The sequence below is a fragment of the Scardinius erythrophthalmus genome, assembly GCF_964197995.2.
Source record: "Scardinius erythrophthalmus genome assembly, chromosome: 1".
Lineage (NCBI taxonomy): Eukaryota > Metazoa > Chordata > Actinopteri > Cypriniformes > Leuciscidae > Scardinius > Scardinius erythrophthalmus.
Window position 1 is genome coordinate 66006673 of NC_138221.1, and position 144179 is coordinate 66150851.

General features: G+C 38.6%; 7 protein-coding genes across 11 annotated transcripts in view; 4 read left to right on the forward strand and 3 right to left on the reverse strand.

Moving 5' to 3' along the window:
- Positions 1-29914: 29914 nt before the first annotated feature.
- On the reverse strand, positions 29915-38543 carry cenpx (centromere protein X). The gene is made up of 5 exons (XM_081359019.1): positions 38384-38543; positions 38187-38238; positions 33749-33802; positions 33576-33664; positions 29915-30079 (listed from the first exon to the last, which is right to left on the reverse strand). Exons 1-5 carry the CDS (start codon positions 38417-38419, stop codon positions 30065-30067), a joined length of 246 nt encoding a protein of 81 aa, XP_081215145.1. The 5' UTR covers positions 38420-38543; the 3' UTR covers positions 29915-30064.
- Positions 38544-39950: 1407 nt separating this feature from the next.
- LOC308691343 (sex-lethal homolog) lies at positions 39951-45715 on the reverse strand. The gene is made up of 4 exons (XM_081366420.1): positions 43919-45715; positions 42898-42993; positions 41214-41360; positions 39951-40221 (listed from the first exon to the last, which is right to left on the reverse strand). Exons 1-4 carry the CDS (start codon positions 43988-43990, stop codon positions 40168-40170), a joined length of 369 nt encoding a protein of 122 aa, XP_081222546.1. The 5' UTR covers positions 43991-45715; the 3' UTR covers positions 39951-40167.
- tmc6a (transmembrane channel-like 6a) lies at positions 44708-71785 on the reverse strand. 2 transcript variants are annotated; one of them, XM_081366401.1, is made up of 20 exons: positions 71672-71785; positions 62453-62567; positions 62227-62364; positions 59027-59173; positions 57974-58082; positions 57757-57844; positions 56491-56772; positions 56148-56308; positions 55920-56064; positions 53970-54140; positions 53152-53300; positions 52228-52312; positions 51929-52026; positions 51759-51854; positions 51598-51673; positions 48021-48154; positions 46296-46472; positions 46129-46207; positions 45755-45826; positions 44708-45639 (listed from the first exon to the last, which is right to left on the reverse strand). In XM_081366401.1, the coding sequence occupies exons 2-20, from the start codon at positions 62550-62552 to the stop codon at positions 45628-45630; spliced, it is 2319 nt and encodes a 772-aa protein (XP_081222527.1). In that variant the 5' UTR covers positions 62553-62567; positions 71672-71785; the 3' UTR covers positions 44708-45627. The 2 variants fall into 2 exon arrangements, with proteins under 2 accessions (XP_081222527.1, XP_081222528.1); XM_081366402.1 differs by lacking the exon at positions 71672-71785 and adding an exon at positions 70437-70478.
- Positions 71786-74229: 2444 nt separating this feature from the next.
- On the forward strand, positions 74230-84422 carry syngr2a (synaptogyrin 2a). Its single transcript, XM_081366431.1, has 4 exons — positions 74230-74675; positions 76614-76851; positions 78662-78795; positions 82539-84422. Exons 1-4 carry the CDS (start codon positions 74577-74579, stop codon positions 82731-82733), a joined length of 666 nt encoding a protein of 221 aa, XP_081222557.1. The 5' UTR covers positions 74230-74576; the 3' UTR covers positions 82734-84422.
- Positions 84423-84638: 216 nt separating this feature from the next.
- cant1a (calcium activated nucleotidase 1a) lies at positions 84639-94789 on the forward strand. 4 transcript variants are annotated; one of them, XM_081384923.1, is made up of 5 exons: positions 84700-84809; positions 86385-86517; positions 87841-88502; positions 91159-91362; positions 93053-94789. In XM_081384923.1, exons 3-5 carry the CDS (start codon positions 87863-87865, stop codon positions 93421-93423), a joined length of 1215 nt encoding a protein of 404 aa, XP_081241049.1. In that variant the 5' UTR covers positions 84700-84809; positions 86385-86517; positions 87841-87862; the 3' UTR covers positions 93424-94789. The 4 variants fall into 4 exon arrangements, with proteins under 4 accessions (XP_081241048.1, XP_081241049.1, XP_081241047.1 ...); XM_081384922.1 differs by lacking the exon at positions 86385-86517 and having other exon boundaries at positions 84639-84809; XM_081384921.1 differs by lacking the exons at positions 84700-84809; positions 86385-86517 and adding an exon at positions 86576-86956.
- A 3062-nt stretch (positions 94790-97851) lies between these two features.
- LOC308701767 (galectin-3-binding protein A-like) lies at positions 97852-100958 on the forward strand. The gene is made up of 5 exons (XM_081384193.1): positions 97852-97969; positions 98288-98494; positions 98585-98716; positions 98812-99073; positions 99220-100958. Exons 1-5 carry the CDS (start codon positions 97897-97899, stop codon positions 100253-100255), a joined length of 1710 nt encoding a protein of 569 aa, XP_081240319.1. The 5' UTR covers positions 97852-97896; the 3' UTR covers positions 100256-100958.
- A 42796-nt stretch (positions 100959-143754) lies between these two features.
- The window catches only part of LOC308703847 (galectin-3-binding protein A-like), a 3406-nt gene continuing 2981 nt past the window's right edge, over positions 143755-144179 (forward strand). Inside the window, exon 1 of the mRNA XM_081387815.1 lies at positions 143755-143871. Within this exon, the coding sequence (XP_081243941.1) occupies positions 143799-143871 (73 nt within the window). The 5' untranslated portion in view covers positions 143755-143798. The remainder of the gene's footprint in view (positions 143872-144179) is intronic.

The window sequence follows — 144179 nt, forward strand, 5'->3', positions numbered from 1 at the left end:
GCTCTGTTTATTACCTGAATGTGATGATCGTGCTTAAAACCTTTGCACACTGTCCAAAACTGCATTTTTATTTGTAATATGTGGCCATCCAATGCTTTAATTGCTGCCCTTTTATAGTTCTGAATTTATTTGATCTTAGAAGAGCAGACATCTACGTAAAACATAAAAAAAGAAAAAGAAAAACTATATCCCGTTTGTAAAAGCACAAACATCACATTTTAGTGAAAGAGCAAGCGATAAATCAGTGAATTATTACTTTCTAAAATCCATCAGTCACATGAGACTTGCACTTACATGAGACTTACACTTACATGAGACTTGCACTTACCATAAACACAAATTACACACTAATATTGCCTCACGCTTAGAAACTGGAACTGAAGTTTTCCGACATCGTCTTAAAAGTCACGTTCTTTTCCCTGATCGAGGAGTGAGCATAATGAAGAATGAGTCTGATGGATGAAGAGCATAATGAGGAACAGAGTGTAAACAGTACAGCATGATGTTAAAATGAGGGGGAAAACGGAAAGAGATCAAACAGCCTGTGTAATTCTACTTTGATGTCTTTGTCCCTTGCTCAGTGTTGTAGTGGTTGGGGTTTATTGCAATATTCCGCAATGAGGTCTAGGCTCCACAGTCTGCCAAAGTCCCAGCATGTCTTATTTATGCATCCTGGACATCCAAAATTAGATTTGATTTACTAGATCAGTACTTTTCAAATGCTCAAATGCTTTTAGTGTTAATAACAGTCATTCAACATTTCATCACATTCTCACATAAACTCTATAGCTTGGAAAAACTAGACTGAAGGGCAGATTGGAGAACGATGGAATGCTACAGTTTTAAAATTATCTGGTGAAAGCATATCTAGATATGTCCAAGACAATGAGTAGCTACAGAATATCCAGGTATAAATTTATTTGTCTATGTCACTGTGTGATGTATAGCATTGGTGTGTCTTAAAGAGGTGGCAATTTGCACAGTCTGAACTGAGCTGGGCTGTGATGTTTGATGATAGTCTAAATTAAATTAAAGTGAGACCGAAACTATGCCTTGTATTCATGAATTGGCAGGTGGGGAAGAGAAATGAATGGCAGGTCAAGTAAAAAGATTGTGGATGGAGACTTATTAGTAGTATTTTAACCACAAGGTGATCGGGGCCTGGAGGAGAATCTAAAAAAAGAGCATTGGGCATCCTTATGGTAAGCCCTGACAGTTCTTGTAATCTTATTCACAAAGGAGAGCCTTAGGTCATCTAGAGTTACACACCTCAAGACTTTAAGATTGAGATTTTATAAGTAAGTCTCTTGAGGACTCTGAAATCCGTGCTTGCAAAGTCCCTGCTTGAAATCCGTTCAGCACAATCCTCTTTTTCGTTAACATTGTCAGGGTCTGAATCGGGCTCGAAATGGTTTGAAATTGATGCCATCGTTAATATTTACATCTGAGTAGAGCTCGCTGTTATGAAGGGGCGTGACATCCACGAGACAGAAGAGGAAGGTGAAAACTAAATTTAGAGTTGAGGGTCATGGACTGAGGAGAGAAGTCTTAATGCGGGGGTGTCCAAACCTGCTCCTGGAAGGCCAACCTCCTGCGCCAACACACCGTCCTGAAAGTTTCTGGTGGATCTAGAGATCTTGATTGGTTCAGGTGTGTTTAACCGGGGTCAGAACTACACTCTGCAGGATGGCGGCCCTCCTAGAACAGAATTAGACACCCCTGTAGTAATGACCAACTTTAAAGCATGAATGACATGCAGTGAAGCCTTAGCTTGATAGGCTAAATTTGATTGGTTTGATTCATTGTGAAGCCAGGTGGATTCACAGAGGTAGAATGTGTTAGTCCCATGGATGCTGGAGGTAGTGGGGGGGAGGTAGAGAAGAGATGGTTGACTGGAAGAATGGTGTCATTGCTGACTGGATGCCTTAGAATTTGATTCTTGAGAGGTTTGAGTAATGATCAAAACTTATTTCAGAGTAAATGGACAATTATATATTCATTCAATTATTTTCTTAAGGTTATGTTTTGGAAACATCTACTCTTTTACCTAGAGTGTGTGTAAACATGCAAACTCAATGCACATACTCTGAGCAATGTGTATGTAACATTGGTACTCAGCGGACACATGGTGCATGAGTCCACGAGACAGACAGTTTAGTCTCCATGATGATCAAAGCCAGGAAAAGGGTGGAAACATGAGGGTGCAGAAGGAGACACACTCTTTGACTAAATGTAAACCACAAGTGAGTCAATGGCATTCTTTATAACACACAAGATGAAGGAAAGAAAAAGAAACAAAACAGGATGAAGGACACAAAACATCAAACTTACTGTACAGTTATTTGAAAAAAGGGCTGGGTTGCTCACTCTTCTGTAATTAGGCCTTTCACATTGGTTTTGGTTGAATTAAAAACAACTATTGCAACTTTGGCACAAAACTTTTTTATACGTCTCTTCAGCTTGTGGTGAGGGATGAAAGGAGAATCTCCAGACCATGCTCTCCTGAAAAGTCCATCCGACATAAAGCAAAGGGGATGCAGTCAGGGGAGCCTTTTAGGCCTTTGTCTTTTGTGTCTCCTGACTCTTGAATCAATCAGCTACATTCTCTAGTCTTTTTCCCATTATCTATTCTTCATGTCATGTCTCTTTGTTGTCTTTCTTCATCAACAGTTACTTCTCCAAAGAGAACCCAATTGACTCACCCTAACTCCACATTCTTTAAGGCAATGTTGGGCAAATATATTCTTTTGCTTCAAGGCAAAAGAATTGTTTGTTCATATGTTAAAGTAAATTCAGATTCTCCCTTACCTCAGAGGATCCAGCCTGGACAACTGGGACCAACCTGGAACCCGCAAGCAAACCATGATGGTGGAAAAGCGCTATCTGTGTCTTTGCCTGTTGTCAAGCAAACAGTTGAGCTCACATTTGTCGCTTTAATCTCATCACATTGTCATTAGTGCCGAAGCTTCTGCTGAGAGAGAATTTGGCATGACAAACATCTTCAAGTATTTCACGGAGTGAAAATCTGTTGACAGTAGTTCAGACCAGGGGACTGCAAGGCATTAGCTGTGGTTCCGTGGTTTCTCCCTCAAAGTAAAGCTCCAGGGCAGCTTTCTGAGTTCAATCACAACTTGTGTGCCACTTCCAAGGGTATGTTTGAAATGACAATGATACACTGACATCAAGACCTGATGTTTTTTTTTTTTTTGAAAAATGAAGTAGAAAAATAATAATGATACAATAGGACAGAACCCACTGATTTTCTAGGAAGACTAGTTGTTCTCTTGGCTAATGGGTCCTCTTTTTTCTGGTCTTTCTTCATCGTCCAGACATCCTGTCTTCCTAATGAGGAATGATCTTCATATGTCTTCAAAGGGATCTTATGATGTATAATTAATAACAAAAATCTGTAATTTGACAGTATATAAAACACCCAATAGATTAGGAAACTGTTATTGCCCCCCAGGATAATTTTGGGCATTTTAATTACATTGCAAAAATGTACTCACAACCTGCAAAAAAATAATAATAAATAAATAAAAAACCCTCTCAATTCTCTAAAGCATTATCTAAAAAATCTACTCAAATTGGAATTATACAGAATAATTAAGAAAGGCGTTTCTATGGCGATGATGTTGCGTTGGTAGGTATACACCAAAAACAACAACAACATCAGCAACATGGAGGTGTTTGCAATACAGATGTTGTCTTACTTACAACAGGACTATGTGTAGCCTCCGCGCTGGACTACTGCATCTTATGAGGCAGCGGCAGGAGGCTGGTATGCGTGGTTTTATTCCGGGCTGTCATCCCTACCTGTCTCAAATGTATTGTAATTTTCTCCTCAAGAAACTTTGCAACAACACAATCTCGTTTCTGCAGCAATGTTCAGCATGTTTCCTAGAACAGCGTCTGACGTTTACGCTGTACTTGGCCTGAGAAAGTGACAAACCATGCAAAATCAGAATTACAAACCTTTAACTTTATTTAACTTTAACTTTATTTTCTGCCATAACATGTCTTTTTAAACTTTGCCAGGTCTGTTAACTTCTTGGAACTTAGGATAGGAAACAGGGATGGAAAAAGTTTTAAGGCTATTTTTAGCCCAACATTCCACTGTTTGTGCTCTTGTCATTATAAGGATCATTAGACACCAGAATCGCCTCTTTACAGACACGTGCAAGTCTTGTCCACATGAATAATACGAATAATGGCCTCCTCTGCATATGGACATGTGCATGAATGCCAGTGCATGGATGTAAACATTTGCATTGGACAATACAAAGCATGTAGACATCAAAGCCATGGACAAAATTCCTCATTCCCAAGAGTGTCTCTGTATAGGCCATAGAAGGCTGTCAGTGTCATGTTGCTGCTCTCTATGTGGGTGGTCTTCGTGAGAGCCTGTTTCATCCCTCTGTGAACATTCGTTGTATCCGTTGCATGAAATGAGACACTCCTTGTCATTTATCTGCAGGATTTGAATTTGAATGGTGAGCCATGCGGATACAACTTTGCAAGGCCACTTTCACATTGTCCAATATGGGTTTGCATTTAGTGTGAGGGTGCTTTTTTGAAGTAAGTATCTTTTCCAGATGGCTTTTTTAAAATAGTGGATTGTTTTTTTCATGCTCAAAATGTTAAGGTTATGTTAACTATGAAATGAGTAGATAGTAATAAAGGATTACATGAACATGCTTCGAATTGAAAAGGAGTGTTAGTCAGTCCATATGACGGGGATGACAAATGTACAGCAGGTGCACAGCGGCATCCTGAGAACTGCAATCTCTCCTGAGATGAAACCTCCTCTAGAAAAGTTAATTGGCCTTCTTAGTTTGAGCTGCTCAAAGGGAATGTGGATCATTCATGCTCATTTCCGATGCCTGTGACCTCATCAGCGTTTGATATTGGAGAGTTGGATAATCGAGAGAGCTTTGATCTACTTGGCTAAAAATAGAACTAACTTATCTGGTTTGTCCAATGAGGTCCTACTTCTTGCTTTAGGCAGTGTTGATGTGTAAGATAACTAAAGGACAAAGGTGAAAAAGGTGAATGAAAGACATTCACAGATGTGGCAAAAAGAGCCATGGGTTTTGTCTCTTATCTTCCACCATTCAGCTGGACTACCAGAATAATTACTTTCATCAAAGTGGATCCCTGACCGTGACACTGTCCCCAGATGCTAACCATGATTTTACACACTAGAACACAGTAAACATCCTTGTTGATCCTGGAACAGCACTACTCATTTCATTCTACAACATAAAATACATCAGTAATACCCAGTGTGCGATTAGCCAGTCTGGTCTTTATATCCCTGACTCTACTATATTATTTGTTATTTACTGCATGCGTTTTCATGAATGTCAGCAAGCACCATTGGTTTATTTCTGAGTGAAAACTGCACATGACAGTTCTTGACTTATACCATGTTTTTGCTCAAAACTCACTTTACTTTGAGTGTTTGTAATAACTTCCTACTGCGACCTAATGTGGATTATATAGCTTTGTAGCTTTTTGTAATAAGATAAATGCTGCACCAGTTTGGTATTCTGCATGCACCAGTTTGGTATTCCTTGTTATAAAAGTAAGTCAAGTCTCCTTTGTGTTACATGACCCGCCTGATAGGAGTCACCAAGATTAATGGCTTACAAAAAAGTATATTACACACACAAGGAGACTTTACTCGCACAAATTACCCAAGCAGAAGATGAGCATTTAAACCATATATAGGCAAGATCAAATCTAACAAACAAACACACAAAATGAACTAAAATGACTTCATTATACAAAACCAATCTCGTTAATTACACAGTTAATCAAATATAAATGATATGCAAAAATAGCTCAACTCTGCTCAAACCCTAAGCATGGAGCGTCCTCGTAATGCAGTAATAAACAGTGGGGGAACAAACAATATATAAACCAAAAAAATAAAAGAAACAGGTCCGGCCCAAAGGCCTTTCCCATATATATATATATATATATATATATATATATACGGCTGCTCTAACTGAGTGTTTATAAAACACATTTGTTATGGCAAAGAAGGCAAAGTGATCATCATGTAGTGACATGATTAACTGAGATCATTCAGAGCCCAATCTCTGAATATGTGGGTGATTTATTTATTTTACAAATTGATTACAGCTGCCCTGTGATGTTACAGCATGAGATTCCACACAGAAAATGTTTGAACTACTTAAGTTTTTAAAAACTCTCACACACTCACACACTCTCTCTCACACACACACACACACACACACACACACACACACACACACACACACACACACAAGAATCAGCATCTCAATAATGGTGACAAACAGCATATTCAGATAAACATATCAACTCTGCACATCACAAAAAGCTACTAAAAAGTCATAAAAAACAGCAAAAAAATAAAAAAATAGTAAGAATAAAAGAAATTACTAAAACAATTCAGCTCATAATTTATTCATGCTGCAATGCATGCTGGGAGCAATGGGTGAGTTTTGATTGCACTGATTCCAGAATGCACTGCATCATGCTTTTTGGTTGTCACTATTGTTGAGATTCATACACTGATTCTTGATGTCTAACTAGTAGTAGTTAATTTCTTTTTTATCAGAACAACTTTTAAAAATCCCTTGGATTATATAGAAAATGCTGGAACTTATTCTGTAGAATCACAGGGCTGCTGTAATCAAGAAAGTAAATTTTACTCAGAGATTAGGCTCTAAATGAATTCAGTGAATTAGGTTTCATTATGCCAATACATAACCAACATCTCTTTACATTTTCCCTTGGCTTATCTGGCTTTTATAACTCGCTTACAGCAGCCAAAACAAAATATAATGTTATAAAGTCAAGAGCCCACCTAAAGCAAACACTGATCTCCATAATGGTGACCTACATTGGTGACTCTTTCCTGCATTGATTGTGCTTGTTAATATCAGGTGTCTTCAATAATGCTCAATCATCACGCAAGTAATCACTTATCTCATTAACTTTAACACCACTTTAGTGTTACTTTTAACACTCTTGAGGGTGGACTCAAATAAACTGATGATGAGAGTTAATTTAACACTGGAGTTTTTGTTGTGTACTAGGGGTGTGACAAGACACTTATCTCACGAGACGAGACACGAGATTGGCTTCACAAGAACGAGACGAGACAAGATTTTTGCACAATATTTTATAGAAATCCTCAATGACAAAGTTCATGACTGGAAAAAATAGTCTGCAGGTGCATTTTGAAATGTTTTAACTAATAATCTTCTAATGAATATCATTTCAGTTCTACTTTATGAATATGAATTATCATATGCATTGAAAGACAACACTATACAAGCACTGTAAAATGTTTTGCCACAAACTCAACTGACTGGCTTTTTCCCTGTATGATTTCACATGATTCTCTTCAGACCTTACTGAACATGAATTATGTGCTTCCAGAACTTCTGATTGAGACTGTGTGTGACCTCCTGACTGAACTCCTTTCCACAAATTGAACATAGAAACAAAAACAGTATAAATAACAAAAATATATAACAGTTTTCTCTTAGTCTTAAGTCCAAACAATAAGTGCAAGTGCGACCATAATCAAAGTAGGCCTACTGTAGTGCAGAGACTCTTTATAATTGTTGTGAAATTGCTGTTTTATTTTGCACTGGCAGTTATAGGGTTAAGGCGGTGAGTTCGGGAAAAAGGCCGGATAGATAGAAACGAGCGAGTGAGTTCTTGCAGTTCCGATTAAAAGTTCAGAAACTGAGCCTCCCTTGTCTGTCGTTCTTCAGACGTTACAGTACTCTCTCAATATTCAAAGTAAAAAAAAAACAGAGATCAGAGCCACAACTACACAGTCTAGAGAAAGGTTTGATATTTTGAGACCGGCTATTGTATGTATGCAGCCTAATTTGCACGCATCAGGGAGCTCGCGTAGGCTACTCCGTGTATAAGGAGAAGTGGTGCTGAGCGCGCATTCTACAAGATAATACATTTATCAGATGTTTTAGGCTCTGTTGCGCAACAAATCATCCGCCATCGTCACGCGATCAGTGAACTGTGATTCCTGCTTCACTGTGTGCGACTGGATAAAAAACAGCAAAACGACAGTGGAGGCATGTAATATGTAACATGTAGCATATTCTATGCTAATTTCACCCTCACGCTCCATAATGGCGATACCAAAGGCGGTGAGAATCATGAATGCACTGCCTTAGGCATTGCTTTTAAAAATTTAAAAACTTGCTGATTAATTATTTATTACAGAAGGTTTACTTTTTAGGTATTTTACTTTTTTTTTAGTCTATTAAACTATGTTTTAATTATTCTATGTATACTGTATGGTAATTATCTTTTTTACGCTGCTGGTCCTGAGTACGTATTTCGTTCTTATGTGTCAAACATGTATAGAATGACAATAAAAAAACCTTGACCTTGACCACGAGACAGCTTTTCACTCGATGAGAAATCTCGTCACATTTTAGTCTTTGTACCGAAAAAAAACAACAACATACAAACAAAAAACAAACCCAAACTCAGTTGACTAATGAACTGTAGTATTTTATGCATAAACTAACTGGGAGAGGTACCGTGGCCAACGCCTCTATTGGTCAGGAAGGTGCACAACAGATCAAGCAGTGTACGGTTCATACCCACCGTTGCCTTGTGGATGATATGGGGTTGTGTGGCATTTCTGAATATTAAAGACCTTAAAGAGCTGCTGTATCGGACTACTTTGAAAACTCCTGCCCTGATCTGAATTTATCCTACTAGGGGGACCAAATAAATTAAACCAATGCTTTACCAACACATCCAATACTGTACTAGCTTGCTGCTCCTTTGTGGTAAATTTAGAGAAAACGTCTGTTAACTACAACACATTTTCCCTACCATCCGATGCGGGCTCCAAAACGGTAAAATCTATTGCCACTACCTGTGGACAACTGACCTGAATACTCCCCATAAAGGGCCTAACTTTGGGTTGCACAGCCTTAGCAAGAATGCCCATTACACACTCATGACACCACTTCTCTATATCCTTTGCCATACATGGCCAATAACAGTGTGGCCGCACCAATTGTAAAGTGTGTTCCACGCCTTTATGTCCATTGTTATCATGAAGACTCGAAAGCATATTCCGCTACAAACACTGAGGCAGAACCATCTGAAAGAACCATTTCTCCACCTGAAGCATAAATGCACTGATACAACGCTGCATCTTTCTCCTTAAGCCCAATGTCGGACATGCTCCTTAGTACCTACCCCAAATTTAGCTTGCTCCTTTGGACTTGAAAATCTACCTTCCTTCCAATAAACCAACAAAGGTCCAATAACTGGATGCTGCTTCTGCAATGGGGCAAGATCTACCCCCGAGTAACCTGTAAAAGTAACAATCTCAGACTGAACACACAAGGGTTTTCTCTTCACAGTGCTCCCTCCCCAAGGAACTTCAGATAACTGTGATTCCATATACTGATGAGACAACGCGTCTGAATTTCCATTTCAATACCCAGGATGTTACATCAAAGTCAGATTAAATGCAGTCACCTCTGCTCTGCAATGCCAAGTTTGGCTGTATCCAGATATCGTAATGGATTGTTGTCAGTATACACTCTAAAAGATGCACCTAGCAAGTATTCCATAAACTTTTCAGAGACTGCTCAATTAAGTGCAAGGGACTCCTATAGTTTGACTTGTTCTTTTCAGATGGTCTAAACCCCCTACTAGCAAAAGCAACTGGTTGTAATTTGCCATCGTGCTCTTGTGACAGCACCGCTCCAAGATATGAATGGCTGGTATCTATTACTAAAACTATGGTGCTGCCATCGTTGCAAAACCTTCAATAATTGGAAAATCCAAGAAAAGATCACAGTTCTGTCAAATTATTCGGGGTTCTCCAATCTCGTACTGCTGCCACCTAATCTGGATGTCTTGCAACCCCTTCCATCGAAACATGACCAAGATACAGGAAAACACCTACTTCAACCTTTCTAAATGCTGTTGATGAAAACACAATTAAATCATCCAAGTATAACAAAACATATTGATACCAAGAGCCTCCACATATGCTCCATGAGACGCTGAAAAGTGCTAAGAACATTGCACAACCCAAATGGCATCATATTGAATTGAAAGCTGTCTTAGCCCTATCTTTTTTTATCAACCTCATCCTGACTATAACTATTGGCTAAGTCAAGTGTCAAAAACCATTTTGCCCCGGTAACACCGTCCAAGGGCTCTTCAAACTGCGGCAGTGGAAAAGCATCTTTCCTGGTTTCTGTATTTAAAATAATTTAAATGCCCCAAATAGGGCAATATAAGCCATTATATTATATTGCGTGGCTCTGCACACTGGTGGGTTCTAGTTTTCCGGATGAGTTACATTCTCCTTTGCTGGCTGTCCAGGTCTAGGATCTGCACAGCATGCGATCGCAAATTCAGTTCTCTTTCGTGGATTATTGTGCTTAAATGGTCAAAGAAATGTCACAATGCACATCCTCTCAAGTATCCATGCAAACACAGACGATTACGTCTTAAATGAACGTAAAAGTTGAGAAAGCAAACAGATGTGTTCCAATGTATTTGGTATCATGACAACACTACCCACAGGCACAACTCAGGTTCCATTAAATAGGAGTCACCAAGATTTTTTGATGGCTTACACAAAAGTAAATCACACACAAGAGTATGCTTTACTTACACTAATCACCCAAGCAGAAGATGAGCATTTAAACCACATAAAGTCAAGATCAAATCAATCAAAATCAAACAAACAAAAGAAACCCATATAATGAATTCATTATACAAAACAAACCTAGTGAATCACACAGTTAATCAAAATAAATGACATGCAAAAAATAGCTCAACTCTGCTGAAACCCTAAGCATGTCATGGAAAATTTCCAGATTAAAGTGGTCTGTTTTTGTCCTTTCTCATTCTCTATCGCATTAAGTAATACCCCCTATAGATTACATTAGCATTTCCCAAAATGAAAGCCTTCCTCTCCCTACACCACAGCTTTATTCTGAAGAGACTGTTAAGTGGTTGTTTATTTGAGCAACGATGCAATCAGAAGGCTAGTTTCTCCAAACCTCAGTAGTTCCAACTCCTCTCTCAAGTTGTATCTTTTCCATTCTCCCCTACCCTTTCCCTTTCACAGTCTCTTTCCCCACCCACCTCTCTTTCTTTGAGCTTGATCATTATCCAAAGCCTCCGTGTGACCATTCCTGACCTGGGTTCTCTTCTGATGTGGTTGACGTGATCCTGAAGTTTAAAGTTTAATGAGTAGATTTCCATGATTAGCCCTTCCAAAAATAAACTTGTCATCCACTCACCTAAAGACCCATTGGGGGCCCACTATAAGTATGTGTATTGGCACATTTATTTAATATTAAAGTGTGTGTAGTTGTGGAAAAAAACAACATGCTAATAATTTAGGCTGTTAAGTTGTGGTCTGATTCATGAAATTCCACAGTCAAAAACAAAGTAAACAACCTTACACATGTGGCAACAATACTGAGATGTGAATAAGAGACTCAGAACCTGTCCTCACCTTGCCATGCGAATATAGTGATATACACTGTCAAAAAATGCTGTCAGTGGTACCAGAATGCACTTTATATCATTAGGTGTCCGACAGTAAGGCTCCTATTTATCTTTAAGCCACTGCATGCAACACTATACAGTTGGTTGAAGTTTTGTTTTGGGATCTCGTTATGCTGTTTGAAGTTGGTGATGGCTTCATTACACTATTAACTCCTTGAGCAAAGGACCATTTGCATGCCGACACTTTATTCAACAAGTCTCTGTTTTGTATATGTCTCCTGACTCATATCGCTCCAGGAAACTGTTAACATGGGCTTGGTCCTCTCTAAAAACAACACCTCCTCTTTTCTCCACAGTTCCACAAAGAAGAAGCGCCTTGTTTTTCAAGTGGTGGTTTTCTGAAGCCGCAGCATTTGATGTGGGCTTCCCTTAATCGCACAACACGCTCTCTAAACATGAAATGCATTAATTTTCTCCCAGACATTTTCCTGTCGCTGCTTTTGAACATTGTTGTGCAGTCTTAAAATAGAGCGAGGGACAAGACAATAAGGGAGACTCAAATGAAGTTATTATTTTTGATTGTGTGCATCTACCACTTAGTACTACAAAGGGACAGTGAACCTCTAATCCGAGATGGGACGCAAGCACTTTGTAGTCTTAATATCTTTCTTCCTTTCTGTCCACATCACTGGTTTATGGCTGCTGCGTTAGTATTAAACTAGGGCCTTGGAAAGAAGCCTACCATTAAGACAGAAATGTTGTGCTCTTTGAGGTCTGGACTTTTAATTACAAGCTGGGCCCGGATGGAGGAGCGTCTCTGTCGTCGGACTGAATAGAGGGCTTGCACAACATCGGTTGGCAACTGGTGCCAGCGTTAGAGCGGGTGGACAACAGACAAGGATGTCTTTAACGAGGACTAGAGTCTTCCCTGAGAGATCAATGCAAATACAAATCTCAAAGATTACCATCTCTATTATACTTGGTAATTTGGGGGTTGCCATTAAAGGATTAGTGCGCTTAAAATTCATATTCTGTCATCATTTACTCACTCTTTGTTGTTCCAAACCCCTATTACATTCTTTCTTCAGTGGAACACAAAATGAGATGTTTAGCAAAATGTCCAGAGTGATCCTGCATACTCTGAAAGTGGAAAGAAGTTCATACAAGTTGTGCATTATATAAAAAACTCTCAAATTTTTTTCCATTGAGCTTGAAATCGTTCAACCAGCCAATTACAGATCATTCTTTTTTCCACTCCTAACTTGTTTGCTTTCCAGAAACCACTTTGGGAACTCTGTTTTAGATTTTAATTTTAATTTATTTTTATTTTTTTTTGGGGGGGGGGGACTCTTTAGCTGTACCCTGGATCCTTTGATGTTGTTGCCTGGGTGCTACTGGACAAAAGAGTCTCCCATCAGCTGGACTTAAGGGCAGGGGGAGCTGGTTAAGAGACAAGAGAGGACACACTGCGAAATAAAGAATCAAAGCAATACCTTGGGGGGCGGAGAACTCCACGTGAGACTAAACTATGTGTCCCATCTTAAATCTGACAAGAGGCTGGCATGATGCCTTTGTTATTTTATGCTCTTTGTTTGCTGCTTGCTTTTGTATGCAAGTGGGAGTGAGTTGTGTTTATGTATGTAGGCGTAATATACACAAATGCATTCCTACACAAAAGCAGGTGATATGAATGCGCAGCAGCTGGCGATTTGAGAGGCGCTGGTCTCCTTTCATGTCTTAGTGCTGTTCTTTGGTACAATGTTTATGACCTCTCCCACAGTAGCAGGGTGCATGCCCCTTTATTGGATGGCTTTATGTTTGTGCCCTGTGCCCCCTGGAAATAGAGCCCCTTATGCCACAGCACCGCCTCACAGACCCATCATGGGGCTCATGCCTAGTGCTCCTCGCACCCCTCCCGCCTGGGGAGATAGATTTAAGAGCTAGCATGACAGTTAATTGAGTGACAACCTCATTACAACCTCAACCTCACAAACCTGGAGCCATTTCCATAGAGATCAGTTTATAGTTGTAGTTAGTTGGTGTTGAATGGTAATTAAAGTCATCAGCAAAGTGCAGATATGGCCTCTTAGGGAGGACTTCAAAGAAAGATAAAGATAACAGTTAAACACTCTTTTGAATGTTTAATGTACCCAACAACAGATATAATATTGACAACATCCATAGTAAAAAATCTCTGCAAACTACAAAGGTAAGGTTAGAAAAAACTTTAAACTACAGCCAACTCACATTGTTTTCTGAGGTGTGCATTCAGTTGCATTTACATCAAAATGACTAATCATTTGGCACTTTAACAGTATACAAACCTATACCACTTACAGTGCTTTTACAGATTTATGGTGCAATAAAGTTCCTTTAAAAGTGGAAAACTCTGCTAATGCTGTTAGATAAAAAAAGGGTCTGTGGTTTGCCAGGTAATTTTCCACAGTAATTAGCAGATCAAAGTATGATGTTCCTCTACTCTGCAGTCCTCTCAGTGTATGCTAGTATACATTCTCTGTTTCTCCACATACTGAAGAATGCACTATCTTTTTTTTTGTTAACAACTGTTTATTAAGTTTTCTTTTTTAACATCAAGAAAAACAAAAAATACAACGCAAAAATCTAGAACCCATCCCATCCCACAAGAATGCACTATCTTGACCACTAGGGCAAGAGCTGGAAATAGAGGTAGTACACAAGTGCAAAGAATAAACAGTCACGAGATGTTAACAGCTGACCGAATTCCAATCAGGATTTTAACCTGCATGGCCACAATAAAGCCATGCTAAAACAATAGATTTTTACGCGTATGTGAAGATCCACTTACATCCACTTAAATTAAGATCCAGTTAAATTTGCATGACGCAAATTTCGCCACCAGAATAGTACACACGTACTGTCTCTTTGTGCCGCCCAATTTTTGTAACCCCATATTAGCATTGAATTTGTTTTGCAATAATCAGTTGGTGGCTACACTGGATTGGGCCGATGTATTTACAGTTGACAAAGAGGAAACAATTCTGCTTACCTCATCTCATAAAGAATAGTTCATCCAAAATTCTCACATTTTTCATTGTCGTAAATACACTATTTTCTTTTCAACCATAAATACAATAAAGGAGATGTTAGGCAGAAGGTTACACTAAGAAAAGTCTGTAAAAATAGGGCCAACGTGCTGTTAATATGAAGACATGTTCTGTATTGACTTTTCACAGATTGATTTCTACACATTGCATACTCGCTGTTGTGTGTGCGCACTTGGATGGGTGAAATACAGAGCACAAATTCTGAGTATGGGACACCATACTTGGCTACGAGACACGTCACATCTTGATGAACCATAGGTGATTTGAATATGAATGGAAATGAGATTTGCAGAATTATGGGGGGAAGGTTATCAATGAAGAATGATGTAAATTTCTGTGCATTCCTTAAACAAATCAATTGTATGACCTTAGAAGACATGTTGCATTTTGGGTTGAATTCTTCCTTAAATATGAGAGTCACTATAGAACCAAGGCACAACTCTAACTGCAGTATGCTGTCGAGAGATTATATCAAAGTGAGGGGATCGGTGCATACAGAAGCCAATCTTTGTTATATGTTTTTATGATCCTTGAGACTTCAAACACTCTGTTTATCTATCTCTTCTTCTGTTACCACATTTTAGGTTTTCCCGTCTATGATCATGTCTTTCGCAGTATATGATCGACTTAAGTAGTTTATTCAGCTGTAGTTGGACAGGTCTTGTTTCCCTGTTAAATATCACGGATGCATAGAAGGGCAGGACTCCTTAGATTGCTTTGTTTTAACATTGTTTTAAGGGGCCTTGACTTCCTTTTAATATTATAGCAGTATTCCCACAATCAGAAGAGATCAAGGACGATGATATAAATCTACCAAGTCAGCATGTACTCAAATTCTTAGCCTCAGAATTGATGTATATGTTTTTTTTTGTGTGTGTGTGTCTAGCAACACTACTCCATATGTTTATTCATAAAACTAAAGACTGTAAAAACAAAAACATGCCTTATTGACCATTACCACGGATTGCAACATATGCAGCCCAATAGGCGTTTACAAATCTGCTTCCCTGCAGTTTTTTTTTCTCTTCTAAGAAATAGTAATCAAAGATTATGCTGAACAACCTAACAAGGTCTTCTTTTTGAGTGTTTTTTTCTTCACTGTGGCATCAATCACCATTGAATTTGATGTTATGCCCCCTAAAAGTAGAAAAAAAATTACTTTAGAAATTTAAAACAATCTCTTAACATTTCAAGCACAGTAGAGCATGAAATACGGTTTAGATTGTATCTGGGTAATTGTTAGTATTTTAGTGTACTGGACACTCAACAGCACAACCTGGACTGGCATGAAAGTGCCATGGTTTGATGGAGGGGCTCAGCCTCCACAGCTCAGTGCTCTGAGATCCTGAGACAGGGTCATAGCTCACTGGACAACAGCGGCACTGGTGTAGGGGGAAAATTTGTCCCTTTCTTTCCGAGCAGTCGGTCATACATACAGGAAATTGTTCTCCCATTGATATCCACTCAGAAGCTTCTTGCCAAACAAAGGTGAAGAAACACTAATTTCCAGGAGCAGGAGGGTTCACAAGATACATTACACTCATTTCCAAAGGGAACCTTCAAACAACCACCATGACATGGTTGAGTAGGGCAACTACTTTTTTTGCTGTAAGGACTTACATATACTCATCTCCTGTGCATGCTAATGTTCAAGCACTTTGATTTGGTACCTAGATCACAGCCACTGTTCCACCTCATATTGTCTTTTAGTTTCTGGTAAAGGACAGGCTGAAGTGTTGTGGAGTAACTAATTAAAGGAGTAGTTCACTTCAGAATTAAAATTTCCTGATAATTTTCTCATCCCCATGTCAGAGGTTCATGTCTTTCATTCTTCAGTTGAAAATAATCAATGCATTGATTCTCAACACTTCAGCCTGTCCTTTACCAGAATGCAATGCAATTTCAATTTCATTGCAGCTTCAAAGGGATCTCTACACGATCCCGGCTGAGGAGTCTTATCTAGCCAAACCATCTGTCATTTTCTTGCATGTCCATGATTTCACGCATTATGTAATCACGTTGGAAACGTCAGGCGGTAACCTGACATAGGCGGAAAATGTAGGGTAGGGGGCGAAAAACTTAAACTTATAAAAAGCTTATTTTCTCCTCCAACTTCAAAATCACCCGACATCGTTGTTTTACCTTTTATTTCAAATGGCGTTTGACTTAGTCTTTGCACGTTTGCTTTGTAAACACTAGGTCGGTACTTCTGCCTACGTTATGCATGACATTTCCAACGTGATTACCTAATGCATGAAGTCATGGACGTGCAAGATGAGCATTTGTGGTTAAAAAGTATATAAATGTTTTTATTTTCTTTAGAACATGACCGATGGTTTCACTAGATAAGACCCTTATTCATCAGCTGGGAAAGAAAGACATGAACATCTTGGATGTGCATTTTAGTGAATCGGATGGCCCTGACTTAAGCCCATAGTTTGGTTTTCACATGAATGCTAGGGAATGCGTACAGCGTGCTTGACATATATTTCATCATCAGCATAGCATTGCGCATACAGCTTGACTTTTCTAACCGTGCGAACTCTGTACGCCTTAATTAGCTGGTCCACAAGGTGGGAATAAAGGCCTGGACCGTTGTTTCACTGGCACGAAATAAACTTTAGAGACAGAGCAACATCATCACACTAGAGGCAATAGATGCCCGTGTTGACAAGAGTTTGTGTTGGAGTTAGAGATACCCGCAACTAGTTAAAAAGAGTAAGAATACATTTTAGGAGCTCACGCCAAAACTGTAGTATACTTCGGGCTTCAAGCTGATCTGTTTTTTTAAATTACGAGTAGTTAGGAACGCTGCAGTTTCAGTTAGCTTCGGCAGAGATAGCTGTTGGGTACCTCTCAATTTCTCAGCACCATTCATGGATGCATGCCTGACTCACATCTGGCTGTGCGCTTGACAGCTCCCCAGACAACACCACCCTCCCTCCCCCATTATGCCAATTCATGTCCTGCTCTCTGTCCCAGCATGTTGTGAGATGTTTTTCATAGCCAATAGCTAAAGTCTTTTTGTTTTATGTACAAAAAGGTGAACGCACAGGCGGCTCCTTTGAAGGCTTTGCAAATTTATTGCTGTTTTTCCAGCGGGCCGTTTTTTAAATTACAGCTCATTGAGATTGGATCTGCACTGGTGCTGTTTTTGGAGTGGGTTTAATTTTCATGTCTGGGAAGGAGTAGAACAGTCAGATCAAGGAGGACGCTGAGTATGAGGGAGGACGGGGCCTGTATACAGAGGTTATTGCCGCATTTAACTATTTCCTTTCACATAGACTTGCCTCATCGGGTTATATATCCTTATAATTACACTATAGCGTCATTATACCTGTGCTAATATAATTATGGGTGGGGAGTACAATCTACAATCTTTTATCATGGTATGAGTAATCATATTTTACTGTAATTATTATAATATAAGTTATCACTTGAAATTTAAATGAATTAAAAAAACATGTGGTATGACTACTGTTTGATAGTCCAGTTATAAAACACCTAAATGCACTTTATCTCATAAAGATATCTAACTATTTGAAACTTTACTGAGCCAGTCTGGCATCATTGAAAAAACAGATTAGAGTATGGTCACATTATGTAATACGTAGTTGAAAACAGAAGACTCAAAACAGTAAAACTTATATTATTAAGGACATATTTGTGACTCTAAATTTTGATTGGAAAAGGTTTAACAATGAATTTTACTTTAAAATACGGTATATTTTTTGGTTTCTGGAAGAAAACTATGAATTTGCTATATCATTTACATTTATAAGGATATTCCCAGAAGTCCCTGCGTGATATCACATATGATTGTAGCCTACTTTGTTTAAATAGTTTTATTTATTTGATATTTTTGTTAATATGTACAAAGTGATGGTAAGGGTAAATTAATATGTACAAAATAAGGGTGTTTTGTGTTATGCATTATGTTATTTAGTTAATGTTTATTGCATTATTTTAGTGTTGTGTGCTATCCCGATGGTGTTTTGTCTTCAGGTATGTGACCCTGTGCACATACAAACAGGTATTGTCCATTTTTTATGGATAAGATCGTGTCAGAGTGTTTCCACAGAACTGTTGAAACCATTATCTGACTGTTGACTTGAGAGCGAACTGCTATCAGTGTGTACTTGTGGTCATCATTTAATATACTGTATATATAGATTGTATAAAGCACTATATAATTAAAGGTGGCTACTGCTATTAACTTGAGAACTACTGCCATCGGATCACCACTATACTTCTGAATTGTTTTATCTGTTATACTTTATACTTCTCAGCAAAAGACATAAGAAACACATTTTACACCCTTCGGCAGACAGTTCTCAGTGTGTTGAACCTGTTCATACTGTTATCAGTTCAGTGCAGTCTTGGACTATTTGGAGTGCCTTAGTTTGCAAAATCGGCATCATAGGATGGATATTGGCTCATTTCCAAGAACTGGTTCAAAAGAACAATTCGTTTGCAAACCGGACATCTGTTGTTACAAGTTGTGAAATATACAGGCACCAATATGCCATCCAGTATTTTTTTACAGTGAATTTCAGGCAACCAGTTTTTCTTTTGTTTGTTTTTTAGCATAAATTTAATAATATAATACTTTTTACAGTGTACAGTATAATAATTGTGCCCCTTAATAAGTTCATTTCCAGTCTGTAAAGCAGTCCTGCCTGCTGATCTGCAAATTCATCTTTGCGGTTGGCACATTATTTCTGCCGTTGCGTGGTAAATATCTTCATGGATGGTCATGTGTTAAACTACTCTGTGAACCTGTCAGATGTGCCATGTGAGTAACAGTTCCACCCTCCTACTCCTTCAAACCAACCTATTTCCAACAGCTCTGCTTTATTTCAGCTCTGATGTCAAGACAGGTTGGTAAATCACCCCTGCCGCTCACTCTTTGTTTTATTAGATTTCCTGCCACAGAGACGTAAAAGAGGTTTGAATAGCGTCTCCTTGGTCTCTTGCCATGAACAAAAAAAAAGAGGCCTTGCTTTTAAGTACCTACATTTTTCCTTCTTAACTCAACATTTTGATTCTTTTGAGGTTTTATGTCTTTCTATAATAATAAAAATCTTTATATCCATGCAATTTAAATTACACAACAGGTGTACGTACTAACCACAATAAGGCAAAAAAATAAAAATTAGTCACTAATATTAATGTAGAGTATTCACATGCCCAGTATTTCACAGCTTTTTGTGAAATAAGTTTATGGTCACCATTTGATATACAAAGCCATTTGGCGGGAGTGTGCTTTCAGCTAAGCAGGCAGATAAACTTGTAGCAAGGAAAATCTCTGCTTCATATAAAACACCCTTACTTTAGGTCCAGTAAAAACAGCTAAACCCATCCTCAGTTGGTGTCTCGTGTATGATCATGGTAGTCTAAGTGGAGTAAAAAGTTTGCACTGGCCTCCTTTAGGAAGACCAAGGACAGGTCATGTCAATCTAAATGTATAAAGCACCATAAAAAGTATTTGAAAATGCTAGATTCCAAGTCTTTGTGTAATAAACAGATCAAAAAGAAAATGTATTCACTGAAAATCTTCTCCTTCGTTGCAATTCTCAAATCAAATTGTGACGTTTGATGACAAGAACCAATGGCATTTGATCCTATCATTTTTGTAGTCCATTTCAGAGCTTCAGCAGTGAAAGATGCAGAGTAAATCCGATTAACTCTTGTGTTTTTGTTTTACGAGTGAATAAAAAACATTTCTGAATCAGTTGGAGAGTTTATTGAGACTTGGGATCAGTACCAGAATCAACAACTCAAATTGTTGATTCCCATCCCTAGTGAATTAAGGCGTAACATTTTGGTCACAGTGAGGCATCGTGGTTTGAGATGACTTTAGAGTGTAAATGGTGACAACTTTCATATCTGGGTGAACTTTTCCTCCAGAATTCCTCATTTACCATAACTGTGATGCATCACTTGTGAAATAATATGAAATAATACGGTAACCTTTGCTCTAACGGATGAGGTCTAACTATGGTGTGACGCCATACTGTGTTCACCACTAGCTCCCTGCGGGCTCCTAAAGAGATTTCAGTCATTAGTTGCTCCTTTTCAAATATCACCAGGCCGTCGCCCTTTCATGATCTGGAGCACATGACATTATGATGCACTAGGTCTACTAAGCTTTGGACAAGTACATACAGGGCCTCTGCAGTGGTGTTTTCAACCTTTGAAGGGCCTAAAAATAGAGCGCTCTGCTAACCTCCAGTCAAATCACTTCTAATTTGGGTTACCCGTCGCCCCAGTCACTCCTAACCTTCTGACGTCACTCAAGTCAATGCAGCTCTTTATTTTTAGAGGCCTTCGCAAAACTAATTGAAAGACGGGCACTTACAGGCTGGTGTTATGTAAGGGGATTACCTTGTTACTGCATGCGCCTCGGGCGTCTATTGAGACTTCCTCAGTGGTTACTAGCAAAGGAAAGGGCAGAGTGCCTCCAGAAATAGCCCAGTCTACAGCCTAATTGTTCATCTCTTGTGCACTTTTTCCCCTCCTCAGCTGCAAGCCAAGGTCGGTGACCCCATCATCCACCTCGCTTGTTCCGGAAGAGTCTTTTCCGCCCCCCATGGCTCCAAGAGCACCAGCCAATAGGTAGGGCACAGCAGAGGTCCGACCTCAGCCCCAGACAAACAGCCAAGCGCCAAAAGCACTTAGCAGTGATCCCAGCAAAGTGCCCTACTGTCAGAAGCTGCCAGGTATGTTCTTATTAGCACAAACACAGAGCCAGAGGCTCCCCATTGAAGCCGAGCCAGTCTTTGGAGGAAGGCCCCTCAGAGGCCAGGTCATACAGGCTTGCTTGTTGCCCCAGGTCAGGTCACAAAGGCAAACAGTGAGCTTCTCTCCAGGCATCACTGCAGAGCATTTTATGTAGGTCTTTCCAAATTCATGAGATTTTCTCATCTTTGGTCATACTGTGGTCTACACTCTGAATCAGTTCAACTGGCTAATTCTACACCCACTGGAAATTGACTAGTTTCACATTCTCTTTTAAGGGTGTGTTCACACTTTTAGTTCGGTTGTCTTGGTTCTTTTGGTCCGAACCAAAACAGAAAATAAAACATTTAGGCTACACCCAAAATCGCATACTTCCCTACTATATAGTATGCAAAAAACAGTATGTGACAAAAGTAGTATGTCTGAATTCACAATACTCATCAAAGAGTAGGTGATGACCTACTTCTTCTGCCGAGAGTCCACAGGAGGCCACAGGACAGGATTTGTGAAGCGACGCAACTGACGCTAGTAGGTCTTGTGACAACATGGTGGATGTAATATGTCCAGATTACATTCATAATACACACATTCATACTATATAGAACATACTTTTTTTAGCGGCCGTAAAGTAATTACTTATTCAAAATAAGCACCTACTTTTATGATGTATATTTTGTGATGGAACTTGTCGATCATTCAAAACAATGCCCATATTATCATATGCTTACATATGATGGTATATGATGGAGTTGACAACTCTTGTAGAAAATGTAAACTTATCAAATGTGTTAAGGAGTCAAAACAGGGGCAGGAATCCCTCCGTCACACAGGTATTTCAGAAATGCTTGAGATTCTGTCCTTTTTAGGGTCACATCTTGTGATATTATATCCTTTTTTTGGTTCATTTAGATGTTGTTGGTCCGTGTTGTGTTCACATTTTAGATTAACCGCACCAGAGTTTGTTTGGAAGTGGACTGAGACACATATTTTCAGGGGTCTCCATCCACACCAGGGTTCAGATGCCAGTGTTCACACTTATTCAAACGAACCACACTAACAGAGCAATCACACCAGTTTGTTTTAATCCAACCAAACCTGCCAAGTGTGAACACACCCTAAACTATGTTAAACTGAGCACATGAGCTGCCAATAAAGATTGCAGTTGTTGAATTGCATTTTATCTGATTTTCTTTCATGATTTAGACAAGCTGCCTAATAACGTAGAGCTTGGAATAGAAAAGAAACTGGTCTGATGCAAACCCAACTGTTTCAGAATGACATCACCCAGCAACAAAGCACACAGCACAGCTTTTTACAAAGTTAGAGTCCATACTTACACCATATTTAGACATATCATTATGTACAACACATAGTTCTGCATTCCAAAATGCCTTGTACACTGTTTTCTTGTTTCTTTCTTTAGCATATTTTCTTTCAAAACAAGGGGCATAAGACAATAATACGGTCTTATGAGAAGTTCAGTGTTGTAGTCAGCGTTGTAATCGATACCAGCTTATTGAAGTTTAGGCCGAGACCCGAGTAGGTTGAGTCAAGACAGAGACCTGAAGAGGGTCTGAATTATTCAAACAGTGTAAATAAGCTTTCCTTTGGCGTGAATGAAGCCTGGTTTCACATCAGTGTCACATGAACCTCCACAGCGCACACACACACTGCGCACGGGCCCAGAGATACGACAGCACAGAGCGAATCATATGCACAAGTCGCCGCGGACCACAAAACGTATCCACAGTGTTGTAAAACTTGAGACTGAACACTGAGTCCAGGTCAAGACTGAGACCAAATGGACGAGAGTTCATGAAAATATGGTCTTGGACTCTACACAGACTCAAGACTGACTCCCGTCTCCAAAACTACAACACTGCCATTAGTGCTGAGAGGAATGGTCAATGCTCAAATTAAAACAACAGTTCAAAAATTAAAACTGTCATCATTCGAATATTGTCGGCTCCCTCGATTCATTGCCTCTGTTCCTCTTTTGTAAGTCGCTTTGGATAAAAGCATCTGCTAAATGCGTAAATTTAAAAACAGTGTACCTAGAGTCAGTGTATCTAGTGAAACATTTTAAAGCTATTTGTACTTCTGTCATGACAACTCGCGGAGAGTTTGGCATGGTAATGGATATGACAGTGTTGATATGTTTGGTCTTGGAAGAATAGTTGTTTATAATAACATTATTATAATGTTAGTAATGGTACAATTGCATTTGTAGACCAGACAATCACAATCAATTCATGTGAACATGCATATTCTGAATTAATGGATATTCTGAATTTCAGAAGTCCTGATGTCTGATTTGTGAATGGCTCGTCAGAGTTTTTTAATGAATTTATTGTTTTGTTGTAATTGTTTTGTGTACAAAACCATTTTGAATGGTTTGTCCAGTTCTCTTACCTCAAACAGCTTTCCGGAGGGGAAGAACATCAGTGAAAAATGGCTTATATTATTTCAGTCTGTTCCTCAAACAAAACTATGGTATGGCTTCAGAAAACTTGGGAAAATATTTTTTTCAGTGGCTATTTTCATGGCATCAGAGTAGCTTAAAATGATTATACTTCATATTATACTTCAGTAGCAATTCACTGTAACAGCACGGTCTACAGAACTTCTGTAATAATCTAGATTCAACAACTTTAGAACAAGGGCAAGAACAGATTCATGCATTGGTTGTAAACATATAGTAATTTTGTTTGAGAACATTTACTATGCACATATGCAGACAACTTATCGAATGTGCAACATTATATCTAATCTTTCAGCTTCAATGATGTGATCATGTGAAGCGGGTAAGCAAGGTAAGTCATTCAAGTCAGAAAGCTTAATGTTTTACTCAACTACAACTTCATTTAAAGTAATGCAGTTATACGAGAAGTTCTTGCTTTAAGAAATGTGGGCGAGGAGTTTTTTTTAGTAGTCAACAACACCACAAATGCTGTCAAGTACAGCTTAACTTGAACCTGCATCCCTCAAACTATTCCAGTAGATAATGTCTTTGCCAGAAGTGACAACCCGATCAAGATGTACTCTGTGTTATGTTTTAAATGAGATTTATGAATCCAAGGGAAACTTTTGGGTGAAATCCCATGGAGCTACTGTAGAAGATTGATCTCCTGACTAGTCAGAACGCCACGCCGCTGTAACTCCTGCATCCATAACATCATATCTAATTCACTGCTCACAAACCACAGACCTGAATACTGACTTATGTGTAGACCCATCCAAGCTCTACTGCCGAATTGGAGACGGATCAGTCTCTGTCTCGCTCAGCGCTCCAGAGCTTCTCCAAAGAGTCTGGAATGGCTGTTGACACTCCCAGTCTTTAATGTAGGATCAAGAAAAGTCATTACTCTTTTCAACCCACCCCTCCATTCTTGTCTTAACTACTTTCAAATGTTTAATAACGCTGCCTTCAGGGGTAATTTGTTCCACTAAGATGCACAAAGAGTTGCAATGATCATACAGTATATGCCACTAAAATGGACAGGCTGCAACTTCGTTCTCTCAATAGACACATACCATGAAGATGTAGAAAGTGATCAATTTAAATGAATTTGGTGCCTTCATAGCATTAAGCAATCATCATTACCAAGACTACATGAAATGGCCGCAGATGAGTGGTACTGAACAAAAATCTGTAACGGAATCAGAAATTTCTTTTAAAAGTCTTTTAGAATAATCAGTTGTTTGAAATGACTCCCAATGACTCATATAAGTAAGCAAAGCTGTTGTTGAAAGACAGAACCACCCAAAGTAATTAAACTAAGATGTTTTTGCTATTAAATGCGGCTTTTTTTCCACAAATGGTAAATAAGCCATATAAGCATGATCCACTGATGGATCTCTTTAATGATTTCCAGCGTACGTATTTTTCATCCGAGGTAAAAAAGCTGTTTCTTTCTCTGACACGTTTGGACAAACCTTAAAAAAAAAAAAACTAAAAAAAAAAAAACGTAAAAAAAACTTTTTTCTATGTCCACGGGAATAATGAATGCAAGATAGATCAAATAAGGGCAATTATGCTCTTAGTGAGAAATCATTCCAATTCAAAAAATTAATTATGGTAGGCCTACCATTTATCATTTACCTACTACTAAAGATTAATTACCAAGTTTGAAGTGAACTGTAAAGATGATTTTAGAGAGTATAATGTTCATTAATATTTTGTTACAGTCAATGTTCATCAAGCACTATAGTATGTGCTTGGGATTCCCACATTTTGACGCAATATATAAACTATAACATCGGTTAAAACATAAAACGCTTCCCTAGCAACCAGTCTTAGCAATGTAAACATATGTTTGTTGATATTGTTAATTGAAGCTTATAGAGTACTACAGAATTGTGAGAGATCAAGTAAGTGAGTGTACCTGCATTTACAGTAGATATGGCATTTTCCTCCAGGTCAGTCCTATATTTGTCAAAAAAAAAAAAATCCTTTTAAATGTCTGCTGCGATATCTTGTCCTTTTTAGTTAAAAGGTAACTAAACCCCTGGTCAGAGCCTGACTCCACCCACTGACAATATTTGAAAAATGCTGGAAAAGTGGGCAGACCCCAGCGGAGATAGAGGGGACGAACTGAGGGCGGGGCTGAGCGGGGGGGCGTGCACCTGAGACCCGCAGTGACGGATTAATTGACAGCTGCTGTCAGACCCTAAAATGGAGAGTGACTCACAGGGTCGCAAGACGACGTAAAGTACATGCATCTGAAGAGTTGATGTCAATAGTGCGCACTCTCTGTAGGCATATTCATATTTTGCCGCTATGTGAAAAAATCTAGCAAAATGCGCCGGCGCGTTTGTCGACCCCAGAGCATTAAAGGAGAAGTTCACTTTTAAAAAAACTTTTGCTGATAATTTACTCACCCCCATGTCATCCAAGATGTCCAAGTCTTTCTTTCTTCAGTCGAAAAGAAATTAAGGTTTTTGATGAAAACATTCCAGGATTTTTTCACATATTATGGATTCCATTGGGACTCAAACGGTTCAAGGTCCAAATGACAGTTTCAGTGCAGCTGCAAAGGGCTTTAAGCGATACCAGACGGTGAATAAGGGTCTTATCTAGCGAAACGATCGGTCATTTCAAAAATAAATAAAAAAGTTTAAGTTTTATAAGCACAAATGTTCGCCTTGCTCTGTTCTGTGATGCGCGTTCGTGACGTCACGTAATACGCAATCACGTTGAAAAGGTCAAGTTTGATGTGTTTACAAATGTGCGGAAGGAGGACCATATACACATTTTCAAATGTATTTGTGTCAGTTTATCGTTTAAAATGCCCATTTCGTGTGCGTATCCTGGGTGTTTTAATATTAAAAAGCCAAAAATATTTTTTTTTAATTTTTCAAGCGTGACCTTTTCAACGTAATTGCGTATTAGGTGACGTCACGAACGCGCATCAAAGAACAGAGCAAGGCGAACATTTGTGCTTATAAAACTTCAACTTTTTTATTTATTTTTGAAATGACCGATCGTTTCGCTAGATAAGACCCTTATTCGTCGTCTGGTATCGTTTAAAGCCCTTTGAAGCTGCACTTAAACTGTCATTTGGACCTTGAACCGTTTGAGTCCCATTGGAATCCATAATATGTGAAAAAAATCCTGGAATGTTTTCATCAAAAACCTTAATTTCTTTTCGACTGAAGAAAGAAAGACATGGACATCTTGGATGACATGGGGGTGAGTAAATTATCAGCAAAAGTTTTTTTAAAAGTGAACTTCTCCTTTAACTTTAGCCTAACCATAAATTGTGATTATATATATGATCACTCACATCAAGACGCCGCTGCGGTGATGGAGTCCATGCAGGAGGAGCAGCGTTTGGCACTGCGTCGCTTTTCAGCGCGAGCTGTGTGGAGAAGCCCATTTCCACCTCTATTGCGTTGGAGAAGCAATCCCGCGTAAAATTCAGGTTGCACACTTGAGCTCCACTGGCGCCTAATTTCCAAGTCTGCTGGAAAGCTATGCAGTCCAGCAGTGCTGTTGCAACCAGCAAAACTACACCTACGTACCCTCCTGACCACTGTACTAAATACAGATAAATCTACGCTAACTTGAAGCTATCCTAAATGATGCAATACTATGCGTGGTAGCTCTAGCTCATACCAAGGGCGTTGTGAGCTGGAACCTGCCTACGTCACATAGTACCGCTTACGTCACGCAGCACCGCAAACATCCAATAGGAAAATTCAACTGCAGTAGCCACCGTTCAGCCTGAAGAGGGCAGCACTCAGACGTTTTTACTCCATACATTGTAGAATTAAAACACTTTATACCCAAATGTCAAAAAAGTTACTCGAATCAATGAGCAGCACTAATAAAGCCCCATTCTTACAGATCATTAACTACAAAAAGTTGGTTTAGGGTTTAGTTACCCTTTAAGGGGTTTTCCCGTGTCCTGACATTTGTCAGTTGCGTCTGTCAGTTGCGTCAGAGAATGTCTAATAAGGGGAGAACTTCCACTCTCAATAAACTTCCGGCTTCTGAACTGGTTGCAGTTCCACTCTGGCTCCATATGAGGGCGTTCACAGGACAAATGCAGAATGAATGGAGGTCTATGGCGCTATACACACCAAAATCCACTTTTCTCAGGATATAATTTTTTGTCTAGTAATTTGAATGTTGTTTTCGAAAGGAGATGCAAAGAAATTACACATTGCTGGGTGTTAGATTTTTTAGAGTCACTTATTTGCTTTAAAAAGTCTTTTAAAGTGTCAATGACGTCACACACATCGTACGACCAGAGATACTGCTTCACGGCAATCCTTCAGTCACTTTGGTGCTTTCACGCTCTGCACTTTCTTTTCTCTCGAGACATCGACAACACAGCTGACACAGGCAAACACACAACACAGCTGACACAGGTTAATACACAACACAGCTGACACAGGTAAATACACAACACAGCTGACACAGGTAAACACACGTGCTAGAAGAGTTTTTGTTTTGTTTGTTTCTGGTCCCGCTTCGGATGCCACGATGCCATCAAGCGGTATCTCTGGTCGTTATCAGTCCTTCACTGACCAATCAGCGTTCATTAGCAGAATGCTAGCGTGTTATGGGCAACAACAACTCAACCTGTAAGAAATCAAAAGGACATGAGTACTCTTTCATTCAACTTTCGACCTATAACCCATGTTGAACTTGCAAAACCTACAATCAAATCTGAGATTTCTCAACAGCAATCGGGTGAAAGAGACAAATTTAACCGTCTAGCCCCATAGACTCCCATTCATTTTGCACTCATGGGCGATCGCCCCCAGTGGAACTCTGGTGGAACTACAACCACAATTCAGTACAATAGGACTTAATAGGGAGTGGCCAGGCTCTCCGTAGACGGGCTCTGATTGCGTCTTGCTTGTTTCGATCCTTTCAATATAAAAGTCTTCTCTGCTGACTGACTCATGAAGACAGTATTTGCTGCCATCTAATGGAGAAATAATGTAACTTCTGTTACCGTTCATGGTCAGGGATTTTTTTATTTATTTATTTTTTTCAGCAGAAGGAAGGCTTTTAATAATTTTATTTCATGGAAGTTAAATTGATACATTTTTTTTTTGGCTTTAATATTTATATTGTGTGGTAACCGTTTAATAAAAGTAATAAGGTAGTCGAGCCTAGTGCTGTATTCATGATAACAGTGTTACTTGTATAGCTGAACATAACTAGAAAAAAGTATATTCACTAAAGAAATTAATTTTCCACACCAGTAAACCACAATTCTAATATATCCCAGTATTTTCAGGCTTTCCATTAATGTACAAACCCCAATTTAAGCAAATAGACTTGTATCCAACATAAAAGCAGTATTTTCCTTGCTGTTGCCCTTAACTACAGGATCTAACCAAATCCAACATGTTGATCTTTCCTTGTGCTCTGCTTACCCAACAACAAACCCATGCAAAGCAAACCCCTTAACCAACATCATTCACTACTGGAAACTCTCTGGCGGCAGGTTAGCGCAATTATCAGAGCAAAATGATGAAAGACCGGGAGCCCCCTTGAGCAACCCGACGTCTTGTTTATTTACCCTCAAAATTACACCCCTCTCTCTTCCTGTGTCATGTTCCTCGGTCCCAATTTGTTTTGTTATGCTTCCACTAAAACTGAACAACTATGCGTGTGGTCGCCATAATTTTAACAGGCTGACACTCTCTCTCCACACACACACACACACACACACACACACACATTCCGCCCTGTTGCCCTCTCACCCCCGTGACACCTTTAACCGCAGCACTTTGCAGGACAGCGAGGGGAAGAAGGGGAACTTCAAAGTGGCCGGAGGGGGTGCTTCTTTTTCCTGCCACTTGTCATCATCTAAGGGTCTTTGCTGCCTCCCTTATTACTTTAATCAATTCCAACTGCTTGGAGAGGCTTTGATGGGGGCCGGAGCAGAGCATGCTGGGAGCACCTGCCGCTGAGCAGAGCACAGGTGGCCCACAGAGACTCCAGACCATAATAAAAGCGCTGTTACCCAGTGATTTATGCACATAAATAAACCACTAAACAATACCAACGTTTAACAGATTGAGCACAGGATCACCAGTAAAATAGTAATTTTATTAGTCATACATTTAATACATGCACACAGTCAAAATAAAGTTTTCTACATTTTGTAAATATGCAAAAGTGAAGTCCAGGATGTTGGCGCTTCAGCAGAACTAGGTTGTGTCGCCCTCTGCTGGCATCTCTAGAAGTCAAGAAGCTGCGAAGGGAAAGGAGACATTGTGAGAAATTATACATAGTATAGTTTTGCTAGTATGCAACACACAAAACGACGCAGTCTGACAGATCGAGAGTATTTTAAGGTTTAGTAAAAGCACAGAAACACGGCTAATTGTACAGAACTGTAACGGTTTTCAAAATTCAATATTAAGAAAGTCATCTTTTAGAAAAACAACTATTTTGTGATCATTTTAATGAGTCCATTGTTTGGTCAATAATTCAATGTTAATGATAATAAACAGCACCGGTTTTGGAAAAATATGTTTTTGAAAGAAGTCTCTTTTGCTCACCAAAGCTGCAATTTTTTGTAAATCAAAACTCCAGTAAAAAAGTAAGTGAAATATTAAAATGTAAAAAAATAATAATAATTAAGTGAATATATAGTAAAAATGTAATTTATTCCTGTGATCAAAGCTGAATTTTCAGCATCATTACTCCAGTCTTCAGTGTCACGTGATCCTTCAGAAATCATTGTTATACTATGATCAAGAAACATTTATCATTATTATCAGCTGACATACGTTTTTTATAGCTTAATTATATGGAAACAATAATACCATTCAAACATTTGAGGCAAGATTTAAAAAAAGAGAGAATTTAATACTTTTATTCTTCAAAGATGCATGACATTGATCAAAAGTGTGAAGACATTTATAAAGTTACAAAATATTTATATTTAATAAATGCTTTAATAAATGTAATAAAAAAAAAAAATAATAATAATAATAATAATATTTTATATATATATATATATATATATACACATATACATATACATATATATATATATATATATATATATATATATATATATCTATATATATATTGAAATCCTGATAAAAGTATCACAATTTCCACAAAAACATAAAGCAGCACAACTGTTTTCAACATTGATAATAATGAATGTTTACTGACCATCAAATCATCATATTAGAGTGATTTCTGAAGGATCATGTGACACTGAAGACTGGAGTAATGATGCTGAAAATTCAGCTCTAAATCACAGGAATAAATTACATTTTACAATATATTCCAATAGAAAATAGTTGTTTTAAATTGTAATAATATTTCGCAATATTACCATTTTAAAGGAGAACTCGGCAACTCTAGCGAACTCTAGTCACTTCTTCGCTGATTTTCCCTTTTGTTGTTGCATGTTTTCCCCACGAGCTCCCCCTACAGCTGTGGGGGGGCGTATATTTCACAACACGGTCGTAAAAAACTCACTTGCGGCGGCCTCCTCCCCCTCTCTACCGCTGCTCATGTGCGTTTGTTTTGGTCGGAGCAAGCCAACTGTATCGTGTGGAGCTATGTCTACCGAGGTGGGTAATCTGGTAATACATCATACATGCGTGTGTGTTTATGTCGAATTGCCGTAAAGCGATTCGTGTTTCGCGCTCGTTCTCGTTTCTCACAAGACTTCCGATTTCTATCTTGCCGGGACGGTAGTCCCCAAGTTGCAAGGTTGGTTTTCCGCCTGGGAACGCTGGGGGGAGCGGGGAAAGTCACCAATATCACCAGAACAGGTTGTTTAACCATCCAAAAGATTTCTAGACAGTTTTATTAAGTTAAAAAAGTTACCAAGTTCTCCTTTAAATCTTAATGCATTTCTTTTAATCAAATAAAGGTAGGCTTGGTGAGCAGAAAACATAAAAACATGAAAGCAAGAAGCTTTCAAAAACAAAGTTTCAAATGTTTCAAAAAATTGACAGGTACTGTATATACAGTTGTGGTCAGAATTAATGGCACCCCTGCAAATATGATATAAAAATAATATAAAATAAAATAAAATTCGCTGTAAAAAATAAATCTGCATTGTTTATCCTTTTGATCTTTCATTAAAAAAAAAAAAAAATGCAAAAATCTAACCTTTCATTAAAGTAAAATAATTGAAAGTGGTGGGGAAATCACATTATGAAATAAATGTTTTTCTCCAAAACACGTTGGCCACAAATATTGGCTCCCCTTTTATTTTTTACAGCCATTTTTTATCATATTTACCAGGGGTGCCATTAATTCTGACCACAACTGTCTAGTGTAAACACTGCTTATATAAATATATTTAAAAAATCATTTAGATAGTCAAGTTGAGCTAATGCTGAAATATGTACTGATGAACCACATTAAATCTTAACAACAGACGGCCATAATTTATTGTTATAACTACAGACAAACTTGCAACAAAAATATTAAAGGGGTCATATGATGCTATTTTAAAAGTTCATTATTTTCTTTACTTGGTGTAATAGAATAGGTTAACATGTTTTAATGTTAAAAAACTGATTATTTTCACTTTCTTGCAGCACCTCTATTCCCAGTCTGTCTGAAACGTGCTGATTTCTACAAAGCCCTCCTTCCTTCAGAAAAAGCTCAGAGTGCTCTGATTGGCCAGCTGACCCAGAGCGCTGTGATTGGCCAAACACCTCAAGCGTGTGTTGCAAATGTAACTTGCAGAAGCAAAGCTTCAGCTTCCAAGGTTTCTAAAGCATTTGTAAAGATAATAATCACAGATAATAATAATGTTTAACCATATCAGTTTGAACTTGAGTCAGATCCTGAAAATACAAATGATCAAGCAGATCGATCGGATTAAGCAGAACATTTCACATTCGCAAGTAGTCTTTGTGTATAACTGGTGTTGTACTCTCTCAGGTTCAGAAACCTGTCCTCTGTAAAAAGTGCTGCTCAGGAAAGGTTTATAAATAAATCTTAACTATCGATTCCTAATATCCTTTTGCATCCAAACACACAGCGTTTCCGATACATGACAACAACACTTCAATTCACTGAAGCCTCGCCTTCGGTCTTTGTGTATGCCTTTGGACGGCATTGTGTTAATATTTCACATTGGTGGTCTGGATCAGTGTTCTTGGTTAAAATACAGTCAAACCAAAAATTATTCAGACACCAGATATAATTTGATATTTTTTCTACTAGTGGGTGCAGGACACTATAGTTCATTTATGTGAGTGAAGTAAAGTGTGTGACATATCATACTAAAAGATTCTTCATACAGTGACCACAACCAACATTTATAACAATTTGAATTTATTCAGACATTTTGACCTGATCATGTTTTGCTGAAGTGTTTTTTCTTTAATTGCTAATGCTCTCTTTACACACAGACTGAACACAATGAAGCATTTCTTGGTAACTGGTTGAGCTAAACTGGTATTATCTAATTGTGTAGTTAAATTTAACAGCTGACAGATATTCAACATAATTCATTTATGAGACAGTCTAACAGAAGGATGGACAAAACCAGTGAAATATCAAATGATCTGATAACTGAGTTATTGTCATATTTTATTACCATTTTCTAAACTATAACGAATAAACTGATAATGTGAGAAATGTTGAAGGTGTCTGAAAGTTTGGTTTGACTGTAAATCAGGAGGCTATGACTAAAGGAAAACATTAAAAAGCATCATATGACTCCTTTAAAAATAACAATAGACATCTCGAACAAAACTCACCAATTGTGGCAGAATCTTCTCAAAGTGCTCGATGTCGACGGTGTCACAGTCTTCACTGCTGGCCTGTTTAACAGCTCTGCGCGTCGCCTCTGTGGCAGACAGACCATCCTCACATCAATACTGAGAGAAACTGCACTACTGTATCAGACCGTGACAGGTAAAGTCCGTCTTACCTTCAACGAACACTTTCAGCATCTCCGTCACGAGGACGACAGCATCACTGCTGACTGCACAAGAAAAACGTCATGACTGAACGCTGATACGAGTAACTGTAATGTTTCTGTCTCTATCTGCCGACAAAGCTACAATACTGCACCAAAAACTAGTTCAGGTGAAGTAAACTGGAACGGGAACCGGCTGCAAGTGATCATGTTGCGTTTGGTGTTCAAATGTGAGGAGAGATTTCACAAATACATCAGAACGACCGACCAGAGAGGGAAAAAAACCTGATTCCAACACAGAATAAAAAAAATAATACTAATAAAAAAAAGGTAATTGCGAATTTATCTCTCACAATCCACAGGAAAAAAGTCCGAATTTAATTTCAGCAAGTTATAAACTCACAATTCGGTCTTGCAGAGAAGTTATTTTTTTAGTTATCTGATGTGAGAGAATCAATTAGCTACAAATTATGTACTAAATTAAAAAGTTACCTCAAAACAAAATTTGTCACCTCTTCATAACTCGATTAACGCATCTGAGATGATTTGACAGATGCCAGATCTTCTAATCTTGATCACTGATCTATGGACAATGTGCTTCTTCAAACGAATTTGCTTAAAATATCTGTGTTAAGTTGTCTGAGATTACTGCGTGATCTTGTGTTTATTGGAAAGGCCAGATATATTGATACTTGAAACCTTGATCAGCGTTTGGCTGGACTTTTTCATTGTCAATACAAGATCTTCACCAAAAACTCATGCACCTCTTGATGGAAATACATGTTGTGATTTTACATTTAGCAAACGCCTTTATCCAAAGCGACTTACAAATGAGGAATACAGCAAACGAGTCATCATGAAGTACAAAGTTTCAGACATTGCTAAGAGTAGCATACGCCAGACAAGCGAGGGATTTTATTTAAGAGGTGAATCAATTTTTGGTCAAGATCTTGTACTGACAATGCAAGAGTCAAGAATTTCTGGACCTTTATAATGAAACAGCCAAAACAACTCAAAAGTTATAATAGATGAATGAAATGCACTGTTAGTTACATGATTCCCAATTATTTCACGATTTCTAGTATTTCTACAGGCTTTACATTTTTAATTCAATGCTGTATTTAGCAATTCATTTAATAGTACATGTGAAGCAACATTATAGGCTGATATTATTTGCAAATGTATTTTTAAATGATATATTATTGTTCCTGGTTCAATAGTGTACTCTTGTAAGAAAGTAGCAGTGGCTGAGACAGACTAAATTAAGCATCACCACATTTGAATCTTAAATGTTTCCAAACCCTTTGGTCGAAACCTCGTGACTTTGAGTGTGTGAGTGTATAAATAACAAATAGGGGAAATGAAACTAGACAGATGTCTAAAAAAACTTGTGATTAACAATGAAGTTAGCAAGAAAACAGAGTTTGCTTCTACCTAGAAACAGAAGGGTTTGCATATGAAGAACCAATCAAATTGTAGGGAAATTATTAGGGATGCACAATATATCCGCCACCATATCGGTATCGGCTGATATATGTTCATTTTTACTGTTATCGGCCTGATAAGAAAATGTGGCCGATATATTAAAGCTGATAAATAATGTATTAATTCCTTAAGCTGAGACTCTTCAGATGCACAATGTTCAACATGATGGTTTTGAATTGCTTGAAATATGATTGGAAACACCTAAAAAAGGAAAATACAGTTCAGTGCAACAAGTCTGTCATATCGGCTAAATAAAATTATAATGAGAACATCATTATAGTTGTGTGCTCGGGACGTGATTTATATGGTGAGTCTTTTGTTTTTGTAATCAGGCTCTCAAAATAGAAAAAGCCACCGCTCATCTGTCAATAAAGTCTTGTAGTGAGGTGCTGCTAAACTAAATCATCATTGAAAATTGTACAAATACAGCAGCCGCACACTCAAACACTGTGCAAGATAGGGCTGGGCGATTTAAATCGCGATATTGTTATGCGCATCTCCTCAGTAAAGCCGGTTCCTTGATTAGTAGTAAATCGCCATCACCTGCTTTCAGATGAAGCGGCATTTAGGGCTGAGGAGATAATTAAGTGATTAATTTAGTGATGATTGAGCATTATTGAAGACACCTGATGATAACAAGCAGAATCACTGAAGAAGAAAATCACAAATTGTAAGTTACCATTAAGGTGATGGGTGTTTGCTTTAGTTGGGCTCTAGACCATTATATGTTTACTTTAATATTTACTGTTGTTTGTCTGCTGTTATTGATTTATAATAGTTAACTGAACAAAGTAAAATGTTATCTTATAGTGTTGGCTACGTTTTTACATAATCATGCTGTGATCTGAAAAAGGAAACATATTGAGATATTTTGGCTTAACTTGTTAGCAGCAGTTTTGTGAGTCTTCAGCCTATGATTATCAGTACTTTACTTATAATTCATATTTAATAAATATTGTTCTAATCAAAAAGACATTCAGACATATTAATTTAAAACACAGACATCAATAATCAGCCTGTGAATCTCAACAATGGTGACAATAATAAAGCATGTTGCAGTGGCTGCCACCAATCACAACTCATTAATGGCTCCCATCATGCATTGCGGTATGAATAAATTATGATCTGAATTGTCTATGTAATTTACTTTTCCTCATTGAATATTCTGCTCCTCACCATTGTTGAGATGCATAGACTGAATGTTGACATCTGTGTGTGCCTAAAAGAAAGATTTTTTGTTTTTTTTTTTACATCTTTTAAGAAATCCTTTAAATTACATCAAAACTTCTGGCCATTTATTCAGATTCACAGTTATGCTGTAACCAACAACATAAATCGAAGTCAGAAAGAAGGATTTTAATGAGTTCAGTGATCAAGTTCAAATGATGATTGTCATAATATAACCAAGATCAGCAGATCACTATTTATTCTTTGTACAACTGGCAGTTTTAACTCAGATACAACAGTCAAATAAAATCTAAAGTACACATATAATGGTCTAGAGCCCAACTAAAGCAACTACCCATCACAATAATGGTAACTTACAATTTGCGATTTTCTCCTTCAGCGATTCTGCTTGTTAACATCAGGTGTCTTCAATAATGCTCAATCATCACTAAATTAATCACTTAGTTATCTCATTAACTTAAACACTCTTGAGTGTGGACTCATACACTCCCAGGAGTGTTAATTTAACACTGGATGTTTCGCTGTGTACAAAGAGCCGTAGTTAACTGACAAGCTGAGCCATATCGCATTAAATATCGCTGGCGATACGTCCGCGATATTGATGCGATATGGCTCAGCTTGTCAGTTAACTACGGCTCTTTGTAGTAAATGCCGCTCCATCTGAAAGCAGGTGATGGTGATTTACTACTAATCAAGGAACCGGCTTTACTGATGAGATGCGCATAACAATATCGCGATTTAAATCGCCCAGCCCTAGTGCAAGATCAATTTATTAGCAAGCTTTCGGTCTTGCGACCTTCTTCTGCCTGAAGGAGGTCACAAGACCAAAAAATCGGCCAAAATTTTCATATCGGTGCATCCCTAGAAATTATTTAATGTATCATGTCATTTTCGCCATGCTCCTATTCAATAAAAACTGTTGTATTCTTTTTTCTGGTGGGATTCTCTCTGATCCTCCGGCCGTGATTAAAGCATATCTGAAGGCTTGTCTGAAGTATGTTTAGTTATTGCTGCGCAGCAAGTTAGGGTTAGGGGACTCAGCCGACGTCGACGAGGAGACGCGCTAGAATATAAATATTATTGAACGGGACGTCGATGGTAGACGAAACCCAGATAGACTTAAATCAGGTGCGAAAGAAGAAGAAAAATCTACTAAAAAGCACTTTGAGTTTATGGACCTGTTGCTATGACAGCAAATTCAGGATAAGCTTCAAACAATCCTGGATCATGTCAAATCATCAACAGTAAAATCCAGAATCCCAAGCACGAAAAGCACACGTACATCTACAAGATGTCTGTTAAAGATCACTTCATCTGGAAAGCATCAGTGTCTTTAAGATGTCAGTTTGACTGTATTCTAAATCATAAACATCTTAAAAACATTCTCTAAACATCTATTTGACATCTGACAGGAAACATCATAGAGATGTATATTGCAGATGAGGGAAAATAAATACGTCTTCACGATGTAAACGCACAACAAATATAGGCTACGTCTCAGATGTGCGTGTGCTATCAGATGTTTAGCTGGAAATACTAAAGGTTTGGTTTTCAATCATTTTCATATTATGTATAAGTAGCACTCCTGGCCACAAAGAAAAATGAAGAACAAAATTATGGTACGTTTTGACATTATGACTGGTGGCCTAATCAAAGGACGATGAGAAAGAAATCATTTTATTTTTAATTTGCCATGCAGGAAAGTTTTAAAAGCATAACAGTTTCCTGACCAACAGCTTCTCTCACTTTAACCTGCGTGTGTCTGACTGTTTCTCACCTTTGGTTTTGTCCTCCTTAAAAGAGCGTGTCAACAGTTTGGCAACAGTCTCCTAAAACAGGGAGACATGGGAATCAATGCAACGCCGTGGCATCATGAAAAACGCTCATGACCTGAATGTGTTCGACTTGCTATGGCATTATGAGATGCATGTTAAAGACCCGAAGACGTAAATAGTTAAACGTGTTGAAATATACCTTTTTAAACGCGATTTCATTTCCCGCGTTTGCCATTCTTTCCCGCTGGACTAATGTCACTGGTGAATCGGCTTCTTCCTCGTTTGCTGGATGGTGTGTTGGATATGAGATATGAGGCTGTTGCCCTCTAGCGCACGAACACACGACGCAATCACACGTGGCCTTCAAACGTTTATGGGTATGCACATATTTGATGGAGAAAATGATAATTGCCATACATTTTAGAGCTCATTTGTTGAATTATCAGCTTACTTAAAATCAAATGCCATCCAACTTTGCTGCTGCATTTGTAAGCCTAATAAATATTGACATTGTCATCCTGGGAATGGCCATATTTGTTTAAGAAATGAAAAGCTACACACTCCATCAATTAGGGTTAGAAGAACTGTTGTCAGCAAACCGTTTTTCACCCGTTTTTTATTTATTTTACTTGCGTGGTTCAAAATTGACACATGCTATGATGCTTTGCCTGTTTGTGTTTTGACAGGAATGTCATGAGTGTTTAGATGGAACAGATTTTTCTAATTCAATCTGCATGTCTTATTTAACGGAGGTAAAAAAAAAGATTGTTGCATTATAAAATTGTCAGAATTTTACTTCTACTACTTAATATGGAGTATTATAGAGGTCCTGAGAAACCCTATTGTGTTTGAAGCTATCGATTTTTTTCTTCTTCTTTATTTTTCTGCCCTAAAAGTGTATGGGTGTCAGAGACCATAATCATAGAGACCCTAAAATTGGCAGGATGGTTTTGCACCAACTGTACACAGTTACTCAATGCAAACACCCATCCGACACTAGGTGGCGCTATAATATGACAATTTGCATTTGATTCCTAGCTCTGTAACCCTAAGGGCAATAAGCTAAATTTATATTTTTTTCCCCAGAACAAGCAATACAAAATACCCATGTCATTTCTGCCTTTTCTGCCATTCTGAACCTAGAAACGCACTTAGGCCTGTGTCTTTGTTTTCATTTTTGTTTTTAGGCGAAACTTGTAAGTGCAAATACTTTAGCAACCAAATATGAAAACATCGCAAAGATAACTGGGCTAAGCAAGGTGATGGACACTTTAACAAGCTCTCCAAGACTTATTTATGTGGGCATAAAAAAAAAAAAAAAAAAAACATAAAATCTGAAGAGGATACTTTATTAATAGAAACCGAAACAAAATGCTGATTTTTATTTTATTTTATTGAAAGACTGAGCTAAGATTAACATTCCCATTTCAAGTAATTTTAATCTTCACAAATTCAGAGGAAATTGCCATAAAAAAATACTTTTCACAGAAGCACTAGCACTCAATTATATTAATATATAATTAAAACACTGTTCTAAATTAGTATAGTTCCCATTATTATCACATTCAAACTCTACTTAAAATCTCACTCTGTTGTAAAAGCTGAAAATAACCATCAACTATATATAATAGGTATGTGTGTGTGTGTGTGTGTGTGTGTGTGTGTGTGTGTGTGTGTGTGTGTGTGTGTGTGTGTGTGTGTGTGTGTGTGTGTGTGTGTGTGTGTGTGTGTATATATATCTTAACAAAAAGACACCAAGAATTGTTCTGAGGAAAAATTTATTCAACATCTCAGGCATACATAAAAAAGTGATCCTTCACAGTATAGGGCATTTCATGGACATTAAATGTAATAATGAACATATAAAATTAAAACAATTACATTGAATTACAGCAACATTTAGTTCACATTTCTTCCAGTAAAAGGATAGGATGAGGTTTAGTGCAAATCACTCCAAACGGCCGCTGTCTTTATATTCCACTTCTAGTTCACACACAGGTTTGGCTGAAAGGATTGGTGTTGAGTATCAAACCGGTTCTGGACAAACAGATAAATAAGTAACTTGATTCTTGGCTAGTCAATTTCACAAATAATTACACAGCAAGTAACGCATTGAATTAAATGAGAAACTTTAAAGTAAAGACAATAGTTTTTTCTTGATTTATTTACAACTTAAATAAATTTTCTACCCCATACCATAATTTCTTCTGAGGGTTCCCAATGTAATAAACTGTACAGGGGACCCAGTCAACACTGTGATGCCACTGCACTGATTGACTGATCGCACCACAAGAATAAATGCAAACAGTCCCAAACCCCTTACTTTTACAGCTCATATGTGACCCTGAACCACAAAACCAGTCACGAGTCACATGGGTGTATCTGTGGCAATAGCCAGCAAAACATTGTATGGGTCAAAATTATCGATTTTTCTTTTATGCCCAAAATCATGAGGATATTAAGTAAAGATCATGTTCCATGAAGATATTTAGTACATTTCCTATCGTAAATATATGAAACATTTATTTTTGTGAGTGAATGCAGCACAATCGCCAACATAAATATTTTCTCAATGTTTTGATTTTTTTGCACCCTCAGATTCCAGATATTCAAATAGTTACTATACATCACTATACATCAATGGAAAGCTTTTTTATTCAGCTTTCAGATGATCTATACGTCTATCTATACTAATCTATGTGACTGGTTTTGTGGTCCAGGGTCACATATGACTGGCTCAAAAAAAAAAACCTGTGCTCATGAGCAATGATGGCAGCCTGCGGGCAGCTGCCATTGAGATGAATGGATGTTATTGGATTGGGATGCTGGTGTGCCTACATTCTTAGCTAGCTTAATTAGCAGGTTTCCCTTTGTCAACCAGATTTATCAGGAAAACCATTTCTGGCTGGTGACGGATATGGCTATGCTGGTCTACCTCAAACCAACATACAGTAAGCCAGTCTGCACCAGAATGGACGTCTAAGCAAGTAAGTCTAGGCCTCTTTGCCACAAACAGTATTCTGACTCACTTTTGGCGTAACAATTTTGTTGATCCATATCGGAAAACCCCCAAGTGTGTGTGGCTCATCCGCTTTGGCTGCTTCAGCTTCCTTTGAAGACGAATATCTCACAAAGCCCACACCCTTCGGCCATCCTGACGACTTGTCAATCGTGATCTGTTCATTGAGGGAAAAAACACATTTAAACATTACAATAAAGTTCATCAAAGATACAAGATAATGAAGACAAGGGTGGGAAAGTATGCAACACACTCTTGTTGGGTTAAAAACAACCCAATTTTGTGCCATTTTGGCAACCCAGCACTGGGTCAAAAACGGACAAGGTCCGGCACTACTGTAGTGAAGTGCACGATGCAGGAGATTCTGTCAAATATACTGAATTTAATAATATTTAGGAGAACACAACCATAAAACAGAGATGATACCGGACACAGCACTACAGTACACAGTAAAAAAACATTGGGTTATATATTTAACCCAACCATTGGGTTGCACAAATTGGGTCAATATGTTGGGTTATTTTCTAAATATATTGGGTCATTTTTAAAACCGTTGGGTAATTTCTAGAAATAAACTAGGAAACTCAGGGCTTAAAGTCCCCCTTTGGAGAAAATCAAGCTTTTAATGTTGTTTATATGTCTATGTGGTGTTTTTAATGTGCTTTAAGACAAACCATGTGTCAATTCATAAGTCGACAGCATTGCTGAGTATTTTCTCCCTAAAACTGCAGTGAACCAAAGACAGTCTCAAAAACACGGTTTGAAATCGCTGGTGTCACTTGTAACCAATCAGATTGTAACCAACTACCTTGTAACCAATCAGACGTGTGATCGTCAACGAGTGGATCTCTGAGCTGAGTGAGTGAGTGGAGGCGGGGCTCATTTGCATATTCATAGAACCACACTAAATTAAGCATGGGTGTCGGGTTACATACAAGCTATTTTAAGACATGAAGAAATTTGATTAAAGGAAAAAAAAGTTTAAATGTGTCATTTTTTCAGGGGTAAAATGATTGACTAGATACAATGCGAGGGTAATCAAAGTAAACGGAGACAGGTGTGATGGACTAATTAACAATCAAGGAAACTAACTACGAACTCAGGCAGGCAAAACAGGAACAAAACAGTGAAACGAAACCAAAACTGAACATACACGCTACACTTGTTTTGACCCAGCTGGATGGGTTGAATGTTTGACCCAACATTCTGAGCTCAGCCGGGGTTTGTTTAAACTCGACTATAAAACTCAGCTAGTTTGAACTATTTGCTGAAGAAAATGTCAATTAATTTGGCCTGTTTTTTTTTTTTTTTCTAAAGCAACAAGAACCATTATACCGATTATCTGTAACTGTAAACACAGTCTCAGAAACCAGGGAGAGGCAGATCTAAATGCAGGGTGACTTTAATGATATTCACGATGATGGTAACAGTGTTGCCAACTATTTTCATGCTCAACAAGTCTCTAAATGTCGCTAGATGATGTAATACGCCACTTGTCGGACACACAGCTGGGAACAATGAAGACTAATCATCAACACAAAAATCTACGAAGGACAACAAACATGGCAACAGGCACACACTAAAATATAACAGTCCAGGGCACATATAATGGAGATAGAAGTTGTTTTAGAGTCTGTGTATGCATACATTTGGCAGTGTAACATATCTGTAGGCTACTCTGTTCAAGTACTTACATCAGATTCTGTAATTGTCCCAAACTTTTGAAAGTAGGCCTGAAGCTCACTGTTGGTCACGTGTGGATTCAGATCTGTGACAACAATCCCATGGTCCTATGAAGAAAGGTAGACAAGATGACATCAATCAAATTACATCTACTTTCATCCATCCATTTTACAAACCACTTGTGTGTATGTATTAGGCTACAGCATCTCAGACAAAATCTTAAACTTAGGGTGCTTTCACACTTGGTTCGATTGCCTGTTCCGAACCCAAGTTCGATTGCTCCCTCCCCCCTCGGATGTCCGCCGAAGACAATTTTTGTGGAGGCAAGCAGAAATCATCTCTGCTTGCAGTGCGTCAATCCCGCTTTTCGTCAAGGTAAGTGTATAGACCCTTTTAAAGTTGTTAAACACACACGCACGCAGGCACGAACCACATTATATGGCATCAATAGTGGTTCACTTCCGCGATTTGGTTCGATTGCGTTCATATCAGCAGCGAACCGTACCCGAGTTCACATGAACCGTACCCCAGACCACCTTTTTAAGCGGACTCGAGTACGGTTCGCGGGTGCGCACCCGAGTTCGGAAAACAGCGTTCACATCATCCAAACGAACCGAACTCTGACGTCATTCGAACCCGGGTGCGCACCAAAAGCGCTAGTGTGAAAGTCCCCTCAGTCTTTGTGGAGTTGCCATCTGAAACTTTCTTCTAGAATGATCATTTTTATCAAGCTTGTATATTTAAGTTCAGTAATTAATAGGTAATTTGCATTGCCATTTAAGTGAAATTACTGAACTTAAATATACAAGCTTGATAAAAATTATCATTCTAGAAGAAAATTTCAGATGGCACTTCGAGGCTTTTGCATCTGAACTCTCTCTCTCTCTCTCTCTCTCTCTCTCTCTCTCTCTCTCTCTCTCTCTCTCTCTCTTAATGTTTTAATGTGGTAAATGTCCTCGTAAAAGGTAAAAAAAAATAAAATAAATGGCCCTGAAAATAAATCTATAAATTTTTAACATTTGGTCAGCTTACCCACTCTCCAGATTTGAGGAATTCGTTATGTTCTTCAGGAAGACAGATGTATAAACGCACCGTGGATTCCATTACTACACTCTTTATCTATACAGAATGAACACAATACAAACAACTGAGGCAAAATGTTTGAGCTTACAAACAGATGAAACATAAAACATGCTATTCATTAAAAATAAAAAAAACAGCTAAATTAACCAATTAATAACGGATGCAGAAAATGTAAAAGTAGTGGGAAAAGGCTAAACAAGAGGAAAAGAAACTCACGCTGCACATACCCTCCTCAGATGCCTGGACGGCTGTTGTAGTTTACAGTGGTGTAGTGTTGGGAGCCAAAAGGTAAAAACCTTACCTTTTATAAGGTAGATGTCAGAGATGTTTAAGAAACGCCTCCCACAGAACTTCACAAGCTCTGGCCAGCACGTGACAATTCCTCAGAATTTAGTCTTACAGGTTTAGACAAAACTTCCTCTACTGCGAAGCTTTATATTACCGCATACCGTACATTACAATGTCCTCAAGAACAACAACCTTAGCAGTCTTCGTGAAAATGAAATATACCGACAAATAAATAAGCCTTTCATCACATCTTGATGAGCTGTCATCACAGACTCGATTAAAACGAAATGAACCAATAGCACAGCTATGTTTGTAGGAAAGTTAATGCAAACAAGAATACTTCATCATGGAATGCCACATTTGACCAATCAGACTCACGTATTTCATAAAGTTGTGTGATAAACAAGAACAGTAGTTTTTTAAAAAAAAAATCAGTTATTCACAAATTATTGTAATTTACAGATATGTTGCATTTATTGATTGATCTTAAACCTCCAAAAGACAGCCGATAGATAAATAAACTAAATCTAAACATACCACTTAAAATACATAAAATATACTTCAAATCACAAATTTCACTTAAGACTTACTGATATAAAATTATACTTAAACCTTATTTGGAGTATTTCTTTATTGCATAATGCAGACTTCTTAATATTAAGCCTTAAAATGTGTTTTAATATCAGTTATAGTAAGGATAGTATGATCTCTGTATAATATCAGTCTTTAAATGCAAGATATTTTAAGTATACTTGCAAAAGTTTCACCTTAGCACAATCAAAAACACTTGAGTTTATCTTTAGTTGCACCTCAGCACTATTTCCGGATAACTGAAGTAGCCTACGTTAAGTATTAGTTGTTCCAATTTAGCAGACTTTTAGTATACCAAAAGTAAAATTGCAGGGTATTTTAAATAGGCATATAAATATGTAAATGTAACTGTAGTATACTTAGCACAATTTATTTCTATTTCCAAATACATTTTAGTATATTGTTTTTCACTATAGGGTGTTTATAGCCATGAAACAGTTCTCCATCATCTAAAATTATCATCACATTATTGTTATTATTAACACCACACAAAAAAAAATATAGATATAGATCTGACAAAAACATTTCCATAAGCAAAAATGATCCTTGTGCGTTTCAAAATATTTGTATGTGATTACATGACAGTGGCACTACTAGATATCAGTGTCATTTGCTAACTCCAAAATGCAGTGGTAATTGACTTCCATCTTCTACATAAGCAAACCAGTTTTTCAGGATTTATGTTTGTTGTTGAAGGTAAAGTGTATTTATTCTTCCAAATTAGTTTTCTGTAGAATCCAGCCTTCCTGGGTAATGCAAGTAATCAGCAGGTGACGCGGTCATTGAAACACCTGTTCACAAGAAGGAAATCAACCGCAAGAAAAGCTGTGGAATGTGTCTTCATCCGTCAAACATCCTGAATGCATGAGGAAGAGTCTGGATTTAAAGGAAGGACCAAATGCTGACCTCATGGCTGAGCGCTCTTTCCTCATTGAGGACCTGTAGTTTAGCTATGAGGAACTTCTTATCTTCACCCTCCTAAGAAGACAGAGGAGATGTTAGCAAGAAAACCCGAACCCCTGTTTAGATATTTGAGCCCAAAACACTAACCGCAAGTTGCTGTTGTTTTTGTTAAGAATCACCAATCACATATAGCAACATCCTGACAGCTCTTGATTATGAATTTAACTGTCATGTTATTCAATATTACATTTAAATTCATTATATTTTAAATATACTAAGTGCCCAAAAACATTATATTCAGTTTGCACTTAAGGGAACTTATTATGGAAATAATATACTTGAGTAATGTACTTTTCCACAAAGGTCATAACACTCACATGGTCTATCTGTTCTTGTAACCTTTCAATGATCAACTTTTGGCCATCCAGAACTTGCATGTGAATGTATATAATGGTTCTGGAAAGAGATGGAGATGACAGGTTAAAACAATGACCCAAATCTGATACTTCACCCAGGAGACCTATGATGGGCAAGGGAAACTCACAGGAACAGGCCTGCTAAAATGAAGAGGAACAAAGGGTTGTCCACCAAGTGAAGATACGCCAAGCTGAGCCATTTCAGACTGGGATTCGAGCGCTCCAGACCCGTGATCCACTGCTTGCCTAGGAGGAGCATGTTGTGGAGGCTCCTGAAGGGCCCACAGTGTGAGGAGGGCTTGATCCTGGGAAAACAGAAGCAGCAAACAAAACACACTCGCACTGAAGTCTCTTTATTATTGAAATCATTTGCTTTGTGTTCAGGACATATGATATGAATTATGCAAGCGAGAGTGTGTGTGTGTGTGTGTGTGTGTGTGTGTGTGTGTGTGTGTGTGTGTGTGTGTGTGTGTGTGTGTGTGTGTGTGTGTGTGTATGTGACCCTGGATCACAAAAAACAGTCATTGGTTTATTTGTGGCAATAGCCAACAATACATTGTATGGGTCAAAATTATCTATTTTTCTTTTATGCCACAAATCATTAGGATATTAAGTAAAGATCATGTTCCATGAAGATATTTAGTAAATTTCCTACCGTAAATATATCAAAAATGTATTTTTGTGAGTGAATGCAGCACAATCGCCAACAGAAATGGACAACTTTAAAGGAGATTTTCTCAATATTACATTTTTTTTGCACCTTCAGATTCCAGATTTTCAAATAGTCGTATCGCGGCCAAATATCGTCCTATCCTAACAAACATCAATGGAAAGCTTATTTATTCAGCTTTCAGATGATGTATAAATCTCAATTTAAAAAAAATAAATTACCCATAAGAGTCCATGTGGTCCATATGTTAAAGTGGCTATTGACAAAACCTGCTGACAAAATCCATGGAAAAATCTTCAGATTTTTAGTGTTGATTGAAATACCCCTTTAAAATCATAAAATGGACTTATATTTTACCAACATGGGTGTGGATGTGTATTAATGCTTGTTTTTTTCTAGATTTGGTCCTTTCCAGATTTAGGCATGTCCTGGAAACACTGCAAAAAATTATTTTCGTAGAATTTTTATCTGGTTTCCAGTCCAAATATCTAAAAATTATCAAATCAAGATACAAGATGTGTGTGTGCGGTGGGCAAAATGAAATGAGTTTTTGCTTAAAACAAGCAAAAGTATCTGCCAATTTATTGAATATATATATATATATATATATATATATATATATATATATATATATATATATATATATATACACTGTAAAAAAATTGCTGTAATTTTGCAGCTGTTTGCCAGTAACTTACTGTAGATTTAAATTTATGTTATTTACTGGCAACAGTTTGTTCAAAGTTAAATGAACATTATACATTTACAAGTCTTTGTCTTTAAAGAATAAAATTATAAAATAACAATCTAATGCAAAGCATTCTGGGAACCAGAAATCTTCATCAACCTTTTTCTGTTTTTTTTTTCCTTCAGATTTTGGTTCCCAGAATGCTTTGCATGAGGATGTTATTTTAGTTTTATTCTGTAAAGATAAAGACTTGTTAATGTTTAATGTTCATTTAATTTTGAACAAATTATTGCCAGTAAATAACATCAATTTAAATCTACAGTAAGTTACTGGCAAGTAGCTGCCAGTAATACTGTAATTTCTACAGATTTTTCTAACAGTGTATATATATCTGCCAATTTATTGAATATATATATATATATATATATATATTTATTCTATTTTTTATTTTTTTTTTGCAGTGAAGAGTGAATGTGATATTCTGAAGAGACAAACCTCCACATCGTATATATGACACACATAAGGGCCCCAATGAAGGAGGGTAAAAACAGGAGGCTGACGAAGATAGTGCTCATCTGAGTGGCCCTCCAGTGTTTCCTGGGCGCTTGGAAGTTCGTCATCAAACTTGTCTATAAAGGGGGAGACACATACGCCCTTAATTGACAGAGGGTATCCTAATAATATCAATAAATCATATTACACAATTAAAGACACAAGCTCTTTTCTACACTGCAGCAAAGGGAATAGTTTTGTCACCAAAATATGACACTTCTGACATCCTGGCATTGCAACCCTGTATTGTTCCCCGCTGTATTTTCTTTCTTCAATGAAACACAAAATTAAATGTTTATCAGAATGTCAGACCTACCCTTTTCCATATTTCGAAATTGGATGTTGACATGTTCAAGATTTTCTTTTACAAAATGGTATAGCAACTTGTAACTGGGGCAGTTCCCCTTTAAAGGGACAACTTTGTCAACCTCCAAATAATAGTATATTATCAGAGCCCGTCTACGGAGAGCCTGGCCACTCCCTATTAAGTCCTATTGTACCGAATTTTGGTTGTAGTTCCACCAGAGTTCCACTGGGGGCGATCGCCCATGAGTGCAAAATGAATGGGAGTCAATGGGGCTAGACGGTTAAATTTGTCTCTTTCACCCGATTGCCGTTGAGAAATCTCAGATTTTATTGTAGGTTTTGCAAGTTCAACATGGGTTACAGGTTGAAAGTTGAATGAACGAGTACTCATGTCCTTTCGATTTCTTACAGGTTGAGTTGTTGTTGCCCATAACAAGCTAGCATTCTGCTAATGAACGCTGATTGGTCAGTGAAGGACTGATTACGACCAGAGATACCGCTTGATGGCATCGTGGCATCCGAAGCGAGACCAGAAACAAACAAAACAAAAACTCTTCTAGCGCGTGTGTTTGCCTGTGTCAGCTGTGTTGTGTGTTTACCTGTGTCAGCTGTGTTGTCGATGCCTCGAGAGAAAAGAAAGTGCAGAGCGCGAAAGCACCAAAGCTACTGAAGGATTGCCGTAAAGCAGTATCTCTGGTCGTACGATGTGTATGACGTCATTGACACATTAAAAGACTTTTTAAAGCAAATAAGTGACTCTAAAAAATCTAAAACCAAAAATGTGTAATTTCTTTGCATCTCCTTTCGAATACAACATTCAAATTACTAGACAAAAAATAATATCCTGAGAAAAGTGGATTTTGATGTGTATAGCGCCATAGACCTCCGTTCATTCTGCACTCCTTCCTTTGTTTGTCGCCATAGTTACCCTAGTAAGTTCCCATAGTAACTAATCACTTACACCTGTCCCTCATCAGCCCCTTGCTGCCTTGTGTGTGTTTAAACACGTGTGTTTCTCATGTTCCTTGTCTGGTGATGCCCTACTTGGATGCATAATGTGTGTTTGTTTTAGTTCCGGTTGTTCCTGTGTATGGATCATCTTGTTCATTGGCTGGACTCTTGTGTTTTCCGCCTGGATTTACCTCTGTTATTACCTCTTAAATTGCATTTGAATCCAACATGCAATTTTCTAAAACAGCCAGGTTACACGCATCAACCCAGGTGAAAAAGACGTACTATTAAATATATGAAAAATGTACTTGAGTATGTTTTTAGTACAATACAAATATACTTTAATGCATTTTTAATACATTTAACAGTACGTCTTTTTCACCTGGGAAACACATGACCAGCATCGGCCAATAGTGAGCCTTCATTCTGACGTACAACCCAGAAGCACTGCGCTGTTACACTACGTGTACTCACTCAGAGACACACACAGAAGAAAATGAATAGTTGAACAAAGTCTGGGTTTTTTGCGCACAAAAAGTATTCTCGTTGCTTGATAAACTTATGGTTGAGCCACTGTAGTCACTTGGACTATTTTAACGATGTCTTTTCAAACTTTCTGGGGCAGCAAGTTTCAGTTATGGAGGAGTGATCCAGCTCTCAGATTTCATCAAAAATATCTTAATTTGTGTTCTGAAGATGAACGAAAGTCTTATAGGGATGGAACAACACGAGGGTGAGTGATTACTGACAGAATTTACATTTTTGGGTGAACTAACCCTTTAAACCAAGGCACCCCATGAACCGATATCACAATACGTCCCTAGTTGATTGATTGCATTAATAATTGCAAAAAAAGTCAGAATATTGACAGGAATAAAACTGTAAAGTCTGGTGTATGGAAGTGCTAGTGAAGTGGAGATTTGTAGGATAGACACTCGCCAGATATCTCTCCCCTGCTAAGATTACATCTGGCATGGTGGCTATTGTCTATTAAGTTGCGGGTCAGGCTTGTGTGTCCCTACACACAATGGTTGTCCTGAAAAAAGATCTGGCCACTGACAAGAGGATAGATCCCGAAACGGTTAAGGAACTATGGGACTCTGGCAGATAGCCCATGCAATCGCCCGTTCAATGGTCACCACAGTGTGGTCGAATCTTTCGGGCATTCAAGGAGGACAAGAACGTTTTCTTGCTGGATGGCCTGATTTCAGCATCTGGACTTTTCGCCAACATAGTCGTCGATAGGTTCTAGCCCTGGCCTGGACTGAGCTTCCTCAGAAAAATGGAAGAGCAAAAGACCAGGGTGGAGACCGTGTCCTAGTGATGTTACATAAGACACTGCGCGTATCAAAGCGCGTATCGCATTCGCAGCGAAATTTCTCATGATTGTAAAGCACTTTGGGTGCTTTGGGTCTATCTATCTATCTATCTATCTATCTATCTATCTATCTATCTATCTATCTATCTATCTATCTATCTATCTATCTATCTATCTATCTATCTATCTATCTATCTATCTATCTATCTATCTATCTATCTATCTATCTATCTATCTATCTATCTATCATTCATTCATTCATTCGTTCATTCAAGCTTATAGCCTATGTTACATGGTCATATATTCTGCCATATAGACAGCATAGAAACCATAAAATAATTAGACCACCATTTACTTGCATCAAGCAACTCTGTTGGTGTTTTTATAGGTAGTATTAATATAATAGTCACATTTCATTTATTGCCACACTTTAATATGTGAATTATATTATCAGAAAACTGAACATTTAAGCGTAGTCAGGCTTTTATTTGTGCTTACAACGGCGCTACACACCCGAGTTGATGGCTGCTATAAATTTGACCTGACTAGGCTCTTCCCCGGCACGGCTTGTGTCGAGGCATTTGGGGGGGCAACCTATGTTACATGTTACACTGTTTTAGAAAATGGCATGTTGGATTCAAATGCAATTTAAGAGGTAATAACAGAGGGAAATCCAGGAACAGTTTTCTCATTTTTCTACTTTCAATATTAAATCAAAAAACGACTGAACGAATGATACACGGATTCAATTCAGCCTATCATCTCCTTTTGTGTTTCACTGAAGAACAACATGAGGGGTAAGTAAATTGTGACCGAATTGCATTTGGGGTGGGAACTACTGTACATCTTTACAATTAAAGCAATAAAGTCCTTAATCTTAATCTCCTATCCTCAATAAACTGTCATCCAAATGAAGCCTATAAAACAAATTAAGAAGATCTTGACCTTTTTGAAGTAGAACAACAGAAACAGTTTCCCAATTTGTATTGCAGGCAACAGGGGTGAAAACAGCACCCCAAACCTATAACAAGAGGACACAGAAAAGACTGTTGGTGTCATGCCATCAGAACAAACTGTAATGTTTCTTCATGAGAAGGTGACAGTACCACACAAGTGTTTGACCATAGATGAGCTCCAGAACATCTCGTGCAATGTCAAACTCCAGTTTCCTCCTTCTAAATGTGAAGTTCCTAATGCACATCCTGAAGGGGCAGAAAGAGTCAACAAACCCAGCCAAACATCACTGCCATTATTATCTGGGATCACGAGAACTCACCCCCACAGAAACTCTGCTAAGATGATGTGCAGCACTGCAACTATTAGATCCATTAAAACCAAACGATAAAGCTCTTGACCAACAAATGTCTCCCAGCACTGCAAGTACACAAATGAAAACAATCATGCTTTATTTCACATTCAACTAACAAGCACAAAAAGATATATACCCTACAAACAAATCAACAAATGAACTGTGAGGATTGGCTGCTTGATCAATATTGCTTTGAATAATTTTGCCGAAATAACAACATTACTAGATTTTTAAAAGAGGTCTTCAGGTTTCATGATTTCGTTCACCTTTTGGCCTTTCTCGCCGTCATCGATTTTCGTGAGCCAATAGTAACACAACACACTAAAAATGCAACCCTTCAGCAACAGGTTCCTGTGAAAGAAGAAACCGAAAGGTTGTTGCTGAACACTCAAGATATTTGACTCTAATGATAACAAACCGTCTTGAACTCGTGTGAACTGAACAAATATTTGACATCAGTTTGGTTATTAACATATATAAGCAAATAAGCATGTCCAAAATAATGAAAACGAGATTTTATAGAAGTTTCAAATGCAAGATTCTTGTACATGTAATCTCTGTATTCATGCAATGATAAAGTATTACATATTTTAGCAACATTGCAAGGTAACAAGTATGTCTAACACATATTATGACTATCATTAAGTTTGGTGAAAGTTTAAAGAACTTGAGAGAATAAAATGGAATTTAAGTACAGATACAAGCAAGGTAATTAATCACACACAGCTGAACCAAACAAACGGTCACCATGGCAACGAAGTAGGAGCGGGAAAACAAACAAAGGGAAACAGGAACTGAGGAAATACAAACTAAACCAAATTCTGACTTTTGGGGGTTTACCATTTGACATGTGAGAGGTTTTCAAACAAACATTACTGCTTATGTGGAAAATGCTATAAGATTCAATTTTAATTTTCCATCTTAATGGCTTGGTCGAATGACTTTCTCGCTAATTAAACAGGCAAATAATGTGTCTAAAAGGTTTGGAGTACTTTTCAAGATAGTCATGCATTAAAATGTCACACTAGAGTGAGCAGCAAATATAAAAGTGATCTAAAGGCAAGCAAATGAAGCATGCTGAAGTTGCTTCCTGCTGCACTGAATCGAAAATTCTCATAGCCGAATTAGACAGGAAGTGCGTAAATAGTTAGCGAAAGTGTGGTAAGCAAATAAGTAATTGCGTCCCTGACCTCAAAATGGACACGTAAATGTGAACACTTGGGGAGTTGTAATCTTCCCCCTTGGATAACTTGTCGAAGAAACCAGGCAGTAGATGACTGATGCAAGACACGGCCAAAGGCATGGTCAGCAAACGGACTGGGTCATTTTTCTGAACATACTTGATAAAGACATGCACACACAATATATCAGATAAAGTGTTCAAAAACAACATGCCAGATCATATATTTTAGCTTTAAATGTCACAGCATAACAGGGTTCAGCAGAGAAAAGAGAATTCAGAGATGCATATAGCATTTTAGTGGAAAAATCTGTGAGCATTTCAAAGACATTCAGGTTTTCTAAATAACCCATAAGAATGTAACGGGGACAATCCTGCACATTTACATGTACAATTTAAATAGTTTTATTTTATGACTTATTTTTGCATTGCACACTGAACAGAGAACTTCAATTTATCAATTGCCGTATCATAAAAACTGGTATTTTTTTCTTGAGAATGAGCACAGAAGTTCTGCACAAGGCTAAACTAAAACACCCTGAAAACAAGTTACGGATCAGTAAGGCAACAGTCCAATAAAAAAAAAATCTAAAAAAAAAATCCTCAAGACGTTGAGTCCAGATGATATCTGAAGAAAACAGTTACCCTGAGAATACCACTGAAGGACTCATTAAGCTGTCTGCAATGTAATGAAGCAGCACAAATAACTGGTCTGTGACCTGAAGAGGAAGTGTCTGATCTTTTCAACCATTATTTGTGTGATTTTTTAAGCGTTAAGTTTCCTGTTGCCTTCCTGTTGTCTATTTGACACTATGACTAGACCCTTACCATTATAGGTCCGCCCTGCTCAATGTAAGGGTGGAAATAGTAAACAGCCGTCATGCAGGCACCAATGCAAAGTAGGCAAATGGACCATACTAGTAAGTGTACACTCAACCAGCCTAACGTTGAACACAAGTTCCTCTTCTTTTTTCTGCAGCTGAGCTCTGACAGCATTTCCTAAAAACACAAAAATTCAGCAGAGTGACTCAAATCTATGATAAGAGTCAACAAAATAGTATGCATTGTTAAAGCTGATGTGCGTAAATTATGCACTACTAGTGTCTCCAAACAGAATTGTCTCTGTCTGCTATTGTTTGGATAAACATGTTGCCCTGCTTCAGACTTTCCAGCAGTGGTTTTGCTGATGATGCTAAGTCAGTTGTTTTAAAAAAAAAAGTGTTGATTGTGCTACAGTGTTTAAACTTTTCAGGAAGTCTTGTGCAATGGGCTTGGAGGAAGTACTTTACATTAAAAATGACAATAGCACTTTTTACTGGTCCCGTCATTAATGAATAACTACACCGGAACTAATGAGTAACACAATATTAACATTCCAGCAACTACTGATTACTAACCAGAAACCCTGATTAACAAATAAATAAGTAATAGCACTCTACTGAATGCATAGTTCACTATTAGCTAATCAAAAACTAAAAAAAAACTAAAACCACACATCACTAAAACCAGCATGAGGTTGTTGGTGGTTTTTGGAACATTTGAGGTGGTTTCTGGCTGGTTAAAGTGGTTGACCAGACAGTGTGGCTTGAGAAGGGTTTAGCTGCAGGATCTACAACCTTAAAGGGGTCATATAATGGTACATGCACTTTTACAAGTTGATTGTACTGAAATGTGTGTTGGCAGTGCCTGTACACAACCATCATAAAATGATCAAAATCCATCCAGTGTTTTTTTTTTAATCTCCTTATATTTTTTCCCCTCTAATTAAGCTATTTGATTTTGTGACGTCACACGGTCGGATGCCTCTCCCACGATTGTTGGTTGACAGCAGCGTTTCAACACAGACCCGCCCTCGCTCGTGAGCAAGCTGTCAATCATAGTCCGCGCGTCATTGTTGATACGCTGGAGCACTGTCTATGAGCAGAATGGCGTCTAAGCGATTGTGGTGTTCTGTTCTTGGGTGTAATAACGAGTCATTTTGACGTTTCTAAATCCGAACAGCTGAAGACGCAGTGGCTGAGTTTTGTTTTCGAAGGGAATATTCCCCACGATCAACGTCAATGCTTTCATGTTTGCGCGAATCATTTCACACACCAGACTGCTTTACAAACGAGGGTCAGTATAAAGATGGTTTTGCTAAGAAGCTGCTCCTGAAAAAAGGATCGGTACCAACTATTCGTGTTCATGCTGAACCTCCAGAAGAACTGAAGTGAGTGTAACGTTTTATTGACCTTTATATTAATATTTATATTAATCTTTGCAAATCGCTTGCACGCTTCACGATGAATGCAGCTGTTTACACTCAGGGTACATTACGGCATGTTTTCTATGTACGACGTTCTCAATATACTTCATAATCCCACGTTTATAATGAACAACGCGTTATGGTTATTGTGTTATTGTGTTACAAACGGTGTACGCACAGAACAGAGGGGCGGGGTGAGCAAAGCTCATTATCATTTAAAGACACATGCATTGAAACGGCGTGCTGAAAACAGAGCTGTTTTTGACCAGGTAAAATGAGTGTTTTCTTACAATACTAATGAGAATTTTTAATTAAAGTATATTACAAACTTTTAATTTAGACCCTAAATAATCATATTTACGGGTTTGGAACGACGTATTTTTATTTTTGGGTGAACTGACTCTTTAAGGGTACATATTAACTATTCTAAGGAACTAATATGCAACATTTGTGTATGACGTACTTTAATTAAATTATTAGCGCTGTGAAGGATAAAGTAGTTTTAACATGAATGAAGTCATATTTCCACACACCTTCAGCTGAGTGCAGATGTTCACCGCCTGCAGTTTAACAGACCTTTTCCTGCAGACTTTAAAATCCCAAGAGCAGAAAACCTTTAAAGCTATGTTACCAGTATTCTTGAATGTGCAGAAACTCTTTTCGAATGATTTTGACATCCTGGAAGGAAAAAGAAAATCTGATTCAATCAAGCTAATGATGTGAAAATTAATTAAAACAATGAGTACGGAAAATAGACGAACTTGTAAACAAGCATTACGCATGTAACAAACATGCCCGTTCCAATCGTAAAAATATATGCCAGGGGTATGTTGTAATTGTGAGGACACATTTTATCTTGGCAATTTCCACTTGTGGAGTTGGTATAGTGGCCATAAAACATCACAGAGTCTGTGAGAAAACCCTGTTGAGGAACAAAGAACGATAGCATTCGGTAAGTAATATAAAGCAGGGCATTTACTTAATTCACAGGAAATGGGATGTCCTTTCCCCTTGCCCAATGAATCATCTATATACCGTGAAGAATCCACAAAAACAAAATGACCCTAATATAAAGGACTTGCTTTTTAAAATATGCATCCTTACCGTGCCAGTAAGCATCCAGAGGACAGTGGTTGCATCTTCTGAAGGTGAAGGTGAAGGTGAAGGTGAAGGTGAAGGTGGAGGTGGATTTGAGATTTGTGGTAGGAGCAGGAAAAGGCCGTTGATGAGGAAGAAGAGGATGTTGTAGAGTAACAGTCTTCTAAGGAAGATGAAATAGGACAGGATCCCGGTGCCAAAGCGAGCACTGATGTTTTTAAGCACTTTCTGCCAGAGCTGTATGGATTTCTTCTGTGAGACTCCACCCAACCAGCAACCACACAAAACCTATCGAAAAGAAGTGCGGGAGGGTTTCAATATTAACTTCCAGAAATCTAAATTTAAATTTTTTATAAATGTCATTTTCAACAGTGATTTATATACCAATTGGGTGCAAATTGGTGTCCCCCACATTGTTAAAGCAACGAAGACATAAAACCAGTCTTCTTGAGAGACAACTGAAGAGTGACACATACACACACACATATATATATATATATATATATATATATATATATATATATATATATAATACAAATACAAACTAAAAGTCCACAAACTAAAACAAACATAAGCAAAATTTAAAAACAAACATTACTATGTGGAAAATGCTGTAAGATTCAATTTTATATAGTAAATTATGCATCTTAATGGCTTGGTAGAATGATTTTCTCGCCAATTAAACAGACAAATAATGTGTAGAGAAACAACTGAAGAGTGACTTTGCCTTGTTGTTAAAATTTATAGATTTGATATTAAATTAATTAAAATTATATATATATATAAAACTATTATAATTATTATTATTATATATTTACTATTATTTGTCTTTGTCTTTAGTATATCCTTTCAGTTCAGCATGTCCTAGTTAGTTTCCTTAGGGTACTTTTACATGACAACAATTTTTACGTACATACAACAAAGTCATCAAAACGATCCCCGTTCACACTGATCCCTGGAAACGACTAAAACACTGTATTATTCGTGCCAGGCTAGTAGTTGTTGATGTCGCTTCGTAAAGAAACACTATGCGCCTCTAGACTAAACATGTAATATGCATGTGCATGACATCACCGTTTTCACAAATTCATGTTTTTGTAGTAAACACAGAGATAGTAACGGTATTTCCATGCCTCCGTGTACAATCACACGTCATCAGCAAGTTCCAAATCAAGTTCATTTAAACACTATTCATGGAAATTACCAGATGTAATAAATATATAAATAAATATGTATTGATGTTAATCTGAAAGTTACTGTGCAAAAAGTCACCTTCAGGAAGCAAGCTAGAAACCGATGGCAGAACAAGGCTCTATTTTCAGAGAGAGGCTGTGCAAGCTCCCAGGAGAAGCACAACGCTCTAAAAAGACACATTTAGATAAGGTTACACAAAGACTTGTACAAAGAAATGAACAATTTTCACTCAAAGAATATTTTTTTAAGAAGCTTTAATGTTTTGTAAAAGTCAGTACTGTAATGAATTCTGTACCTGATCTCACGCTTCTTAGAGACACTAAGAGGCATCTCACGCAACAGACGTACACTTTCTCCAGCAGGCAAATCTTGTAGTTTATTCAGCAGCTCCTCATCTTGGGCAACTAGGACCAGGACACAGAAACAAAGTCAGTGTCAGTTTACTGAGGTCCACTTTAATGTGAATTAAGTTGAAACATTTGCACATTTTCCTCTCTCTTTCTTGTTGCCATACAAAGTTCTGTCATGAAACTCTAGATGGCGCAGACTGGTCGCTCCCAGCCTGATCTCACGGCAATTCGTACGAATTCTAAGAGGTGGCTAATTCGTACGAATTCATACGACCTCACTCATACGAATTAGTAAGATTTTTGCTAAATCGTACATATTTACGAATTGCCCAAATTCGTATGAATTCATACGAATGACCTACCCCTGACCCCACCCCTAAACCTACCCATTACGTGGGTTTAGACAAATCGAGGTCGTATGTGAGGTCGTACGAATTCATACGAATTAGCCACCTTTTTATCACTCGTACGAATTCGTACGAATTAGTCGTGAGATTGTGTTGTCGCTCCTCAACTCAATCTGCTTGCAATCACATCATTTTCTATAGGGCACAGCTGATTGGTTACTGCTGTATGAGTAGCCAATGAGCTCGCTGAACATCCTTCAAATACTTGATCAGCATTTGCTGTAGTAGTGCAGCATGCTTTCAGAAACCCTCCACCTTCCCCAGCTCCACCTGTCTAGATCCACTACTGGCAATTCATGCGTGTTATATTGTACATTACCATGCCAAACAATGAGAGAGTTGTCATGACAGAACTGCCTTTAAGTCTTTTATATATAAGAGTGACATTAAATTGCAGAAGTTTAGAACGAGTCATCTTTGCAGTTCAGTTTCATTCAACTTTCTCACTTGTGGAGGAACTTCTGAAAGTTACGGTGTTTCGCACCATATCAAATTATTTTATCTTAAAAGATCAAGGAAAAGTGATTCCTCGTGATATGAGCCCTGTTTGATTGAAACGATTGGCATTGTGAGTGTTTTACTGCTGCAAACCATCATCAGCGCAGTTCTCCCGCTCTCTAAACACATCCCGGGTTAGAGCGCTGGAAGTGGTGGAGACAGGGTTAGGCGCTCGTCGTCTTCTTCGCATTTTGGTGGATCGGCTCTGGTTCTGGGAGAGCACAGCCGTCTGATTCCATCCTGAGAAAAGACACTGTACACTTAACTATGGAAGCCTGTTTCCGTCACAGAATAAAACATTTCGAAAGATAATTGCGACTTTTTATCTCACAATTCTGACTATATTTCTCAGAATTGCGCGATATAAAGTCGCAGTTGCGTGTAATAAAGTCAGGGATTGTGGGAAATAAACTTGCAATTCTGATTTTTTTTCTCGCAATTGTGACTTTATATCACGTAGTTCTGATTTTATATCTCCCAATTGCGTACTACAAAGTCATAATTGTGAGAAATAAACGCAATTCTGAGAAAAAAATTCTGAATTTCAAGTTTATTTCTCGCAATCGCGAGTTTGTATCTCACAATTTCGACTTTATAACACACAATTGTGACTTTATATCTGTCATGATTCCTGTCTTGTGTGGACATTTTGTTATTTCCTGTCTTGTGCCATGTTTAGAAGTTGTTTGTGATTATTCTGTAATGCAGGGTGAATCAAAAAACATAGTTTGGATCCAAATGCAAAATAGTTTAAAAATCAAAATCAAACCAAAACCATAACAGAGACCAGGACACCGAGAACAGAATGAGAAACATCAACACACACATCCATGTAGGACAAGACCTGATCAAGAACACAGGGGTTTAAATACACAGGGTTAACAAGTTAACAAGAAACACCTGGGGACGACTAATCAACATGAAAAACTACAAAGAACTACAAAACATGGCACAAGACAGGAAATAACAAAAGGACCACACAAAATCATGACAAAATCACGCAATTCTGACTTTATAACACAATTACGACTTCATATCATGCAATTCTGACTTTATAACACAATTGCGACTTTATATCATGCAATTCTGACTTTATAACACAATTGTGACTTTATATCACGCAATTGTAACTTTATAACACAATTGCGACTTTATGTCACGCAATTCTGACTTTATGGCTCACAATTGCTACTTTATATCACGCAATTCTGACTTTATAACACAATTGCCACTTTATATAACGCAATTCTGACTTTATGGCTCACAATTGCCACTTTATGGCTCACAATTCTGACTTTATAACACATTGCGACTTTATAACATGCAATTCTGACTTTATAACACAAATGCAACTTTATATCACGCAGTTCTGACTTTATAGCTCGCAATTACGACTTTATATCACGCAATTCTGACTTTATAACACAATTGCGACTTTATATCACGCAATTCTGACTTTATAACACAATCGCGACTTTATATCACGCAATTCTGACTTTATAACTCGCAATTGCGACTTTATATCACGCAATTCTGACTTTATAACACAATTGCGACTTTATAACACGCAATTCTGACTTTATAACACAATTGCGACTTTATATGACGCAATTCTGACTTTATAACTCGTAATTGCGAATTTATATCACGCAATTCTGGCTTTATAACACAATTGCGACTTTATATCACGCAATTCTGACTTTATGACTTGCAATTGCGACTTTATATCACGCAATTCTGACTTTATAACACAATTGCCACTTTATATCACACAATTCTGACTTTATGACTTGCAATTGTGACTTTATATCACGCAATTCTGACTTTATAACGCAATTGCGACTTTATATAACGCAATTCTGACTTTATAACTCGCAATTGCGACTTTATATCACGCAATTCTGACTTTATAACACAATTGCAACTTTATAACACGCAATTCTGACTTTATAACACAATTGCAACTTTATATCACGCAATTCTGACTTTATGACTCGCAATTGCCACTTTATATCACGCAATTCTGACTTTATAACACAATTGTGACTTTATATCACGCAATTCTGACTTTATAACTCGCAATTGCCACTTTATATCACGCAATTCTGACTTTATAACACAATTGCGACTTTATAACACGCAATTCTGACTTTATAACACAATTGCCACTTTATATCACACAATTCTGACTTTATGACTTGCAATTGCGACTTTATATCATGCAATTCTGGCTTTATAACACAACTGCGACTTTATATCACGCAATTCTGACTTTATGACTTGCAATTGCGACTTTATATCATGCAATTCTGACTTTATAACACATTGCGACTTTATAACACGCAATTCTGACTTTATAACACAATTGCAACTTTATATCACGCAGTTCTGACTTTATATCACGCAATTCTGACTTTATAACACAATTGCGACTATATCACGCAATCCTGACTTTATAACACAATTGCGACTTTATATCACGCAATTCTGACTTTATAACTCGCAATTGCGACGTTATATCACGGAATCCTTTTTTATTTTTTATTCTGTGGCAGAAACAAGCTTCCATATTTAACAGTGGAAACAAGAGTTAATGAACACAGTGCTATAAAGTGGAGAAAACTATTCTGTTTCGAACCTCAACGTACAGTAGCTCTGTTACAAGTAACTACAAGTAAATTAATGTATAAATGGCATTGCATTAGATAGGAAAATAAAAATGGACATTTATTTTAAAGAAACAGCGCATGCACAAAAGGAATAGCGAATGTGATTCTCTACACCTGTGTTACTCTGCTAGGACACCTGAGTGAACTTCGGAAAAACTGACATGCACACATGCACTAGAAATCACAAGCTGATTAAAAGAAATCGCAAAAGTCCGTTCAGAGGAAATTACATGTGCATTTAATTGTGTTGAATGTGAAGTGTACTTACACAACTTAAATTGTAATTTAATAGGAATTACATAAAAAGTGCATAACAAATAATTGACGACGGGCCTTTGAATTTAATAAGTTTAGCAAAATCTGCCTATTTACAAGGGTTTGTTTGCAAATACTAATAAGTATTATAGTTTGCAAACTATAATACTTATAGTTTATATTATATATTACTATTATATTACTATTATTACTATTACTATTACTATATTACTATTATATTACTATTATAGTTTGTTTGCAAATACTAATAAGTATTAAGTTTAATATGTTTTTAGGTAAAACAGCCATGTCTTTTGGTTTAATATGAATTAATGTTCCTTGGTAAACCGTATCGAAACATTCTCTCACTGATAGAGCGACTGGGCATGGAGGACAGGACCCTCTGCGTTGAAGAGGACCAGCTATTCCTCTGCAGGGTATTTGTGTGTTTGGGCTCATGGTAATGCTGTGCTTCTAGGTCTTCTCGATCCCCGTGAGTCAGATCAACTACAAGACAAAAACAATAAGTTATTACTTCCCTCCGGTCTTTTATTAATGGGATTTACACCAGGCTGTCTGTATGGTGTGTGCCCACATCTCACTGCTCTGTGTGATCTCCCAACAGCTGCCAGTTCAATCAGGTCTTCATCTTCATATCCATCGGGAATCGTCTCCATGATCAGGGATGCAGCCATCCAGGCTGTCTAGAGCTGTGTGCATCAGAGCAGAAACTGTATCAAAATCAGGAATCAACTTCCTTATTAAAGGGATAGTTCACAACTAAAATGAAATCATCCTAGGTGTCTATGACATTCTTCTTTCAGTCTGCCGGAAGCTAATTATTTTAGTCGATAAAGTTTTAAATATGGATATTTCTCTTACACAAACACATCGCTTCACTTCAGAAGACTATCATGGGATAGATGCACTTTTATGATGGATAGATGCACTTTTATGATGGATAGATGCACTTTCATGATGGATAGATGCACTTTTATGATGGATAGATGCACTTTTATGATGGATAGATGCACTTTCATGATGGATAGATGCACTTTTATCATGGATAGATGCACTTTTATGATGGATAGATGCACTTTTATGATGGATAGATGTACTTTTATGATGGATAGATGCACTTTTATGATGATAGATGCACTTTTATGATGGATAGATGCACTTTTATGATGGATAGATGCACTTTTATATTGGATAGATGCACTTTTATGATGAAGAGATGCATTTTTATGATGGATAGATGCACTTTTATGGACTTCAAATCAGAAGAAACAACCATTCACTGCCATAATAAAGCTTGGAAGAGCCAGGACATATTTTACTATAACTCAGATTGTATTCGTCTGAAAGAAGAATGTCACCTAGGATGACTTGAGCGAGAGTAAATCATGGGCAAATTTTCATTTTTGGGTGAACTATCCCTTTAAGGTGTAATATTTACATGGGATTTATTTCCCAATAGCCTTTCTTACTTAAATAAACCACATGGATGAACAAACAAAAACTAAAAGTGTGTAATTTATGTTAAAATCAACATGAAATACGCAAGCTATCATAACTGTTACATGTCTGGTCTATCTCCCATGTCTCATAGTTGTAAGAATTGATAAATTAGGGAATTCCAGACAGTCTGTTTTTGGGGGTGGCCAGGCCCTGAGAGGACAAAAGGACCTCTCTGGAGATTATCATTTGAACTGGCCCTCGTGCACCATCGAGACGAAACCATCGAGACGAAAGTCTCACCTCTGAGTCATCTTAATCTACATCTCCTTCCCTCTCTCCTCACCCCCTCTCTCTCAGGCTCAGACGATCACCTGATTTCACCCATGAAAATGTATAGTTTAATGTGAATGATTATCACAGAGTATTTTCATGTTTGGTATCATTTAAAATGTTACAGTGCGACTGGTACAAATGTCCTATTTCCACAATAAGTGAAACACAAGGTAATAAGATTTTTGAAGGTTTATGGATAACTAGCATACAAGGAGGGGTTGGTCTCTCAAGCAAATGGTCGCGCACCCCCAAGAGATGTTACAGTGTACATCTGAATGCAAATTTCTACTGCAGGTGAAAAGGTTTGTCTATTTAAGGAAGTGCAGCAGGGAGATCGGGGCCTTTTCTGTAGCTCAGATCGGTCCGTTAGGCTGGGAGATATAGATCTCTCAGCCTCACGTATTTCTTAAATGTTGGGTTCGCATCTTCTCTCTATTCCAGAGCATTTGATGTTTTGTATCGATTATCTTTGAATTGATTATGAAATTGGCATGATACATTTACCTGACATAATAAATTGTTACATTTGATTATTCTAACTGACTTTGATATTATTTTCACTGAAGAGTTAAACGGAAGAGTCAAACATTCACTCATGATTAATGATCCACAGATATCATTAAAACCTTTTCATTTATGGAGTCAGATGAAATAAACGAGAGAATACATAACTAAATGTATTGTAAATTTAACCAACCAATATTTTGCATGAGTGAGGACAGAACACGTGAGATCTTCCCCGTGTATTGGCGAACCGGCAGATTGGACCAATTTCACGGGCCTTACAAAATGGTGACCTCGGCGACGTGATCTCGCAACACAGACGAGAAACGTCCTTTCCAGCAAGTATTGGGATTTTAAAAAAATTAACAAGAGGTTTGAACAACTTCTCTTTCTTCCGTGGTTGTAGTAAGTCAATTTCTTTTGCACTTTGCATCAAGTGTTGAAGAAATGTTTGATGCGGCAGCCAGATGAAGAATGATTCGATTTTAAAGATCTCCTTGTTTTGCCTAAGCAACAAGAAACAAAATCTAAAGTGAGAATAACATCTCACAAATAATTAGTAACTCGATAAAGAGCTGAAAATGTAAAGCCTAAAAGTTTTAAAATCAGCCGCATGTTTTCCGCCCATTGTTGTATTGGCTTTGTTTATACACTAGCAACACGTGATGAGAACGAGCAAACAACAGAAAGAGAAATCTAAGTTTGTAAACGATCGGAAAACACGTGATTTTATAAATAAAAAGGCAGATCAATGCATTGTTTATGAAAGGAAAATTTTGGGAAAACAGGAGGATATGATTTACAGGCTAAAAAACTCAAATATCAAGGCTAATGCTAAATGCTATTGTCCATGTTGCTTTCAAAACGCTCAAGGTTATGCTAAATGCTAAAGCCATGCTGCGCTCAAGGCTAATGCTAAATGCTAAAGCCATGCTGCGCTCAAGGCTAATGCTATTGTCCATGTTGCTTTCAAAACGCTCAAGGCTACGCTAAATGCTAAAGCCATGCTGCATTCAAGGCTAATGCTAAATGCTAAAACTTTAACATTGATGGAATTAAATTAAGATATTCAATTTAATTTGGCTTATTTCAGTTCCTCCGAAAAGTAAACCTCTAAACTTTAGAGGTTTACTTTTCGGAGGAACTGAAATAAGCCAAATTAAATTGAATATCTTAATTTAATAAGTATTTGATATGCTATCTAGTCAAAAATTCGCAAAAATTAGAAAATTTTGCTTGGTTATCACTGTTAGGTGGTTGGGGATATGGCGAGACTGTAAAAACGATGGCAGAGTAATCTCTAAAATATATCCAACACAACTGACAGGAGCTGTTAGATGTGGCAAGTCTGTAAAAACGATGGCAGAATAAACTCTAAAACATTGTAACACGCTGGGGTAACACAAGTATAAAAAGGCACCGTTATAACTAGCTATGATCGCGCGCATCCTGATTTTGACCGTCAAGCTGTTCAAATATTTGAATGAATTTGAACTATCAGAAAACATGTAATTGGATAAACAAAAAGACAAGTCGATGCATTTGTTTATGAAAAGCAAGGTTGAGAAAAACAGGATGATGTGATGCATATTCGGATTTTCAAATTTGTAGTTGTGCTTGACACATTGTGCTAGAACACACTTTATAGTTGTTTGTGCTACGAAAATGTGCACATAGGCTAGTTGAGTTTATTCTTTAAAAACACAAGATTGCTTTACTGTAAGTGTTGTATAAAACACTTAGGTAAAAGGTTGTAGATGCCATGCATGCTAGGCCTCGTGTCTTGTGTAAACTGGATTAAATATCAAGTGTGTTTGTTGAATTTGTTTGTCTCCTAACAGGAGCATAGGATTGCCATGTGGCTACAATGTAAATCATAAGACAAACAAATCGGAAAATCAGAAACTAATGCATCTCATTAATCCTGAAACAAAACCCTTTTTATATTTAAGGCGTCAAAGAAATAAATATTGTTATGTTTGAATGTATTCTGAATTACTCTGAGATTTGTTTTTTCCAAAATAGGTTAACGGATTTGTATATTTCCACAAGATTGCGTCAGAGATTAGCGACGGCTAATAACTGATATCAGGGAGTGTGCTGGCGACTTGGGTGGGAGGATGTGTTCCGATGTCTTCTGTTCTAATGTAATGTTACTTTAGATAAATGTACACGCTTGATTAATCCAGAGCCAAAACCTACTAAAGTAAAACGATTGAATTAAGTTCCTGAAGGGCATCCAAGGGGGCTATTAAAAATCTCTTTGATTGTTGCGCGTGTACGGCAGAATCCTAGAGAATTAGCCAACTGCCTCAGCTCCTGATCCTCGGGACTGACCACTTGTGTCGTGCATCCTTGGGAAGGACTGCAAAGCGATATAGTTTTCCTTATCTATAAACAGAAAAATCTAAAGGAAGAGTAAATAGAATAACCAAACGTTAAAATGGCCATTTAAAAAGACTAATGAGAAGAAAAGGTATTTGAAACCTAGCAAAGAAAAAAGAGAAACAGCAAATGTACATCTTATCAGCCCTGAGCCAGAAAAGCCTTTTTCATATTCAAATGTATTGACATGAGAACAAGTAGAGATTTGACCATGCGTTAAGTTGTTCCAGACACTCTTCAGAGACTGAAAACAATATAATTTGACTTGTATTGTTAAAGAATATAATTATATTATAACTTGAATTATAATAAACATTATATTACACTCACAGAGTAGGATAATAATTGGAGAAGTGTGACTTTCATCATTAAAACTGAATTTCTGAAACAGAATTTCATTTGTGTGCTACCCAGTGCCGAAAAGGGGCGGGGTATGCCTTTATTTTTCACCGTTAGAAAACACGGCTAGAATTGTGTGGCACAGGTAATAGCAAACCAAATTGTGCAACAACTAAAATGTAATTTACATTAAGTAAAGTAAATTTACAAGGAGGGTGTGAAATGCTAAACAGCAGACAGAAGTACCACAGTTTTTTGCAGGTCAAAAAAAAATATCTGCACTAACTAAAATGTGTGAACGCATTGCACATGCAGCGGACTGAAGGCTGAACTGAAAAAGTAGCTTCAGGTGTCACAACACACTGAGACAACAGCAACAATTCAGACGTGGTCAATGAAACTCGGTTTCATGTGACATCTGGAATTAAAATTGCAATTGACATGATAATGGAACAAGTAAAATAATTCCACACGTCTGAATTTAATGCTTTTGAAATATTGGAATTATCTGTCTGCGGTGGTTCGCTCTCCTCTGTTTTCTGTCTCAGGTTTACTTCTGCAAATTCCTCGAAGGACGGACGCCAGGAGGGACAGGAGCGCACCTGGAGCAAATCCAGGACAGCGGAATTGTTAGAACATAACCTGAGACTCGGGAGATGGGTGAAAAGACACTTCAAGAGGCCATTCACATCTCACAATAGTACATCACTGCGTAAATATGGCCTCCCAGTTTAGAACTGGAACTAAATTTGCAACACAATTGTTATAGATTATATTCCACCCATCTCCTAGAAGTGAACACTGAACACACACCTCCATCACTATACCCTCACTACTAAACACTACACATCATACGAAGATGTGTCATCTTCACAAAAACAGATCCAGATAGCTTCACACATGTAGGTTGGTCATGACAGTCTAAAAGAGCATACGCTATTCACAACCCACTGCCAACTCATTGGAAAACACTGAAATATACATATGAATGACTTCAATCACAAGTCAATGATGCAAAGTATAAAGCAGAGACAGACCTGCTATAAAATTTCTAAATGTTCAAACTTTCTGATTGTTGTTAAGGTGGTTGGAAAATCAGAGGGCCCCTGATTTCTCAACTTACCACTAATAACAGAAATATCATAAAAACAGATAAATCTGAAGTGTGAGCACTTCAATCAATTACAAAATTTACAATTTAACCCTGTCATCGACTGCGACACACTCTCTCTCTCTCTCTCTCACCAACACAAACACACATACACACACACACACACACACACACACACACACACACACACACACACAACACTGTTCTGCATAGGTGGCTTGCATTGGAAGATTCATGAACAAAGTGATTATTATATACATGCATTTCTTCCTGATTGTGATTGAATATTATTATTGCTGTTATTTATTTAGGTTACACCGACCTCTTGCTGCATTTCCTTTGAATAATTCAGATCAAGAATAATTAAATTCCACTACCATTTAACATCACAGTGGTAGTGAAGAATTGGATATTTAAAATGAGACCCTTCTAGATGACCCTGAGAAACATTTGAGACCGGATGTACCATTTGCACTCGCTGACATGAACATGATATTTTATATTAGGCATGACATGATTTTGTTTTGTTGCATTATGTGTTCCCATGCATTTCCATACGACTTCAAGTTAATAAGTGCTCAATCGTGAAGTGGACATTTAAGATGCTTTTCAGGTGTCGCAAGCTTTTCACACAAAGCAGTGTGAACCAAGGAGAAGCCCTTCATCCACTGAGGTCTGCCCAGACAACCGCACCGCTGGAGGTGACAGGATTGGTCAAGAAGGGTCAGATCATCATCGTGGAGAAGGTGCCAGAGAAGCAGAAGTTTCTCCATGGAGGAATGACACATCAACTGAACAAGTCACAAAGGTCCAGATTGACTCTACGAACTTTGCTCACATCTCAAGATCACAGGAAGAAAACCTGAAAGCTTTCATCCACCTGCTGGACTCAAGCAACATACACCTGGTGAGACCAGGTGTTCTACAGGTGAACACAGTCCTCTGAACTTCTACAGATGCTAACATTGAAAAGACAATTTTCTCAAGGATTACAACAGACGTTGATCAGTGACTCCATAGGAGCTCATTTGAATTTGACCCACGGAGTCAAGGAGGGAAAACTGTAAGAATTGATAAATTAGGGAATTCCAGACAGTCTGATTTGGGGGTGAACAGGCCCTGAGAGGACAAAAGGACCTCTCTGGAGATTAGCATTTGAACTGGCCCTCGTGCACCATTGAGACGAAAGTCTCACCTCTGAGTCATCTAATCTACATCTCCTTCCCTCTCTCCTCACCCCCTCTCTCTCAGGCTCAGACGATCACCTGATTTCACCCATGTATAGTTTAATGTGAATGATTATCACAGAGTATTTTCATGTTTGGTATCATTTAAAATGTCACAGTGCGACTGGTACAAATGTCCTATTTCCAGAATAAGTGAAACACAAGGTAATAAGATTTATGGATAACTAGCATACAAGGAGGGGTTGGTCTCTCAAGCAAATGGTCGCGCACCCCCAAGAGATGTTACAGTGTACATCTGAATGCAAATTTCTATTGTTAGCACATGGTTCCAGGTGAAAAGGTTTGTCTATTTAAGGAAGTGCAGCAGGGAGATCGGGGCCTTTTCTGTAGCTCAGATCGGTCCGTTAGGCTGGGAGATATAGATCTCTCAGCCTCACGTATTTCTTAATGTTGGGTTTGCATCTTCTCTCTATTCCAGAGCATTTGATGTTTTGTATCGATTATCTTTGAATTGATTATGAAATTGGCATGATACATGACCTGACATAATAAATTGTTACATTTGATTATTCTAACTGACTTTGATATTATTTTCACTGAAGAGTTAAACAGAAGAGTCAAACATTCACTCATGATTAATGATCCACAGATATCATTAAAACCATTTCATTTATGGAGTCAGATGAAATAAACGAGAGAACAGAACAGAAGGACAGAACACGTGAGACCTTCCCCGTGTATTGGCGGACCGGCAGATTGGACCAATTTCACGGGCCTTACATAGTGTTTTTGGTTTAGTCCTGTGACCCAGTTTTCCCCAGTCTGTCTAATTAGTCATCTCCTTCACCTGTGTCTATCTAATTAAGTTCCTTTGGTTTGCTCTGTGTATTTAGACCCTGTGTTCTCCCTCAGTCTTCGTCCATTCTCGTAAAATTGGGTTAGTGTGCGTCTCCTGTTCTGATGTTCTTGATTCCAAGTTTATTCCATTAAATACCATTCTAATTGTTCTCCTTAATCTTCGTGCTCGTTTCCACTACACATTACGTAACAATAACATGCCGGTAATAACTGCTCCTCTATATATTTTTGTGTTTGACTACCCTTAAAAAATAAATGCTCTTCGTTGTATTGAATGCACACTTAGTGTATTAAAACTTAAATGAATAATAATAATAAAAAAAAATCTGTTCTTACAGGCAAGGCTTGACATTAAAGGAATAGTTCACTTAAAAATGTAAATTCTGTCATCATATACTCACCCTCAAGTTGTTTCAGACCTGTAGCCTATGAGTTTCTTCTTTCTGCTGAACATAAAGGAAGATGTTTTGAAGAAGGCAACCAGACAGTCGATGGACCATATTGACTTCCATAGTAGGAAAATGAGTGAGTAAATTATGACAGAATTTACATTTTTAAGTGAACTAATCCTTTAACACCCGCCAAATGAGTGTGGATTTCAGCAGTGCCGTGTCCAAGTCACTCCCTCTAGCCACTTTGGCGGGTTTCATTTTATATATAATTATAGGCTATACATTTTTCAGTTGAAGCCTTTTTTAAAAGACAATAATAAACTTAAGTAAACTGTCAAAATGTCAGTCTTGGCGAGTATTCACGTAAACATAGTCAGTTGTTTCAAGTGAATGTAAGTTGAGAAAGAAAAGAAAACGCATGTGTAACAGAACATGGATCTGTGCGTCAGGTCTTAAAGTGACAGACCTGCTGCCAAATGATGAGATCGTCTTATCTTTATGACAGTTTTTAGAGTCAAAATTGTGGCCAGTGAAAATGCTAAATGGAAAACCACTAGCCACAGTGGCTTGTGTGCAGTAATATCAGGCCCTGCTTGCAGATAATATAATATTAACAAAAAAAAGGGGGCACTTAATTATACATATAGAAACTACACTTTCTTAACCCACTTAAGCACTTTTAAATAGTGCACTTTGTAATAATGTCAAATTAAAAGTTTTATTTTAAAGTACAGTACATTTGAAGTCATTGTGTTTCAAGAATCTTTTGTCGTGTTTTAAAGTACACTTATTTTGATGTGTTGACTAACAAACTAAAGCACATGTAAAGTGCTTGATTATGTACTAAATTGCAACTTCATCATTACAAATGAAGTATTTTAAATCCTAGTCAGTACATTCAGCAGTAACTTTAACCATGTTTCAAAGACAATAGAAGTATAAAGATCTTTACTTTAACTTAAGTGGGTCAAAGAGCGCTCTAAAGTTCAAATAATTGCATTTAATATCAATTTAAACTACAATACATGTTCATTTAATTGCAATTAGCATGCAGTTAAGTGTCTGAAAATATCACATTAGGTTCGCACTTAAGTATATTCTACAGTAAATTATTGAATACATACTGTTAGCTCTAGAGCTAGTTTTAGTTTGTCCATCAAACCACTTCATCTGCTCATTCAACAACACTCCTCTTAGACAGAACATGCAGTCCTCAGTAAAGCATCAACAATTATGATACTCACCTTAACAGCTGCTGCTATACAGAGTTTCAAATGCAGTCTCAAGAAAAAGTATGCTGCAAAAAGTACATACGTATAAAAATAAATGAGCGGCTCGCAGTTTCACATTCGGGGAGTGAGCAGAAACACTTCACAGTTGACAGACTGCATCAAAGTGACAAACCACAGTCAGCTTAAGGAGGAAGAAACAAGTGTGGACTATAGCTTCACAAGCAATACTCTTATGCAAAGAATACAATACATCCATACATGAATTATCAATATATTACATAATATATAGCCTAAGGAATTGGAGCTTTTCATATATTGAAAATATATTTACTATCATAATGTACGTCATTTTATATTCAGTAATTTACTTCATAGGCTACGTAGATGTATATGTGATACTGCGTGCATGTGTATAAATATATTGCAGATGTATATCCTCAAAGTATATACACATATACATAGAAAAATATATGATGTAATATATTTCTTATATTTTATAATTCTTTATATTATAAATGTTTCATAGTTTAGCTAGCTAACAATAGCACAGACCCATTTGTATTTAGCATCACTTGATTCAACTATCTTAATATTCAACTGGTTTGCAATTTCTGAAACGGATAATATTTGCAATTTGTGGACACAGTAGCCTAAACTAGTAAACATACAGTAAACTAGAGAAACAATCAAAGACTGTGTCAGAGATGCATCAGATGTAATTACAGTAGTGTTACTGTTATACTGTAAACCGTCGTAGAGACTGTCAACTTCCTATATCTCACCCGGCATCTGAAGAGCTGATTTACTGTAGATTCAGTCTTATGTTAGAGGAGAGCGGGGATAGTTGTAACACCCTTGTTTTAAATACTTCCACACATGCTGACGACACTTAGTGTTTTATATCAACACTATATAGAGAAAAAAATGTGCCAAAATTCTGAAATCTTTGGAAGATATCACTGAACAATTACCAAAAACATTACCAAAAAATCCAAATTGTCCTTGTGGGGACTTTTTTTATTATTATTATTATTCAAAAACAGCTTATAAATCAGACATATTTCTAAAAATGCAGAAAGTTGTGTGTGATGGTTAAGTTTAAGGGATATAGTTTGGACAGCATAAGATCATTATGTCTAAGTAAAGTCTCCATAAAACATGAAAACACAACGTTTCAATTAAAAAGAGTGCTTGTGGTATATCTCTTTAAAACAAACGCTATTTGTTTATATATATATATATATATATATATATATATATATATATATATATATATATATATATATATATATATATATATATATATATATATATATATATATATACAGTATATACAGTATATATAAAAGTGAATTGTCCAAACGTCATACCAAAAATGTAAATCACTTCATCATTTACCACTCCAGCCTGCAAAACTTTTTTATTTCACTTAATGGGACAATAAAGTAGGCTATATTTAAAAAAATGTCTCAACTCTCTATGTATTTTTTTAATTTTTTTTTATTTTATTTTTTTATAATTATTATAATTTTTTGTCTGAAGGTCAATGGGGTTTGACTGGGTGTTCTTCAAAATGTCTTCTTTTGAGTTCCACTAGAAAAAAAGAAAGAAAAAAAGTTTGGTTTGGAAAGTATGAGGGTAAATAAATTATTCATTATTAATTTTTGGGTGAACTATCCCTTTAAGTTAAAACTAAAGATGAATAGCGCCATCTAGGGGCTATATTCACTAGTTTATACATCCAGTGCAGTGTTTTGAAAGATTAATTAAAAAAATAAACAAACTAATACATAAAAATAAAGTGAATACATGTTAAAGTGAACATTGTAAAGTATGATAAATGTGTCTGTGAATGAGTGACTACAGACTGAGTCCACGTGGTCCTTCAAACAATACTTCTTCAGTTAGATCACAGAGAGCTGTGTAAACTATAGAGGCCAATCCATGTGTGTGTGTGTGTGTGTGTGTGTGTGTGTGTGTGTGTGTGTGTGTGTGTGTGTGTGCGCGTGTGTGTAGAGTGATGAAACATCAGGCCAACGCCCTAACAAACAGTAGAACTCCTAAAGTACACTCATTAATATTTAAGCTGATCATGCCATATGTCAAATAGCTGATATAGGCCTATGGTTGTTCTTAGACTATGTGCACTTTTATGTTCTTTGGTCATATTTTTTTACTGGTAAAACTTTACAAAAATGATCTTAAGTTATTCATTAAATAACAGCTGTATATTGAGATGTGGTGGAAATGACATTTGCTCATTGCAGGTCGGAAGAAATAATAATAATACCAATTTCTCTAGTATTCTAAGTTTGTCCTCTTACAGACCTTAAACCTAGACAAATTATTTAAACTTATGAAACTATGTTACGTGACTTTTTAACAAGTTTATTTATTTATTTATTTTTAACTTCACAAGGCTTAAAGTGCTCTATATATATATATATATATATATATATATATATATATATATATATATATATATATATATCCTATATCAGTAGATAGATAGATAGACAGACAGACAGACAGACAGACAGATAGATAGATAGATAGATAGATAGATAGATAGATAGATAGATAGATAGATAGATAGATAGATAGATAGATAGATAGATAGATAGATAGATAGATAGATAGATAGATAGATAGATAGATAGATAGATAGATAGATAGAGAGAGAGATAGAGAGATAGAGAGATAGAGAGATAGAGAGATAGATAGATAGATGAGGTTTTAACACTATAATAAGTGACTGGCTGCCTGTGGGAAATTTCGCATGACGTGACGTGTACTTCCTTGAAGGGCGGTGCGCTGCTTTCAGGAAATAAGTGTGAAAGTAATTTTATCATCACGCTGGACAAGTTTGCCGAATCTGTCGGCAATAAAGACGGGCTAGAGTCTCAGTAAAGCGGGCATGGAGTCGAGTGCTTACGGGGCATCGCTGGCCGGTGGGGCCTTTGATTTGTTGAGCTTTCTAAAGCAACCGCAGACTATCGCCAGGCTGCTCAGTTGGGTGAGACCAGAGTCATCGTTAGCTAATCGAGCTAGTGCTCCTGCTGTGTGAAAGTTTGACATATTTACCACTGCTGGCCTCAAACTGTGTGTAGTTTAACAGTGTTTGTTCGCAAAACAAAATACTAGTGCTGTCATAAGTTGCAAAGCACTGACCATATGGCAGCAGTTTGAGAGTTTGTTGTTGTTGTTTGCCTTGTCATGTGACTCGACAACAACACGGATACAATTATGGAGATGTCATGTCAACATTAGCTCGAGCTCGTTTTAATACTTAGCATACTTTTATACAGCTAGCTTCTTTCTTTCTTTCTTTCTTTCTTTCTTTCTTTCTTTCTTTCTTTCTTTCTTTCTTTCTTTCTTTCTTTCTTTCTTTCTTTCTTTCAAAACAATGTATTACACAATTTATTTATTCATCACAACCAGTGTTACTAAGTAATCTAAACTGTATTTAATTACTTTTCCTTTGAAAAAGTTAAGGGATTACCCTTGATATTTCTGTAGTTTGTATTCCTGTTACTTCTGATGTCACTGCATTAAAGTACAGCAATTCTAGTGGATTATGGCCTACATATTGTGGATTTAGCTCAATAGCACCTCATTTAGCATCAAAATTCAATGTTAAAATGTATGTTTTTAATGTAACCTTCTCTCGTAACACACTCTGGGTCAGTTCAGGAGTAATTTATGCAATTTATATTATTTGGAAGAATTTAAAGAGCAGTTTCCTGTCTATCCTAAATATGTATTGTTCATCTGGTTGAGGGGTTGATGTGGGATTTAGAAAGTAATTAGTAATAAGCAATGCAATACATTATAGAGGAAGTAATAAGTACAGTAATCTAATTGCACTTTTGAAGATGTAATTAGTAGCTAGTTAATAATTACTTTTTGGGAGTAAATTACCCAACACTGATCACAACTACTGTACATTACATACAGTGGTCCCCAATTGTATTGTGACATTTTAGCCACACTTTAAAGTGCATGATCAATGTCAATGCATTTTCAATTTTGTTTTTGAATTTTAGGGGCTTTCGCACTGGGTATTTTTAGGAACTTAGTTATAGGAACTGGCCACCTGTGTGGTTCCCCGAGTACTAATGGTTCCCATAGGAACGTTTTCCTGGTTGCATTCGCAGTGCTCAACTCGCCGGTAATTATTAGTCAGGGACTTTTACCAAACTACCCTAATTATAGTGAATACACTATTGTACACTAGCCTACCGTTCACAAGTTTGGGGTCTGTAAGATTCTTTTAATTCTCTTCTGCATTTATTTGATCAAAAATACAAGTAAAAACTGTAATATTAGTACAATTTAAAATAAGCTAACTGTTTTCTATGTCATAGTAAACTGTAATTTATTCCTGTGATCAAAGCTGAATTTCCAGCATCATTACTCCAGTCTTCATGATCCTTTCATGATGAGAATTGTTGATTTGCTGCTCAAGAAACATTTCTTATTATTATCAATGTGGAAACCATGATACATTTTATGCAGAATTATTTGATGAACAAAGTTGAAAGACCAGCCTTTATTTGTTTTTGTCTTAACAGTGTAAAGCCCTTGACTGTCATCAATTTAATGCGTCGATCCTTGTTGAATAAAATATTTCACAAAAATTATTTTACATTTTAAAAGTTAAATCTTTAAAGAAAGCTTTAAAACATGTGTAGATGCCCCAGCATTACTGGCCTACTTTTGCTTTTGCTGTATGGTAAGATACTCTATTGTGTGCTTTACTGTTTGTTTGACTACTACTTTTTTTTTTTTTTTTTTTTTTTAATAACCAAAGTAAACATCTTGTGAGACCGCCATTCCTTCACACACACAGAGAGTGTTGTTCTCCGTGAACTTCTGTGATCTCTCAATAGCAGTCTGTTTGGTGTGCCTGATTTGACGTTGTCCTTAATGCCTCTTCTTCTTTCCACCGCAGCTCTTCTCCGTAGTGGTGTTCGCTACCATCCTTTCTGAAGGCTACATCAATGAGTCGAGTGGAAAAGACACTGAATGCATGTTCAATGGGAGTGACAGCGCTTGCAGCTTTGGAATTGGTGTCGGGATTTTAGCTTTCCTGGCCTGTGTTATCTTCATTATGCTGGATGCCTTCTTCCACCAGATTAGCAATGCCAAAGAGAGGAAATACATTGTCTTGGTTGATCTTGTTTTCTCTGGTAAGAAGTAGTACAGGTTTTTCTTTTTAATGATCGGTGTCTAAGAGCAACATATATGCTTCGATATAAAACCAAGTGAGCTTGAAAGCCCAGTTCACACTGCCAAATAGATGTGGGCGACACGGCAAAGTTAAGAGACGTTTAACTTGATGAAGACAACAGAGCTCAAGTAATCCCATGTACACTACCAGTCAAAAGTCCTGGATCGGTAAGATTCTGTTATGTTTTTAAATGAAGTCTCTTTTGCTCACCAAGGCTGTGTTTATTTGCTAAAAAAAAATAATAATAATTAAAAAAAACGTTAATATTGTGAAATATTATTACAATTTAAAACAGCTTTTTTCCATTAAAAAAAAAAAAAAAAATATATATATATATATATATATATATATATATATATATATATATATATATATATATATATATATATATATATATATATATAATATAGTAAAGTGAAATGTATCCCTGTGATCAAAGCTGAATTTTCAGCTTCATTACTCCAGTCCAGAAAACAGTGATTTACATTTTTATTTCAGGATTCTTTGATGAATAGAAAGTTCAAAAGTACAGAATTTATCTTGTATAGAAAGATATTGTAACATTAAACACATTAAACACTAAATAATGTTCTTTTGAACTTTCTATTCATGAAAGAATCTTGAGAAAATAAAAATGTATCACAGTTTCCACAAAAATATTAATCATGTTACATATGAACTGTTTTCAACACACTTCTAATTATAATAAATGTTTTTTTGATCATCATATTATAATAGTAATGTTACATATTATGGAGTAATGATGCTGAAAATTCAGATCTGATCACATTTTACAATATATTCCAATAGAAAACAGTTATTTTAAATTGTCATAATATTTAACTATATTACTTTTTTTTTTGTATTTTTAATCAAATAAATTCAGCCTTGGTGAGCAGAAGTGACTTCTTTTAAAAACATTAAAAAGCGTACTAATCCAAAACTTTTGACTGGTAGTGAATGTCCAAATAGCCCTTAGATAGATGGCGTAGCGTCACACATTTTTCCTCCAGATTACTAGCAGCAAAACAACTGATTTAATGTCATAATAGCTGTATTTCTGTTCCTCATGTACGCTTGTTCTTAAAGGGATAGTTACCCAAACATTTAAATTCTGTCATCATGTGGGATCAAACACATGAGAATTTTGCGTGTCGAAACACAAATTAAGATATTTGTAATGAAATCTGAGAGGTTTCTGTCCTTCCATTGAAAATCCACACACTTAAAACTTTGAAGATTCACAAAGATCATAAAGGTGTGCTCAAAACTAATCCATATGAATCAAGTGGTTTAATCCAAGTCTTGTGGAACAGGTTTAATTTGGGGGTTTATTTGAATCATGTCGTTCCAAACCTATCAAGACTTTGTCTTCGAGACACAAATTAAGATATTTTTTAATGAAACCTGAAAGGTTTCTTTCCCTCCATTGAAAGTCTAAACCGAACAAAACTTTGAAGTTGTCGGGAAAATAATCATATGAATCGAGTGGTTAATTCCAAGTCTTGCGAAAAGATATGAAAATGTGCGTGTTTATTTGACTTTATCACTTGACTTTTTAGGATCAACGCTAAGAGCATACCTTAAATATCTTAGATATCGCATACCTTAAAATAAAGGGTTGCCTAAAATATCTTCATTTGCTGTATGTTTTGAAGATGTATGAAAGTCTTTTGTGTTTGGAATGACATCAGGGTGAGTAATTGATTACAGAATTGAATTTTTTTGGTAGAAATGACTAATAAAGTTTCTCTCCGGTTTCTCATCAGCCGTGTGGACGTTCCTGTGGTTTGTGTGTTTCTGCAACCTAGCCAACAAGTGGTCTAAAAGTGTGAAAACAGGCGTCCCAGCTGATGCAGCTCGAGCTGTGGTGGCCTTCTCCTTCTTCTCCACGGCCAGCTGGGTGAGCAGAGCACATCTCACTCTATTAAGGCTGCCACACACCAAGCGAACGTTAGAGAACTAGCGGCGACGAAAGCTGAGTGTATTGTCGCCTCTTGTTGGTTGCGCCTCTCTCTTGAATCCAACACGGAAGTGACTTAAACGGCAATTCATCGACTGGCCGCTAGAGACAGGCTCCAAACGAGACTCAATCCCATAGACCCCCATGTTAAAATGTCCAACTTTACAGCAAAAAAAAAATGTTTACAGCCTGGTACAAAAAATTGGTTTTGGTCTAAATAGCTAATTTTTGCTAAGGGGGTGAATTTTTTTATATAACTTATCCATTTAAATTATATTGAGCCTTAAAGTTGTGCATAATTAAGGGCGTGGCCATTTGAGTGACAGGTGGATTGCCGCTGATGTCACTACTAGCCGTTTGCCTGTTAGCGTCACGTCACCTCAGCTAATCCGCTTCTTTAGCGTTACGTCACCTCATTAGCATTACGTCACCTCAGCTAATCCTCCTCTTTAACGTTACGTCACCTCATTAGCATTACGTCACCTCAGCTAATCCTCCTCTTTAACGTTACGTCACCTCATTAGCATTACGTCACCTCAGCTAATCCGCCTCTTTAGCGTTACGTCACCTCAGCTAATCTGCCTCTTTAGAGTTACGTCACCTAATTAGCATTACGTCACCTCAGCTAATCCGCCTCTTTAGCGTTACGTCACCTCATTAGCATTACGTCACCTCAGCTAATCCGCCTCTTTAGCGTTACGTCACCTCAGCTAATCTGCCTCTTTAGCGTTACGTCACCTCATTAGCATTACGTCACCTCAGATAATCCACCTCTTTAGCGTTACGTCACCTCAGCTAATCCGCCTCTTTAGCGTTACGTCACCTCAGCTAATCCTCCTCTTTAACGTTACGTCACCTCATTAGCATTACGTCACCTCAGCTAATCCTCCTCTTTAACGTTACGTCACCTCATTAGCATTACGTCACCTCAGCTAATCCGCCTCTTTAGCGTTACGTCACCTCAGCTAATCTGCCTCTTTAGAGTTACGTCACCTAATTAGCATTACGTCACCTCAGCTAATCCGCCTCTTTAGCGTTACGTCACCTCATTAGCATTACGTCACCTCAGCTAATCCGCCTCTTTAGCGTTACGTCACCTCAGCTAATCTGCCTCTTTAGCGTTACGTCACCTCATTAGCATTACGTCACCTCAGATAATCCACCTCTTTAGCGTTACGTCACCTCAGCTAATCCGCCTCTTTAGCGTTACGTCACCTCAGCTAATCCGCCTCTTTAGCGTTACGTCACCTCATTAGCATTACGTCACCTCAGCTAATCCGCCTCTTTAACGTTACGTCACCTCATTAGCATTACGTCACCTCAGCTAATCCGCCTCTTTAGCATTACGTCACCTCAGCTAATCCGCCTCTTTAGCGTTACGTCACCTCATTAGCATTACGTCACCTCAGCTAATCCGCCTCTTTAGCGTTACGTCACCTCAGCTAATCTGCCTCTTTAGAGTTACGTCACCTAATTAGCATTACGTCACCTCAGCTAATCCGCCTCTTTAGCGTTACGTCACCTCATTAGCATTACGTCACCTCAGCTAATCCGCCTCTTTAGCGTTACGTCACCTCAGCTAATCTGCCTCTTTAGCGTTACGTCACCTCATTAGCATTACGTCACCTCAGATAATCCACCTCTTTAGCGTTACGTCACCTCAGCTAATCCGCCTCTTTAGCGTTACGTCACCTCAGCTAATCCTCCTCTTTAACGTTACGTCACCTCATTAGCATTACGTCACCTCAGCTAATCCTCCTCTTTAACGTTACGTCACCTCATTAGCATTACGTCACCTCAGCTAATCCGCCTCTTTAGCGTTACGTCACCTCAGCTAATCTGCCTCTTTAGAGTTACGTCACCTAATTAGCATTACGTCACCTCAGCTAATCCGCCTCTTTAGCGTTACGTCACCTCATTAGCATTACGTCACCTCAGCTAATCCGCCTCTTTAGCGTTACGTCACCTCAGCTAATCTGCCTCTTTAGCGTTACGTCACCTCATTAGCATTACGTCACCTCAGATAATCCACCTCTTTAGCGTTACGTCACCTCAGCTAATCCGCCTCTTTAGCGTTACGTCACCTCAGCTAATCCGCCTCTTTAGCGTTACGTCACCTCATTAGCATTACGTCACCTCAGCTAATCCGCCTCTTTAACGTTACGTCACCTCATTAGCATTACGTCACCTCAGCTAATCCGCCTCTTTAGCGTTACGTCACCTCAGCTAATCCGCCTCTTTAGCATTACGTCACCTCAGCTAATCCACCTCTTTAGCGTTACGTCACCTCAGCTAATCCGCCTCTTTAGCGTTACGTCACCTCAGCTAATCCGCCTCTTTAGCGTTACGTCACCTCATTAGCATTACGTCACCTCAGCTAATCCGCCTCTTTAACGTTACGTCACCTCATTAGCATTACGTCACCTCAGCTAATCCACCTCTTTAGCGTTACGTCACCTCAGCTAATCCGCCTCTTTAGCGTTACGTCACCTCAGCTAATCCGCCTCTTTAGCGTTACGTCACCTCATTAGCATTACGTCACCTCAGCTAATCCGCCTCTTTAACGTTACGTCACCTCATTAGCATTACGTCACCTCAGCTAATCCGCCTCTTTAACGTTACGTCACCTCATTAGCATTACGTCACCTCAGCTAATCTGCCTCTTTAGCGTTACATCACCTCATTAGCATTACGTCACCTCAGCTAATCCACCTCTTTAGCGTTACGTCACCTCATTAGCATTACGGCACCTCAACTAATCCGCCAGGCTGTAAACAAGTTTTAACATGGGGGGTTTATGGGATTGACTCTCTTTTGGAGGCTGTCTCTAGCGGTCAGTCGATGAATTGCAGTTTAGAGGCCCTATCATACACCCAACGCAAGTGTTTTTTGCAGTTTTTATTTCCACGTCCTATAGACAAATAGACTGAGCCACTGACCAACCGAAACCTGGTCTAAAGTCAATGGCGCAGTAGTTTCTTTGTTATTTAAAGAGCACATTAGTAATGTGCGCACATTCTGCTTATTACACACACAGGGACGTGTAACAGCACACAAACATGCTAAATATTAAAAATAAAATAAAAGGATAACAATGTAAAAGATTATTATAGTGTACATAAAGATATGGTGGAATCCGGCTTGTCCCGTAGTAGATGATCTGCGCTCGTTTACCTCGCGCACGAGCAGATCCGTTTCCTCTCTAGAGAAGCGTTTAGTCTTTCCGCTTGCAAATTCCTCCATGTAAATAGCGAATCCGCCATGGCCTCGAGCACAACTGGCTTTTAAAGGGAATGGGAGATGAGACTCTGATTGGTTAATTGCACGTTACGCCCAAAAATACACATAACTCATTAAGAGAATGGGGGCGACCCTTTTAGACCATGCGCCGGGAGCGCCGACCATTTGTCCCGTTGTTAAACTAGCAAAAGTGGATTCGGATACGCCCTAAGTGCATTGCGCCGTGCGCTTTAGACCATGCGCTTACATCGTTAAAATAGAGCCCTTAGTCTCTTCCGGGTTGGATTCAAGAGAGAGACCGGAAAGTCGGCGCTTGTGTGGAACACACCGCAAAAACTGGGCGGGTTAACCGTGCGCTTGGTGTGTCAGGACCTTTAGACGTCCTGTTGCTGGCCTCATTGTACATTTGATTAACTGAAACAAAATGATCTTTCTTTCTCAAGGGACTGCTTACTCTATTGGCGTTTCGACGGTACCGCCAAGGGTTGGTCGATGTTGGCCTAGGCTACAATGATCCCGTCAGTGACCACACGTCCCCGTACCCCTCCGCCTATGCCGGCGCTCCAGACAGTTACCAGCAGTCCCCGTTCACCCCCGCCTCTGCGGGAGAGAGCGCCTATCAGCCGCCAGCGTACTGAGGGGATTTTAACACGTCTCAAAGGCTCACCTGTGTGGACAGATTCATACGCTCCACATCGTTTTTTTTCCTTTTCCATAAGAGTTTAAATTGTGACCTGGGATTGACACTTGGTGTGCTTTGCAAGTGTGTATTTTCAAGTTTAAAAAAGTTATTTATTTTTTATTTAGTTTGGATGCGAATGCTAAACTTAACCCTGAGTGCAAACATTCTTTGCACTTTTTTGTTTGTTTTTTCTCCCCCAAATTTGATTCTGACAAATATATTCTACACCAGCTGCCATTTTTACATCACTGAAACATAGAAGTTGCTTAATACACAATCACATAATCTTTACCATAACTCCTGAAAGGTATGTTTGTTTCCATAACATATCTAAACAACAGAAAGTGAACAGACTCTGTGTGCCAAATGCATTACCACAATGAAGTAATTCCTTAAAAACACAGTGTTGCCTTACATCACATTTGCTGAAAAGTATGCACTTAATCTATTGCCAAATGGCTTTATTAACTGAGGATGTTGAGGCTGTCAGTCTTACTGAGGCTGGAATAGATAGTTATACTGATGTTGGGAGGTATGAAATGATAAACTACTGTAAACACGTGCTTTAATTTGTATTTGTGACAGACAATAGGCTTTGTGTGGATGATAAGCCTTATTTTTTGTAAACTTTAAGCACCTGAGTTTTGAAGTGTTAAACAATCATAAAATGTAATATTGTTGATGACTTCTAGCAGTTTGCCTTTAAACATGTGCTCTTTATGTCAGGCCAAATTCACTGCAAGATTTCTACCTCTTCCTACTGAAATTGTGCCTTATTAGGAAATTAATATCTAGGAATTGAAACATTGACTATTTCTGCATTGACTGTTTTAGAACGATTTTTTTTTTTTTTTTACGGTTCTCTTCATTTTCCTAAAATTAACAAAGAAACTTTTTCTAAGTTGACCACTAAATTGAATGTTTTTAAATCTCTTTGTGTTTTGCTTAAGGTAGTGAAATTTCCTTTGTTTTATTTTCACAGTTCTGTCATAGCACATAATTGTTGATTTTCTCTGCAACTGTTATTGTAACAGCAGTTATTGCAACATTCTCTCTCTTTGTTTTGTTTTGTAAGGAAATGATGCGCAATAAACAGTTGGTTCTGTCTGTTAACAAATATCAAAGACTTGAGTTGTGTCCCAAATAACACACTTATACACTATGCACTTGTACTCAACAGTGTATTGTATGAATTTTAAGTTTTGTTTAGTCATTCAACATTGGAGTCTAATGCCCCTCCCCATGTTAAATGTATATCTAAATATGTTAATAGTTACAAGTAAATGCACTTTGCTCTTAAGTGGGGCATTTTCCCTCATATTACCCTACTACGTATTGCATGTCTGTAAAATTACTGTTAAAAAATGAAACTTGCATTAATATTTTTGTTATGTTAAGCCTAAAGTTGCACTACTAAAATCTAAATATATAATGAATTATTAAATAAATGCTAGTATGCATTTATCAGAGAGGTCTCAATCTCAGACAAACTACTCGATTAGATATCCAAGGTTGGCATGTTCATGTTACAGCCCCTGCTGGTAGATGCCTTGAGTTGCATTATTAAAACAATGAATTTAGTGGAGAAATAAAATGCATATTTCTACACAAAATTCATGACAATAAATTCATGTTAATAATACTGTAGTCGTGTCTTGTAAAATCACATTAGAGTACATGATTGAGCAGAATAAAGAAAGCCATTCACAGTTTGTAATGAGGGTGTAATATACTTTTTATTACACTCCTGGCACTTTTTCTTATTTTACTGATTACATAATTGAACGTGTGGTTTAAAGCATTGCTATAATGCAATTTATGCCTCGGTCTATTTCAAGCATTTATGCGTAAAATGTACGCAGGTATGAGCGGAAAGAGCTGGTTCGAGCGCGCCCCCGATTGCGGAAGTGCACGGGTCGCGCGCACTGCTGAATGGACCCGTGAGGAACGATATGTAGTTCACGAGTCGCGATCTAAACTGATCATCAAGTTCATTCCCTGGTTCATTTCAAGCCTTGTCTTCCACTCGACAGTAAGTAGAGTCCGCTTTCAAACACTTTCAGCTCTAGAGGAAGACAACACTGCACTGTGTTCACGCAGAAGCTCGCTTTAAAGACAGACATGGCACTGTAATGTGGGCCAAGCAAACACTGACTTTGTGAAATAACATGCAAATGTATTCAAATAGAGAAATACCTTCACTGTAAATTTCGCTTAAAAGCCATTTATTTATAGACAATGTTTTCATAATATGAATATGTGAGATAGTATGTTAGTATGTTGGGGAAATAGATGGACTCTTGTTAAATGTTTGGTATAAGTTAACTACTTGCAGCGCATTTACAACAGATATTTATTTGACCGAACAGGTAGCTAGGTAAATATAATTGTATAATAATAATGTGTTTTATCTTTGTTTAATAAATGTCAGATTGATTCAGGAGGATAAGCACTCTCCGATTGGTCCAGCAGTTTATGTTTACATCACGTGATTAAAGATAGTGGCAGTTTAACTGCTCTAATGAATTTCTGAACTAACGTTACTTGGTTGTATTATTAAATCCATAAATAGCTACTTGGTTGTATTTTTGTATTGTTAAATCTATAAATAGATAGCCTAACTCACGGTACAAATCCTAGTCCTTGACTAGCTTTCATTCTTAAACTTGTATTCTTAAAATTCTTAACTGATAAAACTGTATTTATTTGTGGTCATATACGACGATACTGCTGAATAATCCAGGGAGAGAACTTTCTTAGTTGGAGAGAATCTATACAAATGATCAAATGAAAAATTAAAAATGTCTGGACTCTCCATTACATCTAAGTTACACATCTTCTTTTCAGTTTTGGCACACAACCAAGAAACACTTAAAAATACACGTAAAACAATGTATTTAAAACATTAAAAACATAAAATGTGATAGATAGAAATAAATCAAACACATGCCATCTGATGCAGAGTTCATTGGCCGAGTTTACACATTTGATCTTTAAATAAATCGATTGCTATTTGTGGACAAAGACCAACATGAGAGTCACGGCCAGTCATCAAATAAAGGGAATCTAAATGCAATACAAATAAATATTTAGCAATTTTGTTGAACCCTTATCTTTGTGATCAGATATGCAAAATTTGGTCTTTGCCAAGTTTAGAAATTCAAAGAGTGTTTTGAACTTGCCCAGTATTGAACAAGAATTGATGGCATTGCTGAGTTAATATTATGTGTAATTTTAACTACAGTGAGCCACAAAGTTTTTTAATGAAATCATTTAGTATATGAAGGGACACGTGGTGTTATACAGTACCACTCATTTGAACAATTATGCAGAATAATTATGTATTTAAAAAAGAAATAGCTTCAATAGGTCATTTACAGCTTATCCTTCGTCCATGTATATTAAGAGAAGTAGTTTTTTTAGACTTTCAGTTGTTAAATATTAACATTTCAACTTGTTAACAGACTACATTCCTCAGGTGTAGTCTTTTGTGGTCTGTATTACTGGGGTGATAAACATTGCAAACTTATAGATAAGACCAGGGCTGCTGCTAACAATTATTTTAAAGTTCTTAACTTCTTAAACTGACTAGCTGGTTTCACACCAGAGCTGTGGTTTCCAGCTGTACCTGTTTTCATCCTGTTCGCCAAGCCACTCCTTACCTCCACGTCAACATTGTTCATTTCTAACGCTAAGTGTTGCCGTGGCCTCAGTGGATCCTGTCAGAGTTTGACAAGCTGGTGAGTGTCTGGTGCTTTGGGTCCAAAATTTGTTGTGTCTTGGGTAGGACTGTTTTAACACTTGCTTGTAATTTTTGTTATTGATGCAATTATCTGTTTTTTAAACCTTTAAGCTTAGACAAAAATAGCTTTTTGAGAATCTACCGGATTATATTTGTTGTTTAGAAACTTAAGAAGAGGAGTCATGCAGGAGAGATTGAAATAGCCCTCTGTGCATTTCTAACCTTTGCTCCTGTTTGTGTCAAAGAATACAGTGGCTAAGACTGACAGTTAAAGGAAGCAATTGAGAAGAAACAAGGTTGCTAAACAGGTTTAAGGGGGGTTAAAAACTTAAACTAAACATGGGTTTCTTTGTTTATTTAGCAGTATTCAGTGACGTGATGTAGTTGAGTGTGACGGAAAAAGAGGTGAGGGTCTCAACAAAATCCGAATGCAAAAGGTCAGAAGACGCATTTGAAACGCCTGTTAAGTAACAGATAATGTACATCTAGCTTTTGTTATCTCAGAATAAACCCAGACAGGGTGATCAGGATCTTGCATAACTCTGAAGGGGTTTATTCTGAGATAATAATTATTCCCGCTTATTAATTATAAGTAATTAATTAGACACAAAATATTGAACTGAGTCAAAGTATTTTATTAGCTCTTTAAACACAAAGCTTCTGTGGAGAAAGCAGTTGCTAGCGCGGCAAGTTAAAACTAGATGCACATTTAAGGGATACGGTATACAATAATAATATATATAATAAATAATTATGGGGATAAATGATATTGATTTTGAGATTAATCTGTTTTACAGTCGTATGTGTTTATCTTATAATCCATTACAGTGTTCAAAACAATCATCACAAAATGGCGGCAGCTGCGTTTGTATGAAACGAGATTGAGTCTGCGATAACCGGATTACATAACTAATTAACTGGACACAAAATATTGATTTGAGTTTTAATATTTTATTAGCTCACCAAACTCAAAACTTCCACGAGGAAAAAACTTTCCTAGCAAACGTATAGCACCGATTTCAGTAACCCGGATGAGCCCGTGTTATCAGTTTTTACCAGGAAATGACATACCGCTGGATGGAGCGATTGGCCAATCAGAATCAAGTATATTGAGCCGTGTAATAATACCTGGTAATGGTAGCGGTACATGTACGTCTTGGCTGCTCACTTGATCCACCAAAAACACAGCTTAATACCAGGTGAAAACAGGCTTTCTCTCTCACTCGCTCGATGTCCGGCATATTGTACATATTTTGGGTGTGTAAAGAGTCTGTAAAAGTGTCATGTTGACCCTACCTATACTCTCTGTTTCCCTGTGTAGGTGTGGCTGCCGTCCCTCCCTAATGCCTGTTTCTCCAGGCTATGCACTTCTCAACCATAATGAGCCTATGACCTCTCTGCGCATCTCTGTTGGAGGGCTCCCGATGCTGGCTTCCATGACCAACACCACAGACCCCCGCTTCCGCATCAAATGGAGAGCCATCGTGGTGGTAGCATCAGCGCTAACCCTCGTCCTCCTCATCTACATGCAGCTTTTGCCCTTTCACCCCCATCCTAGTGGCAGATATGGCTCAAAGTTAAACCATCATGAGGTGAAGTTGGAGGACCGCTACAATGACACGTACCCCCTCAGTCCACCGGAGCGCACAGCCCAGGGCACGCGCTACCGGATAGGGGTCATTGCTGACCTGGACACAAACTCTCTCAGTGACAAGAAGCTGACCTGGTTTAGCTACATGCTAAAGGGTCACCTCCTGGTGTCGGAGAGTGGAGATGCAGTGGCGGTCGAATGGGATCAGGAAAGGGTGGTCTTGGAAAGCCACCTGGCAGAGAAGGGCCGGGGCATGGAGCTCTCCGAATTAGTGGTGTTTAATGGCAAACTGTACAGCGTGGATGATCGTACGGGCGTAGTTTATAACATAGAAGGACTTAAGGCAGTGCCCTGGGTCATACTGCCAGATGGGGATGGCTCTGTGTCAAAAGGTTAGTGTTTCTATTGTACCTTTGAGAGTGAATACTTTTAATCTGCCCCCAAACAAACATGCATTGCTGTCTTTGTTTGACCAGCCTTCTCGTTTTGAGTAAATATATTGAAGTGCCCCTATTATGTTATTTTAAAAGTTCCAAATTTTATTTTGGAGTCTCCTACAATATGTTTACATGCATTCAAGGTCTGATTGGTCAAATGACCAAGTCTGTTGTGATTGGTCTACTCTGCTCTGATTGGTCAGATGACGCAATGATTGGTCTACTCTGCTCTTATTGGTCAGATGACTCAATGATTGGTCAACTCTGCTCTGATTGGTCAGATGACTCAATGATTGGTCAACTCTGCTCTGATTGGTCAGATGACTCAATGATTGGTCTACTCTGCTCAGATTGGTCAGATGACTCAATGATTGGTCTACTCTGCTCTGATTGGTTAGATGACTCAATGATTGATCTACTCTGCTCTGATTGGTCAGATGACTCAATGATTGGTCTACTCTGCTCTGATTGGTCAGATGACTCAATGATTGGTCTACTCTGCTCTGATTGGTCAAATGACTCAATGATTGGTCTACTCTGCTCTGATTGGTCAGATGACTCAATGATTGGTCTACTCTGCTCTGATTGGTCAGATGACTCAATGATTGGTCTACTCTGCTCTGATTGGTCAGATGACTCAATGATTGGTCTACTCTGCTCTGATTGGTCAGATGACTCAATGATTGGTCTACTCTGCTCTGATTGGTCAGATGACTCAATGATTGGTCTACTCTGCTCAGATTGGTCAGATGTAGGGCTGCATCTAACGATTATATTTGTTGTCGATTAATCTATCGATTATTTCTTCGATTAGTCGACTAATCTAACGATTATTTTTCCGATTAATCTAATGATTATTTTTGGTATTAGCTGATTTATCCATTGGCAAACTTTACAATAAATAAGTACAACAATATATCAGCTGTATTTTGAAGAGGATAGTGCATCTGTATATTATTTTAACATGAAATCTATGAATGATGACAAAAAAAATATTTCAGAAAGGGTAATTGTCATTTTATTATGAAAAATGCAAACAGGAAGCATTTTAAGCTTTATTTTTAACTAATGCTACTGTTTCATAAAATGTAAGATACAGTCACAGGCCTATTTAGGAAACGTGTTCAGATGACTCAGTGATTGGTCTACTCTGCTCTGATTGGTCAGATGACTCAATGATTGGTCTACTCTGCTCTGATTGGTCATATGGCTCAGTCTATAGACCCCTTTTGCGCCGACGTCACAGTTACGTCACGGCGCTAGCTGGAGGCAAAACAAACGGAAAACTGGAGGCGGCCAATACAAACCAGCACAGATTCGGCTACATAATAAGGAGCTTAAATTATTATTTGTATTATTAAATGTTATCTTGTTGTGTTCTTGGGTGCAAGAATCAATGAAAAATGAGTATGCTGTATCTGGAATTTTTATTTCTAGAAAATATTCAACTCATTAAAATTGCACCGTAGTGTCACTCTTTACATTGTCGTCTTGGCGCTGGCTCGGCAGAACTGCGGATCGTCCCACACAAGTCTTTACATGACCATTCAGCACATAGTTATATTATAGGCATCTAAATATATTTATATGTCCTCAGTTTCTCTTTACCCTCGGTTTCTCTATCGGGTAGGTGTAGAAGTCAGGCCACTCAACCGGAGGTACCGTTAACGTTAACGTTAATCCTGTCCGTTCGTCCATTGACTGAGCGTGTACGGTCATCTGGTTCCGTCCGTTAAAATTAGCCTAACTTTTGCAAATAACAATCGCGGTCCTGGACAGTGAGTGACCTTGCACATTAAGACAAAATCAGATTTTCTCCAGTCATTGTTAAAAAACAAGCTAACAAAACTTGCAAACTAACGTTAGTGAAGCGGCCAGAAGGATCTTTCTGCCTCCAGCTAAGCTCCGCCCACACAAATACGTTACCATGTTTACCAACTGTAAAAGGGTCTATTGTGATTAGTCTACCACTTACAGTGCACGTCAGCAACCAAACGGCCATTACCATATCTCAATTTTAGCTCTTCCTCAGCAATTGTACACACAGTGACACGAACAGTAACGATGGCATTGGTTTTACCGTGTCAATTCGAGCCCGAGTCCTTTTCATTTGGAAGTGCATCAAAGTGGATTTACTTTCGCAGTGCAGAAAACAGCATCTTCTCGACATGTCACCAGCATAAACCAAACTTTTCCAGCCTCAGCTGCAACTACAGTGTTAAAGGGTAGGTCAAAGTAGACATTGTTTGTGGCCAGCCAGTGAAGAATATAATTACTGATGACTCCTTTCAGGCAGTTCAGAATCAGTTCTTTCTTTTGAATGAGACATTAACTTAATTTATTGTGCACTTTGATCTTTGAAACTTTACAGACCTTTGACATATACACAAATTACTAGCCTAAATTACACACCGCATGAAAGGTACATTCCAGAAAAAAAGCATAATCGGGGCATTTTAATTTACCACCCTTAAGCCAGCATGAGCCGACTTTAGTGTAATGGTCAGAAACTACTGAAATATATGTCAAATAATGAATCAAATTCAAAGCAATCAATTTACATGATATCTGATTTCAGTTGTGGTTTCTTCTTTGGCGTTCTCTTACCTAGGGTTTAAGGCAGAGTGGCTTGCAGTGAAGGACGAGCATCTATATGTGGGGGGTTTGGGGAAGGAGTGGACCACCACCAGTGGAGAAGTGCTGAATGACAATCCTGAGTGGGTGAAAGTGGTGGGAATCCACGGAGACGTACAGCACCACAACTGGGTTCCCAAGTACAACTCTCTCCGCAGAGCCGCAGGCATCAGTCCGCCCGGTAAGCGGCAGCCATTCACTCACATGCAGTGTGTATTTGTAGTGAGCAGTACATATTGTAATGCTTAAAAGTGACATTGATCTCTCAAGAACTTCTGTTTTAATATAGTTTTAACCCTCTGGTGCTCCTTGCGTGTCGGTTTTTTGTCAATGAAATGCATGTACTATATTTTAGTTTGATAATGTTTTTTATTTCATGTTTTGTATTTTTAGGGGATTTTTTTATACTAAATTATATTTACGCTGTATTTATAATCCATTTATTCACTTTTTGAGCATAGACCTGAAAATTTAATTTCCACCTTTAAACTCGTCGTAAATCTTGAATGCTTTAGAGCACAGACTTAAGTTTGATCTCTATTCAAAGACCACACTTGGCAGATTATTGCTGAAGTGAAAAAAAGTATCAGAATTTTATGTATATTGTTATGAACAATGCACAAAAATAAAATTTTCGATTTATATATTAATTGTATATTTCCAAAACCACGTTTTACTCTAAAAATGCATGAAAATCAAAACCATAAATCTAAACGAGTTGTGGTCCAAGCTTGATATCTCAAAAAAAAATTAGCTTTCAGTAAGATTTTGTTTGGCTGCAGTACCAAAAGTTTCACCAGATAAAATTCGTCTCCAATTTCCAATGTGGTCATTTATGACCACGAGGAGCACAAAAGTGTGACTGTTTTTTACAGGACCATTTAACCTTTTTCGAATCATTTTTTTGTGTGTTCACAGCAAATGCCAAAACCTTTATCAAGTTTTGTACCATTCCGATGAAGAAAAAAATTCAAAAAAATCAAATTAAAATGTTTCAGTCAGAAATGACCGAAGAGCACCAAAGTCCGGGAATACTTAATTTTCCGCATTCCACTCTGTCTAGTGCCCAGTTGAGCGCACAAGCCATTCAAAGTACACTCATGTTAGACAAAAATAATGAGGACATCAAAGATCTTGATGAATGAGAACTTTATTGCAGCATAGCAGTGACAATCTACTTGCAGGACTTCAAATTCGCCAAAATGAACCTAGAATAATCTTCTCTCGAGCCATTTTTTGGCGAATGAGCTTGTTTTAATTTCTACCTTTGAGAGGATCACTCCATTGACAATAAGCACGGATGGAGACGTTCCCAGAGGACCTTAGTTTACAATCTTAACTTGTATAGTGCTTTATACTGTACACATTTCTTTAAAGAAGCTTTACAGTGATAAATTGTCCACTCTGACACACAAATCGTGCTGTGCAGACATTACTGACGGCAAAAAATGACGTCACACAGACTGTGAGCCAGAGCGGAAAGTGGACAGGGAAGTGGCTTTTGCCCAATTTGGCTTTATTAGTCTTTCTAAATATAATTTATTTAACAGCATTCCTAATTTAATCTTTTTTTTACACAGGACTACACTCTATTATTGTTGAATAATGAAAGTTAGAATATATTTTTAAAGAACATCAGGCTTTAGTGTCTCCGAAAGATCAAGGAAAATGTAATCCCATGTGTTGTGGACCCTTTATTGTCCAAGAAAATAGGCTTCATCTTCTTCATGGAAATGTTAAAAATTATTATTATTATTATTTTTATTATTTTTTCTCAATTTAGGATAAAATATGGCTTGTATGACACAGGCTTTTCACTAGTACTCAGTCTCTTAGATTAAATGCTCATTTCCTCTCTACGGTCCTCTCAGGGTACCTCATTCATGAGTCTGCAGCTTGGAGCGACACATTGCAGCGCTGGTTCTTCTTGCCGCGGCGTGCTAGCAGCGAGCGCTACGACGAGACGGCGGATGAGCGGCGCGGCACCAACCTAATGCTCAGCTGCTCCCCAGACTTCCAGGACATTAAAGCGAGAAACGTTGGGCCCCTGAACCCTACACACGGCTTTTCGTCCTTCAAGTTTGTCCCCAACACGGATGACCAGATTATTGTTGCCCTGAAGTCTGAGGAGGATGCTGGGAAAATTGCCACTTACATTGTGGCATTCACCCTGGACGGCCGAATCTTGCTCCCTGAAACTAAGATTGGAGATGTGAAGTATGAAGGACTTGAATTCATTTAGTGTCTAAGGTATTGTCTGGAGGTAAATACGTGCCAAGGACTGGTAAATACCGTCGTCTAGATGATGTACATCTAGATCTGGACATTGAGGTGTCTTTAGGTTGAAATAGTTCAATGACGTTCAAACAATGCCAAATGACTATTGGCAGACATTGCTTAAAATGTGGTTGTGGTTATAGAGACTGAAGAAATTAGGACATGTTGACTCTTTAATTGTTTTGAGAGACTTATCTGAGCCTTCATCAAGAGTTTTTTATTTCTTTGTTTTTGTTTTTTTCACTACCATTTTCAGCAACGACCTATAGTGTTTTCACGCCAGTACTGTACTTACAGTGTAATGAATGTAACAGAATGAAGTGAAGTGATAGACTATAGAATATGCATAAAATACTTCACTCTACACACATTATTGCGGTTGCCATGTGGTCTTGTGAATGTCTTTTTTTTTTTATCATGCATTTTTGTTTTTTACTTTATTGATCAATGTATTTCAGCTACTTTTAAAATGAAATCTAAAAAACAAACTGATCCATCACAGAATGATGAATGTTATTTTCCATTAATGTGCCACAGCTATGTATTTGTCGTTGCTGTTTTCTTCTTCCTGACAACAACAGATTGAAGGTTTTTAAGAAAGCTATTAGTGCACCTGAATTTATTTTATCTAATTGTTATAATCAGTCTGTTTATATGGTTTTACTGTAGGGATGTTGCTAAAAAAAGAAAATAATTAAAAATAATCACATTCACTAGGAAATGCTGCACAAACAGTGTGATTGTAGACAGAGTTAATGCATTTATTCATTCATAATTGTTTTGAACAAAATGGCAAAATTACATATTTGGGGTTTTCATAGAGACTTGGAAGTTTTTTCTTAAGCATTTTTTCACTCCCTGACACAACCTTGAACAATCTGTATAGTATATCTGTAAGTATAGTAAACTAGAATACTGTATAAACGAATAGTAAACAACGCTACAGTAATAAGTCACCTATATTTATATATCGCTTTTTACAATTCAGATTGTTTCAAAGCAGCTTTACAGTGGTAACAGGAAAATAATGCAAACAAGTTTGTTTCGGCTGTACAGCAATGAGTAACATTCCTCATTGCTGACAAGGAAAAATACCAGATTTTTAAGACTAGATTTTCTGGAATTTAACACAACTTTAAAAATGTAAACTCTGTTAACAAACATTTTAGAAGCTGCTGGTTTGTTGTGTCAGATGATTGTTTGTTTCAACTGTCAGCAAGATTAACCAATTGATTGTTTCACTTATGTCCATCCTACTCAATATCTTAAGTTTTTGTTAAAGATGAATAATAATTGTTTGAAATAAGTAAAAATTATGATCCTTGAAACTGATCAGATTAATTTCTCCATTCTCAAATATTTTTATTGAAATTGAACAAAAGTATTAAGTATATTTTCAAAATATAATTTGTTAGTCAAATACTAGTTTCTTTTTGTAAAAAAAAAAAAAAAAAAAAAAAAAAAAAAACGTAATAGCTGTAAATGTTTGACAGAATTAACTGTTAGATTTATAGACATTTATTTTGGTATGTCCAACTCAAACAGTTACTGTAACTCAGTGTTTCCCAATCCTGCTGCTGCTAATTTTATGTGACACACTCATTAGAGGTCTTTGGCTGTGTCTGAAACACCCCTATATCCTTAAATGGGGCACTATTTGAGGGGACAGCCATTTGTAACGGTGGCCCATATTCAATCCCATAATGCACCACAATAACAAGTGTACAACTGATGTACACTTAATGGCTAGAGTAGAGAATACCCATAATGCACTGTGAGAGTCAAAGGCTGAATGAATTCCTGCGTCTGATCAGAAGATGGCGCCGCAGCTGAATCATCCATCCATCCATTTTCCAAACTGCTTTTCCAATGTGGCTACAGCCAGGGTAATATAATACAGGTATAAATTCCTTTTTAATTGATTATTAAATTGTATATTACGATTTATACATGCTAGTTTTTATGATAAATCTTTTCATTACAACTGGAGCTGCCAGTTTGCTAAGCTTCAAATGATTATTAAACAGCAACCACAAACTATGCAAACACCGGTGCACTCAGTGTCCGAATTTACTCACTCATTTTCATCCACTCCTTCAGATGGACTACATTAGTGGAGTACTGTAGGGAATAGTGAATGAGGATATAGGGGGCGATTTTGAACACTTTTTGTGCAGTACTGGGGTCCTCCAGGACCAGGATTGGGAACCATTGACTTTAAGAATTTAATATCGTTTAGGGTGCATGCCTTTGAGTCCTGGAGCAAACCCCTTCCGGCAAGGGGAAGAGGCCGTCCAAGAAGAGCACACAGGCAAGAGGGAGAAATCAAGATGCAAAGTTGGGGCCAAGAGGCAGGACAGTATCGTGAGATCAATACGAAACTGGCAACCAGAACCACAGGGCTTGCTAGAGGAGGAAGAGCTGAGAGTCACTTTCACTGATCAACCACAACATTAAAACCACTTTCCTAATATCATTTGTGTGACATTCTGTGACAGTTGAGCTAGAAAAATAAAGATGGCGTCTGAAAGTTGCGGCTGGTCATCAGTTGTACATTTTTGATCAATGTTTTCCACTTATGATGTCATTTCTAGCAAGAAATTACTATTGTAGTCATTAAATACTCACTTAGTTTTCATCAAAGCCAGCTCTATTTTGCTGTAGATAATCCTGTAAAAAAAAAAAAAACGGTAAACTACTGTTAGCTGTGGTTACCAGCATCATACCGTAAAAATCTAAATACCGTTTTGTCAGCTACAGTATAAAACTGTTATTATTGTTATATTTGTTATTATTATAAACTGTTTAATACTATAGCTGACAAAACAGTATTTAGCTGTTAATCTAAAAAAAACAGTAAAACACCGTATTTTTACAGTATGATGCTGGCAACCGCAGCTAACAGTAGTTTACTGTTTTTTTAATAGGATTATTTTTTACAGTCTCAGAAGTCTGTCCGAAATCAGTTTCGTAAGGAACCTTAGTGCACAAATGCTGCCTGCAAAGTTATTGCCTGATAGGACAGCCAGGCAACAAGTCACTGCCTACGTTTTCGGATGCAGACATGGACTCCACAAGACCTCTGAACGTGTCTTATGTTATCTGATACCAAGACATTACCAGCCGGTCCTTAAAAGTCCAGCAAGTTACAATGTGAGTCCTCCATTGATTAGATTTGTTGGCCTAGCACATCCCTTAGATCAGTGTTTCCCAACCCTGCTCCTGAAGGACCCCCAACACTGCATGTTTTCTTTATCTCCCTAATCAAACACACCTGATTCAACTCATCGGCTCATTAGAAGAAACTCTAGGACCTGAAATGGGACCCTTCAGGAGCAGGGTTGGGAAATCGGGGACATTTTCAATGCTGGGTAGTAACTGATTACATGTAATCTGGATTATGTCAGATTTAAAGAAATAATACTTGTAATTAGAGTATATTACTTTTTTAAATACTTGTAATCAGACTAAAGTTATTTTTTAGTGATTACATGATTATATTTTGTTCTCACAATGGCAGTAAATTATTCATAATTTATTTACCCTACTACCTCTTTCGTTTCTTGTTCATTTTTATAAAAATCTACATCTTAATATACAGTATACGTCCTACAGGTTTAAGGAATCACGCTCACAGACCAGCCACTAGTCATGTTACCGCACTAGTCATGTGATATCACTGATAACAAAACTGAGACCCAACACAGCATTTGAATGCTGGGTTTACAGAAATCATTTAGCTTTTAACAAGTGTTTTCACAAAATTGCAGCACTGCATATCTAACCATTATCTAGCAATTAAACAAATGATCTTTTTATCTTTTGAAGTGAGTTTTTATTTTGTTATTTAATTTCTTAATAGATTTTCATTAAACTCACGAACCCCCTTGCAGTTCCACCACGAGTCTGGGGAACCCTGATGTAATATCTGACAACTGAGTTTACTTGGTGATCAAGATTCAAATCACAATCAAGCAGTGCTCAACCGCCTTTGCTAGAGATACAGTGAACAGGCTTTCTAACTTTCTAACAAGCGTGTGTCCTTCTTGTCCATGATCAGAGGCACTGAAGGCTGGGAACTGCCTCCTCGGCTGTGACTGGCACAACAGGTGGCTAACAAATTAAATGAACTTAGTTCTAACTTACTTTCTGCATTGTGTGAATTTAGTTGGACTGGTCTCACTCGCACTGCATGCCCAGAATATGCTGACAGACAGTTTAAATTCACGTTTTGCAGTAATGAAACTTGAAACTCAAATGTTGCCTTTTGATGAAATGAAACTCATGGTAGCCCTCGAATGTGATTACACAGCGTCTGATACAAGTTTCACAATATTTGACCTGATTTGGTCCTTTTTTAAAGGAAAGGCAAGACGTTTTGTAACTCATTCAGCTGAGGAATCGTGTTCCTGTCTCTGCTGTTTGCAATATTTCCAGCATGAGAAGAATCATGTATCTTCTATTGCCTCTACTGTTTCTTCATGTTTCAGCACAACGTTGGACGCCATTTGGTTAGTAAACCTTTTCTTTCTTTTTTTATTAAAATACATTGTTTGCAGTATTTGTATTTACATGATGTTCGTGAGTTTTATAAAAATGAATACAATGTTACAATATGTGAACATTGCAATGTATTTTTTTTTTACGCTAAATGTAATCTACAGCGTTTATTGGTCTATTGGAATTTTACAACCAAATATATCTTCCTGTTGCAACAACAAATGCACAGTTAGCTGAGGTTGAACAACAAATGTGATTGACTTTCTGAGCATTTCTTTTTTGGGGGGGAAAAATTTCTTAACCTTTTAATCTTTTGCTGCTGGATGAAGGTTACACACCAAAGCAGCCAACACAGGAGGGCAGAGTGAGATTGGTGGGGAATCTTCCTTCTTCTGGTCGTGTGGAGATCTATCATGATGGACAGTGGGGAACAGTTTGTGATGACGGATGGGACGTGGCCGAAGCACAAGTGGTGTGTCGTCAGATGGGTTTTCCTGGAGCAATCTCAGCTACGGCTGGAGGACAATATGGTGAAGGTATATGATCCTCAGTCCATTTTATTGTGACACACTATGATAACAATAATTGTCTTATTTTTTAAACCACAATTTTGTTGATTTTTCAAGGCTCTGGTCCAATCTGGCTGGATGACATGAAGTGTAAAGGTTCAGAAAGCTCATTGTCTGATTGCAACTTTAAAGGCTGGGGTGTTACTGACTGCACACATAAAGAAGATGCAGGAGTGATCTGCGATACTGGTAAAAAATTAAACTACTAGATATATTTGCCGTTGTCCACTTGTATTTCTATTATTTCTATTGTTTTTACCTCCTTTATTATATTTTCTTTGCAGGTAAAAACATAACCAGCGATCTTCAGTTCTCTGTGGATAACAGTCTGGGTTTGTCTGATGATCTTGGTCTTCTGTTTGACAGTGGAGATGGTTGTGATTTCAGCATTAATGTACGAGACCTCAGTGAAGAGGCAGAGTTGGCGTTTTGTGTGCACCGTATGATCCTCATGATTTATCCAGAACTAAACATAACAAATGAGTCCAGAAACCTCACAGTGGATGTCAGCCAGACGTGCCATCCTCATGTCTCTGCTTTTCTCAGGTACGTTTCTGAAGATCACTTCAGTTCGTAGCTCAATCCAATTGTCTCAATTAATCGAGAGTGTTGCTTTGAATAGTGAATATCATAATTCTACTCAATATATTATGGGTGATAGATGCTTACAGTGTCTGAACTGTTTTTCTCAGGTATTTGTACACTCGTCGGATTGATGTTTCCATCACTTCGGCTCAATGTCTCCATCATCTGTCATTTATCTTCGGAGTGAAGACGCTTATGGAGGATGTTGGCAGGATCTTCACTTCCCTCCTTCCTGAAGACAACACCTTCCGGACACAGCTATCAATGTACGATTATGGCGTCCGCACAGGTGACCTTGTTCTGCAGGAGAATGTCCTTCAGTATCTCTCCTGGAACTGTGAGTTCCTCATAAGCTCTCCGCTGTGGAGCACCATCTCCTTTCACATGATGGACGCTCTACTGCAGCGCTCAGACCTGGTTGTGAAGGATGAAGCTTTTCTTCTTGAAGCTCTGGAGAGATGGATCCAAGACAAAGGTGATGAAATTAGTTCAGAACAACAGGCCAGCCTCCTGAATCACATCCGCTTCCTCTTGATCCCAGTGGATAAACTGTATGAAATACAGTTTTCCTCAAGTGTTCTCCATCAGAATCATGAGAAACTGTACCTAACTGGTCTGCTCAGAGGTTTTCAGTTCAATGCTCTGCCTTTCTCTAAGATCAGGAATAAAATGGACAACATGAGTAATGATTATCTGCCCAGAATCTACACTGATGATGAGTGGAGTCTATTTGTCAATGACACAACCAACAATTACCTGTACGTTAACTACAACTATGGCCAAAATAACAGAATCGAACCCTTCTCCACTCCTGCACACCCTAGTGCTCTTTACAAAGAGAAGAAGGTCCAGTGGCTAGCCCAGGTTTTTCGAAATGCTCAAGAATGCTCTATCAATGGTGTCTCATGTAAATCTTTTCCTGTTGCAAGGTTCTTCTCAAATAGTAACCAGTACAGTTACACTAACACCATTCGCTTCAGCAACAGATTGATTCTCACCTGTAAAAATCAAAACAATGTCTTTCATGTCCAAGAATTCAAAAACAGCTTGGCAGTGATTCAAACCAACAGCAGTATGGGTCTGCCTAACCCCTGTCCTGATGAATACAGTTTTAGATTTGTTGTGCGTCCAGAATATATCTGACTGCACAGTTACATTTGGCTAATGTAGTTTACTTCAGCCATTTCAGTTCATTCAAATCTATTAAATCGAATCCAGAGATGTATAGTAACGAAGTAGAACTACTTCACTACTGTAGCCTACTTAAGTACTAAAAGGCTGTATCTGTACTTTACTAGAGTATTATTTTTTTCTCCTACTTCCACATTTACTTCAGTACATATTTTTGATGAGTTTAATACTTTTACTCCGATACATTTTTTATGTGCTGCATCGTTACTCGTTACAATTATAAAAATGTTACGAATCATTCCAAACCCACATAATCACTGCCAGAGCGGTAGATGGCTCTGTCACCAGGTTTGATGAAGCTGGCCCAGCGAATCAAGCGATCAAGAAGACCGTGCGTGCTCCCATTCTGCCTTTCGCTCTGCTGCCTGCCTCCACTGAGAACACTTGAACTTTGTTAATTTGTTTCGAGATGGAAGAACCAGAAACACCACCTTCAACTTCGAGTGATCGTGGCGGTGAGGGCGAGGAAGGAGACCAGAGTCCATGTTTTGATTTGTCGGAGTGAAAGACAATTCATATAGAATGAAGTGCGTAACTGTTATCCGTCATGAGGATGCCGGCGCACTGAATCGTTCTTTGTTTAAATAGTTTAAAGTTACTATATGTAATGTTATTACCTTGACAAACTATACATCATTAAAATAATATAAGACTCAAGTTTCAGTATTTGAGTACTATTTTATTCTGAGAAATTTATAGGGACAGTTATGTCTTAATTTGTGTCAGGAGTTATGTAATAGAAAAAGTAGTCGATACCTTTAATATGAATTATGAGCGTGACCGTCAGCCGCTCCCATTCAGAAAAAAAAAATCCTGTGCTGTCGTCATGAAAGCGCTTGACCAAACAACGTCCCTCAGGGCTTTTAGCTCAAAAGTGTGCAGATTTTGACAAATATTGATAGATTTCATAGGTTTATGTCAGATTTCTATAGAGAGGAATAATATTTATTGAAATTATAACCAAAAAATGGGCCGATGTAATCATTATAAGCGCTGGATACTCTGATGTACTGTGTTTTCAGTCCATACTGGCAGCCAGAGGGCGCCCTTTGCACATTTAGTCCATATATGGGACACATGAAGAAGAGCCATTCCAGGAAGCGATATTTTTTTTCCCAGGAGGGTAGGGGAAGACTCATTAATATTCATTAGGGAAGTCATCACTGATTGGTCTTTACCCCAGTGACGGGTAGGTTTAGGGGCGGGGTTGGGGTAGGTCATCACATAGACCCCAGTGACGGGTAGGTTTAGGGGCGGGGTTAGGGGTAGGTCATCAGACCAATCAGTGATGACTTCCCTAATGAATATTAATGAGTCTTCCCCTACCATCCTGGGAAAAAAAATATCGCTTCCAGGAACTCCCTGCCATAAACAAAGCTTCCAGAGATCTCTGTTGCATGCTGATAAGTACCCAATAAGCTGTGGAGAAAAAGGCACAAGCAGGGAAGAGAAGAGAGGGATGCTTTAAAGGGGGAAGGGACATATTTGATCTGTTTTTGTTTACAAAGAGTTAAGCTCTAAGCTAGTTTAATTTAATCTATTAATTCTATCAAGTCTCTTTTTAAAATTCATGTTATTCATTCTTGAATGATTTCTCTAATATGTTTGTTGATTTTAAACTTTTGATTTATTTTAGCAATAAAAATTCATTATTTTGAAAGTGAAAACAGGTCGTTGTGAGACACTGCTGATGATTTATGGGGATTAATAAAAAAGGAGTGAGTGGATTTTTATCACTATTGGCTGGTTGTGTACACACACTGCCAACACACATTTATGTCCAAACAGCATGCAAAAGTGAATTTTGCATAATAGGGGACCTTTAATGTCAAAGTATCATCAAGACGTTGGACTTCAACGTTGGGCAGACGTCAAATATAAGTTGGAGACGACAATCAGGTTAACATCAAAGCACAATGTTGTCTTTCCATCAAACTCCAACGTTGGGCAGACGTTGCATTTTGGTTGGAATAAATTACCAGAGATCTTTCAATACCATGGTCAGACAAATGTCAAGATGTACTGTCAGCCAGTCCCAAAGTATTAATTTTAAGACAACAGCAGAGAAAGTTAATAATACGTTAATTAAGGTAATCTTAATAAAACTGAAATTAGATTTTATTGGATCCTCATAAAGGTCCTCATAAAATTTAAAACTGTCCAGAGCTCATACCCCTCTTTTGGACCCAGCTAGCACATTTACATTTCAGGAATGGGGTTTTACTTTTGTATTTTATGTGGTATGTTCTATAAACAAAATATCAAATAAAATCTTGAGTTTGTGTTACTTCAGGCATTTAGTACTTGTTGACGTTGGGACAATTGAACCAGAAGTACAGAAATGCAATCTAATTTCTAAGGATTGGGATTCATTCCTGCAGCCAGTGGCGTCATGCCCATTCAAAGTGAGGGGCACGTGCCCCCTCAGATTTTTCCTCCCTGATAATTTTTTTGTCACAACTTTATTCCTATTATGCTCCATAATATACCAGAGCCTATAACGACTCAAATGTATTCTTCTGGATGTGTAATAAATCGGTCAGCATCAGCCCGCCCCTTTTTCCTAATATGGTAACTGTGTATATCAAACGCGCGTAGCGCTCTAGAATCTTTGCTGTGTATGTTCAAGCAACTCACTCGTCTCGCACGTTGAGCTGGCAATGTTTTACAGATGGCCTTGAAGTGGTAAGTGGGCAAAGCAACAAATCGGCATTGAATTAGTTATCGGATGATATTAAAAGGTAGTGGGATTATTTGTGGTTGACCTGGAAATTTTAACTTGATCAAAAAGTTATGGATTTAATATTAGCTGCGAATCAGAGCATTAACTTAAGTTGTGTCAGTGTAACGTTATCGATAGCTAGCCTAGTCTAACGGTAAACTAGTTGGCTAACGTTACTGCCATTATTCAGCACTGAAATCTGACAAACTTCTTTCAAAGTCCTTCATCAGATATTAATATTAAAATAACTTAATTTCAGAGCACCACAAAGTCAGACCTCAGCACCTTTATGTACCTTTAATGTAAGATCGTTCTTAGGTCACATACCAATTTAAAATCATAACATAAAAACTGCAATGGTACTGTTTTTAAAATCATGTGTAGTAGGCCTAAGTGTACAGTAAGTGTGTGTGTAAACATGCTTTAATGAAGTAGACTTCAAAAGCTTTTGAATTTTAGCTTACAGTTCTTTCATCAACCTGTCTTTTACATAAACTAGATACTTTAATTTAGTCCTCAGATAGAGGAGGGTTGCTGCTAGCTCCGTTAAGGTATTTCTGTCCCTCCCAAACTGCATTGAAATGGTATGTTTAGCAGCCAGAATTTAAAATTTTTAAATTCCCCTCCTAACATGATCTATATCACCTGTCAGAAAACAATTGCAATGTCTCAGATTGTGCCCCCCCCCCCCCCCCCAGAATTTTGGCTTGCATGACGCCCCTGCCTGCAGCACTCTATTTATCATCTTCCTGTGGATACAAAAGGGAAAGGATAACCATTCACTAATTACATGATATAATTGTTAATCCAATTAACCAAATTTATCCATATTTGCTTGGAAAAGCCTCAAAATAAATGTATTTAATAGCATCACAATTGTGACACTTGAGTAAAGCACCGAATAGAAGTGTCAGGATTCAGATAGGGGAGACCTAGACACAGAATGAGCAGGGGAGTGATATTTATTAACAGAAGTACAAGATAGGGTGAGGCGGGAACAGTCCAAACAGAAGGGTCAACAGGAAACAACGACAGGACACGTGTGGGTGACTGCTGGAACCAACTCCAGAGGACAACAGGTCGAAGAACTGCTGAGGACGTGACCAGACCAGGCAGGTGGTTGTGGTGAAGACAGGGCAAGGAACCATGAATCAGAGATCTGATACTTGCTGCACACAGACCCTGAACCAGTCTAACTGCCAAGGAGAAGGAACCAGCAGGCAGGGAATCTCGGGGAGCAGACAGGAACCAACACAAAAGGCAAAACTCAAGACAACAAGAGATAACAAACAAGAGCAAAATAAAAATTGGCAAAAACTAGAACACCAAAAAACAATAAGAAACTAAATATAACTGGAGCAATAGCAAAGGAAACTGGAACTAGTAATCAAAGAAGATTACAACCTTGAAGACAAGCTAATGATAAAATAAATAAAAGATTAGTTAACAAAAGCAAAAACAAGAGGAATAAAGATTTGACTCAGGAACAAAGAAAAGACAGAAACACTAACTGCAGCACTGACTGACAAGCTGAGCACTCACTCACTCACTCACTCACTCACAACAAACCAGCAAAGACATGAGGGGAAAGAGGCACAATATAAAGAGAACAGCACATGAGGATCAGGTGAAAACAATCAAGCAAAGGATGACTAGACAAGGACTAAACAAGGGGGCGTGGAAACGGGAAACAAGGAGGCGGAACAAGAGCAGCACGTGGCAAACACAGACAAAGACAAAGCCATGTCATACAAAACAAACTAGAGACACAAAACGTACTGGTTACTTTCGTAACCTCGGTTCCCTTAGAGATAAGGGAATGAGTACTGCGTTGCAAACGCTATGGGAAAACTCCTTTTCTCGAGAATATTGAAGCCTTTATTTTAAAACGCATTTGCTACAGCACAGGCGAGAGCATCAGACCCACGTGAGTGAGCTGATAGGCTGTGCTGTGGGCAACTGCACGAACCAATGGCGGATAGACAGAAGCGCGCGAGCCAATCAGGGCGCTTGGCGCTCTGTCACTGTCAAGCGCGCGAAACTACACGTGACCATAACATATAAATACAGATAGAATCCGCCATTTGACAGGTATAATCGACTGAAGCGACAAACCTGCCATAAGAAAAATAGCACGGCAAGGCAACGCAGTACTCGTTCCCTTATCTCTAAGGGAACCGAGGTTACGAAAGTAACCAGTACGTTCCCTTACGAGAACGTTCTCTCGTACTGCGTTGCAAACGCTATGGGAACGTTTCCATTTAAAACGCCGTGCTATTAATCTTTTGGCCGCTCTGACTCACCAGAGTTCCGGGAAGTACAGAATAGCCAGGATAAAAAGAGACCGAACATCGGGCCCATCAATTATCCGTAATAAAGACTGGCCAGAGCCAGTCATTTAACCCACAAGGTGATAGCCGTGTGTTTAATATCAAACTAGTCTGGGTCAGCAGAGCCAGAGTCTAGACTGAAAAGACTGTAACTGCAAAGCAGGGACATTAAAGTTATAATTCATCGGATCTGGCCAGAGTCAGTCACTTAGCCCACAAAGTGAAAACCGTGTGTTCAATATCAACTAGACTGGGTCACAGAGCCAGTGTCTAGACAGAAGAACTGTAGCTACAAGCAAGGGCATTAAAGCTATAATTCAACAATGTGGACGGAGCGGATATCCGGCCGCCGCACATATGCTATAGATGGGAATACCCAAGTGACCATGGTTCAAAACTAGTCTGGATCCACAGAGCCAGAGTCTAGACAGAAAGAACGCATGTCTGCAGAGCAGGGACATCCAGCTTATAGAATCTCACAAATGTGGACGGAGCGGACCAGCCGGCCGCCGCACAAATGTCTTCAATGGGAATACCACTTGACCAAGCCCACGAAGAGGCAACACCTCTCGTGGAATGAGCTCTAACACCTATGGGACAAGAGAGGCCCAGTGAGGTGTAAGCCAGGGCAATGGCGTCAACTATCCATCTGGACAGTGTGGTTTTAGTGACCGGGAGGCCCTTGGATCGGCCCCCGAAACACACAAAGAGCTGTTCAGACTGTCTGAAAGAGGCCGAACGCTCCAGATAAATTCTCAAAGCTCTGACTGGGCAAAGCATGAGAGAATCGCTATCCTCCTCGGAGGAGGGGAGAGCTGACAGAGAAATAACCTGGGCTCTGAACGGAGTTGAGAGCACCTTAGGAACATATCCATGTCTTGGCCTAAGAATGACCTTGGAGTCATTAGGACCAAACTCCAGACAGGAAGCGCTGGTAGACAGCGCCTGTAAATCCCCTATTCTCTTTACTGACGCCAGTGCTAGAAGCAGGGCGGTTTTCAGAGAGAGAGACTTAGGATCAGCTGACTGAAGTGGTTCAAAGGGAGGTCCCTTAAGAGCCCGCAGGACCAAGGAGAGGTCCCAGGCCGGAACAGACGGTGGCCGAGGCGGGTTAAGCCTCCTGGCGCCCCTGAGGAAGCGAACTATAAGGTCGCTTTTTCCTAAGGAGGCCCCGGCTTCCAATACGTGAAAAGCAGCAATGGCTGCCACGTACACTTTGAGAGTGGAGGGGGAGCGACCCGCGTCCAACATCTCCTGTAGAAAAGACAGTACTCTTGGTACTTCACAAGTGTATGGGTCGAGGTCTCGAGCTAAACACCAGCTGGAAAACACTGACCATTTACTGAGATAGAGGCGTCTGGTAGACGGAGCTCTAGCTTCCTTTATAGTATTCAGGACGCCCTCTGGGAGGTTCTGGGGTACCCGTTGAGTGACCATGTAGGGCCCATAAGTCGGGACGGGGATGCCAGATTGTCCTGTTGGCCTGAGTCAGGAGGTCGCGCCTCACTGGGATTGGCCACGGGTCTGCTACAGACAGCTGCATCAACTCTGGGAACCAAACCTGGGTCCGCCAGAGAGGAGCTACTAATAGCACTGCGCTTTTCGTGTTCCTGATCCGTTCGATGACCTGAGGGAGCATCGAGACCGGGGGGAACGCATAGAGAGGAAGGTTGGGCCAGTCGTGGGCCAACGCATCCCTGCTCTTTGAGAAAAAGATTGGGCATTGACAGTTGTCTTCTGAGGCGAAAAGATCTACTTCTGCCTTCCCGAAGACCTCCCAGAGTAGGAGAACTGTCTGAGGGTGGAGAGACCATTCCTCTGGGGGAACTCTGCCCCGAGAGAGCATGTCTGCTCCTGTATTCAACGTGCCTGGCACGTGAGCTGCCCTGAGCGAGCGCAGATTGGTGTGAGCCCATAGCAAGAGCTGTGAGGCTATGGCAAACAGGTTGCGGGACCTGAGGCCGCCCTGGCGATTTATGTAAGAGACCACCGACATGTTGTCCGTCCGTACCAACACGTGGTGTCCCGCCAGGTATGGGAGGAATGTTTTTAGGGCTAGAAAAACTGCTCTCATTTCGAGGCAGTTTATGTGTAGGCGTTTCTCCGAGCTCGACCAGAGGCCGGAGGCAGGCCTGCCCTCGTACAGAGCTCCCCAACCGGAGTTGGAGGCGTCTGTTGAAATCATCCTCCTCTCTGAAACTACCCCCATGCTTACGCCCTGCTGGTACCAGTTGGCGTTTTTCCAAGGGGCCAGGGCTTGAACACAGCGCTGGTCCACCTTGATAATCAAGTGGCCTGAATGCCAGGCGTGGGGTGGCACCAGAGGAGCCAGCCACAGCTGAAGAGGACGCATACGCAGTAGGCCTAGTTGGAGTACTGATGATGCAGAGGCCATCAGGCCAAGGATCCTCTGAAACGTTCTGAGGGGTACAAGAGAGCCCTCTAGGAACGATGCCGTGAGCTGCTGAATCGTTAGAGCACGGGCCGGTGTGGGCCATGCTCTCATAAGTACGGAGTCGAGAACTGTTCCCAGGAACGTGATACGTTGGCTGGGCAACAGAACACTCTTTGCAACATTGACCCTGAGCCCTAGACATTCTAGATGGCTGAGGAGCCAGGCTTTGTGAGTATGTGACTCCGCCTCTGACTGGGTCAGTATGAGCCAGTCGTCGAGGTAGTTTAGGATACGCATTCCCCGCTGTCTCAGGGGGGAGAGAGCTGCATCCATGCACTTCGTGAATGTACGAGGCGCTAGTGCCAGTCCAAATGGAAGAACTGTGTACTGGTATGTCTGCCCCTCGAAGGCGAATCTCAAGAATGGCCTGTGGTGGGGGTTCACTTGAATGTGAAAGTAAGCGTCTTTCAGATCTACTGAGAAAAACCAGTCGCCTGGGCGAATCTGCGTCAGGATATGTCTGGTCGTGAGCATTCTGAACGGCCGCGACATGAGAGCCTTGTTCAGATGTCTGAGATCTAAAATGGGTCTCAGGCCGCCGTCTTTCTTTGGAACAAGAAAGTATCGGCTGTAAAAACCTGACTCGCTCAGAGAAGGGGGGATCTTCTCGATGGCCCCTTTCGCCAGCAGACTTAACACTTCGGTGCGGAGGACATGACTCAATGTGCCCCTTACCGTGGTTTGTATAACCGCGCGAAAACGCGGTGGTCTGCGGGCGAACTGAAGCGAGTAACCATGCTTTATGATGTTCATCACCCATACTGAAACTCCGGGGATAGCTTGCCAAGTTAGAGCCCGCAGAGCTAGAGGCATTATCATATCTGGAACACCCAGAGTGGGGGGCTCGGACTGACATGTATGCATGTGAGAAATTATGCTCGATTTGTGCTTTGTGTGGGTCGCTGTTAAAACAGCGTTTGTTTGCAGGGGTGCGTGACATGTGACGGGCCCATGAACTGCATTTAGAACTGCTGCAGCCGCCTGAACTGAAGAGGGAGCCGTGAGCAGTAGTCGAGCGATTTTTGGGGCTGGTCCGGCCGCAGCGGGACAGTGACCCCTCTTTGTGCCGGTTAGGACGGCTTCTTGGGCTCGTGATCGAGCGTCAGCTTCGGCCGCGGGCCCTGGCGCTTAGGGAACGGGAACCGTTTCGCTGGCTTCATGTGCTTACTGGTCTCAGCCGCTGGGCGGGGCTGGAGGACCTGGGACACCACTTTCTCAGGTCGCGGCGTGCTCTTGGGGCGCCGTTGGACTGAGCTGGAGCGCTTTGGTAGAAAGTGTCTCATGGCGCTGGAAGCCTTCTGAGCTTCAGTGAAGCGATCGGCGAAGCCGCTGACAGATGGGCCGAAGAGACCTGAGGCTGTGACGGGCGAGTCGAGGAAGGCAGATTTATCCGCGTCCCTGATCTCGGTTAAGTTTAGCCAGAGGTGGCGCTCCATTACCACTAGGCTGGCCATATTGCGGCCCAGGGCTTGAGCGGTGGTCTTCGTGGCCCTCAGTGCCAGATCCGTGGCACTCCTGAGGTCTTTAAATGTGTCTGGGTCCGGGCCTGACTCATCCATGGAACGGAGAAGTTTGGCCTGGAAGGCTTGAAGCGTCGCCATGGCGTGAAGTGCAGAGGCGGCTTGACCGGCGGCAGCGTATGCGCGGCTGGCAATGGCCGAAGTAGTTCTGCACGGCTTAGAAGGGTGCACCGTCTTAGACCTCCAACTACCTGCAGTGGGGGGGCATAAGTGTGCAGCGACCGCTTCCTCCAGTGGGGGGAGAGACACATATCCTTTCTCTTCAGCGCCGTCAACAGTGGAGAGCGTAGAAGAGGCAGATGAGCGCGTTCGCGCTGAAAAGGGCGCGCGCCAGCATTTTGTGAGCTCTTCGTGAACCTCAGGCATAAATGGAGCGGCGCGCTGACGAGGGGCCTGCTGGCGCCCCGGCAGGTACCATTCATCGAGGCGGCATCTGGCGGGCTCAGCTGGAGAAAGCCAATCGAGTCCCAACTCGTCAACAGCGCGAGACATGACACGGAGAAGTTCGGCGTCAATGCTCGCTCGAGTATCAGAAAACTCTAGCTGAGAGGGGGGGGCGGGGTCCGCGGAGCCCGACCAATCCTCGCTCTCAGATGCCGCCATAGAAAGTGCGTCATCGACGTCATCCGGAGATGCGCCGAAAGAGACGAGTCCAGCCGCTTCAGACGAGGGGCGCTGCTCGCTCCGAGAGAACAGGACAGGCGAAGAAGGCGTGGGCAAGGCACGAGGAGAAAGGCCCGGCGTGCACTCGCTAAACTCACCGCGCTCAGGACGCCTCTGATCGCGCCGCTTCTTCCTACGGGGCTCGTGGGGCGCCGAAGACGGAAGGTGGGCGGAATCGGTCACCGTCGAAGACAGCCTTGAACGGAGAACGGAGACAGGCATCCCTTCGCAGAATTGGCAGCCGCCTTTCATGAGCGCTGCCTCGGCGTGCTCAGGGCCGAGGCAGGCCGCACACTGGGTGTGTCCGTCGGATGCATGCAGGGAGACCCCGCAGCTCTCACAGATGGAGAGAGGCATTATGCCGCGCTGTGAAAACAGCGGTTTGCTCTTTTAGATAAATATGCAATGAAAAGGATATAATTTTTCGTCGGATGCCACAGGGAAACGCTCAGCTGGCGAGATGCCGGGATGCGAAGCTGTTCCGCTGGACGGCTTTTCCACGACGAGGGCTTCTTACGACCGGAGAAAATCAGCGACGAGGTGAGTCGAGCTGAAGGAGATTAAATCTGTCAAATGGCGGATTCTATCTGTATTTATATGTTATGGTCACGTGTAGTTTCGCGCGCTTGACAGTGACAGAGCGCCAAGCGCCCTGATTGGCTCGCGCGCTTCTTTCTATCCGCCATTGGTTCGTGCAGTTGCCCACAGCACAGCCTATCAGCTCACTCACGTGGGTCTGATGCTCTCGCCTGTGCTGTAGCAAATGCGTTTTAAAATAAAGGCTTCAATATTCTCGAGAAAAGGAGTTTTCCCATAGCGTTTGCAACGCAGTACGAGAGAACGTTCTCGTAAGGGAACAAAGACAACACAGACAAGGCTGTCAGGGCAGAACCCTGACAATAAGTTTATCACTTCATGCACCACTCTGACAAGCAGCCCACCACTATAATATTGAGCAAAAACTCCAGTGTTAAATAAACTCTCCTGGGAGTTTCTTTGGCTCCACACTCAAGAGTGTTAGTGTTAAATTTAAGCTTAAAATGAAGCAGTGTTAAAGTAAATGAGATAATTAAGTGATTACCGTAAAACTTCAAATAATAGCCCGGGCTTTTATTTTCCCAAATCGCCGAACTGCACTGGCTTGTATTTGAGACAGGCGTCTATATGAGACAGGCCTTTAATTTAGTGTTGAGATGAGCATGACAGTAGGAGGTTATCATATCTGTGTTTGTGTTTAACAAATCAGTTAATGTCAGAATTAGCCTACTATATTTCCGTATGTCTAAAGGGGGTCGCACACCAGACGAGAAGCGCAGCGCCACATCTTTAAAATTCGAACACATTATTCTCTATGAGTGTAGGCTACATTGCCTCAAATCGTCAGTAATGTATATACCGACTTCACCCTGTGCTGCAATATACATTCAGTTTTACATTCATTTACAGAAATCAGCTGCTTGAATGAAAATTGCTGATGTTATCGGATTTTCAGGTCATATTCTCAATTCATTCAGTTAACGGACGCTCTGAGGTAAAGTGAATTCAGACTGCAGACTAAGCAACGATTGTATTTAATTGTACAGTATAATCATAACATAGTACAGACATGATCTTAATTCCATAATATCCTTAAACATAACTATTGCTGGCCATAAACTGACAAAGTGCGCGTCCGGTGTGTGATACCTCGAGATGTCATAGACGCGACGCGGCACTGCGCTTCTCGTACGGTGTGCGCGATCCTCAACTACAAGTTCATTGGCGAATTCCTCCTCCTCGTCGCTCTCCTCCACTTCCCTCTCTCCGGCCTCCGCTAACTCTGCCTGCATTGCTTGCGCTAACAGCTCCCGCCCAGATGCGCAGGGCTCTCTTGCGTGCGCAATCTGCTCCATAGAACTGGCTTAAACAGACGATCTGACGGGTTTTAGAAGATTAAATACAACCCGAAACTAAAAAACAGACCGGGCCTCTATTAGAGACCGGCCTTTATTTATCCAAACCTGTAGCCACACCAGGCGTGTAAAAGAGACAGGCGTCTATTTGGGACTCGGCTATTATTTGAAGTTTTACGGTATTGCAATGATTGACCATTATTGAAGACACCTAATGTTAACAAGCAGAATAACTGAAGGAGAAAAATTACAATATTCAAGTCATCATTATGGTGATCAGTGTTTGCGTTAGTTGGGCTTTGGTTCCTTAAATTATTAACATTAGATTTAGTTTGGCTGCTGTAACTGAGTTATAACAGCCAGATGAACAAAGAGAAAAGGTGATCTGATGGTGTTGGTTGTGTTTTGACGTAATCATCATTTGACCTGAATCACAAGGTCATATAGATAGAGTTAGAATTATACTGTTGATTATAACTTCACTGTGATTCTACAGCATGAGATTAAACTTTTTCAAAATAATCCAAAGAATTTCTTAAAAGTTGTTCTGAAAAAAAAAAAAAAAAAAGTAGGCATACGCAGACATCAAGAATCAGCATATGAATCCCAGCAATGGTGACTAACAGCATATCCAGATAAACAGATCAACTCTGAATTTTAGGAAACAAGCGACTAAAAAGTCACATAAAACAGCAGAATTTAAAGAAAATTTTAAGAATAAAGGAAATTACCAAAACAATTCAGATCCTAATTTATTCATACCACAATGCATGATGGGATCCATGAATGAGTTTTGATGTGTAGCACCCAGAATGCACTGCAACATGCTTTATAATTGTTGATATTTCAATATTAATATTCCATTGTTGAGATTCACACGCTGATTCTTGATGTCTACTGTATGTGTCTAAATAAATAAAACGTTTTTGTATTAGAACAACTTAAGGACAGTGCTATAATCAATTAAGTAAACCTAAATCAGAGATTAGGCTCCAAATGGGTTCAGTGATTCAGGTCAAATAATGATTATGTGAAAACACAACCAACACCATTAGATCACCTTTTCTCTTTGTTCATCTGGCGGTTATAACTCATTTACAGCAACCAAACAAAATCTAAAAGTCAAAATTTAAGGGACAAAAGCCCAACTGAGAGCAACCACTGTTTGATGTTTGGTGACTTAAAATCTTTTCTCCTTTGGTGATTCCGCTTTTTAACATCAGGTGTCTTCAATAAAGGTCAATCATCACTCCCAGAAGAGTTTATTTAACACTCTTTTACACAGAGTTTTTGCTGTGTATTCAACCCACTGGAATGAATGAATGAATGAATGAATGAATGAATGAATGAATGAATGAATATAAATAAATAAATAAATAAATAAATAGGGCCCAATTTTCACCTACTCTGGTCCCATTATAAATCATAATGGGGCCATTTGTGACCATTTGTGGGTCAAGTGTGATCACCCATGTAGGCCCCATAAGGGTTTTGTGTGTAGCACACCTCTGCCCCATTATTAGCTCCCATATGCGACCCTTGTGAGCCCATTTAATGAACATCTAAAGGGGCCCCTCTTAGAGGCCACTATGGACCCATCATGCATGGGCGTAGGCAACCCAAATGTGGCCAATAGAAATTTGTCCATCGGCTCCACTTGGGCCCAAGTGACAGCCCCTCAAAAACCCACATGAGGCTCACATGGAAATGTTCAGTAGGACAGCATATTGACATCAAACACTAACAGTAGGTATGGCAACCAAAACCAGACATCTGCTAAACAACATAATGTTAACGTCCATACAACATTAAAATGTAACATCATTACACACTGATATTTTGTTGGTTTTAAATTATAGTAATAAGTAATTATTATATATCATCTCCTAAAATCTAAGAATGATGTAGAACGACTTTGGTCAGAAGACAAAAAAGCAAGATCTGACAACTGAGTTTACTTGCTGATCAAGTTTCAAATCACAATCAAACAGTGCTCAACTGACTTTGCAAGAGATGAAAGTTTTAGCGTAAGTTCTGCCAGGAAGACTCAATTGTTACGTCACTAATTACCTTTGCATCTAACCAATCGTGTCCTAATACTTGTAGTATAAAAGGTCAGTACTTACACACATCTGAGTTTGCTGATGCTGACGCCAACATTCTCCTCCATCCTCCCCACCACCACCAGGATGGTCCCTGAAGACTACAATTTTGTTTAATGTTTTTTTTTTTTGTTTTTTTTTTTTTTTCTTTCTTTATTTTCATAATTTCATAATGTATTTTGTGAAGTCAGAGTATTTTTGTACATGTGTGCTGAGCAGAGATATGGGATTAGCTATATTTTGCATAGAAGTATGTGTGCATTGTAACATGTTCCACTGATAATAATACATCAAATGTGTACAGTTGGCATGTTCTTTACAAGGAATGGAATGTTTCCACTGATGCAAATGTACCACAAATGTATACACCAAGCGATAGTTTCTTTATATGGAAAGTGGATTGTACCATGTGTAAGCATGAGGTATATGTTCCATTTTAAACATAAGCAACATGTTTTGCTACCTTACAAGGAAGTTGTAACTAAGTCCCTCTGTGGTGTATATAAGCTCAATCCTTACTGTACTGACACAGAGAAACATAAGGCATGACGGGGTGAGAGAAAAGAGAAAAATAGAGGAATGAGGGGTTGAGGGAGGAGAAACACAGAGAAACCATTACAGCTGGTATGATTGGGTGAAGGGACAGAGAAATGGGGAACAGAGAAATCTGGAATGAAGACCACCTCACCTGTAGCCTTATTCTTCTATGCCTGTTTCTCTCGTATGTCTGACACATGTATATAAAATATTAAAAAAGAGATCCCTTGGCAAAGTAACTGGTGTAGCTTCCGTGATTTAACAATAAATGGGATAAAATGGACTCACAAGCAGTGCATCTCCCCCTACCCCCTCAACAAAGGCCTTTAATGAAATATTTGTGGTGGGTTCTCCGGCAAGGAGGGTCTGTGAGCCAGAGGCTACCACAGAGTCTGTCCCAGAGCCAGAGCCAGCTACCCTGTCAGTCCTGGAGTATAAGTACGCTGTTCAGTCCATCCCAGAGCCAGGAGCAGACGACTGCCTGATAGACCTGTGGGTTACGGATCCAGGTCCCACCCGAGTCCCCACCCTTGAACTGACTCTTTTCCCGCTGGTTTAGTCCGGCTGTCTGGATGCTCCGGTTCCATCCAGTCCACTAATACCATGCGGGTCTTCAGCACCACCTCAGGCTTCCCATTCACCAGCTCGGCCGGTTGCCGGCAGCATCTCGGCCTGTCAGCGCATCGGCTCCACCCTTGCTCTACGTTCTCTCATCTCCACCGCGACCCATCTGCCCTGGGACTCCTCCAGACTCCCTCGTCCCTCCGGATCATCCTCGGTCGGCCATCGCTCAGCTTCTGCCACGTTCTTCCAGGTCTCTGGCTGTGCCTCGACCCCCCATCCCTTCAGCTCCTCTGGACTCCTCCCTTCCTCAAGGTTCCCCGTCATCCTCGTTTGCTCCATCGTTGCCACGGGCAGTCAAGTCCCTGTCTCGGTCCCGTGAGCCAGCAACTCTGCCTTGGGCCTTGGGCAGTGGGTGTCACCCTGGTCCATCAGTCTCTCTGTTCTGTCAATTCCTCTAGGCACCCTGGTTCCACCTCCGTAGATCGGTCCTCGGGTTACGCCGAGCCCTTCACCCTGGCTCCTCCTGCCATCGGCTCCACCACGCAGACACGTGCACACATAGACTTTTGTATGAACTGAACGGACAGCGATTGCAGTCTCACGGGGAAAAAGAAAGGTGGTGGCATCTGTTTTATGATTTGTGGTGCAACCATACGAGCATACACATCATCAAAACTCCCCTAATTTGGAATACATAATTATCATCTGTCGACCTTTCTGCACAGCAAAATCCCCAGTATTAAATCAACAATGCTCGGGGCACATATGTTCCCACTCTACAGTGTGTTAAAGTAACACTGAAGCAATGTTAAAGTTTTAAAGCTAATAAGATAATTATGTGAATAAGTAAGTGATGATTGAGCATTAGTGATGAACACCTGCTGTTAATAAGCAGAATCCCTGAAGGAAAGATAAACACAAAAACTGACTTCAACCACAGCCTTTAATCATTAAATATAATAAATGGACATGGCAACACTACAAGAGCGAGCTCTGTGAAGTTGCCTTTCCAAGCATAAGCAAAACACGACTCCTTTGTCAACTTTGCTTTAGTTAAAATTGCTGAACATAACGAGTCTTTTGTTACTGTAATATTTCTTTGTTCAGAACACAAACTTTAAAAAAGATGGGCAACGCACCTTTACTCTCTACCATTGTAGAAAAGTGAAGGCTTGAAAAGTGAAGGCTTGAAAAGTGAAGTGAATGTCCCAATATGGCGCTGACATCTTGGTGCCCGAGTCTGCATCATAGTGAGCGTGAAGTGGAGCCGTGGTATCAATTTCTGCAGAATCGGTTAGTACAACAACTCATTATGTTATAAATAAATATGGAAATGTGGAAATTAAAGTTAAAGCTCCAATCTCCTCCCGAAAATCCCGGAAAAGTCTGTTGGTGCCTCAGTGACTATTTTGTTCAGAGTTACACCCACGTTTTTATAGCATCAAATAAGTAACTAAAACAAAACTTATTTAAAAAAAAAAAAACTAACACTTGAACTTACATCAGCGTGATTGTTACCTAAAATTACAAAAAACATCTTTGGACAAAATTATTTGAAGTGTAATTTGATTGTTTAGTTTGTCTCATGTCTTATTAGATTATATGGAGTGGGTGGGGTTTATGACCTATAATGCATCCAACCACATGGGGGTGATCAAAACGCTTTGGCTTCACCTATCAGGATGCATCTGAAATCGCATACTTCCCTACAATATAGTAGGACGAAAAACAGAATGTGACAAAAGAAGTATGTCCGAATTCACAGTACTCATAAAAGAGTAGGCAAAAAGTACCTGGATGACCTACTTCTTCTGGCGAGATTCTGGTGTCAATCATTGCAGTTCCGCATTTAAATGCAGTTTTCACTCCTGAAACTTTACATGTACATGGCCTTAGTGTTTTTGCACCTAAACTCTGGAACTCTCTCCCCCGGTCACTGCATTAATAACATTTCTGAATTTAAATCGCAACTTAAAACATTTGTTATCAAGTATTGTTCTGTTGTTTGTTTTTGTACTTGAATCTATGTTGCTGCATATGGAAACTTGTTTCCGCCACAGAAAACGTGAGTTTATTTCTCGCAATTGTTAGTTTATATCTCACAATTCTGAGAAATAAAGTCAAAACTGCTAGATGTTAACTTGCAATTGTGAGATAAAAAATTTGCAATTATCTTTTAAAATCTTCTATTCTGTGGTGTAAACAAGCTTAGCTGTGTGTTACCTTTATGTAATGTCCCCTTTTTCTGTCTTTGTATTATCTTTGCTCTAGTCTACTGTTTGAAATCTACTCCATTTTTACTGTTATTATTTTGTCGATTCTATTGCTGTTACGATTTCTTTTTTGTATACGTTGTAAAGGGTTCTATGGAAATGCTTTATATAAATAAAACATTATTATTGTATTATTAACAAGAAGAGTATAAACTGTGTATCTGACCAGTAAACTTTGAAGAAGGGGATGTGAAGCATACCACTTTGTGTTTGTATCATTCTTCCCATGTTGGACTGAATTAAAAGTATCTGAAGCAGCACGGACAGAACAACAGACAAAGTTTGACAGAAAAAAAATTAACTAAAGAATACATTTTTCGGTTACACTTTATTTTGATGGTCCACTTTAGATATTCTGCTGACAGTAAGTAACATTGCATCTACATGTCAACTAACTCTCTTTTTGAATTAAGGTTATGGCTAGTATAGTCAACAGAATGTGTAAAGGGGACTATAAAAATAAAGTGTTAGCAATTTTTCTTACATTAACCTTAGCCCAGATGTGCTGACAGACAGTTCTTGTTTAAATGCATATGTTGCAAAAAAATATCATTTTCATGAAATTAAACTTATCATAACATTTAAATGTGATTACACAGCGTTTTATCCAAATTTCACATGGCCTGATCTGGTCATTATTTGAAGGTAAGGCAAGATGTTTTATAACTCATTCAGCAGAGAATTGTGTTCCTACTGTTTGCAATATTTCCAGCAAATATTACTGTTTGACCATATTTTCATGGTCAGAATTTGATTTACCCTTGGTAAATTTGAACAAAGATAGCAGTGAAAATAAATCTGCATTGTTTATCTTTTTGATCTTGCATTAAAAAAAAAAAAAATCACAAAAATATAACCTTTCATTGAAGTAAAACAATTAAAAGTGGGGTGAAAATCACATTATGAAATAAATGTTTTTCTCCAAAACACGTTGGCGACAATTATTGGCACCCCTATAAATTATTGTGAGTAAAATATTTCTATAAAATAAGAATATTCCCCTTCATATTTACAATTATTAGCACACCAGGGTGACTAGGAACATGAAATTGTCCAGCCACGACTTCCTGTTTCACATGACTATAAATATGAGGTAACACAAAGGCCAAATTCCCTTAATCGAACTTTGTGGCTTTGCTGGATCCCACATACACTCTGCCATCTAGACGGACTCTGAAGAACATGGTGGTCCAGAAGTATGAGGAGGAGAAGATCAAGGCTAGGGCTGTCATGCATAAGGTAGAAGCTGTTAGCCTGACTGCTGATATGTGGACCTCCATTAAAGGAGAATGAATCGGTGAATCTGACTGCAGTAGATGTGAAAGATATGAATAAAAGTGATGTTATTTCAGCCAGCGCACATACCTGTATTTACATCCTGTTTTAGGTCGAAGTCCACAGTAATCGATTGTCGAGTTCACGCGCATTCACCCGTGTTCACTCTGAAGGAATCACTCACATTGGCTGTGCAATTGTAATGACACATCAAGGATGTTAAGAGGCTAAAAGCAGGTTTAAAACGTGCCCCATTGAAGTCAACAGGGTGCACATTTTAAAAAGAGGATAACACGGTGTAGGCAACACCGATTTTTGTCGTTGTTCTCTGTACTGACAGCACTCCAAATTTACAAAAAAATGAGCTCAATGTTAAAATTGACCGGAGTTCTCCTTTAATATGGATGCATATCTACACTGTAAAACCCAACAAGTTAAGCTAACTCATTTCATTTGAGGAAACCGATTGCCTTAATTCAATTAAGTTTATAAAAAACAATAGTTATGAGTACTCTGAACTTATTTTAATCGAGTCCACTAAAACAGTAATACAAAGTCAAATTCAATAAGTTAAGCTAACTTATTACATTTGAGGACACAGATTGCCTTAATTCATTGTAAAACCCAACAAGTAAAGCTAACTCATTTCATTTGAGGAAACCGATTGCCTCAATTCAATTAAGTTTATAAAAACAATAGTTATGAGTACTCTGAACTTATTTCAGTTGAGTTTACTAAAAGTAGATATACATTGCAGTCAATAAATTAAGTGATTAATTAAGTGATTATTGAGCATTAGTGATTAACACCTGCTGTTAACGAGCAGAATCAATGAAGGAAATAGAAACACAAGAACTACAACTGACTTCCAACCACAGCCTTAGATGAAATCAACTCAAGATAAAAGACGTTAAATCTCTAAAGATCTCAGTAGAGGAGGATTAAACCACTACACAAACAGCATTACCAGCTTCACTTATTACTAAACAGTTTGACTTTTGTCATGCGTCTACAGAAGTTGTTATTGAGAATGAACAGAGGGTTAGATGATTATGATTTATTGAGTTTTATTTAAAGACACCATGATAGTGATCCGTGTTTGCTTTAGTCGGGCTCTTGACCCTTGACTTTTTAACACCAGTTTTTCCTCTGGCTGCTGTAACTGAGTGTTTATAAAACACATTTGTTATGGCACATACGCCAAAAGAAAATATGAGCATGTGGTTGTGTTAAGATGATAAAAATCATCATTTAGTGACTTGATTCTCTGATCATTCCCAGAACCTAATCTCTGATTAGACAGGTGATGTATTACATGTATTATTCATTATAGTATAACTGATTCTGCTGTAAGACCCATTGTTGTGATTAACAGATTTTAAAAAACTCTATGGTATTATGCTGACTTACACAGACATCAAGAATCAGCATATGAATCTCAACAATGGTGACCATTAAAAAATGATTTATGCCGCAATGCATGCTGGGAGCCATGGATAAGTTTTGTATTATGCTAGTACCCAGCATGCATCATTTTTTAATGGTCACCATTGTTGAGATTCATATGCTGATTCTTGATGTCTGTGTGAGTCTTAATAATGCAATACCTTTTCTGTGAAACTTTTAGTGCACAACTATTTTTTAATATCCTTCATATTATCTGATGTCTCAACATGGCTAGCTCTTATGCTGTAGAATCACAGTTTTGAGTGAAACTAATATGTTGTCCTTTTAATCAGAGATCAGACTTTGAATGAAATCAGTGAATCAAGTCACGAAATGATGATTGTCATCAACAATCCTTCACCATCAACACCAGATCAGACTTTTCCTTGGCTTTTGTGCCATAACAAATATGTTTTATAAACACTCAATTATAGCAGCCAAAGAAAATCTTAAGTGCAAAAGTCAAGGGTCAAGAGCTCAACTAAAGTAAGCGCTGATCTCCATGGTGACCTTAAATGAAACTCAAATCATCAACTTCTAAACCTTTGTTAATTCTAATAAGAACTTCTGTAGACGAATGGCAGTAATAAAGTCAAAGTGGTTAGTAATAAGTGAAGCTTGTAATGCTGTTTGTGGAGTTGTTTAATCCTCCTCTGCTGAGATCTTGAGATATTTAATGTCTTCTTTTATCTCCAGTTGATTTTGCTGTGGCTGGAAGTCAGTTGTAGTTCTTGTGTTTCTCTTTCCTTCAGTGATTCTGCTTGTTAACAGCAGATGCTCATCACTAATGCTCAATCATCACTTAATTAATCACTTAATTATACAATTATCATTCTGGGATCTAGAAATGTTCTATAACTCATTCAGTTTGAGTTCTGTTTCAGTCATTCAAGTTTCGGTAATATTTGAGTGCTGTGAACTCAATTGTATTTAGTTAATATTACTGTTAGGTTTTACAGTGCAGTCACCTGCCATTATGTGGATGACTCTTCAAAGCTGGCCACAGTTCTTTTGGGAGTGTTGCCTTTCCCTGTGGCTCATACAGCAGATAACATCTCAGCAGCACAGAGGTCGCTGATGGAGGAATGGGGCACTGAAACCAAAGTCACCTCTATTGTGACAGATGCAGGAGCCAATGTGGTTGCCTGAAGAAATTTAAATCTTCTCCACATGGTTTGCTTTGCACATGCTCTTAATTTAGTAGTTAAAAAGAGCCTGGATGCAACTCCTGGCCTAGCAGACATACGATCAAGGGCAAGGAAGGTGGTGGCATATTTTAAGACCAGCACCACAGCCAAGGAGAAGCTAAGAGAAGTGCAGGAGCAAATGCAGCGTCCAGTCATGAAGCTTATTCAGGAGGTGGACACATGTTGGAATAGCACTTTTCACATGCTTCAGCGCCTTTTTGAGGAGAGACGTAGTGGGGGCATCTCTTGCAACACTCAGGACTGACGTAAGACCTCTGTCCGACTTCTCAGAGGACCATGACACCATCTCTGCATGCCTGAAATTGCTTGCCCCATTCTACCAGGCCACAGTATAACTATCTGAGGAGAAGAGAGTCTCTGGGTCAAAGATACAAGCACTAGATTTATTTCACTCGTCTAAAAGCCTCCTGTCCACTATCTAGCCGGGATAATTTAGATGCAGCCTTGGCACTTCACCAGAAGAGGTCGCTGTTACTGAAGCTTCGAGTAATGAACCCATTTTCAAAACAATTCTTCTAAGTGGTTCAGTGCTTCACCAAAGCCTCATTTGCCCATCACTACAAGAAGGACACCCCCAGCTCTTTGTTGCCAAGCTAATTCTGTTCACTGTATCTGTGATTTGAAACTTGATCAGCAAGTAAACTCAGTTGTCAGATCTTGCTTTTTTGTCTTCTGACCAAAGTCGTTCTACATCATTCTTAGATTTTTGGAAGATATTATATATTAATTACTTATTACCAAAATTTAAAACCAACAAAATATCAGTGTGTAATGATGTTACATTTTATTGTTGTATGTTGTATGTTATGATGTTTAGCAGATGTCTGGTTTTGGTTACCATATCTACTGTTAGTGTTTGATGTCAATATGCTGTCCAAGTGAACATTTCCATGTGAGCCTCATGTGGGTTTTTGATGGGCTGTCACCTGGGCCCAAGTGGGCAACCTAAATGGGGCCCATGTAGAGCCGATGGACAAATTTCTATGTGCCCCATTTGGGTTGCCCACACCCATGTATGTTAGCCCTAAGGAAGCCCATTTAGAAGTTCATTATATGGGCTCACTTGTGTTGCAAATGGGTGCTAATATTGTGGCCGAGGTGGGCTACATAAAAAACCCTTATATGGGACACATGGGTGATCACACTGGACCCACAAATGGTCACAATTGGCCCATTATGGTTAAAATTGTCCTGTCATTGAACGGTACAAATATAAAATTTTGTTAAATATAGCTAGTTAAAAAAAATAGCTGCAGCGCACCTAGTTTTCAAACTCTTGAATACCGGAGCAAAACCACAGTGAACATTGAACATTTAGCAGAGGCTTCATTTAACTATGCTTGTTAGTTTTGCGTTATGCAAAAATACTAATTCAATAATTAATCAATGATAAATTTCCATAGATTAACATTTTATGGAAAGAATTTAAGATGCACTGTTTAATGCTATGTTTCAGCTGTGTCATGTCAAGACCAGATGCTTGATTTTGTTTTCTTGTGAAATGAAACTTAAGGTAGTCCTCAAATTTGATTGGACAGTGCATGTAAGTGATACCTATCTCACAATGCTTGACTTTATTTGGTATATATTTAAATGGAAGACAATAAGAATTGTAAGTCTTTCTTAAGAACTGTAAGTCTTTCAATTCAAGAACTTTCATGAATTGTGTTCATCCTAATTTTGTATTTTTTAAAGAATTTCAAATAAGAGAGTGATCATGTATATTGTATGGACATTGCTGTTTTTTTTTCATGTGCAATATTATTGACTTGACTGCACTGACACTATTGGATGAGAACTGAACTGACTTTGCGCATGCGTCGCGTCTGAACACGTTGTTGTCTTTGGAGCTCTATCGATTTGATTTATAATTCTTGATTTTCTCTTTAAACTCACTTACAACGAACATTTTCCACTTTTCCTCACTGAGAAGCACTACTGCTCAAACCTCATAGTTACAACGCGGACTGTTGAGCAGACGCGTCTCAAGCCTATTAGTGATCCAACGCTGGATACTCCTATAGGTTACGTCCGTGGATCACGGCTGAACGCGTCTTCTCCACACTCACAAACAAACATTTTTTTTTTTGCCTATCGTGCGTCTACTCTACACCCGTACCACTAAAAAGACGGATTATATCCAAGAGTTTAGTCATAAATTAGTATTTATACTGATAGCATCACTGGTAGCGTCGTTGCTGACTTACTGTCCATCTGTTAAAATGGCGAATATATCAGATGTAAGTAGTCTACCTTTTGGTGCAGGTGAGGACACATTTGAGCTGCACGCGGTACAGTCTGAGCTGGAAGCTGTTGAGAAACAGATCCACGACCTTTTAGTGAGACAGGCCGAGCTGAGAGACCGGCGGTTAGCTCTTGAAACATCACGCGCCGATGCTCACAAATCAGAGATTAACGTTACTAACCCGCTGATTCCGACCTCGTCGACTCCGTGCGTTACTCAGCATCGGTCCCGAGCGCCGAGGTCGCGATCAGCCATGGTCTCGTTCACTCCGGCTCCAACACGCCACCACAAAGCCTGGATGGTTCCGCAGCGGAAGACACGAGACAAAACCGCTTCTCCCGTCTTCGCGAAACCGAACGCGATGCTGTGATCATCGGCGATTCCATTGTTCGGCACGTCCATGCTACATTAGGTAAAAATAAGGTGCACAGTCACTGCTTTCCTGGTGCTCGTGTTTCTGAAATCGCCGCTCACGTTTCCGAGATTCTGAACAGTGACGAGCGCGTTGGAACTGTGGTCTTGCACGCGGGAGTGAACGACATCAGGCTGCGCCAGACGGAGGTTCTGAAGAAAGACTTCAGGAATCTGATCGATACGGTACGCAGCACATCGCCTGATATAACGATCATTGTGTCAGGACCGCTTCCCACGTACCGTCTAGGACATGACAAGTTTAGTAGATTATTCGCGCTAAATGAATGGTTAATGTCATGGTGCAATGAGCAGAAACTGCTCTTTGTAAATAACTGGAATCTGTTTTGGGAGCGTCCTAGGCTTTTCCGTGCCGATGGCTTACACCCAAACAGATTCGGAGTGGATCTTCTGTCGGATAACATCTCCAAAATGTTAAATACCGTTAGATGACTAGTTACCAAAAGTCCAAATCATAGTCTCTGCTGCACCAATTTAACTGATATAAATACTAGTGTAGAACATTGCATAGAAACTGTGTCTATTCCTCGTTTAGTGAGATCAAATAATAAATCTACTGCAGGATCTAGGAAAAATCTAATTGTTATTAAAACAGAAAATGTTGCTATTAGTAAACAAAAACAATTTCTAAAGCTAGGTCTTTTAAACATTAGATCACTCACACACTAAGGGTACTACTAAACTATTGAAAGAAGTGTTTCCTGTAGTGGAAGAGCCTCTCCTCAATATTATTAACTCGTCTTTATCTTTAGGTTATGTTCCAAGAACATTTAAACTGGCAGTTATAAAACCTCTTATTAAGAAACCACAATTAGATCATAATAATCTAGCAAATTATAGACCCATTTCAACTGGCTTTAAACTGCTGTAAATCTTGAATGCTTTAGAGCACAGACTTAAGTTTGATCTCTATTCAAAGACCACACTTGGCAGATTATTGCTGAAGTGAAAAAAAGTATCAGAATTTTACGTATATTGTTATGAAAAATGCACAAAAATACTATTTTCAAATTATATATTAAATATATATTTCCAAAATCACGTTTTACTGTAAAAATACAAGAAAATCAAAGCCATAAACCTAAACAAGTTGTGGTCCAAGTTTGATATCTCAAAAAAATTAGCTTTCAGTGAGATTTTGTTTGGCTGCAGTACCAAAAGTTTTCACCAGATAAAATTCGTCTCTCATTCATTTCAAATGCGCTCATTTATGACCGCGAGGAGCACAAGTGTGACTATTTTTTACAGGACCATTTAATCTTTTTCGAATCATGTACATGATTTTTTTTGTGTGTTCACATAGCAAGTGCCAAAACCTTTACCAAGTTTCATACCATTCCGATGAAGAAAAAAAATCAAAACTTAAGATTTTTCAGTCAAAAATTACCAAAGAGCACCAAAGCCCGGGAATACTGTCTAGTGCACAGTTGAGCGCACAAGCCATTCAAAGTACACTCATGTTAGACAAAAATAATGAGGACATCAAAGATCTCGATGAATGAGAACTTTATTGCAGCATAGCAGTGACAATCTACTTGCAGGACTTCAAATTCGTCAAAATGAACCTCGAATAATCTTCTCTCGAGCCATTTTTTGGGGAATGAGCTTGTTTTAATTTCTACCTTTGAGAGGATCACTCCATTGACAATAAGCACGGATGGAGACGTTCTCAACAAACCTTAGTTTACAATCTTAACTTATATTGTGCTTTATACAGTACAAATTTCTTTAAAGAAGCTTTACAGTGATAAATTGTCCACTCTGACACACAAATCGTGCTGTGCGGACATTACTGATGGCAAAAAATTGCGTCACACAGACTGTGAGCCAGAGCGGAAAGTGGACAGGGAAGTGGCTTTTGGCTTTTGCCCAATTTGGCTTTATTAGTCTTACTAAATATAATTTATTTAATAATATTATTTAATAATTTTATTTTTATTTTTACACAGGACTACACTCATTATTGTTGAATAATGAAAGTTAGAATATATTTGTATAGAACATGAGGCTTTAGTGTCTCTGAAAGATCAAGGAAAATGTAATCCCATGTGTTGTGGACCCTTTATTGTTCAGGAAAATAGGCTAAATTTTCTTCATGGAAAATGTGAAAAAATTGCTTTTTTTTTTTTTTTAATTTAGGATAAAATATGGCTTGTATGACACAGGCTTTTCACTAGTACTCAGTCTCTTAGATTAAATGCTCATTTCCTCTCTATGGTCCTCTCAGGGTACCTCATTCATGAGTCTGCAGCTTGGAGCGACACATTGCAGCGCTGGTTCTTCTTGCCGCGGCGTGCTAGCAGCGAGCGCTACGACGAGACGGCGGATGAGCGGCGCGGCACCAACCTAATGCTCAGCTGCTCCCTAGACTTCCAGGACATTAAAGCGAGAAACGTTGGGCCCCTGAACCCTACACATGGCTTTTCATCCTTCAAATTTGTCCCCAACACGGATGACCAGATTATTGTTGCCCTGAAGTCTGAGGAGGATGCTGGGAAAATTGCCACTTACATTGTGGCATTCACCCTGGACGGCCGAATCTTGCTCCCTGAAACTAAGATTGGAGATGTGAAGTATGAAGGACTTGAATTCATTTAGTGTCTAAGGGATTGTCTGGAGGTAAATACGTGCCAAGGACTGGTAAATACCGTCGTCTAGATGATGTACATCTAGATGTGGACATTGAGGTGTCTCTAGGTTGAAATGGTTCAATGACGTTCAAATAAATAATGCCAAATGACTATTTAGTAGGGAGGTTAAGTGACTTTTGACTTCAAGTCATGATGCAAAGGTCCCCTTTGGTATGGAAGTACCTTAGGGCCATAGAAATAAATTTATCCTAAGACACAAGTGAGATCACATTTTGTATCTTATATACGCACATTTTTTTAAAAATGGCCGCCGACCATACTTGAGAGGCCCATATCTTTGCTTCTGTTATATCTATAATGACAAATTTGGTATCAACGTGTACATTTTTGGGGTCAAGGAGTCCAAAAAATTAGGTTCCAAGACTAAAAAACAATAATGTTGTCCTTACCATGACAATTGGAGGTGAAGTATGCAATTTTTTATCAAAAACCGCATGCCAAACACAATATGTATGATTTGGATGGGGGAGGTGAAGTAGCCTCTGTCCCAGCTAGCAGGGAACGTTCTCAGAACGTTGGCTAACATTCCCTACAAGTTTTGTTAATGTTTTAAAGAAAACATTTCAATGTAATGTTCAAAGAATGTTTTAAGGATGTTTTCTCATTTCAAATAATGTTTCTGTAAGGTAAAATGTAAACTAAGATATAACGTTTTAACTGTAACATTTTGAGGATGTTTTAAGAGAATGTTTTCCTACACAGCAAAAACTCCAGTGTTAAATTAACTCTCCTGGGAGTTTATCTGACCCACACTCAAAGAGTTAAAGTGTTACAATTTGAGTGTTAAATGAACACTGAAGGGTGGTAAAATTAATGAGATAATTAAGTTATTATTTGTGTGATGATTAAGTATTATTGAAGACACCTGATGTTAACAAGCAGAATCACCAAAGGAGAAAATCTAATTTTAAGTTACCATTAAGGAGAATAGCGTTTGCTTTAGTTGGGCTCTTGACCCTTAAACTATTAATTAAAATTTTGTCTGGCTGTTGTAATCAAGTTATATCAGTCAGATGAACAAAGAGAAAAGGTGATCAGGGGGCTGTTCCATAAACCAAGATTAGAGTATAAGCCAGGCTTATTTCGGTTAGTCAGGCTTATTTTTGGAAGATTCGGTTTCATAAATCAAACTTAAAAAAGTTCAAACTCAGTTACCCCGGCAACTTATGCTGGGAAACTAGCCTGGTCCAGGGCAGGCTAACTGTCAGGCTAAGCCTCAGTTGTTACACAGATCCTCTAACACTGACCAATAGGAACACAATGATATTACCACTGACACTCTCTCATACCATTATTGGACTTTATTGACCACTATTAGTCCAAAAATAAATACACAGTATACAGAAAATCAACTTAAATAAGGCTACAATGATAAATTAGTCAATATAGACCTATATATATATATATATATATATATATATATATATATATATATAGATAGATAGATAGGCCTAAATACAATATATATATATATATATATATATATATATATATATATATATATATATATATATATATATATATATATATATATATATATATATACAGTGCTATGCATAAGTTTAGGCACCCATGCTAAAGTTGACTAAAAAGAGGAATAAAAAATCATCTTTTGGAAATTGAACTTAATGCCTTAATTTAAAAAATGAGGAAAAATCCAACCTTTAAGAACACCAATTTTCTTTGTGAATGAATAATGTATCGTAAATAAATAAATGTTCTTCCTTAAAATACAGGGTGCATAAGTTTGGACACCCCTATGTTAAATTCCCATAGAGGCAGGCAGATTTTTATTTTTAAGTTTTTTTTATTTTTTAGGATACTATGCATCCTGATAAAGTTCCCTTGGCCTTTGGAATTAAAATAGCCCCACATCATCACATAGCCTTCACCATACCTTGAGATTGGCATGGTTTTACTTCAGTTAGCCTAATAGCTAGTTTGATTTGCATTGAGAGCACCCTGTATTTTAAGGAAGAACATTTATTTATTTACGATACATTATTCATTCACAAAGAAAATTGGTGTTCTTAAAGGTTGGATTTTTCCTATTTTTTTAAATTAAGGCATTAAGTTCAATTTCCAAAAGATGATTTTTTATTCCTCTTTTTAGTCAACTTTAGCATAGGTGCCTAAACTTATGCATAGCACTGTATATATATATACTACAGGTTTTCTTTTTTTACTGGCTGAATGTTTTGTGCCCAAGATTTAATTAGATTGTTTTAAAGATTTATGAATACATTTCTCTCTGGTTTTGTTTGGCAGCTGTAGTACATGTTTATGATTAGAAGAACATTAGAACACAATCTAAAAAAAGCTTTGTAAAGCATAAGTTAAAATCACAAAATTAAAAATAAATAATTACAAAAGCAAATTTTAAATTTTAAATTTTAACTGGTAAGATGAATCTGAGCTTAGTAATTGACAGTATATTAGCCTACATTTGATTTACCCCATTACAATAGTCCCTTTACAGTTATTGCTATCATAAAAATATACACACAGGTTTAAAATTCTAAATAAGGCACATCTAATGTCCAAATAACAAATATTTTAGTGTATATATATATATATATATATATATATATATATATATATATATATATATATATATATATATATATATATATGTGTGTACTTTATTATGTCTTTCAATTCAAACACATTTAACACAATTATACAAATTTACAGTTCCTTTAAAGACATCATATTTTCCCCCAATAAATATTCCTTATTTTTCCTTCTACTTTTTTTCTTTTGTGATAATACCCACCAACACATAGCCTAAAAACACACATGAATAGAACAATAACCAAAAAGTTCATAGACACTTTTACATATGATTTAAGGGGGATAAGACAAAAAACAATAAATAAATAGTAATAAAAATGTAACATTAACATATTTATATCAAACTCTTATAATGACACATAATTCCTAATAGTTATTCAAGTAATATTATTTGAATATCAAATATGCAATATTAAATAAGTAAATAAATAAAAGAACAAATTACTAGAAATAAAAGGGAGGGAGTGTTATATAAAAATGTAGTTAATAATATATATTCCTTTATTTTATGGAATATTCTTTGATTTTAGAGTTGCACATATCTTTTCAAAATGTATACATTTGCTCTTAATTTAATGTTATCCTCTCCATAATGTACTTTAGAAACTAAATCTACTCATTTAAAACTGGGGATTCTTGCTTTCCAAAAAAAATTGCATTAAAAGCTGTAATTCTCAGCATTCTAAATAAGTATACATCATCTTTATTAAGTAGCATACCCAAAACTATATTTTGTATATTTATATAGGCATTTAGTTTCTTAAAATAAACTTCCCTAAATTATAGGCTACTTCACTGAAGTACTTCTGTTTGCTTGAAGTTCAGTGCAACTTATCCAACATCCTAAAGATAAATTATTATAATTAGAAGATATTTCTAGTGTTATAAAATATCGCATATTAATTTTCCGATTTTAAGAATTATTGCGCTCCTATTTGGCGCGCATGCGCGCAGCAGCGCTCGTTCAATATGAAAATTAGCAGCAAAATGGATACATTTGCATGGCTTTCGAACATTTACAGATGGAGAATATAACTGTAAAATGTAAGTTTTGAACTGAGGGGGAAAAAAAACATGTCACAAACGCATAAAACAGCACAAAATATGTACGCTGTTTGATGGTGGATCGATTTGATCCACGATCGACCTCTAGGGCTGCTTAAGAAACGCGTGCACACGCAATTATCTAGACTAGATAAACCTGGATCAAATTAGTGAGATTGCGTGAGCTTCAATTACCTTTTATGGAACCACTTTAGCCCCAACTCATTTGTTAGGCTCATTCAAGTCCGGTTTTGGAGTTTAATCCCCGCTTTTCTAAGCGTCTTTTATGGAACAACCCTCAGGTTGTGTTGGTTATGTTTTGACATAATCATCAATTGACCTGAATCGCTAAACACATTTAGTCATTAAGCAGACACTTTTACTCAAAGTGACTTACACAGTACTAAAATTTAGAGGTAGATTTGCCTTGTTGTTTAAAACAGCCCAGTGATTTTATAGCATATGATTTATAGCATTTTCTATAGAATTTTAAATATTTCTTAAAAATTCAGTTCAAAAGATGTTTTATTTGGACACACAGACATCAATAATCAGCCTGTGAATCTCAACAATGGTGACAAAAATAAAGCATGTTGCAGTGCATTCTGGGTGCCACCAATCAAAACCCATTCATGGCTCCCATCATGCATTGCAGCATGAATAAATTATGATCTGGATTGTCTTATTTATTTTGTTTGCCACCATTGTTGAGATTCATACACTCAATCTTGATGTCTGTTTGTGCCCAAAAAAATGTTTTTTCTTTTTAAAGCAAAACAACTTTTAAGAAATTCTCCGGATTATTTTGAACATTCTGGATCTCATTTTTTAGAATCACAGTGATGCTGTAATCAACAACATAAATCTAAGTCAGAGATTAGACTTTAAATGAGTTTTGTGATTCAGGTCAAGCAATGATTATTTCAAAACATAACCAACAACATCTGATCACTTTTTCTCCTTGTTCATCTGGCAGTTATAACGTGTAAGAGTGTCCTTACAACAGCCAAACAAAATTTTTAGTAAAAAATGTAAGAGCCCAACTAAAGCAAACACTATTCTCCATAATGGTGACTTAAAAATAGTGCTTTTCTCCTTCAGTGATTCTGCTTGTTAACATCAGGTGTCTTCAATAATGGTCAATCATCACTCAATTAATCACTGAATTATCTCATTAACTTTTTATCACTGGAGTTTTTGCTTTGTACGTTTAAGGAGAACATTCTGGGAACCAAAATAAAACTACCCGCTGAAAACATTATTAGAACTTCATGGTAATGTTCTCAGAACGTTTTTAGAACAAAACATTTCTAGCTGGGGTGATGCTGGCATAATATGCAGCCCATGAGATCCATTCTCCGGCTTCAAGGTTCTCTTTCACGAGAATGTTTCTGACTCTCTCTAACCACTGGTAGCCTTCTTCAATTACATTGATGAGAGGACGGGAGGCTGGATGAGGATGACTGTTGGTATTCAGGGCAGGAACATACAAGACCTCATCTAGGCCAGGAGCCAGGTCCACTCCTCAGGATGTTTTTTGCTACCTTTTTTTCACAATTATTTCCTATTATCTTATACCTTGGGCCATCACAAGTTGATAACAGTCACCCCCAACTCTGCCCCGTTTGGTCTCAGGGGCCAAAAAACACCCTTTTTGGGAAAAGCTTTTGGCGGAATGATGTAATTGTGAATATTAAGGTACTGCAGCTACATAAATGGCCGTATAACCCTACAATCTTGCATGGTGTATCCTGACACATAGGGGAAACTAGCAGAAAAAGATTCTGGGGATTGCTGCCTTTTTGCTGTCAAATATCACCCTCAACATACCCCAAGACAAAAAAATGTCTGTCCGCCTGACAAATTGTCATCAAAAGTGATAATTTTCAAGTATTTTATTATATTTATATCACTGCCTCAAATGTACATGAAAAACTTCCCAAGTTTATAAGCTTCAATTTAAGTCCAAGATGACCTTTCTATCTAGAGGATTATAGCTGGTATAACCAAAGTTATCCACTGTACCTCAAATCGGAGAAAACAGAACTTTCAAGCATTACCATTCTATATTGGATTAAGCATATTTTTTGCATATGCACAATGTCTTAAACAAGAGTTGAGACTTGACTTATGTACTGCTATACTATATGAAGTGAATTAAATAAAGTGAAATAAAGTGAAAAGTGAGTAATGTTATGCCCCTAGGTCAGGGCTATTCAATTAGCTTCATTCGAGGGCCGGATTATTAAATCGGAATGTTGAGGAGGGCCGGTGGTTAGCTTATTTATTGAAACATTATTTATTACTTATTGAAACATAATAGTATCAATAAATAAGCTAAAGTAAACCTAAAAAAGTATTGTATTTACTTGGAAATGTGGTACCCAACAGTATGCAGATTTATGAGTCTTTCATAAATAACTTATTTACAGCTATGTACAAAAATATGAATTATACAAGATCATAGGTATTGGTAAGAATTATTTTATTTATAATTATTATAGGCTTAAATGAAAATATTCTGACAGTGAGACGTGATAACCACAGGTAAAACCATGCATGGCTACTCACTCACTACCACTGTATAACAAAATCCCTAAAAACTATACACAAAATGAATTGTATATTCCTCTACCCACCTAATTAATCTACTGCAATATAAATGACTATAAGATAGTATTCAGTATAAATATTCCATATTTCTGCCCAAACCATAGTAAATTACTACAGTACATTCATGGTAAATGTTTGTAAAGGTGGTGATTAGGGGATTTAAAGTCTTTTAACTTCGTTCATGGCACAGTGTTTCTGCTGTTTACCTCATCAGTCGTGTTGGGAATGTTGAGGCTGCTTCATCTGATTTAAAACTAGTTAAATCATCGAGTGATTTGTGGTCTGTAACAGAGGTGTGACGAATTGAACAACTTCTCACTGGATGTCGCAATGCTGTTTAATAATAGTGTCCAGAACTGGGAGTAAACGCAACTCCTTTAAGCTTGCGTTCCGTTATCCACTGGGCGGTGCTGCGCAGTTCAAAGTAAACTAAACTGCGAGTTGAACTGAAACTAAACTGAAAACAGCGCTATTTGTTCTATATTTGTTGTTACTGACCGAGAAACAGCTTCAGATGATTCAGTGACAGAGCGGTCCGAACGAATCTGAATCGTTTCAGACCATTATGCAAGCGCATTTGGCCAATTCATGGAAAGGAAATAATTGAACCAAAGATAGAACAAAAGATTCGCACCATTCACAAATGATTGGTATCGCTGGTTCAGTCGACAGAAATACGGGACACACATAATAACTGCTGAAATATTCGGACTGAAAACGTTTCTCAGGTTAGTCGGAGCGCTCATGGTACGCGTATAGACAGTGCGTATAAACGTACAGCTGCACACGCCACTATGGCCCCTCACATATCTAACCAAATGTAGCCACACCACCAGGAAAAGAGGCGGAGGGAGGTTGGGGTGCCTTTGGGCCAGATGGAGATGATTGAATTGAATAGCCCTGCCCTAGGTGGACTGGGGTCAGGGTGCAACATAGGGTACATTCACACAAAATCAATTAACCAAATGTGAGATTTATTAAAGTCCACAAAGTCCTCACAACACAAGGAATAAAGATGACCCTAGTGTGCAGTCTGTTATCAAAAACCTTCAATAGATTAAACGTTAGTAACCTTCTGTACAGGTAAACATTCTTTACAGCCAAATGGCGAAACATCTCAGTTACATATGGTAACCCTCGTTCCCCGAGGGAGGGAACGGAGACGTACGTCGTGACCGACTGATAGGAATCTCGCTAGAGAGGCCAATCTACTTCGAGTAAAACTAAAATGAGCCAAAACACATTGGCATACAGTCATTTGCATCAGCTGTTAAGCCTCGCAACGCAGGTATATAATGAGCAGCAGGTGAGAGGTGAGCTCCTTTTTTGCTGAGGCATATGAATATTGGGTAACTTAGCCCAAGGGAAAGACACGGGGCTTCGATTAGGAGCACATATGGAATCCCCATATGGTCACACATATTGAACCCAGCCTAACACCTGATCTCTGAAGGGAGTGGTGGGAACCTTGGCCACATAGCCAGGCCGGGGTCTCAGTACAACATGGTTGTCACCGAAAATGCTTGCAGGCCCCCTACCCTCTTGATAGAGGCCAGTGCAATCAGCAGCAAAGTCTTCAAAGAGAGAAGCTTTAAGTCTGCTGAGTGCAAAGGCTCAAAGGGAGCATCCTGAAGAGCTTGAAGCACCAGGGAAAGGTCCCAAGAGGGTATGGAGGGGGGACGAAGAGGGTTTAACCGTCTCGCCCCCCTAAGGAACCTGACAACCAGGTCGTGCTTTCCAACTGATTTGCCATCCATGTGGTCGTTATAAGCTGAAATAGCGGCAGCATGTACTTTGAGGGTGGAGGGAGACAGCCTTCGCTCCAACCCTTGCTGCAAGAAGGAAAGCACGGACCCTATCGAACATCTTCGGGGGTTCTCTCGGCGAGAAGAAAACCACTCGACGAACAGGTTCCACTTCAAGGCACACATCTCGTGGACGGCGCCCTTGCAGAAGTGATGGTGTTAAGTACCTCTGGGGGTAAGTCACCTAGAACCAGAGATGAAGTTTCCAGAGGTCCGGACGCGAGTGCCATAGGGTGCCCCGTCTCTGAGTCAGAAGGTCCTCCCTCAGAGAAATGGGCCAGGGAGGGACTGTCACAAGGAGCATAAGTTCAGGGAACCAGGTCCGGGTTGGGCAATAGGCGGCCACCAGAAGGACCTGCTCCTCGTCCTCCCTGATTTTGCACAGGGTCTGTGCAAGTAGGCTCACTGGGGGGAACGCATATTTGAGGAGGCCCCGGGGCCAGCTGTGTGCCAGTGCATCCGTGCTGAGTGTTCCCTCAGTCAGGGAGTAAAACAGCTGGTAGTGGGAGGTCTCTGAGGAAGCAAACAGGTCTGAGCCTCCACCTGAGCCTCCCCGAACTCTCTCCAGATCAGCTGAACTGCCTGGGGGGTGGAGTCACCATTCTCCCGGGAACACAGCTCATGATAGCTTGTTGCCCACACGGTTGAGCACACCGGGGACATACATGGCTCGAAGTGACCTCGGATACTTCTGACTCCAGAGGAGGAGATGGCGGGCGAGTTGTAACATGCAACGGGAGCGTAGACCACCTTGTCAGTTGATGTACGCAACGTTTGCAGTCTTGTCCGTACAGACCAGCACTTCTCTGCCCTGTAGCGGCCTCTTTAAGTGGCTCAGAGCGAGACATACTGCTAGCAACTCGAGGCAGTTGATGTGCCAATGCAGTTGAGGGCCCGTCCACACCCCTGACACTGCATGCCCGTTGTACGTGGCACCCCAGCCGGTGGCAGAGGCGTCTGTGAATACCACAGCATGCCTGGAAACCTGTTCCAAGGGGACTTCTGCCCGCAGGAATGAGGGGTCTGACCATGGGCTGAAGGTCTGGCGGCACGCCGGTGTGATTGTCACCCAGTGAGTGCCATGATGCCACACCCATCTCGGGACTCGGCCATGAAGCCAGTGCTGAAGCGACCTCATATGGAGCAGCCCGAGCGGAGTTACCGCTGCTGCCGCTGCCATATGCCCCAGGAGCCTCTGAAAGAATTTCAGTGGGACCGCCGTCCTGCCTTTGAAGGTGTTCAAAGGTGGTTTCTCACAGGTTCGCGTTTAAATTCTGTGTAGAGAGAGTGGTGTGGTCTTAGCGGCCCCTAATTTAATAACAAATGACCGTTGCGACGGAAGCGAATCAATCAAAACTAACTTTAGATGGAAAATAACTTTATTAAAGAACCGCTATAAAGCCAAAACAATCTGTTACCTTAAATTATACGCTTATCTCTGTAAAGCTGCTTTGAAACAATCTACATTGTTAAAAGCGCTATATAAATGAAGATGACTTGACTTGACTTGACGTCAAGCAGTTCAGCACCGACTGAGCGCGTTGCTCTGTGAGGTGCGCTGTCTGTGCGTCCGAATCTAATTCCATACCGAGAAAAGAGATCCTCTGCATGGGGGTGAGTTTGCTCTTCTTCCAGTTGACCAGAAGACCCAACTGGCTGAGGTGCCTGAGCACGAGGTCCCTGTGTTCGCATAACTGATCTCGAGAGTGTGCTAATATGAGCCAGTCGTCGAAATAGATGCGCACGCCCTGTTCTCTCATGAGAACAAGGGCCCCCTCCGTAGAGCCTAATCAGGCATGCACGATGATAAACAGCATTAATAGCAACCATGTTACCAGCAGCTAGTTCAGCCAATAGATGCCTGTCACCCACCACCTGAGCACATTCTTTCACTTTTCTATCCAAGCCAAGGGTGGCAGCCATCCTCAGTTCCTTTTTTTTGCCCACTTCAACACAGAAGAGACACGGTTTATTGAATGGTTCACATGATGATGTTGAGGGTCTGGGTAAAGCGAGTGTGGTGGACTTGTCACTCATGCGCTGTGTTTTTACTGGGCTCACAGACTCTTCATGCTTTTCGGCATTCCATTATGGCTAATCTGAAAAAGAAATGAAGTTGCTTTAACATCATAAGATAGATAATATGAGCATTAACAAGCATTCGTAAAAGTAAAAATCTATCAAATAATGAAGCTAACTAACTAGCTAGCAACATGTAGGCTATGTGCTTGCTTCAACAAAAATGACGCTAACTAGTCACTAGCTAGTTATGATGAAGCTAACTAGTTACTAGCGACCTAGTTATAATGAAGCTAACTAGTTACTAGCTAGCTAGTTATTAGTTATCTAACACATTTTTCTATTTAATGATAAAGTCATACGAACCTTAAAGTGTTAACCTGTCACCTCTGACCTTCAACAGCTGTCACAGCTCCTGGTGCAGATGGGATGTGTTGTTGCAGGAACTGATTTGCTATAGGCTACTCCTGACTGGTCGAAATCTCATGCTACTTAGGACAAATGTAATGTACAGAAGTAGCTGCACTGCTTAAATACAAAATTAAAGTTTTTGAAGGAAAAGATAAGTAAAGTCACTCTGATGACACAATTTTTATGTGAAATGTGCATATTTACCACCAATTGTCATGGTATGGGGAACATTTTGGTTTTTTTAAACTTGAAACCAATTTTATTGGATTCCTTGACCCCAAAAATGCACACTTTGACACCAAATTTGTCATTATAGCGATAACAGAAGCAAAGATATGGGGTCTAGAGTATTTTCGGCGCATTGGCGGCCATTTTTGAAAAGACCTGTTTATTTCTGATACAAAGTGTGATCTCACTTGTGTCTTAGGATAAATTTATTTGTATGACCCTAAGGTACTTCCATACCAAAGGGGACCTTTGCATCATGACTTGAAGTCAAAGGCCTATTTTTTGGGCTTAACCTCCCTACTAATTGGCAGACATTGCTTAAAATGTGGTTGTGGTTATAGAGACTGAAGAAATTAGGACATGTTGACTCTTTAATTGTTTTGAGAGACTTATCTGAGCCTTCATCAAGAGTTTTTTATTTCTTTGTTTTTGTTTTTTTCACTACCATTTTCAGCAACGACCTATAAGTGGTTTCACGCAAGTACTGTACTTACAGTGTAATGAATGTAACAGAATGAAGTGAAGTGATAGACTATAGAATATGCATAAAATAGTTTACTCTACACACATTATTGCGGTTGCCATGTGGTCTTGTGAATGTCTTTTTTTTTTTATCATGCATTTTTGTTTTTTTACTTTTATTGATCAATGTCTTAAGAATTTCAGCTACTTTTAAAATTAAATCTAAAAAACAAACTGATCCGTCATAGAATAATGAATGTTATTTTCCATTAATGTGCCACAGCTATTTATTTGTTGTTGCTGTTTTTTTTTCTTCCTGAAAACTAAGAAATCTATTAGTGCACCTGAATTTGTTTTATCTAATTGTTATAATCAGTCTGTTTATATGGTTTTACTGTAGGGATGTTGCTAAAAAAAGAAAATAATTAAAAAATAATCACATTCACTAGGAAATGCTGCACAAACAGTAGACAGAGTTCATGCATTTATTCATTCATAATTGTTTTTAACAAAATGGCAAAATTACATATTTGGGGTTTTCATAGAGACTTGGACATTTTTTTCTTAAGCATTTTTTCACTCCCTGACACAACCTTGAACAATCTGTATAGTATATCTGTAAGTATAGTAAACTAGAATACTGTATAAACGAATAGTAAACAACGCTACAGTAATAAGTCACCTATATTTATATATCGCTTTTTACAATTCAGATTGTTTCAAAGCAGCTTTACAGTGGTAACAGGAAAATAATGCAACAAAGTTTGTGTCGGCTGTACAGCGATAAGTAATTGCTGACATAGTAAAAAAAACAAACAGATTTTTTATACTAGATTTTCTGGAATTTAACACAAATTTAAAAATGTAAACTCTATTAACAAACATTTTAGAAGCTGCTGGGTTATTGTGTCAGATGATTGTTTGTTTCAACTGTCAGCAAGATTAACCAATTGATTGTTTCACTTATGTCCATCCTACTCAATATCTTAAGTTTTTGTTAAAGATGAATAATAATGGTTTGAAATATGTAATAATTATGGTCCTTGAAACTGATCAGATTAATTTCTCCATTCTCAAATATATATATATATTTTAAATTTAACAAAAGTATTAAGTATATTTTCAAAATAGAATTTGTTAGTCAAATACTAGTTTCTTTTTGTAAAAAAAAAAACAAACAAAAAAAACATAATAGCTGTAAATGTTCGACAAAATTAACTGTTGGATTTGTAGCCATTTATTTTGGTATGTCCAATTCAAACAATCAGTTACTGTAACTCAGTGTTTCCCAATCCTGGTGCTGCTAATTTTATGTGACACACTCATTCGAGGTCTTTGGCTGTGTCTGAAACGCCCCTATATCCTTAAATAGGGCAATATTTGATTAATAGGACAGCCATTTGCAGCGGTGTCCGAAACCATAGTGGACGACGTTATCGAGTGCACTTGTTCAATCCCATAATGCACCACAATAACAAGTGTACAACTGATGTACACTCAATGGCTAGAGTAGAGAATACCCATAATGCACTGTGAGAGTAAAAGGCAGAATGAATTCCCGCGTCTGACCAGAAGATGGCGCTGCAGCTGAATCATCCATCCATCCATTTTCCAAACTGCTTTTCCAATGTGGCTACAGCCAGGGTAATATAATACAGGTATAAATTCCTTTTTAATTGATTATTAAATTGTATATTACGATTTATACATGCTAGTTTTTATGATAAATCTTTTCATTACAACTGGAGCTGCCAGTTTGCTAAGCTTCAAATGATTATTAAACAGCAAGCACAAACTATGCAAACACCGGTGCACTCAGTGTCCGAATTTACTCACTCATTTTCATCCACTCCTTCAGCTGGACTATATTAGTGGAGTACAGTAGGGAATAGTGAATGAGGATATAGGGGGCGATTTTGAACACTTTTTGTGCAGTACTGGGGTCCTCCAGGACCAGGATTGGGAACCACTGACTTTAAGAATTTAATATTGTTTAGAGTGCATGCCTTGGAGTCCTGGAGCAAACTCCTTCCGGCAAGGGGAAGGCCGTCCAAGAAGAGCACACAGGCAAGAGTGAGTCTGTCAGTCAGTCTGAAACTGGCAACCAGAACCACAGGGCTTGCTAGAGGAGGAAGAGCTGAGAGTCACTTGCACTGATCAGCTACAACATTAAAACCACTTTCCTAATATCATGTGGGTCCCCCAGTGCTGGCAAAACATCTCTTATTCATCGAGACATGAGCTGCATCCGAAAACTGATAAATGCTGCCTTTGGAGGACGTATTCTAAGGTATAAAGGCATCAAGGCACGTCAGATTGCAATGTTAGTTTCATTTCCTGTCTCCAGAGATCCCTTCATCTGATCGAGTATAGATGTATCCTTTGCTGCCTTTGAAATCCCACAATCCTGTGCTTTCCATTCTGTGACAGTTGAGCTAGAAAAATAAAGATGGCGTCTGAAAGTTGCGGCTGGTCATCAGTTGTACATTTTTAATCAATGTTTTCCACTTCTGATGTCATTTCTAGCGAGAAATTACTATTGTAGTCATTGAATATTCACTTAGTTTCCATCAAATTAAACCGTACACTGTAAAAAATAATCCTGTAAAAAAAACGGTAAACTACTGTTAGCTGTGGTTACCAGCATCATACCGTAAAAATCTAAATACTGTTTTGTCAGCTACAGTATAAAACTGTCATTATTGTTATATTTGTTATTATTATAAACTGTGTTATACTATAGCTGACAAAATGGTATTTAGCTGTTAATCTAAAAAACAGTAACACACCGTATTTTTACAGTATGATGCTGGCAAATGGAGCTAACAGTAGTTTACCGTTTTTTACAGGATTATTATTATATTACATGTAATCTGGATTATGTCAGATTTAAAGAAATTAACTACTTATAATTAGAGTTTATTACTTTTTAAAATACTTGTAATCAGACTAAAGTTATTTTTTATTGATTACATGATTACATTTTGTTCTCACAATGGCAGTAAATTATTCATAATTTATTTACCCTACTACCTCTTTCCTTGTTCATTTTTATAAAAGTCTACATCTTAATATACAGTATACGTCCTACAGGTTTGAGGAATCGCGCTCACAGACCAGCCTCTTGTTACCGCACTAGTCGTGATATCACTGATAACAAAACTGAGACCCAACACAGCATTGACTGCTGGGTTTACAGAAATCATTTAGCTTTTAACAAGTGTTTTCACAAAATTGCAGCATTGCATATCTAACCATTATCTAGCAATTAAACTAATTATCTTTTTATCTTTTGTAGTGAGTTTTTATTTTGTTATTTAATTTCTTAATAGATTTTCATTAAACTCACGAACCCCCACTAGTTCCACCACGAGTCTGGGGAACTCTGATGTAATATAATATTTAATGCACTTCATGGTGTTGATAAAAAAAGAATGGAAAATATTTTCTTTCTCTTTGTGTTTTTATATCAATGTGGTACAAGATTTTCCTAATCAAATGAATGTGATAAACAAGTTTGGTCAAAAATAATCTAAAAGTAGTCTGATTATATTACTTTAAATGTGTATTGTAATGGATTATGTTACTAACTATAACTTTTATCATGTAATCTGGAATCAGTAACCGACTACTATTTGTAAGTGATCTACACAGCAATGGTAATTTGTAGGCCACCTTGAACTCTGTCATGTTCCTCAAACCGTTCCTGAACGATATTTGCAGTGTGCCAAGGTGCCATTATCCTGCTGAAAGAGGCCCTTGCCATCAGGGAACACTTTAAAGGGATGGTTCGGAGTAAAATCAACCTAGGGTCCTTTGCACCAAGACCTCGAGCCAAACACCCCCCAGAAGCCTTTTTCCCCTTGGTTGAAAATTATTAAAGTTAGAGCTTATTTAGAGATATCAGCCGAATGGCTTAGTGCAGCGCTAATGGATCCTAGGATGTATCTCGTAAATTACCCCACTAATAATGCCCAGTATGGTACCAAACTTCTACAGTAGTACAAATAGGTTCTGTACTCATAAACGAGGCATTGGAAAGTTTGTAAGTACATCAGGAGTTTATTTAAATAACACTGCCCTGACGGCTCATGCTTCCGTTATTTGGGAAAAGCACGTAAAAGTCCTGGCAGAAAGCGATGCATAAGGATGTAGTGTAACGACGAATTATTCTTTTTTCCGAATTATTCACTAAGTGTTAACAACTTAGTGTTAACTAATAATTGTTGCAAACTGGTACTACCAACAAAATATGAGTGCATTCCTGGAACTGGGCGTCGTTACACTACATCCTTATGCATCGCTTTCTGCCAGGACTTTTACAGGCTTTTCCCAAACCACTGAAGTGACGTCGACGTCCGGGTTAGTGGTAGCATGAGCCGTCAGGCAAGTGTTATTTAAATAAACTCCTGATATACTTACAAACTTCCCAATGCCTCGTTTTATGAGAGCAGAACCTATTTGTACTACTGTAGAAGTTTGGTACCATTCTGGGCATTATTAGTGGGGTAATTTACGAGATACAACCTAGGATCCATTAGCGCCTGCACTAAGCCATCCGGCTGATTTCTCTAAATAAGCTCTAACTTTAATAATGTTCAACCAAGGGAAAAGAGGCTTCTGGGGGGGTGTTTGGCTCGAGGTCATGGTGCAAAGGACCCTAGGTTGATTTTACTCCGAACCATCTCTTTAAGTAGGTGGTACGTACTGTATCAAAGTAACGTCCACATCAAGACCAGGACCAAGGTTTCCCAGCAGAACATTGCCCAGATCATCCTGCTGCCATCTCTTCCTCAGGTAAACAACGCTCATGCACCCGGCCGTCCACCTGATCTAAAAGAAAATGAGATTCACCAGACCAGGCATTCTTCTTCAATCTTCATAATAGTGGTGTAAATGGGTTTTCATGGGCTTTCTGACTGATCTTTGGCTTCGCAGCCCCATGTGCAGCAAACTGAGATATACTGTGTTCTGACACCTGTCTATCATAGGCAGCATTATGTTTTTAAGCAATTTAACATAAAATAGCTCTTCTATGTGAATCAGGCCAGCATCAATGAGCCTTGGGTGTCCATGACCCTGAAGCGGTACACCGGTTGTCCTTCCTTGCAACACTTCCCAATACTGGTAGGTACAAACCACTATTGGTAGGTACTAACCACTTCATACCGGGAACACTCCACAAGACTAGTCGTTTTGGAGATGATCTGACTTAACTGTTTAGCAATCACTATTTGGCCCTTGTCAAAGTCACTTAGATCTTTTCGCTTATCCATTTCTCCTGCTTCCAACATATGAAATTCAAGAACTGACTGTTCGCTTGCTGTCTAATATATCCCACCCCTTGACAGGTGACAGGACATTTTAGACAGTCTTGAGTCGTGCCAGGGTAGAGGAGTTTCTATAATACAGAGTTACAGTAGTCTCTAAGCAAGATGATGAAATTGCATATATCACATGTTCGAAAACTTGAGAAGAAGGGAAGGTTGGAAGAAGAGGGGGAAAAGCAAGAACTAACAACTGAGTTTACTTGGTGATCAAGATTCAAATCGCAATCAAGCAGTGCTCAACCACCTTTGCTAGAGCTACAGTGAACAGTTAGCTTGGCAGCAAAGAGCTGGGGTGTCCTTCTTGTCCATGATCAGAGGTGCTGAAGGCTGGGAACTGCCTCCTCGGCTGTGACTGGCACAACAGGTGGCTAACAAATTAAATGAACTTAGTTCTAACTTACTTTCTGTATTGTGTGAATTTAGTTGGACTGGTCTCACTCGCACTGCATGCCCAGAATATGCTGACAGTTCTTGTTTAAATTCACGTTTTGCAGTAATGAAACTTGAAACTCAAATGTAGCCTTTTCATGAAATGAAACTTATGGTAGCCCTCGAATGTGATTACACAGCGTCTGATACAAGTTTCACAATATTTGACCTGATTTGGTCCTTATTTAAAGGAAAGGCAAGATGTTTTGTAACTCGTTCAGCTGAGAATCGTGTTCCTGTCTCTGCTGTTTGCAATATTTCCAGCATGAGAAGAATCATGTATCTTCTATTGCCTCTACTGTTTCTTCATGTTTCAGCACAACGTTGGACGCCGTTTGGTTAGTAAACCTTTTCTTTCATTTTTTATATAAAATACATTGTTTGCAGTATTTGTATTTACAAGATTTTCATGAGTTTTACAAAAAATGAGCTTTCCTGTAGCTCAAACAGTAGGGAGTTGGCGCTTACAACGCCAAGGTAATGGGTTCGATTCCAAGGGAAAGCAAGAATTGATAAGAATGTCAATGTGTACCTTGAAATGCAATGTAAGTCGCTTTGGATAAAAGCATCTGCCAAATGTAAATGTAAATGAATACAGTGTTACAATATGTGAACATTGCAATGTATTGTTTACGTTAAATGTAAT

Excerpts from the sequence above, each read along its gene's own strand:
- cenpx (XM_081359019.1), bottom strand. The coding sequence starts at position 38,419 with ATGGCAAACGCGGGAAATGAAATCGCGTTTAAAAAG. Across the intron at positions 38,239-38,383 it reads ATGAAATCGCGTTTAAAAAG|GAGACTGTTGCCAAACTGTT; the intron begins GTATATTTCAAC and ends TCCCTGTTTTAG. Across the intron at positions 33,803-38,186 it reads TAAGGAGGACAAAACCAAAG|TCAGCAGTGATGCTGTCGTC; the intron begins GTGAGAAACAGT and ends TTTCTTGTGCAG.
- tmc6a (XM_081366401.1), bottom strand. The coding sequence starts at position 62,552 with ATGGCTGCATCCCTGATCATGGAGACGATTCCCGATGGATATGAAGAT. Across the intron at positions 57,845-57,973 it reads TCTAAGAAGCGTGAGATCAG|AGCGTTGTGCTTCTCCTGGG; the intron begins GTACAGAATTCA and ends GTGTCTTTTTAG. Across the intron at positions 51,855-51,928 it reads TTAGCAGAGTTTCTGTGGGG|GATGTGCATTAGGAACTTCA; the intron begins GTGAGTTCTCGT and ends CTGCCCCTTCAG.
- cant1a (XM_081384922.1), top strand. The coding sequence starts at position 87,863 with ATGCCTGTTTCTCCAGGCTATGCACTTCTCAACCATAATGAGCCTATG. Across the intron at positions 88,503-91,158 it reads GGATGGCTCTGTGTCAAAAG|GGTTTAAGGCAGAGTGGCTT; the intron begins GTTAGTGTTTCT and ends TCTCTTACCTAG. Across the intron at positions 91,363-93,052 it reads CGCAGGCATCAGTCCGCCCG|GGTACCTCATTCATGAGTCT; the intron begins GTAAGCGGCAGC and ends CGGTCCTCTCAG.
- syngr2a (XM_081366431.1), top strand. The coding sequence starts at position 74,577 with ATGGAGTCGAGTGCTTACGGGGCATCGCTGGCCGGTGGGGCCTTTGAT. Across the intron at positions 74,676-76,613 it reads TCGCCAGGCTGCTCAGTTGG|CTCTTCTCCGTAGTGGTGTT; the intron begins GTGAGACCAGAG and ends TTTCCACCGCAG. Across the intron at positions 78,796-82,538 it reads TCTTCTCCACGGCCAGCTGG|GGACTGCTTACTCTATTGGC; the intron begins GTGAGCAGAGCA and ends TTCTTTCTCAAG.
- LOC308691343 (XM_081366420.1), bottom strand. The coding sequence starts at position 43,990 with ATGGAATCCACGGTGCGTTTATACATCTGTCTTCCTGAAGAACATAAC. Across the intron at positions 42,994-43,918 it reads TCCTCAAATCTGGAGAGTGG|GACCATGGGATTGTTGTCAC; the intron begins GTAAGCTGACCA and ends CTTTCTTCATAG. Across the intron at positions 41,361-42,897 it reads GGACAATTACAGAATCTGAT|ATCACGATTGACAAGTCGTC; the intron begins GTAAGTACTTGA and ends CTCAATGAACAG.
- LOC308701767 (XM_081384193.1), top strand. The coding sequence starts at position 97,897 with ATGAGAAGAATCATGTATCTTCTATTGCCTCTACTGTTTCTTCATGTT. Across the intron at positions 98,717-98,811 it reads AGGAGTGATCTGCGATACTG|GTAAAAACATAACCAGCGAT; the intron begins GTAAAAAATTAA and ends TTTTCTTTGCAG. Across the intron at positions 99,074-99,219 it reads CATGTCTCTGCTTTTCTCAG|GTATTTGTACACTCGTCGGA; the intron begins GTACGTTTCTGA and ends TGTTTTTCTCAG.